General features: G+C 36.4%; 1 pseudogene; it reads right to left on the minus strand.

Annotated features, from left to right (window-relative positions):
- Positions 1–8,829: 8,829 nt before the first annotated feature.
- LOC116565040 lies at positions 8,830–102,701 on the minus strand (annotated as a pseudogene).
- Between the last annotated feature and the right edge of the window lie 41,478 nt (positions 102,702–144,179).

Genomic DNA, 144,179 nt, shown 5'->3' on the forward strand with positions numbered 1-144,179 from the left:
CACATGGGGGTTATGGGAATTATAATTCAAGGGGAGATTTGAGTGGTAACACAGAGTCAAACCATACCATTCTGCCTCTGGCCCCTCCCAAATTTTAATGTCCTCACATATCAAGACACAATTATGCCCTTCAACAGTGCCCCAAAGTCTTAACTCATTCCATCATTAATCCAAAAGTCACAGTCCAAAGTTTCACTTGAGAGAAGGCAAATCCCTTCTGTCTATGAGCCTAAAAAATTAAAAGCAAGTTAGTTACTTTGTATATGTGAGTACAGGCATTGGGTAAATACATCCATTCCAAATGGGAGAAATTGGCCAACACAAAGGGCTAGTGCTCCCATGCAAGTCTGAAACCCTGTAAGGCAGCCATTAAACCTTAAAGTTCGTAAATGATCTCCTTTGACTCCAGGTTTTACCTCTAGGTAACACTGATGCAAGAGGTGAGCTCCCATGGCCTTGGGCAGCTCCACCCCTGTGGCTTTGCTTTCACAGGCTAGCACTGAATGCCTGTGCTGCAAGCTGTCAGTGGATCCACCATTCTGGGGTCTGGAGGATAGTGCCCCTCTTTTCACAGCTCCATTAGACAGTGCCCCAGTGGGGACTCTGTGTGGGCTCCAACCTCACATTTCCCTTCCACACTGCCCTAGCAGAGGTTCTCCATGAGGGCTCTGCCCCTGCAGCAATCTTCTGCCTGGACATCCAGGCATTTCCATACATCCTCTGAAATCTAGGCAGAGGTCCCCAAACTTCAATTTCTGACATGTGTGCACCCACAGGCCCAACATCACCTGCAAACCACCAAGGCTAGGGCTTGGACCCTCTGAAACAATGACCTGAGCTGTACCTTGTCCCCTTTAGCCACAGTTGTGACTGAAGCAGCTGGGACACAAAGCATCATGTCTCAAGGTTGCACAAAGCAGGGGGTCCTGTACCCAGCGCACAAAACCATTTTGTCCTCTTAGGCTTCTGGGACTGAGGTGGAAAGGGATACCTCCAACACACCTGGAGACATTTTCTCCATTGTCTTGGTGATTAACATTTGGATCCTTATTATTTATGCAAATTTCTACAGTCAGCTTGAATTTCTTCCCAGAAAATGTGTTTTTATTTTATTTTATTTTTGAAGCAGAGTCTTATTCTGTCACCCAGGCCAAGGTGCAGTGGTGAGATCTCAGCTCACTGCAACCTCCATCTCCCAGGTACAAGTGATTCTTGTGCCTCACCTCCTGAGTGGCTGGGCTACTGACATGCACTACCATACTCAGCTAATTTTTGCATTCTTTTGTGGAGACAGGGCTTTATCATGTTGCCCAGGGTGGTCTCAAACTCCTGAGCTCAAGCAATCTACCCACCTTGACCTCCCAAAATTCAGGGATTATAGGCATGAGCCACTGCATCTGGCCTGGGTTTTTTTTTTTCTGTTGCATTTTCTGGCTGCAAATTTTCCAAACTTTTATGCTCTTCTTTCTCTCTTGAATGTTTTGCTGCTTAGAAATTTCTTCCACCATATTTAGATATCCTAAATCATCAATTTCAAGTTCAAAGTTCCACAGATCTCTAGGGAACGGACAAAATGCTGCCAGTCCCTTTGCTAAAGCATAGCAATAGTCATCTTTGTACCACTTCCTAAGAAGTTCCTCATCTCCATCTGAGACCACCTCAACCTGGTCTTCATTGTCCATATCACTATCAGCATTTTGGTCAAAACCATTCAACAAGTTTCCAGGAAGTTCCAAAACTTTCCCATATCTTTCTGTCTTCTTCTGAGCTCTCCAAGTCTCTCAGAATTTCAAAACTTTCCCACATTTTTCTGTCTTCTTCTGAGGTCTCCAAACTGTTCAAACCTCTGCCTGTTACCCAGTTCCAAAGTGGCTTCCACATTTTTGGGTATCCTTATAGCAGTGTCCCACTATCTCTTACCAATTTACTGTATTAGTCCTTTCTCACACTTCTATGAAGAAATAACTGAGACTGGGTAATTTACAAAGAAAAGAGGTTTAATTGACTCACAATTCTGCATGGCAAAAGGCACTCTTCACAGGGTGGCAGGAGAGAGAATTAGTGCAGCAGGGGAGATACTAGACACATAAAACCATCAGATCTCATAGGACTCACTCATTATCATGAGAACCGAATGGGAGAAATGACCCCTATGATTCAGTTACCTCTACCTGTTCCTACCCTTGACATGAAGGGATTATGGGGATTACAATTCAAGGTGAGACTGAATGAGGACACAGAGCCAAATCATATCACGACTTCAACAACGTGACTTCACAGGCCACGAAACCAACATAAGATTCTTCCAAAAATCAAACGTTCATTCCAATTACGTATTTGAAGACCAGAAAAATAAGCTCTGGGATGTCTGTGAATCCAATGGAATCAATATTAACTGGACTTGGGCCAGAATTCCATTTATAATAAGTTTCTTATGTGTACTCACTCTAACAGCAGGGCCATGGCAATGATTTGAGTTCTCAAGTATGAATATCAGCTTGAACTTGGCACTCAACAGTTTTCAGAATGTTAGGACTTAACTTGTCACAGTATATGATTACCTGATTAAGTAGTTATAAGTTCTTTGGGAGATTGGGAGAATCATAACAGTACACATGCCATGATGTTGTGATGATGTCTCTTCTCTTTACTTTTGTTACTACTTTTTTGTGTTGTCTCATCGCAGCATCATGGGGACTCAGTCTCTTCACCAATCAATGTATTTAGGGGTTTGAGAGAAGGCTCAGATTTGGGAACTGGCATGGGATTGGGATATTTTATAGAGATGGCTGCTCATACCACTCTTGGCTGATCATTTATTTCCTGTAGGAGCAATGTGTCCTTTGAATCATTTTTACAGCTCTTGGGCTGCACACTGACATTGATGCTCATTGCCATAATGACTTCAACCTTGCTGTCATCCAGCCACTTTCATTCAAGGGTGTTTTTACTTTCATTGCTATCAGTGAGCCCAGTTCTTCACATCTTCTACTATCCTACTGGACTCTAAGGGATAACATCCCTGAGTTTTCAAACATTCTAGATCTGCTAGCATCAGTGCATGGCTAATCATTTTGGTAAACAGAGTCCTGGGGCCCTCTAACATAATCAACTGTTGTGTTTTCTGGCCTCACTTAGTAATCCGTTCTAGCATGCCCACTTCTCTTAGCATTTCTTACCATCTACCTTTGTATTTCTGTCATTTCCACTCTACTTAGAGCGGGTCGTCTTTCACCATCAGTTTCCAGCAGACATTATAACAGCACGTCAGTGCCATCTTTCAGGATTCTTTCTAAAGCGTAAGTCTTGGATCACTTATCCTTATCAATCTCCTCGATCCAACATTTTTAAGATCCATTTCACTACCCAAAGTATACTTATGAATATTTTAAGTGTAGACACAAGGCATTCAAGGCATATAAAGAGGATATACAAGTGCTGAATGTCTGTTAAGACTTAACGTGTACTTAGTGATTCTAGGTTAAGCTGATATTCCCAATTTGCATATGTCCTTATAGAATGTGAAAAAAATGAAACATGGAACTTGGTCTTATTTTTAGAATAGATCACCCCTTAAAATGCACACAACTTTGGGCATGCATATGTATGCACACACCAGTTTACACTGATGTATTTACCCACATATTCTCCCTCATTCCAGATCAAGAAATAACAACAGAGTTTTAACTTAGGTCAAAAAATGAGAAGGAAATGAGTTCCAGCTCTTTAATGTTTAAGTGACCACAGCTATGCATGAATGAGAAGAGTGAATTCAGCTTGCCAAGTAGGTCAGCAGACAGTGCTCTGAAAGGTCAGAACAATCTGGTCATGGATCATCTTCTCCAGCACTGGTCCAGTGACTTTCATTTTAGTTCATGAACGTTACCCGTTATATCAAGCTTGAGCTATCTAAGATAAAATAGCCCCATGCTGCCAGAAATAAGGTAAGCAGAGAATGGCAGAAAAATTGCTAAATCGAGATTGGAATTCTTTGGAATCTAACTTACTTAGACAAGTTAGAGCATCATGAAATATTAATAATATGGTCATAGGAGGAGAACAATCTTTGCAGAGATGAGAAATATTGCCAACTTCAACATAGCCTTTGAATATGAAATAAACAAAATTAAATATGACAAGACATTAAAAATACAAATATTAAACTCAATACTACTAATTAATAATATCTTCTAAGCATCTCTAAGCTTATATTTTTTTGGGTGTCAGGGTCTTTGGGGGTTCACAACACTGCTGATAACCTGACCAAAATACTGTATTTTAATTAAATCTAAGTAACCATTCAAATATATCTTTGTCTTTTATAATTTAGAATTTTTATATATTATATTTAATCTTGTAGGGCATAGCCTTCTATATGATTACCCATTCCTACATTTGTAGGTAATAGATTTTGTCATCTCAGCACAATCTCCCTTCAAAAAATATTTTTGTTGCATGAATTGGTTAGAAGAATCACTTCATATACAACTTTGATAAGGACACCTGAAAATATGGAAATATTGATTTGATTAAATGTAGAAAAGTGAAGCGTGCATTTCAAATCTCCCATTAGCAGGATTATTGGGCCGGGCGCGGTGGCTCACGCCTGTAATCCCAGCACTTTGGGAGGCCGAGGCGGGTGGATCACGAGGTCAAGAGATCGAGACCATCCTGGTCAACATGGTGAAACCCCGTCTCTACTAAAAATACAAAAAATTAGCTGGGCATGGTGGCGCGTGCTTGTAATCCCAGCTACTGAGGAGGCTGAGGCAGGAGAATTGCCTGAACCCAGGAGGCGGAGGTTGCGGTGAGCCGAGATCGTGCCATTGCGCTCCAGCCTGGGTAACAAGAGCGAAACTCCGTCTCAAATAAATAAATAAATAAATAAAATAAAAAAAAAAATAAATAAAAAAAGCAGGATTATTTATTAAGTGAAACCATTTAAAATTTCTATAGGAAAAATATGGTCTAATATTTTCAGTTGTATATCATTTAATCTACCTAAATAGTCATGCAATATACTTTCATGTAAATATAGCTATGAAAGTACTTAATAAATTAGGCTGGCAAGCAAAGTGTATAAGCAAAGATCTAGAAGTAATGACTTTACCTTTGAAACTAAATAACTAAATATTTTTTTCCAACAATGATTACCTTGATTGTAAGATAATGCTGTTTAATTTCAAAATTGCTAATTCAGATCATTTTTAACCAGTAAATACACTTTAGAGTTTAGGCCAAATGTAGGGCTGGTAATTATTAGAAAGTCATCACACACTGTGGTCAGTAGGAGGGGGCTAGGAGAAGGACAGCGGGGTTGGGGAGGTTGGGGAGGGATAATGAAGGGAGAAATACCAGATATAGGTGATGGGGGGATGAAGGCAGCAAACCACCTTGCCATGTATGTACCTATGCAACAATCCTGTGTGATCTGCACATGTACCCTAGAACCTAAATTACAATTACAAAAAAAAAAAAAAAGAAAAAAGAAAGTCAAACCAACCTAATCAACAGTGTGCTTGTTACTTAAAAGCTCCGTATCAGATTTTATTGGATAGAAAAGTTTTGCTGCCCATATGAAAACAAACACCTTCACTTGGAGTTCTTCAATAGACTCTGTAGTATTGCAAATACATCAGAGGGTGAACTTGTAGTTATATGCAATCCAGGTAATAAAACAAAGCTTTAAACTCAGATAACTGCCTTATTTTTGTGAATTGTTGCTGCCATTTTTGGAACAATATTTTAAAGGAATATAAATATTTGCTGCTTATCTTTAAAAGACTCCATTGAAAAAGCTGTCATGTACATGTATATTAACCAGGTTAGTGCACACCAGTGTACAATCATCTACTTTTATTCCAATGGGTGCAATCAAATGTAACAGTGAAATAAGGAGGCACTTATAAGCAGTTCCTTATATTCCTCTAGTACCTTTGTTAGTGATTAAAACTTTTAGTGGCATTTAGAAAAAGATTGCTAAAGGAAAAATCAATATATTAATTAATTATTAAATGGATTTTCAGTGATTACATACTCCCTTCTATGTATACAACGTATCACCCTTTACCAAATACTTTCAAATAAATTCAATATAACTGATATTCAGAAGATGTATTGGACATGAATGAAATTTGGAATCAGAAGATAAAAATTTACGTGCTCTTTTTGTCATTTTTTTCTGTTTAGATTAACTTGAACAAGTGAATAGTCTGAGTCTTCATTTTCCTTATCTGTAAGTGAGGTTAGTAACAATTTGTCATAAGCATTGGTGCAAAAATTAAGTGAGAAACTGCATGTAAAAAGTGATGTATAAAAACAATTCAAATGTTACGAGTTTCAATTAGAGATAAACAAGCTTCAACTTTGAAAATTAAGTTATCTGACCAAAGCGTACAGCTATGGACCTAGTTTTCCAGATGCAGGTTGCAACAATAACATTATTTATTATTTTTATCATGCTTATTAATGCCTTATTATGACTCATAGTATTTTATATGTTTAAATCCATTATCGTTTAGTGAGAACATTTTATTATAAACATCATAATTTAACATTTCACCCAAGGCCTTAATTTCCCCTATATTAATACTCATTACAGACCTCTGTGAGTGGTTTGTACTCACGAAAAGGAACAAAAACCAGATACCCAGTTTTCCTTCTCTGGCTACAGAATGCAAGAAAACGTGAATGCTCAGATCCAATAATTAATTTTCAAGAAATCTTCCTTTTCAAGTCTTATAATCAGTTCACAGATTAATCCTTTTTCACCTGAGCCAATTTATGTCACTTCTTATTTTTAAACTTATTTTCCTAGCTTTGTACAATCATTTGTAACTGGTCCTCAATATCATTCAAATAATTGTGGTTTTGTTGTTGTTGTTGTTTTTTGAGATGGAATCTTGCTCTGTCACCAGGCTGGAGTGCAGTGGTGTGATCTCAGCTCACTGCAACCTCCACCTCCTGGGTTCAAGTGATTCTCCTGCCTCAGCCTCCTGAGTAGCTGAGACTACAGGAATATGCCACCATGCCCTGCTAATTTTTGTATTTTTAGTGGAGAAGGGGTTTCACCATGTAGGCCAGGATGGTCTTGATCTTTTGACCTTGTGACCCACCCACCTTGGCCTCCCAAAGTGCTGGGATTACAGGTATGAGCCACTGTGCCCAGACTAGATATTTGTTAATACCTACTCTGTATTGAAGTCTATGCTAAATATAGTGAAGAATACCAGGAGAGATTAAAATTTAAAATAACACCTTGGCCTCTGCAGAAGTCAGCAGTCATTCTTTGGTAGCTCAGTAAACAGCAAGAACTGCTTCCGATCATTAGGGCTAAATCAGAACACATTAAACTACATCCTCTTTTAAACTAGCTTTTCTTTAAATGATAGTCTTTTTAAAAAAACTTTTATTTTACGTTCAGGGGTACATGTGCAGGTTTGTTACATAGGTAGACATGTACTGTAGGGATTTGTGGTGAAGATTATTTCATCACCCAGGTATTAAGCCTAGTACCCATTAATTATTTTTCCAGATCCTCTCCTAATCTAGTTTTATTTGTAAATATGTGGATGCTACCCTCATACATAAACGTACTAAGAATGCTGTATGGCAGTTTTAGTTTTAGACTTAAGTTTTTCTATAGATTGCAATTCGACATGGCCTTTTCCTCAGAAATTTCTTATGCCTTTTTTATGCCACTTAAATTATACTAGATTCTCATGTTTTTCTTTCCCACAGAACCTTGAACATTTTCTTAACAGCAATTCCTGCATTATATAGTTATCAATTTGTTTAATGTCTGTCACTTTCACTAGAGTGTGAGTTTCTTGAGAGCAGGGAAGCCCTTGATATCATTCATCTTTCTTCCCCGGTCTTATGATAGTGAGTAGGAAGATTACTGTTCAACAACTATGCCTCAAAAGACCATGGGACATCCAAAGTGTTCTTGTCAATGGTCTTTCTTTCCATTAACATTCTTGTCAGAGAAAACTTCAACGAAAATCTGAGAAGCAAAGCAAAACCTCACTTTGTGCTCGTAGAAAATTTTGAAATATAACAGAAAAATTGGTTTAAAATACCAAGTTTATTTTTAATATGCTCTGAGTTCTGGGGTACATGTGCAGAATGTGCAGGTTTGTTACGTAGGTATACACGTGTCATGGTGGTTTGCTGCATCCATCTCCCCATCATTATTAGTATTTCTCCTAATGCTATCCCTTTTTACAAAAATCATAAAGGAAAAGTTAAAATGTTTGAAATTAAACAAACTCCACGTTTCCTTGCACATTACTTCTAATTGCAAACATTGCTATTACTTTTGCACCAACCTAATACTATATAGCGGTCTTCCCAGTCTTTCAAAGCTGAGCTGTAACTAAACCTAGTCATATACATGGCATGCTGCTTTCTTTTTGGTGTTACTGGCAGAGACTTCAAAGATGTTAGAGACTTGTTCCATCAAGAGGACATCTGTGATTCTTTTTGTGAGGGTAAATTCTGATGCGGAAAGGTAAGAATGACATTGCAAACCATGGTACTACAATCTGAATGGTCAAGGATTTTTCAGTAGTAGTCACTCTTGTTTTCAATGTAGAAAATATAAATATGAAAGTCTAGTGGCTTAGATGATTATTCTCTCCTATAAGGGATTCTGCATTCTTTCTTTTTTTTCTTCTGAGTTGAGCTTCTGTGGATTTCTTTGGAATGTGCTGTTCATTTAAGCATGGATGCACTCAGCAGTTTGTGGCCCGCTGGGCTGTTTTACTTCCCCAGCCAGGTTGTGCTTGCCAGCTTTTGTTGAGAAATAACAGGAGGTCATACAGGATGTCAAGAAAATGTTGGCATGGTTAGAGAAAAGGGCATTGTATTAACTGCAATGAATTTGGACCGACTGATGGTAGGATTAATGAAATCCGTGTCTGGCACTCTCTGCAGCTTGATGGAGCTTACAGTGAGCATGGCCTGGACACTAGAGAGGTTCAGCAAGCTGGCTGATACTTGGCCTGCTTGATCAAGTAAGATGTGCCCAAAGCATTTGGCAACTAAGTCAAGGCCTCCTAAGACGCTTATCTAGAAAAGGTGATACGGACAGAGGTGATGAAGAAACAAGGAAAAGAGAAAGAAGAAGGAAGGAAAGAAGGAAGGAAAGAAGGAAGGGAGGGAGGGAGGGAGGAAGGAATAAAGGAGAGGAGGAAGGAAAAAGAAAGTGGAAAGAGGAGAGGAAAGAAGGAAAAGTGGGAAAAAGAAAAGGAAAGGAAAGAAGAGAATCAGATAGAATTACATAAAATATCTATCTTTAGCAGTTCCAGATTGAACTAAAATAGTAATGGCAACTCTTGATTGACTGTTTTATCATAGGTGAGTCATGGGTCCAAAAGCTTACCATATATTAATGAATGTAATTGCACAATCACACAATGAAGCCATCACTATTATAATGCCCTTTTACAGATGAGAAAGTAAGGCCCAGAGAGACAAGTAAATTCCTCAAGAGTTCACAATTAGAAAAGAGTGAATTCAATATTTGAATTCAGAAACTCTGACTGCAGAATATGTGCCCTAACTTCTTCTCTCCATAGGCTGAATCCCCCAGACTCTTTGATAACCCACAAGCATGACTTGATGGAAAAGGAAAGTGAGTATGGGGAAAAATTCTTGGAAATACAGAATGGCAGAGTTGTGGTAGACCTCAGGAAGCAGCTAGGCAGCGTTAGAATACTGGGACCAAAAATATTTCTACACCCTATGCTTGCTTTGATGTGGAAAATTGATTTCTCAATTTTTTCCCTTTATTATAATGCTATATTTGATTCATATTTTATTCACTTTCTAATTTTTCTTTTAAGGTTGTCTACTACTCCAAGCCTCTTTCTTGTTTGTTTTGTTTTGTCTGATTGTTTTTGACAGGGCCTTGCTCTGTCACCCAAACTGGAGTGCTATGGTGCAATCACAGCTCACTATAGCCTCATCCTCTCTGGCTCAATGGACTCTCCCATGTCAGCCTCCTGAGTAGTTGCAACTACAGGCATGTGCCACCACACTCTGCTATTTTATTTTTTAATTTTTTTGTAGAGAAAGATCTGTCTATGTTATCCAGGTTGGTCTCGAACACGTGGGCACAGAAGGTCTTGAACGCCTTCTGCTTTAGCCTCCCAATATGCTAGAATTACAGGCATGAGCCATCACATTTGGCCATGTTTTTTTTTTGTAACTACTAATATGAAACCTGCCTCAGCATTATCTACTTCTAAGTCCATTTGCTTTACCAAGCTTATTGAATATGTCAAACATCTACATGGAGTTCACAGATTAAAAATATTATCTGTACATGAATGATAGGGAAATACATAATGACATGTTGGCATCTGAAGTTCAACTGGTACATTTATCATCACAGAAATCATCCATTTGATTTGATTTTTTTTCCTTATTTTACATATGTTCAAGCAGCACATATGACCGCACAGAATGCGTGTGGTATCCTATATGCTAAACCTTAACATACTAACAAAGCAGTCTGAATTTGAAATCAATTACAGTAGCAAAAGATTATGTGAGAATATATCTGTGTATGGTCAGATTCCCTCTTTAAAAAAGGGAAGATCATCATTATGCAAAGAGGTAGTGGGGATGAGGGTATTCGAGTCTACTACATCTTAGGTGATTGTCTTTTTATTCCACATGCACAGAAGCTTAAGACATAACATGTTATCACAAAACCATAAAGAAAAGGGGAGAGCAACATGGGAAAAGGCAACAAAAGAGATGGATACTTTTTTTTTTCAGTTTGAAGAGCAGTGTTGAATTTGGTTCCTTAATATTTTGTTGAGGAGTCTTGCCTCTAATTAGGAATACTGGCAACTATTTAATAGTTTATTTTCTTTTCATGTCCTTTACTGGTTCTTGTATCAAGATAACACTAGCCTTGTAAAATGAGTTCAGAGGTTTTCTCTGCACTTCAATTTTTTTGGAGGAGTTTGAGAAGAATTGGGATTCATTATTCTTATTCATTATTCTTTAAATTGGGGGGAAATTCAGAAGTGAAGCCATCAGGTACTGGGCTTTTCTTTGATTAAAGACTATTGATTACTGATTCAATCTCCTTACTTGTTATTGATCTACCTCTTTGTGATTTAATCTTGGCAGGTTGCATTTATCTAGAAATTTACCCATTTCTTTTAGGTTATTCAATTTGTTAGCATATAATAATTTATAATACAGTTGACCCTCAAGCAACGTGAGTTTGAACTGTGGGGGTCCACTTATACATGAATTAAAAAAAATAAATGTTACATCAAGTGTGCCTGCCTTTAATTCCACCTTATTCTTCTCTTCTGCTTCTGCCAACCCTGAGACAGGAAAATTAATCTGTTCTCTGCCTTGTCCTTCTCAGCCTACTCAACATGAAGAAAAGAGGAAAAATACCTTTATGATGACACACTTTCACTTAATGAATAGCAAATATATTTTACTCTCCTTATGATTTTCTTAATAATATTTTCTTTTCTCTGGCTTACTTTATAGTAAGAATACAATATATAGTACATATAACGTATCAAATACACGCTCATTAACTGTTTATACCATTGGTAAGGTATCTAATCAACAGTAGGCTATAGGCTATCAGTAGTTAAGTTTTTGGGATGCCAATAGTTTAAATAAAGATTTTTTTACTGTGTGGTAGATCAGTACCCTCTATTCCCTATGTTTCTCAAGAGGCAGCTGTAGGCCTTTATGATCCTTTATGGTTCCTTTATAGCTGTAGACCTTATGATCCTTTTATTTTCTTATTTTTTTAAGAGACGAGGTTTCACTGTGGTGCCTTTTTTTTTTTTTTTTTTTTTTAAGAGATGAGGTTTCACTATGAGTTCAGTGGCTACTCACAGGCTATTAGTAGTGGACCCATTACAATGCTAGACCTGCCACAGAATTTCCAGATTTGGCCCTTTATCAATTCAACATAGCAGCCCTGGGGTTCAGGTTCAGCTCATAATTAGGCCAACACAAGTGGCAGCAGGCTTCAGTCTTGCAACAAGGGAAGTTCTGGTGGATCCAGAAACACAGATTCCAGGCCCACCCTAGCAGACCAAATAAACAAGTCCACCCAAGTGTATCCAGGCTTCAGCCTCACCTACTTGCTGACCCAGACTCCAGGCCAGCCAGCCCAAAGACTCCAGCAGGAGTTTTGCCTTAGTATCATCTCAGATGATCTCTCCAATATCTCTGGGCTGGCTATCTCTGAACCTACTATTACTCAGCATAAAAGTTTCAACCTGTTGGATATCTGATCTGGGTGGGCTCACCTATCCTTAAGCAACTTGGTGGTTCTAGCTTTGTGAAGTCACTATATTGATGCTAAATTTAGTGTGGACACCTAATCAGCATAGCATAATACAGCCTAGTACTCCTGGGCTTAAATTATCAACTATTTTTAAATTAAGATATGCATATTATTCTTATAGACATAATACTCTTGCACACTCAATATAGTATAGTGTAAAATAATTGTTATACGCACTAAGAAACCAACAAATTTGTGTGACTCACTTTATTGTAATATTGGCTTTTATTGTGGTGGTCTGAAACTTAACCCACAATAATTTGGGGGTATACCTGTAGTGTCCTTCTCTTTCAGCTTGAATAATGCCCCTCAGCATTTCTTATAAAAAGGTCTGCTTGTGATAAACTCTCTACATTTTGTCTTGGAAATCTTTTTCTTTCTTTTATTGCTGAAGAACAGCTTTTCCAAGTACAGTATTCTTTGTTGGCATTTTTTTTCCTTTGGGAACTTGAGTATCTCTCAGTTTAATGTACCTTGTGAGATTTCTGCTGAGAATTCTGCTGTTAGTCATACTCGAAGTCCCTTATACGTTATTTGTTTCATTCTCTTTTTGTTTTCAGAATACACTTTGTCTGATTTTTGATAGTTTGATTATAATAGCTCTTGGGGTGGTTTTGTTCTAAATAAATCTCACTAGAGACCCTTGACTTTTCTGTACCTGGATATTTATATCTTTTTCCATGTTTTTAAAGTTTTTTTTTTTTATAGTAAGAAAAAGACCAGTAAGGCTTCTGCTATTATATGTTTAAATAAGTATTTTACACCTTTTATCTTTTTCTTCTCTGTCTTAAACAGTATGACTCAAACATTTGCCTTTTTTTTTCTATCACCCAGGCTGGAATGCAATGGCGTAATCATAGCACTCTGCAGCCTCAAACTACCGGGCTCAAGCAACCTTCCCACCTTAGCCTTCTGAGCAGCTGGGGACTACAGGCACACACCATCATGGCCAGCTAATTTATTTTATTTTTAGATACAGGATCTGACTCTGTTGTCCAGACTTGTCCCAAACTGCTGGTCTCAGGTGTTTCTGACTCAGCCTCTCTTATTTTTTTCTTTCTTCTCTTCTGGCTGTATATCTTCAAATATCCTATCTTCAGATTCCCAGATTCCTTCTTCTGCTTGATCAGTTTTGATGTTGATTACCTCTACTGTATTTTTTATATTATTAATTAAATTTTTCTGCTGCAGAATTTCTGGCTAACTTTCTTTCTTTCTTTTTTTTTTTTTTTTTTTTAAAAATTTCAGTCTCTCAGGTAAATTTGTATTCTGGACATTTTGGATACAAGTGCTTTGTCAGATAGGTAAATTGCAAAAATTTTTTCCCATTCTGTTGGTCGCTGGTTCACTCTAATGATGGTTTCTTTTGCTGTGCAGAGGCTCTGGGGTTTAATTAGGTCCCATTTGTCTATTTTGGCTTTTGTTGTCAATGCTTTTGGTGTTTTGGTCATGAGGTCCTTGCCTATGCCTATGTCCTGAATGGTTTTGCCTAGATTTTCTTCTAGGTTTTTAAGGTGTTAGGTCTTATGTTTAAGTCTTTAACTCATCTGGAGTTAATTTTAGTGTAAGGTGTCAGGAAAGGGTCCAGTTTCTGCTTCCTGTACATGGCTAGCCAGTTTTCCCAATGCCATTTATTAAACAGGGAATCCTTTCCCCATTGCTTGCTTTTGTCAGGTTTGTCAAAGATCAAATGGTTGTAGATGTGTAGCATTGCTTCGAGGCCTCTGTTCTGTTCCAGTGGTCTATATCTTTGTTTTGGTACCAGTACCACACTGTTTTGCTTACTGTAGCCTTGTAGTATAGTTCGAAGTCAGGTAACGTGATGGGTCCAGCTTTGTTCTTTTTGTTTAGGATTGTCTTGGCTATGTGGGCATCATAAAAACCCTAGAAGAAAATCTACGCAAAACCATTGAGGACATAGGCATAGGCAAGGACTTCATGACTAAAACGAAAGCACTGGCAACAAAGGCCAAAATAGACAAATGGGACCTAATTAAACTCCAGAGCTTCTGCACAGCAAAAGAAACAATCATTAGCATGAACCAGCAACCAACAGAATGGGAAAAAATTTTTGTAATCTACACTACATAACACTTGATAATGATAACCACTGGTTTGTGTATTCACCACACTACACTACCTTTTTATCTTTAGAATGTAGCCCTTCTAATATATATATATGTGTGTATATATATATATATACACACACACACATATGTATATATACATGTGTATATATATATACACATACATATATGTATATATACATGTGTATATATATACATATATGTGTATATATATACACACACATATATGTATATATATATATACACACACACACATATACACACATATTTATATTTCACAGGTAACTGTATATATATATATATATATATATATATATATGTGAAACAGTCTAAAAATACATATATATTTCACAGATAACCATATATATGTATATATGAAACAGTCTTAGGCAGGTTCTTCAGGTGATATACCAGAAGAAGGCACTGTTATCATAGATGACAGCTTCATGCATGTTGTTGCCTCTAAAGACTCTCCAGTGTAACAAGATGTGGAGATAGAAGACAGTGCTATACTGATCCTGATCCTGTGTGGGCATACACTAATGAATGAGTTTATTTTATTTTTTTTGTTTTTAACAAAATAAATTTTTAAAAAAGAACATTTAAAAATACAAAGAGTAAGAATATAAAAAAGAAAATATTTGTACATAGCTATACAACATGTTTATTAAACTCATTACAAAACAGTTTAAAAAACTAACAAGTTTATAATGTGAAAAAATTACAGTCAATTAAGGTTAATTTATTATTGAAGAAAGAAAATAATTTTTAATAAATTTAGTGTGGCTTAAGTGTACAGTGTTTATGAATCAACAGTTGTATACAGTAATGTCCTAGGCTTTCACATTTACTTACTACTTATTCACTGACTCACCCAGAGCAACTTCCACTCCTGCAAGCTCCATTCATGGCAAGTGCCTTATATAGTGCCCCATTTTTAATATTTTATACTGTATTTTACTATACCTTTAATATGTTTAAATATGTTTACAGACACAAATACTTGCCATTATGGTACAAATGCCTACAGTATTCAATTCAGTAACGTGCTGTACAGGTTTGGAGCCTAGGAGCAATAGGCTATGCCATATAGCTTAGGAGAACAGTAGACATACCAGCTAGCTTTGTGTAAGTACACTCTACAATATCCATATGACAACAAAGTCACCTAATGACACAGTTCTCAGAATGTATCTCCATGGTTGAGTGATGCATGATTGTATTGTTTTAATGTTTGGTTTTTGGCAGCTTTCCTGGGAAATTCTTAAGTATAGTTATTTCTGTTTTTGCACTGTCTTTGGAATTTGTCTTTGGAGCCTCCTGGACCTCTAGACTGTGTTTTGAAAAATCACATTTGAAAACTTGTATTCAGTATTTATTCAAATTTTACTTTGTTCAGTGTCCTCTCTTCTGCCCTTACAGCACTCCATTTATACATACGGTTGACTAATTTATAGTTTCTCAGAAGTCCCTGAGAATTTGACCATTTTCTTCTATATTATTTTTCCTTGGGTGCTTTATATTGGATGATTTCTATTGACTCAACAAATAGAAAGTTCACTGATACATTCTTCTATTATATCTAATCTGCTTTTAGTCACATTCAATAATTTTTTATTTTGAATACTATAAATATAGTTATCTATACTTATAGTTTTAGTTCTAGATTTTCTATTTTTTAACTGCTTTCAAGTTTCTCCTGAAATGTTCCATTTTCTCAATTATCATACCTGTCCTTTCCTGTAAACTCTTTAATATATTTATATAATTGATTAAAACTTCTTGTCTAATAATTCCAACATATGGTTAAATATCTCTCATTACTAAATATTTTCTTGTCATAGATCATACTATGCTATGTTTTCTAATTTATATTTTTATGCTAATATTACATATAAAAGGAAAGGTTAAAGTAGTACATATATGTGGTATATATAATATATATGTAATATATGTAGTATACATAATATACTGTATTATATATAATATTTTATATATGTAATGTATCTACTGTACTACATACTATTATATGCATTTACTGTGCCTTAAGTATGTTACAGATACACACTGTTATATACACTACATATTAATATGTAGTATATATGTAGCATAGTATATATGTAGTATATATGTAAAATATATACACTACACATATATATTTTATATATATGTAGCTTTGTTTCTTTTTCTCTAAGAAGTAAACCACTTTCCTCTATTAGGTAGCTAAAGGACTGATCAGTTTGTTGCTTCAAAAAGAATTTGAAATGTTTGTAGAGATGTTGTGGCTTTAATGTATCTCACAGGGCTTGGAACAGAATCACTAAGAGTCAAAGTAGTTGTCTCTTTTCTTTTCAGCTCAGCCCCCAAGTACTCGGGCCACCAAAAGGCTAAAATTTCGATGTTATCAGAATTTTCATGACTTTCGGCTTTAATTAGACTCATTTTAACTTTCTTTTACATTTCTTGGACACTTGTTCTGTAGTTCCTTTTTAGTAATAACCTAGGAATAAATACTTCAAGATTGTGAGATCTCAAAAATAAAAGATCTTAGGTCTGTATTTGAAACTGAAACAAAATGCTGCTAGACCCTCAGACTGCAAGACCTTGATGAAATTGCAGGGACTCTAAGTATGCAAGATGTGAAAGTCCTTCACGGTCATTGAAACAGTAACAGAAATAAGAACAGTTTTTTTTTATTTAAGTTCATTAAAAAGCTATGAGCCTAAAACGTTTTACATATAAAAATAACCGCAAGAAGGATGATCATAAGAGACAAAGGTTGCTTTCATACCTGAAACAGCTTGGAGTAAGCATTTTGGACAAAGAAGAAAGAACTCTCATATTGGGAAATAACTGGATAATAATTTAACATTTCTAGAGCTAGGCCGATGTCAACAGAGTGTACACATTCACCCGTATTACTAAGCCCCTATCCTCTGGGTTGAATAGAAGAATTTCTGTTTGATTTGACTCACCAGCGACATTTAGTAAGTAACAGCTAAATAATTGTTTTATATGCCTTATTAAAATGTTAAATCACAATTTTATACTCCATCTTCTAAATGCCACAGATGTGCCTTTGTCCTGCGTCAGCTGTTCAATATTTTTTCCTTCACAAACGTTCGTCTCACTTACCTTCCCCAATGCATCTTTCCCTAAAGCCCTGTACCTTTGTAAGCCGGGTGTTTACTAATGCACAGCGCCATCTCCTGGAGATAATTGGGAATCGATAGTGGACGTGCGCAAAGATTTAGGCTATTTTCCCATGGAAGCACAAGCTTAGCCCTTGCCTGGGGTACCTTTTCCCTGATTGGATGGTATTAGAAAACTCTAGCAAAAGCCACCGTGAGAAACCATTCCGTTTGTTAGAGATGCACTTGAGTTACTTTGTATTATAGAGAAGGAAACCAGGATGACATACTTGCTTTTGTGCGTACTACCAGAGGCATGTAATAAATGATAATATCTGAACTTATATGGTCAATAACTATTGAATACAGATGGCACTGTGACATCAGGAATAATATAAAATATCTTCATATTTGAGATTGTGAAGAAAAATTACCATTTGGAGTCAGAAAATCTGGATTTTAGCTGTGTGGCTAAGACAAGCGCCTTATTTCTCTGAGTCTCAGTTTCCTTATCAGTTAAAAGATTATATCTCTTGGACCTGCCTTGGCATGCTATTCTGTGAATAAAGTGAGATAAGCTATGTGAAAACATCAGTGAAAGACTAAACACATACAAGTGTCACTAGTAGTCGTGGTTAACTACTGAAATTAGATGGCACTTTTCAGGACAATTCCATCTGAGCTCTGTTGCAGGCAGGGATTACAAGTGTGATATCTTCTTGGGTTGAGAAAAATGGAATTGTAAGACTATTTACAAGTCTCTTTGTATTCCTGGGAAAAAACAATTATACCTTTCTCCATGGATAATATTCTCATTCCCTTAATGATGACAATCAGTAAGGGCTGGCAGTGACTCAGAGAAAGAGCCTAGTCTACCTGAAAGAGATCACTAAGTAGTCCAGACATCTGTGTGAGCGTTTACAGACACAGTCAGTGCTCTTCTGCGCTCACCTGAAGCTGATATAGACAGGAACCACAGGACAGTTTGGGGACAGCTCCTTATCCCATCCTCCAGACCAGTTACACACTTGGCTTTCATGCCCATCTCCTCATCTAACATTTGCTGTTAATATGCAGTTCGATGTTTATAAAAGGGGGTTTTAGATAAGTTGTGCTCAGAGGACTCCTGAGAACAGTTAGTGCAATTGTCTTTTTTTATAGATAAGAAAATTAATTACCAGAGTAGAAACAACAAAAATTTACTCATGGTATCACATTGATACTGAACAGGTACCCCAATATATTAAACTCTCAACATGTGTTTGCTTGTTTATTTTGTTTTGTTATTACACTACTGGGAACTATTGGAGTTTTCTGTTTCCTCTTTGATCTGTGCTCCAAAGAATGATTCTGATTATACGATGTCAATATCATAAAAATATAGCATTTGATGGTAACAAAGCTTCTCTCTGACCTACAAATATAGATCACAAACATGGATTTTCATGTTTGTTCCACTAGGGGTGAAACAGAGAGAGGGTTACTTGGATGTCCATGAGAGAGAAGCAGACAGGAAAGATAAACCAGTTTCAGGTAATAGAAAAAGGGTAGTTAGGCTAAAAACAGGGTCCAGAGACAGGAAAATGCTAGCCACCCGCATAGGGTTTTTACGGAGGTCAAAGAGGAGATGACCCAGGTGATGATCAAGCAGTAATCAGAGGCCTGGGCCCAGCTAGAAAGTAGAACTCTTAATAGGCAACGAAGCCAGAGATACGGTGTTAGTGTTCCAAAATAGCCACTTTCCTCAGCAAATAAAGGACTGGAGATTTGGGCTGCATATCAAATGTGAGAAGTCTTCTCTTACTTTTTCTAGGCTACACCAGACAGTTTGTGGATCCATAAATCTGGTTCTGAACCATGAACAGCTCTTATCACCTCTGACTCCAGACAGTGGCTGCTAAATCTAACATGACACTTGAATTCTTTGGGGCAGAGGTAGAATTTTACTGAGTTTTAAAAGCCACTCAAAATGCAAAAGACATGTGGATTTGTCAGGGAGCAGGTCCAGGGAAGAGATGGTCAGCAGCCTTCCTCACTCAGGGGATTACTCTTGGGTTCCTAGAATAGTACATGGAGACAACACTCACTGAGCTGGCTCCAGAGTAACGAGACACAGAGTCAGGGTGTAGTGCTTGGCAAATGATCTATGTGTCTCTGGACAGCTTTTTTTTTGATTTCCCAATGACTATAGCCATATCTGCTTCTAGACTCAAAAGCTATAGGAGACAGGCAGCAGGCCAAAGACACACTGACAACTTCTAGGTGCATTCAGGTTTGAGCATCCTTAAACCCAGAGCTGCAAATTCTACAAGAGAAGCCTCCTACCTATAGGTTTCCTTAAATCTTATTCTGCTCCAGAAAGGTATTCAAGGTGACTTTGGGATTTTAATTCATGAGAAACTTGTAAGGCATATCCAATGCTGGACACAAAAGTCATCACTGCATAGCATGAGCTGGAGCAGGACCAAACACAGGGAGTCTTGTTCCTTCCCGTCCCAGATGAAACAGAGACAATTACTTCTAAAGGTCTGTGTGAGTGATACTTAGTCTGCATGGTTAGTTATTAACACTGGTTGCAAGCTGGGGGGGCCCTCAAGCATAGTTGATGTCTATTGTTTAAATTGCAACTTTGAGTCCTGCCTTAGACAGCAAGCCAAAATGGGTTGGGGAATCTTAGTAAATAAAGGGAGACATGAAACATACCACAAAATTCCTCTGCTTCAACCATTCATTTTGGCGAGTTTCATGTTTAGTATTTAATGGGTACAGATATAATAGATCGTTTTAAGTCTTTATTTGTATGGATTTTTAAAAAGCCACTGCCTCTCTGCTGACTCTGTGGGGTAAATGTCCCTGGTCAGTGACCTGGGAGCAATCCAGACTCATTCAGAATAGAAATCTTCCTCTTCATATTTTAATATGGCTTCTCAGAAAAGTATTAAAGTTTGGGCCCTCTCTGGAATCACCTGTTGTTACTAGGAGGACATTACACTTGAAGTCAAGCAGAATCTCAAAGACAATTCTAGGAGTAGAAGGGGTATGTTTTTAGAGTAACCTTTTGGCCTTGTTACCTTTGGATTCTGTTATGTTCAACAGACATTTACAAGAACCTATTGTTGAGATGGCTTATAAAAATTAAGTAAGAAAGCTGATCCATGTGAAGTGCCTAGCAGAATACTCAGAAAATGAAGGCTAGTATATATACCAGAATGTTAACAGTAAGATAACAAATATTTCTTTGGAAATTTAAAAAATTCAGATAATAGCAAAAATAATAAAATCACCAGCAATCTTACGCCACAAAGATAATCCCTGTTAATGGTTCCAGTCATTTTTCCTAAGAAAGTTATTCTAATTATGATGGATTATATAATCACATTTTGCAAGTGCTTCATGATACCAAGATAACCATTCCTGAAAGATTTGGTATAAAGAGTAGTCAGTTAAACTTAAGAGATTAAGGCTTCAGTGTATTCTGCAGTAAATTAGCTTTATGGCCTTGAGTAATTCTTTTGTTCTCTAGTCTTCATTTTTACCTCTATAAGTGTATAAGTAAACCTGTATAATCCCTAATGACTTTATCCACAAAAACAAAAATTAGAAACAAGAATCCTATTATCCTTCTTTCTCTTTGTTTCAAAATTTTATCCTAGTATCTAGAGATATAGACAGGATTGAATTAGCTATTGTTGAAACTCTAATTTCTTAAAAAAACAAAAAGTAAAAGGAATTCTTAGATAGATTTTGGTTAATGGTAATGTATACAGAGTTATAAATACATGCACACAAGCATGTGCATGCACACACATATTCTCGCAGGTACTAATCACCAATAGGTCAAAAAAGGTACTCATCTGTAAGACTGACACTGTTTCAGGAATCAGAGAAGACATTTCCACTTACTTGTCAGTGAAAAATTGATGAGTTGTGCCTAGACAAGCACTGAGTTAAGGTCAAACTACCCTTGAAAAGGCAGGAAGAAAGAATAAGTGATTGTAGATAAGGCCGGTAGCCTTGGCACCAGGAGCTTTTGTTTTTTTGGCTCTAGTCGCTGAGAGAGGAGTGTGCCTCAGCAGGCACAAAGTGTTCCCCAGACAATGTGAGACACACGCCAAATTGGAGCCCAGCCAGGTTCCAGCCACCACACCGAATTCCTGCTTTCTGCCCATGGGCACACACAAAAGGCAGGCCCAGGTTAACACAGCCTCCCAGGTAAGGACCAAAGCTGCTATTTGTCATCACTAAACAAATGGGCCATTCTTTCTCCTGCCCTCTAGCAATGGCAGTGAAAACTTGCCCAGGAAAAAAAAAAATGGGACAAAAAACAACTCAACATTCTGGACTTAGGTAAGAGTAAAATCCCTTCCTTCAACTGCTATGTTAAGAAACATTGCCGAATTTTGCCACTTTCTCTGTCATCTTGAGTATATATTTTTCTAAATGATTATATAAACATTAATCTAGTAGCTGTTTTCTAATTATGAAAATAATTCTTGTTATTGTAGATGATGTAGAAAGTCACAGGAATCCAAGAAAGAAATTAAAAGACCTTCATAATCTGGGAACTAGCAGTAGCAACAATGGTCATTTTGGTGTGTATAGTTCTGACAATTTTTCTGTGTGTGGTGATTGTGTATGTATGTGTAGTGTGGACACACAGATGAGTAGGTGTGATGAATCACTGTTTTCCATAATTGGAAACACATCATACATAATATTTCCTATTATTTTATTCAACATTATATCACGAACATATTTGCAGTCATTGAGTTATTATAAAATTGTGAAAATAATCTCTTTTGAGTTATTATAAGTGTTAAGTAAATAAATGTAAAAGGCCAGGCGTGGTGGTTCACGCCTATGATCCCAGCACTTTGGTAAGCCAAGGCAGGAGGATCACCTAAGGTCAGGAGTTTGAGACTAGCCTGGCCAACATGGTGAAACCCTGTCTCTACTAAAAATACAGAAATTAGCTACACGCAATGGCTCATGCCTATAATCCTAGCACTTTGGGAGTCTGAGGCAGGCAGATCACTAAGGTCGAGGCATTTGAGATCAGCCTGGCCAACATGGTAAAGCCCCATCTCTACTAAAATATACAAATAAGCCGGTGTGGCTCTGCGTGCCTGTAATCCCAGCTATTCTGGAGGCTGAGGTAAGAGAATAGCTTGAACCCAGGAGGTAGACATTACAGTGAGCTGAGATTATGCCACTGCACTCCAGCCTGGGTGACAGAGTGAGACTCTGTCTGAAAAAAAATAAAAATAAACAATAAATGTAAAAGCTCCTACAATGTGGCTTCTGGCTAATAGTAATCACTGAAGTAATGTCCAATCAACTTGAAATATTTCTGTTTTAAATACCCAAAACTGTATAGCAAAACTGTCCATGAAGAGATGGGAGAATGATATTGCTGAATATCAAAGGCTAAAAAGCAGTGACCCTAGTTGGCTGATATTTCCTCCCATCTCCTCTTAAAGAATGTGCCAGATTATACTTGAGCAGAGTCCACTGGCAAATAAATTGTTAAATACCCAACACAGCTCATTCTGTTGTCTTATAGCTTGCGTCACCAGAAAATTCTATGTAATGTCAAACCATGTCTTTATATTGGCCCAGTCAGTAATTTCCATTCAAGCCATTTAATAATGTAAAACAAAAACAAAAACAAATTTTCTTTGCTCAAGACCACTGTGCAGATAATGTAAAACAGTAATGCTTAGGACTGATGTGGTGTTCTCTGTATTCTGTCTAATATTTTGCTTCTATTTATATAGCATGATAGCAGTAATTCTCACTCACTCAAATTAGGCTTATTGCTGACAAAGAGATTATCTTTTCAACAACACCCACTCTACTGGTACTAATTTGCTGTATTAGTCCATTTTTATACTGCTGATAAAGACATACCTGAGACTGGGAAGAAAAAGAGTTTAATTGGACTTACAGTTCCACATGGCTGAGGAGACCTCAGAACCATGGCAGGCAAAAGACATTTCTACATGGCAGCTGCAAGAGAAAAATGAGAAAGAAGCAAAAGCAGAAACTCCTGATAAACCCATCAATTTTGTAAGACTTATTCACTGTCATGAGAATAACACAGGCAAGACCAGCTCCTGTGATTCAATTACTGCCCCCCCCCCCACTGCCGCGTCCCTCCCATAACTCTTAGGAATTCTGGGAGATACAATTCAAGTTGAGATTTGGGTGGGGACACAGGCAAATCATATCACTTGAGAATGATTAAAATGCTGAGAAGAAGAATGTGTTTTCTGAAACCATTGAATGAACTGTCCTGTAAATATCTATTAGATCCATTTGGTCTATATTGCAGATTAAGTCTGATGTTTCTTTCTTGATTTTCTGTCTGGAAGATATGTCCAATTCTGAAAGTGATGTGTTTTAGAGCTAGAGAGAGAGATAGGCTCCAATACAAATAACAGCTGGAGACTGTATTCCTGACATAAGCACAGCAATTTTGCTCTTTTTTGGTTTCCATTGGCATGGAATATCTGTTTCCATCCCTTTATTTTCAATCCATGTGTGTCTGTGTAGGTGAAGTATGTTTCTTGTAGGCAATAAATCAATGAGTTGTGTTCTTTCATTCATTCAGCTAGTCTGTGTCTTTTTGTTGGAGACTTTAGCCCTTTTACATTCAATGTTATTATTGATAAGTAAAGACTTAATCCTGCCATTGTTTTCCAGTCACTTTCTGGTCTTCTCTTCCTTCTTTCTTTCACCCCTGTCTTTGTCTAGTGAAGATGATTTTCTCTGGTGATATGATTCTGGTTTATTGTTTTTTATTTTTTTCTATGTTTATTGTGGCTTTTGTTTTGAGGCTACTGAGTGAGACTTGCAAATACTATCTTATAACCCATTATTTTAACATAATACAAATTTGCACAATTTGGATAAACAAGCAAAAAGAAAACTAATAAAAATTTGCCTTAACTTTTTCCCCATGCTTTTAAACTTTGATTTGTTTCTATTTATATTACATTGTGCTGTGTTTTAAAAAGTTGTTATACTTATTATTTTTGATTGGTTCATCATTTAGTCTTTCTACTTAGGAGAGCAGTAGTTTATACACCACTGCTGCAGAGTTATAACATTCTGTGTTTTTCTGTACACCTACTATTCAGTAAGATTTTTACCTTCAGTTGATTATTAATGTCCTTTTCTGTATGACTGAACTACTCCCTTTAGCATTTCTTGTAGGGTGTGTCTGGTATTAATGAAATCTCTCAGCTTTTGTTTGTCTGAGAATGTTTTTATTTCCCCTTCATGTCTGAAGGACATTTTCACCTGATATACTATTAGAGGCTAAAAGTTTTCTTTCCTTTAGCTCTTTAAATATGTCATGCCATTCTCTCCTGGCCTATAAGGTTTTCACTGAACTGACTGCTGCCAGGCATATTGGAATTCCATTGTATGTTGTTTCTTTTCTCTTGCTGCTTTTAGGATTTTTCTTTATCCTTGACATTTGGGAGTATAATTATTAAATGTCTTGTGGCAGTCTTCTTTGGGTTAAGTCTGCTTGCTATTCTGTAACATTCTTGTACTTAGATAGAGATATCTTTCTTTAGGTTTGGGAAATTCTTTGTTATTGTCTCTTCGAATAAACATTTTACATCTATCTCTTTGTCTATTTCCTCTTTAAAGCCAATAAACTCTTGGATTTGCCCTTTTGAGGCTATTTTCTATATTCTGTGAGCTTCATTTTTTAATTTCTTTTTCTTTTGTCTCCTCTGATTGTGTATTTTCAAACAGTCTGTCTCCGAGTTTACTAATTCTGCTTGATCCATTCTGTTGGTAAAGGACTCTGATGTATTCTTTAATATGCCAGTTACATTTTTCATCTCCAGAATTTCTGTTTGATTCTTTTGTAATTGCTTCATTCTCTTTGTTAAATTTATCTAATAGAATTCTGAATTCCTTCTCTGTGTTATCTTGAATTTCTTTTGAGTTACCTCAACACAGCTGTTTTGAGTTACCTGTCTAAAAAGTCCCATATATCTGTTTCTGCAGGATTTGTCTTTGATACTTTATCAGTTCATTTGGTGAGGTCCTGTTTTTCTGGATGATGTTGATGCTAACAGATATTTTTCAGTGTCTGGGCTTTGAAGAGCTATTGTAGTATTCATTGCCTGGGCTTATTTGTACATATCCTTCTTGGGAAGGCTTTACAGATATTTGAATGAACCTGGGTGTTGTAATATGAGCTGATTCTGCCTTAGGGGGCACCTGAAACCCAGCATGCTGTGGTTCTTGCACACTTGTAGAGGTACAACCTTGATGGCCTTAGATAAGATCAAGGAGAAATATCTGGATTACCAGGCAGAGACTCTTCTTCCTTTCTCTTACTTTCTTTCAAACATGCAGTCTCTCTCTCTCTGTTCTGAGCCACATAAATCTGGGCATGAAGTGACACAAGTGCTCCTGTGGCCACCGCCACACCAGCATAGCACTGTGTCTCACCCAAGGTCTGCTGTAACCACTCCCTGGCTACTGTCTATGTTCACTCAAGGCTGTGGGGCTAGACAATCAGCAGGTGGCAAGCCATCCCAAGCCTGTATCTTTCCCTTCAGGACAGGCAATGATATTCCCCATTCACCAGTTGGGTCCTGAAGTGCTATCTGGGAATCAAGGACTAGAATCATAAACCTTAGAAGGTGACCTGGTATTCTATTGTATTGCAGCTGAGCTGGCACTAACCACAAGACACAGTCCTTCCCATTCTTCCCTGCCCTTTCCACTCAAGTCAGAGGAGCCTCACCACACAGCTACCTCCAACCCTGGCCATGAGGAATTTTGACAGACTACCACAGATAGGCCCAAGGTCTCGAGTCAGCTTGTGGTAAGTGCCGCTTGGCCTGGGTTTCACCCTTCAGGGTAATAGGATCCCCTCTGGCCCAGGGGAGTTCCTGAAATGCCATCCAAGAATCAAGCCCTAGAATCAGAGACCCCAAGAGTTCAATTGGTATTCTACCCCCTGTGGTGGTATTGGTTTCTATTGTGCAAGATAAAGTCTCCTTTACTTTTCCGTCTGCTTTTCTCAAGCAGAAAGACTTTTTCCCTGTAGCCACCATAAATGGTTATACGCTGAGTCCCACCTGAAGCCACCAACCCTCAGAGGCTCACCAAGGCACTTGATGTAGTACCTGGGTATCAGTGCAGGTAATTCAGGACCCAGAAACTCTTCAGTTAGCAGGTGATGAATACTGGTGTGGCTGAAAAGGCTTCCTTTCCTTCCGGCCCATAGTGTGCCTAGAAATGTCATCTGAGAGCTAGGGCCTCATAACTCTGACTAGTGCCCTGTCCTGCTGTGGCTGAGGTGGGATCATGAAGTAAGATGAAGTTCTCCCCACTCTTTCCTCTCCTCTCTTCAAGTGGAAGGGATCTCTTTTGGAGCCATGAGCTGCACAGCCTGGGATTAGGGGAGGGGTAATCCCAGCACTCCCTTGGCTTCACCAGCTGGTGTCTCAGTATGTTGTGTGACGCCTGCCACCCCCAGTCTACCGTCTCCAGGCCTAAGTCAGCCCGAAGACTCACTTAGGTCTTGCATTCCTTATGGCCTACACTGCCTTTCAAGTTTACTTAGGGAGGCAGAGCACTTTGGCGCTCAGTGCAGAGGTTTGTTTGCAGGTTCTCATGTTCAAACTGCTGAGATCACAGAGTCCCCTTTTGCTAAGATTGGTTTAAATCCTCCCTTTGTGGGAAGATTTCATCTGAGTTTTGTCTGGTTTTCCTTTCTGGTCTAACAGAACAACATGAGTTCAATTCCTGACAGTTGTTTTGTTCTCCCTCCCCTGGCATCCAGAAGGGGTCTCCACAGCAGAACACTGTGGTTGGAGGTGAGGGAGGAGTGGCGTAAGTGATTAAGGACTGTATTTTTATTTTCAGTGCTTCATTCAGCAATATGAAGTTAAAACCAGGTACTACAAGTGCTCGCCTGATTTTTGGTTCCTATGCAGGTGTTTTTTCTCTGTAGTTGTTAAGTTGGTGCCCTTGTGGGGAGGGATGATAAGTGAACCTTTCTGTTCCACCATCTTACTTCACCTCCCCTCTTGTAATGAACTTTTAAAGCCTGGTTGCAGGGTGTAGGGCAGGGGTGGTCAAGTGCAATGGGGCACAAGAGATATTTCAGGTAAGAGAATTTACCTGTATCCTGATCATGGTATTGGTTATCCGCATTTTTAAAAGTAACAAAATTCAAAATACTGTTCACATAAAATTGCTGAAAATATCACATGTACATTTACTAATGGTGGTAGACAGGATTCCTTGCTAAAGGTGATTAGGATTGCAAATGACAATGCATATAAATGCATAGTTTACAAATGAATGCAATAGAGAAATAGCATTAAAGCAAGGATTTGTATCACAGCCAAAGGCCTTATAACAAGAGGACCTGAGAGGCCAGGCATGACTCCTAAGTGTGTGTAAGGGCTGTGTGGACATTTTTTTTCTCTCAAATCAGGTACTACCAATTTGTGCACAACTCACCCTGGAACCAGGGATTATCCAATACTCTGTAGACCATGTAAGCATAATCCTACAATGGTATGGCACCAGCCCCAATGGCAGAATACTCTGGGCTTTGCACTGAGACCAGGTACAATTGCCAGTCTCACTTTACAAACTGGTATAAAAGTCCTGGGACACATGATACAAATCAACAATATTAAGTACATTTCATGCCTTGACCAAGGGTATTACGCAGATACTTTAGCAATCCAACTCAGGCTAATTTTAGGTCTGCTGGAATTAACCATCACAGCACAGTAAATAATACCATAATGAACAACAACAATAAAACTGGCAAATGGTAAACCACTATATAAACATAATAAATTATGTAAGTAGTACTTGCTCTGCATCATTTCATGGCAATGGAGAGTGACTGCATTACACTAACATGCGTAAGCTTCAGTTAACATAATACCATGCAAGTGAGGACTACCCATAGTATAATTATAAATTTGTAATACTTATTTCTATAAGCCATGCTATATAAACAATTCCATCAATTTTGATTATATATTCTGGTGATGTTAAAGTCAAAATTATCCAAGTCCAGATTTTGTTGTAGTTTGATCTCTGACTCATTTTTCAATTGAATATGTTAATTAGTAAATGATTAATTAATCTCAAAAATTCATTTTATTCTCTGTAAAATCAAGATAACAATCTTATCATGATTGAAAAAAAATGCATGTAAAGCACTGGGAATATGTGGGCAGCCAGTGAATGTTAATTACAAGAATGGCTTTATGCAAACTGTGCATTCATATAGGTCCTCAAGCTCAGAAGGGGTACATACTTGTTTTAATGCTCTACTGTCTTTATCTTGGAAAATCTTAACAATTTTATTTAGGAACTCGAAACTTATGCTTTGTAAGTGATGCTCAGATAGAATAATGGACGCAGATTGTGTACAATATGTATGCCCTGTTTTCCATTGGACAATAGTGTACCCTGAGCACAGAATTCTGGTAGACCTGAGATCCAGAGAGACTCTTGAGATCCAGATAGACACATATATACTTGTGAGTATGACAAGTGTGCGATGCCTACAACCGATTTAGTGGCACTGACAACCCCTAAAAGGTCATGCTTTCTAAATGAACCAAAATTTGCTTTGGCAAGGGAATGACTAAAGAACCTTGTCATATCCTTTCTCATTCATGTTACTTCTCTGTATTGGCCAAACACTTGCACTGAAAGTAATAACATAGAAGGACAGGGAAAAATAAAACAAAACATCATTCCTTTGCCTTTCAATCCTTCTTATAAAAGTAGAAAGTGTTAGTAGAAGGTGCAAGTAACAAGAAGTAAAATAAAAGCAGTTGTTTTGGTTTTGTTCAGCTTCACTGCGCTGGCAAGAATGAAACACTTGTGTGCGCCCAAACTATAAAATGCAAGTGGCGTAATTTTGATGATTCCACATGCAACGCAAGCAATCTGATATTTAAATTAAAATTGGCATTACACAATATACGGTAATTGCATCTTAATAAAAACATTAATCTTTTTACTTAGAATTACATAATCTCGAACTAAAAAAAAAAACATGACAAGTCAAGAGAAAAACTACGCAAGAAAGAAAAATGGTACTACTTTTAGTAACACTTTTCCCCTGCTTTTTGAATAAGGAATAACATATTTTCATTTTGCACTAAGCATTATAAGTATGCAGCAGGCTCTGGGTAAGTACTATTATTATAGCCAGTATGCTTGATATAATAGCAAGTTGATGCTATAGATGAATAAGTCCTGGGGTTTCTATAAATGCAGAGCCCCAAAACACATCATTCATTCACTCTGTATATCTCTTTTTTTTTTCTTGAAGGAAACTGGAAAATGAGATATAAAAAGAATGCATATTGACACAGCTAATGTCTGAAAGAGAAAACTGCGTGAGTAAATTTCAATAGTGTATTTGGTAACCAAACCTGAAAGGTGGGTCCTAGTTTACAGGTTTGTTCTGGGAAATAGAAACCTTGGTGATTTGGTGTTTCCTTGGTGATAGATCTTTCTTTTCAGATGTATTGTCTTTGTAAAGGCAGAGGTGACAACTTTGGCTGATGATTGTTTACTTATTCTGTTGGCTCAACTTAACCACAGTACTAATAATTTGGAGTTTAGATGTAAAATAATGGTCAGGTAACATTGAAGGGAGTGTGAAAAAAATCATATGGAAAAATGATTAAAAATATCATTGAATAAAACTTTGTATGCATTTAAGGACTCAAATATTATATATGATTCCAATTCAATAACTATAGTATTTGTGTAATATGTTGTTTAGAGAAAAGACTAGAAAATTACATTCTAATACGTAATGTATTTATCACTTGATATGACTTCAGGTGATTTTGACTTTTTCTGAAGTCCTGGTAGATTTCATTTTTACATAAACATTAATTTTAGAATCTACAAAAGGTTAAGGAGAAGAAAAAAGGGAAATCAAATGTGTTTCATATAAACTCATGTGCATTATTAGGACAATCCACTCTTAAATTTATATACATATATTATCCTGCTCTCTACTGACCTATCCATCCGTCGGAAAAGGTAGAGATAGTTAGTGTTTATCCAGACTATATGGACATTCAGAGAAAACCACATTGGAATGATCACTCTTAACCTTATGGAAAGAACAGAGGATGTTGTTCATAAATTAACATAAATATTCATTTGAGCAAAATTCACTTTATCTTGAAAATGCTTCTTAGTTGAACTCATATTTCAATTTTTCTAGGCAGTCCCTCTTAATATTTTGACTCAAAGGAAGTCCCTCTACTTTCTTGCCTTTTCTTGACTTATTTGTAACTCTAAATGATGGAAATGGCTCCATCACATTTTATTAATTTCTATATGTTTCTTGCACCTAGAAAAAATGTCTTTATATTGTTTGCTGTAGTAGTTTTCTGTTGCTGTGGTAACAAATTCTCATAAACTTGGTGGGAAAAGCAATATAACTTTTCCCTGTTCTTTGGCTGAAATCTTGATACAGCATGGTTTTTCTGTTTTTTTTTTTTTTTTTTTTTTTTTTTTTTTTTAAGTCTCACAAGACCAAAATCGAGGTATCAATAGTGTCAAGTTTATGGAGGCTATAAAGGAGACTCTAATTCCAAGCTCATGTAAGTTCTTAGCAGAGTTTATTTCCTTGTGCCTGTATAGCTAAGGTCCTTCTATATATGTTGACTGTCAGCAGAGAGCCTATCACAGCTCCATAAGGCCACCTGCACTCTCATGGTGTTTCTCCCACCAGCTTCAAACCAGAAAGGCCGAGTCAAGCCCTTCACATGAATTGATTCTCTCTGACTTGCCCTCCTTACAGACCTCCTTTGCCCCCCACCAAATAATGTCTCTGCCTTCAATGGTTTGTGTGATTAAATTGAGCCCCTCAGACTATCCAGAATAATTTCCCTATTTTAAACTTTCTACTTCTAATAAATAACATCTCTGTTTTCAGTGGTTTGTGTGATTAAATTGAGCCCATCCAGACTATCCAGAATAATGTCCCTATTTAAACTCTCTACTTCTAATTATATCTGTAAAGTCTCTTCTGCCAGTTGAGGTAATCTATTCTTAAATTCCAATGATTAGTGTATGGACATCTTTGGGGGAACATTCTGCCTACCCCATATATATTCAATAAATAATCGAATTAAATTATCACAATCCATTAAATTTGGATATCTTAATAACTTCAAAGGAAATGTTATGCCTAACTAACTTGTGTGAAGCTTCTAAATATTACAACCTCACAGGCCTAAAACAAAAAACATAGCTATATTTTTCTAACTCGCTTATATCAGAAATTGCTAGACCTTTGATATTCCAGATAGTCTCAGTTATTTCTGAAGACTCTAGGGTGTGTTTCATATATGCGGCTTCTTCCATCTTCTTCTACTTTGATTTTTATTATCTCCAATCCACTGTGCTATTGTTAATACTGCCTGGGTCCATAAAATTGTACAGGGATGTCACTACCAGTATTTCTGATGGACAATATTTGCAGAAATTCCAAACTGCTATCATCTACTTTTACCAATTGCACCAACCTTTGCTACTACACAGAGTTGGGTATCAGCTATTATCATCTATACAACTTTGGTTGCTGTGCACCATATCAAGAATTTCCCAGGAAATTGTTCTTAGTACACTGGCAATTGTTGAGGGTATACTATGTCCCAGGTGCTTTATGTCCAATAATTCTATTAAGTAATTATTACTCACAGTTGTCAAGTGAGGAAATAATAGATCTGAGAAGGCACGTAAGTTGCTCATGGCACTTAGTGTGTGGTGGAATTAGTATTTAAACTCATGCGTATTTGACTATAGACAAATGTTATGTCTTCTTTATGTAAAGTAAAAAGCATTCACATTTCCATTTACAGACAAATTAATAAAAGGACTAACACATATTTGGAGAACAGAAACATAACGTTATAGGGGACATGGAAACTGAGTTGTTTTCTTAGACATTAAATTAAATTAGATTTCAATTTGTAGCCATGATGAAGTAATAGGAACTGGATTTAACTGCACACCCTAAAAAGTAATTAGAAAACAGAAATATATGAAATACAGAAAAATACATGAAATAAATGTTTAAATATTGAACTGCAAGTGGCACAGAACTGTGGTCTCTGAAAGAAATGAAGTAAATAAAAGTGAGCACTATGTTATACAATTTTTCTTATATTTCAGATTATAGAGCAGAGAAAGTTCATTAGTCGGGGTTTTCCAGAGAAATAGAACCAACAGCATCTGTATTTCCAGAAAAAATGCACTATTTTGATAAATTGACTCATGCATTATTAAGACTGGTAAGTGCAAAATCTACAAGGTGGGCCAGCAGATTAGAGATGACTCAGGGCCAAGCCGGTGCTCCAGTTCAAGTCCAAAGGCCATTAGGCAAGAGACTTAGGGAATAGCTAATGTTGCTGTTTAAGACCAAAATCCATTTGCTTCAGAATTCTCTCATGCTGGGGAGGTCAGTCTTTTGTTTAATTCATGCCTTTAACTAATTAGGTGAGGCCCACCCATATTATGAAGGACAATCTGCTTTATTCAGAGTCCACAGGTTTAAAAGTTAATTTTAACAAAAAATCACCCTCACAGGAACATCTAAAAATATAACCACATATCTGGGCCTTATGACCCAGCCAAGTTGACATACAAAATTAACTGTCATAGAGAGGAATTCTCCCTCACTCCTCAAAAAAACACAGAAGTATCACTAATTTGAAAAGACACCGATTAGGAAGCCTAAATTAACTGGAAGATGCAGAGCAGAGTTGTGAAAGGTCTACACAAAAATCTAGAAATCTGGTCAGGTTTCCTTGAGTCTTCCTAAGATGCGCACGTGTAGGGTGAATTTCCACAAAGTTGGGAAAAGGAAGAAAAAGAAGCTGTGAGAACATTGTTCCAAGAGGTTTTCAAATTTCTATCATCTAGATACTCTCTATATCTAGCATACAAACCTACAAAAACAGTACAAAGGGCAAAAAGGAGAAAACAGACAAGTATTACTCATGAGCTTAGACATAAAAGCCCTTAGCATTAGCAAATTACATCCAGCAGTGTACAAAAATAATTAATCATCATTACATATGTGATCTTTTCCAGGTATGAAAGACTGGTTCAACATTTGAAAATCAATCAATTTAGTTTACCATATCAACAGGCTGAAGGAGAAAAATCATGTGATCGTATCCACTAACACAGAAAAGCATTTAACAAAAATCCAGCACTAATTCATGATTAAAATCAAGAAAAGAACAAACTCTCAGCACATTAGAGATAGAGTGGAATTACCTCAATCTAATAAAGAGCATCTATCAAAATTTTCAGGTAACATCATATCTAAGACTAAAAGACAAAATATTTTCCTTCCAAGATTGAAACAAGGTAAAGATGTCTGCTCTTACTATTCTAATCAATCAGAAGTTCTAGCCAGTGCAAAAAGGAGAAAAAAAGTCATACAGATTGGAAAGGAAGAAATAAAATTGTTCCTGTTTGCATACAATATGATCATCTGCACTGACAATCCTAAGAAATCTATTTTTAAAAAACCTGTGCCTATTTAGAGAATTCAACAAGGTTTCAGGATTTATGAACAATGCACAAAAATCAACTACCTTTTTGTTGAAAGTTGAAACACAATACCAGTTAAACTTGCTTCAGATAAAATGTATCCAAAAAATTATGAAATGCTGATGGAAGAAATCAAAGAAATACCTAGATAAATGAGAAGACATACCAGACTCATGGATTATAAGCTTCAACATAGTAGAGATGTCAGTTCTCTCTAAATTATTATATAGGTTTTAATGCAATTCTATCAAAAATTGTGTGTTAAGGACATACTTGATGCTTAGGCAGTTTATATATGGTCACCCCTCACAATCCATGGGGAACTGGTTTCAGCTCCCCACCCCTGTCCACGGTGATACAAAAATATGCTGATGCTCAAGTCTGTTATATAAAATGATGTATATTATTTGCGTATAACCTACAAACATCTTACCTCCTGTACATTTCAAATTGTCTTTACTTATAATAACTAATACAAGGTAAATGTTATGTAGGTAGCTGTTATACTATATTGTTTCACGAATGATGACAAGAAAACAATGTGAGTACTTATTTAATGCAGATATACTTATCCATTTTTTTCTAAATATTTTGGATCCATGATTGGTTAATTTGAAGAATGCAAAACTCACAGATATAGAGGGCCACTATACTGTACCTAGATACAGGCTGACATTTTATGTATATTTATAGCACAAACTTTCTTGAGTTATCCCTAATAATGTTATTAATTTTTTACACAATTCACACTGGTATATCCTAAAAATTATTTAACTTTGCGTTAAGTCCAAAATTTTAATAAATCATTATTATTAGCTAAGTAGTCCATGAATCTTGACTGATTTCTAATTTATTGCATTCTAAAAATGTTATTTAACAGTATTTTCAACTTTTTTTCAGTTTTTATTTAACAATAGTATAATTAACAAAAACGTTAGTAATGAACAAGTGTTTGATCCTAGAATTCTGGCAGGGTCTTTGGCTTTATTTTTAGCTTCTGATAATAGTGCTTGAGGTAATCTCTATGTGATTTTCCCCACAGATGGCAAAACCATTTATGTTTAAGTGTTGGAATCCCATATTCCTTATCTGATCCTGAAAACTTACAGTGATTAAGGAATCTCGATCTTGGAAAAAAGTAACTCCAAAAAGCTGCCAATACCATAAATAAAATATGAATCTGAGTTTATGCAGGACCACATATCTTTACTCAAATAAGGATTTTATTTACTTTGAAAATATTGTTAGCTTGGCTTGCATAAGGCAATGGTTCACATTTAGTTAATTCAATTTATTCTTATAAATATTCTCAAAAGTGAGGTAATCCTTTGAGTGAGGTAATCAATTAAGTTAGCATAGAAAAAAATTATGTGTTTTTTTTCTTCTTTATAAGTCTGTGAGTTATTGAGGGCATGCCTTACGTGAGACCTCTGTTTTAAGACCAATGTTTCATTTTGTGTCTCAGTAAATCAGAGGATACTCACATTCAAACTGGTTCCAGCAAAAAAAAAAAAAAAAGTTATTTTACTCTTTCATGTAACTGAAAAGTTGAGAACCCAATTTGGCTCCCAAGAAAATTCAATCAAAGATAGCATCAGAAATCTGTCTCTGCCCCTTGGTTCCGATTTCCTGTGTGCTGGCTTTATCAACAAGGAGATTCTCACCAGACAGCAGCCCCTGACGTTCTAGATCTCTACAAGCTTAATGGAAAGAATGCTCCATCTACTAAATAAATCCGGTAAAATTCTGAAGATTGCTAAGTCTTGCATCAGCCATTTGTCGATCCCTAAATCATTTACTGTGGGCAGTGTATGTGCTGTCCTGATAGTGCATGTATTAATTCAGCCTAAATTCACAGATGGAATGTGGCATTGAATTTTCTCCTCGAGGGAAATTGAGACTCTGTTATTTAAAAAACAGAAAATAAGGCCAAGCGCCTAGGCTCATGCCTGTAATCCCAGCACTTTGGAAGGCAGGCTGGGGCAGATTGGTTGAGCTCTAAAGTTGGTGAACAACCTGAACAATATGACAAGACTCTGCCTCTACAGAAAATACAAAATTAGCCGGGCATGGTGGTGCACCCCTGTAGCTCCAGCTACTTGGGAGGCTGAAGCAGAAGGATGGCTTGAGGCTGGGAGGCAGAGGTTGCCATGAGCCAAGATTGCACCACTGAACTCCAGCTTGGATAACAGAGCCAGACTCTGTTTCAAAAAGAAGTAATAATAAAAATAGGAAGTTAGAGCTGAGCTGGCATAAATAAGAGTCTTGTAAATAAAACACATCCAACATAGATACCTTACACTAAATAATTAAGGCAATTAAATTATAAAAGTGAAAAAGATGAATTTCATGGCATTTATATTAAAAGAGAATTATTGGAAGTTATTGTCTGCTACTTTTAAGCCATGGAGACTGGAATAAACGACGTGAGATATATGAACTTAATTTAAAAAATTTTTCTTTGTAGAATAAAAAGAATGTTTATAATCCGCTAATGAGACAACTGTGTACAAGGAAAAATCCAAAAGCATTTTTTACAAATTAGAATTAATTAACAGTTCAGCAGATATTTTTGGAACTTAACCAAGACAATAAAATTTAACACAATTTTATGCTTTAAGAAACATTTAAAGGCTGAATTTTTAAAAAGCACATAAAAAATTATGTGCTTTTTTTTCTTCTTTATAAATCTGTGAGTTATTGAGGACATGCCCTATATGTGAGATCTAAAATAGTATCAAAAACGTAAAACATTTAGGAGTACTGTCCCCATAAAATAAATATAAATCCTCTATATTAAAATAATTTTAAAAATTTAAGTCAGCATTATTGGATTATAATTCACATAACAATAAAATTATATTTTTCTACATTTCATTCATTTTTAAACAAATACACAGTTTTGCAGCCACTGTTTAGTGAGCATTTGCATTACCCCAGACAGTTCCCAGATTCTCTTTTCTAGTCAATCCACCTTCCTCACATCCAGCCTCTCTAGCTAACACTATTCCTTTTTACGACCTTATAGTTGTGGCTTTTCTCAACATCATATCAAGGCAATTCTACAATGTGTAGCCTTCTGAGCCCGGCTTCTTTCAGTTAGCATAATGTATTTGTGATTCATCCATGATGTTGTACGCATCACTACTTATTTCCATTTATTGCTGAACAGTATTCCATTGGGTGGTGTTCCACAGTTGAGTTATCTATTTAACTATTGATCGACATTTGAGTTGTTTCTAGTTTTCAGCAATTATGAATAAAGCTGCAATAAGCTTTTCCACACAGATTTTTTGTGAATATATCTTTTATTTCTCCACCTAGAATTGGAATAGGTAGGTCAATTAATAAAGGTTTTACTTTGTAAAAAGTGAACAAACTGATTTCTAAAATGTCTGCACTATTTTGCATTATCACTTAATATGTAAGTGCTCCAGATAGTTAATATTCTCACCAGTATTTGGTCTTATCAGTTTCTTTTTTTTAGCTGTTCTAGTAAATATGTAATAATATCTCATAATATCTCATTGTGGTTTTAATTTGCATTCTACTGATGACTAATAATAATGAGCATGTTTTTACGTTCTTAGTGGCTATTTATATGTCTTTGGTAAACTTTCTGCTCAAATATTTTTCATAGTTTTTATTGGGTTATTTTTTCTTAATAAGTTATAATAGTTTTTTGTATATTTCAGATAGAAGTCTTTTATCAGAAAAGTATTTTGTAAATAATGGCTTCTAGTCTGAAGGGTTATCTTTTTATTTCTTAACAGTGTTCTTTGAAAACAATCTTTTAATTTTGAAGAAGACATTTATTGATTTAAAAAAACTGGTTTATCATTTTTGAGTTCTAAATAAAAATTTTTCTTGACCCAAGCTCACAAACATTTTTCTTGTGTTTTGTTTCACAAGTATTATAACTGTAAGTTTGATATTTCAGTTTATGATCTATTGCAAGTTAATTTTTGTATGATGCAAGGTGGGATTGAGAATGTTTTGGCTAAAAATGGTCAATTGTGTTCAGCACTATTTGCTTGAATGACTAGTCTTTTACCATTTAACTGCCTTGACAGCCTTGCTGAAAATTAATTAACCATATATGTGTGGGGCTATCTCTGGACTCTCTGTTAGTTATGCTATAGGTCTATCCTTTGACCAGTGCCACATTGTGCTATATTAAGCAGATTGTTAGTAGTGGTTAACATATGTGTACAACACAATTACATATAATTATATACATATATAAGTTACATATAATTGTATTAATATAACTTTTTAAATTTGTACATAATTTTATAAACTATAAATAATGCACCACCTATAATATAGTTATATACTATATAAGTTATTTAATCATATAGAATTATGTTATACATATTTTTATATTAAGTATATATATGCCAAGAAGAGAATATAAGTTTATTTCAAGCATGCATTGACAATTGTATTTTGACCAGGTCACAAATAATTTCTTTTTTTTTTTTTTTTTTTTTTTTTTGAGACTGAGTTTCACTCTTGTTACCCAGGCTGGAGTGCAATGGCACGATCTAGGCTCACTGCAACCTCCGCCTCCTGGGTTCAGGCAATTCTCCTGCCTCAACCTCCTCAGTAGCTGGGATTACAGGCACGCGCCACCATGCCCAGCTAATGTTTTGTATTTTTAGTAGAGACGGGGTTTCACCATGTTGATCAGGATGGTCTCGATCTCTTGACCTCGTGATCCACCCGCCTCGGCCTCCCAAAGTGCTGGGATTACAGGCTTGAGCCACCGCGCCCGGCCACAAATAATTTCTTTTAAAAACTTTCAAACTGGTCGATAGCAAACAACATATTTTGTAATCAAAACCAATAAAAACTGAAACTAAGTGAGCTCAGAATTTAGATCAAGAAGCTAGAGAAAGATCCACAAAATAAACCTAAAATACCTGAAAGAGAGGGCATAGTAGAGATGAATGTACAAATTAATTTAATAAGATTGTATATCTCTTATGTTAAATATTTTAGAGAATCAAAAAAGTGTGCAGCTAATTTTATCCAAGTGACAAAAATTGATAAAAAAGATAAGGACACAAAAGAAAATTATAGAACATCCTTTCTTATGAATATAAATGTGAATATATTAAATAAATCAAGCAAATCTAAGGTAGCAATGTGTGTGTGTCAGTGTATGTGTGTAAGATGTATCTCCATCAGTGGAATTTATCATGAGAGAGCAATAATATTTAAATTGCTTACCTACTTAATACAGTAAGTGTAAGAAATATTCAGATTAGCTCATTAAATACAGAAAAGTTACTCAATACAGTTCCAAATTTAATAATAACAAAAAAATATTTTAGCAAAACTGGAATAGAGAGAATTCCCATATTTAATCATAGAATATCTATTAAACATCAGTTGTAAACATCTTTATGATAAAATTTTAGGTACATTGTAATTAATGTAAGAATTGAGATTATATGTTTACTATTGCCATGGCTATCCAATATTTAACAGACAATTCAAACTCATTAGAAAAGGCAAGAAAAAGAGAAGAATAAGAGATAGGGAATAAGAGAAATAGACAAGAATAAGAAATTAACAGAAGAAAGATTAATACTATTTACATAGGATACTAAAGAGTATATGTTCATAATACATCGAAAATAATCAGAAAATATTATTCCAAGATATTCAGCCAATGTAGAAAAAATAAATAGAATTGTTAAATACCATGAATACCTGAGTAGAAAATGTAATAGAATAACATGAAATATTTGCAATAGCACAAAAATTGTAAGGTACATAAGAATACATAAAACAAATGTGAAGGGTGTATAACTTGAACTGAATTAATGGGGAGAAATGTAATATTAGCATATAGAAGGTACTAGTATTAAAATAGGAATTCTTCAAACTTTATTAATTTAACATAATTCTGATTAAAATTACATAAGTTGATAAAAGAGAGATAGATTGAGATAGAAATAGAAGTGAAAAGATAAAGACAGAAACAGAATAAACTAGAAAGAGTGAAGAAAAAAATAGGCATTATTATATGACAAATTATATAAAAGGAAAAAGCCCTTCCTGATACAATGCTTGATTGCAATGTATTAACAATCCTATTGCCGTAATATTGGTATAGAAATAAAGAAACAATTCAATGTAACAGATTAAAGTTTTGAGAAACAGCCTGAAGTACATAAAAAGATTGGTGATAGCTGTAATATTACAGATCAATAGGGATTAAAGAGGAAATTCAGTGTGTAGTGAAATGACTGGCTATTTACACAGAAAAAGATTAAATTCAGTTTCTCTAATTCAGTTTCTCTTCAAACCATAAACATAAATCTCATATGAATTAATTATCTCAATATAAGAGCAATTGCTTTAAAAATATTAGAATAAAATATGGGAGGACATCCTTGAGTTTTCAGACCTAGAAAGTATTCCTTTGACGTAATATAAATATAAATAATATAAATATAAAATATAAATTTATTTATATTTTAAATAAATATAAAAAACATTTATTTAAAAAGTAGATTAGTAGATGCAATACCTTGATGTTTAAAATTTTGATCAACAATATCATAATACGCAATAAGCCAGTGATAGAAGATGTTACAAAATATGTAACAGAAAAAATTGTTTTTGAGAATATACTAATTTCTAATAATTATTATTTTGAATGTGGTGATGGTTTCACGGATGTAGTTAAATAAAAAATCATCAAATTATATAATTTAAATTACACATTTTATTATGTGTCAACTAAGTTTCCATTATGCAGCAAAAATTAATAGAACACCTCAACAGGAAGATAGATAAAATATATGAAAAGGCAATTACTAACAAAAATAAACGAATGACCAATAAGTCTTTAAAAAGATATTCATTCTGACTAGCAATCAGGAAAATACAAATCAGAGTAAGGTTGTTTCCATTTCAAAACTGTAAGATTAGCTAAATTAAAAGAAAAGAAAAGAATATCAAACCTTGGGATATGCAGTGACAAAACAAAAATCTCATACATTCCTATTTAGATTGTGAAATAGTTCAATCATATTAAAGAATAATTTTGCGATATTTACTAACATTGAAAATATGAATGCATATGAATAGCCAAAGACCCAGCAATGAATGCATATGAACACCCAAAGATACACATATATGTAGAAAAAGTACAATGCTGGATGGAAAGATCAAATTTGTTACCTTTATGATGGTAGTTACTTCTGGGAGAGAGGTAAACAGTATTGAGAAGGAGAAGTTGAATTTTGAAGGTATTTTAAATGACTCTGTAATGTTTTTTTAATTTAAAAAGACGTGTTTGTGTTTATCTCTGTTTGTCAAGCACTGATATTTGTAATATTCTGTGGATTCTTCTGTGGTTTTAAAATACGTTGTTATAACACAGTAATTTTCTGTATTTATTAAGCTCAAGATAAGCTATGTTTACAAATGTAAAGCTATTTGTAAAACTGCAACGCATTTAATACTTGTATACTAAAGTATTAAATACTTGTATACATACAACCCATATTTGAACAAAGTTTTAAGCAATGTCATATGTCCATCTCCCATCAGGTTTTGAATGATAAATAAATGCACTTATAACATGATTTAATTTTTTTTTACTATTTATCATGTAGTTATAATTAATAAGTGAGTAACAAATCAGTGAGCAATTTACAAGTGCCAATAAATTATGACAATAACAAACTAAAGGACCAGATGGAGGTGGGAGTGGCAATGTGCAGATATGTATGCCTTTCCAGTGTTCCATATGAGGCTTAGCACATTGTCAGTACTCAATAAACATTAAACAATAATAATAATAATGGGTACCATCTGGAGGCCAATTTTTAAGTGATAGAAACATACAGGATTTACAGCTCACACTCCCTTACTAATTACTCCTAACTACTACAGCATTTTTCTTAGCTCAGTTAATATTATAAATATTATTTCAGTCACTCAGGCAAAAGGCCCCCACTTTCCTTAAAACTACTTTCTCCATTATCATTTCCAAACCCTTTCATAAACACCTGAGTTCAGTATGCTACCCTTCTAAATCATGGTTGACATTGCTGACAATTGTTTTATTTATTTATTTATTTTAAATAAATGGTTAGGAAGAATCAATATCATGAAAATGGCCATACTTCCCAGAGGAATTTATAGATTCAACACTATCCTCATCAAGCTACCAATCACCTTCTTCACAGAACAGGAAAAAAACACTTTAAACTTCATATAGAACCAAAAGAAAACCCACATAACCAAGACAACCCTAAGCAAAAAGGACAAACATGGAGGCATCACACTACCTGACTTCAAGCTATACTACAAGGCTACAGTAATCAAAACAGCATGGTACTGCTACCAAAACAGAGATATAAATCATTGGAACAGAATAGAGGCCTCAGAAGTAATGCTACATATCTACAACAATCTGATCTTTGACAAACCTGACAAAAACAAGCAATGGGGAAAGGATTCCCTGTTTAATAAATGTTGTTGGGAAAACTGGCTAGCCATGTGCAGAAAACTGAAACTGGAGACCTTCCTGACACCTTACACTAAAATTAACTCCAGATGAATTAAAGATTTAAACATAAGATCTAATACCATAAAAACCCTAGAAACCCTAGAAGAAAACCTAGGTAATACCATTCAGGACACAGGCATAGGCAAGGAATTCATGACTAAAACACCAACCATCATTTTGTTTGGCAACAAAAGCCAAAATAGAAAAATGGGATCTAATTAAACTTAAGAGTTTCTGCACAGCAAAAGAGACAATCATTATAGTGAACCAGCAACCAAGAGAATGGGAAAATATTTTTGCAGTCTACCCATCTGACAAAGGGCTAATATCCAGAATTTACCAAGAACTAAAGCATATTTAAAAAGAAAAAAGAAACCCATTCAAAAATGAGCAAAGGATATGAACAGACACTTTTCAAAAGAAGACATTTATGAGGCCAAGAAACATATGAAAAAATGCTCAACATCACTGGTCATTAGAGAAACAAAACCACATTGAGATACCATCTCAGGCCAGTTAGAATGGTGATCACTAAAACATCTGGAGACAACAGATGCTGGAGAGGATGTGAAGAAATAGGAACATTTTTACACTGTTGGTGGGAGTGTAAATTAGTTCAACCATTGTGAAAGACAGTGTGGTGATTCCTAAAGGATCTAGAAATAGAAATTCCGTTTGACCCAGCAATCCCATTACTGAGTTTATACCCAAAGAATTATAAATCGTTCTATTATAAAGACATATGTACATGTATGTTCACTGCAGCACTGTTTACAATAGCAAAGACCTTGAACCAACACAAATGCCCATCAATGATAGTCTGGATAAAGAAAATGTGGCACATATACACCATGGAATACTATGCAGCCATAAAAAAGGCTGAGTTCATGTCCTTTGCAGGGATATGGCTGAATCTGGGAACCATCATTCTCAGCAAACTGGCACAAGAACAAAAAACCAAATACCACATGTTCTCACTCATAGGTGGGTGTTGAACATTGAGAACACATGGGCACATGGAAGGGAACATCATACACTGGGGTCTGTTGGGGCTTGGGGAGAGGGGAGGGACAGCATAGGGGGAGTTTGGGGAGGGATAACATTGTGAGAAATGCCAGATATAAGTGATGGGGGGATGGAGGCAGTGAACCACCATGGCATGTGTGTACCTATGCAGCAACCCTGCAAGATCTGCACGTGTACCCCAGAGCTTAAAGTACAATTTAAAAAAAATGCAGCACTTTGGGAGGCCGAGGCGGGTGGATCACGAGGTCAAGAGATCGAGACCATCCTGGTCAACATGGTGAAACCCCGTCTCTACTAAAAATACAAAAAATTAGCTGGGCATGGTGGTGCGTGCCTGTAATCCCAGCTACTCAGGAGGCTGAGGCAGGAGAATTGCCTGAACCCAGGAGGTGGAGGTTGCAGTGAGCCGAGATTGCCCCATTGCACTCCAGCCTGGGTAACATGAGTGAAACTCCGTCTCAAAAAAAAAATAAAATAAAATAAAATAAATGCAGAGACTGGGCATGCTTGCTCACACATATAATCCCAGCACTTTGGAAGGCCGAAGTGGTCAGATTACCTGAGGTCTTAAATTTGAGACCAGCCTGGCCAACATGTTGAAACACTGTTTCCACTAAAAAGACAAAAAATTAGTCAGCTGTGGTGGTGCGTGCCTGTAATCCTAGCTACTTGGGAGGCTGAGGCAGGACAATCGCTTGTACCCGAGGGGCAGAGGTTGCAGTGAGCCAAGATTGCACCACTACACTTCAGCCTGGGCAATAGAGTAAAACTTTGTTTCAAAAAAATAAGTTGAAAAACTGATTTTGCTTTTATTGCCTATGGAGGTAAACACATTATTTTTTTAACTTTGTATATAAAACTTTCTGAAGCCTTGCTTCAACACAAGTTTCTACCATATCATGTAATATCACTTGAAAACTTTACTATTTATTTATTATTTAATATTATCTCAACAAAGAAAAACTAAAATTTTTATGTTTTTTTCTATCCTTTTCCTTCTAGGAATGGAGATTAAGTAGGATTATCCAGTTCTAGGCTATTTTCCTCACTAGAAATAATTGATAGTAATTTTGCATTTCATGTCTCCAAGCTGAAGGTAGAGATGATCTAAATGGGTTCTCAGCATGCATAAGAAGTCTTTTAGAGGATTAGGTCTTGGAATAAATTAGGTCGAATTATCCACATGGAAGGCCTGGGGACTGTACAAGAGGAGCATATCCCCAGAAACTGATTAGGTGTTCTTTCCTTAAAAACTGGAAAGAAAATATTTATGTGTTCCCTTAGAAGCTATGCTCAAAGGACTACAGCACTGGCGGACATTTGAGGATCACTGTTTGTTCTACAAATGCAAACCAGGAAGGTCATTCTCACAGTCCAGCAAGAACACAATGTCTAATGAATCAAATAATGCACTAATACTAAATAAAGTAAACCCAGACTTAAGACCTCTCCACATGTTCACATGATTTAAGATCATGTAATTTCCAGAAGGGAAAACAGTCCATTAAAAATTGATGATCAAATGACACCAGGAAGAAGGCAGAAAATGAAGTCCTAGTCTTCATTCTCTACAGAAACATTGATGTAATAATGATATGCAGATCAAAATACAGTTGTAAGAAGCCTAAAATCAAATTAAGAGGTTGTAGTACTCTAAGAAGTCCAAAACTGAGAACAATCACATTGAAATGGTAAGAAGAATTTCACTTTACCCATGTTAACCTTTTCCCCAAGCTGGCACAGCTCAGTGCTGAGGGAGATTATCTCAGTCTGCAATTTCTCCCTCAGGGGAAAGAGAGATCAGAGTGCCAATTAAATATATCTAACCCTTTGGTGCACTTACTGAGAGGCTGGTTTCTCTGTTGCCTCACGTGGAACACCAATGAAACTGGCGTAGTTCAGACAACTGGAACAGCTAAGAACAGGAAAGGGGGCAAGCAGCTTACTGCAGCTGGAACACCTCTGCAAGATTGAGAAAAATGGCAGAAACTGAGGCTTCACCAAGGTCAAAGGGAGAAGAGTAGAGCTTATCTCCAATGTCCTAGCCTCTCAGTGTGTTGCCTGAGGGGCCAGCTTTTGACTCAACTCACAAAGACCACTGACAGAATTGGCACCATTTGGTGGGGTTTGCTAAGAAAACCAGAATAGGGGTGCATAACTTGCTGTTTGAGACCCTCGGAATCTCTAGTTTATTGGTGAAGGTTTTCACTATTGAAAACACTTGGTAAAGACTGGGAAAGGTGGCTGTTTATTCAAATGCACAGAAACCAAGGCAAAGCTATGGGGAATAGAAAGAGTCAGAGAAACATAACATAAACAAAGAACAAAGTAAATCTTCACTAGCTGACCCTAAAGAAGTGAAGCCCCATAAATTGCCTGTCAAAGAATTAAAAATTATAACCTTAAAGTAGGAGAACATGGAGAGATAACTAAATGAAACCAGAAAAATAATACATGAACAAAAGAAGAATATTGACAAAAAGAAAAGATAAATAAGAACCAAACAGAAATTAAGGAGCAGAGGAATAAATATCAGAACTGAAAAATTCAATAGAGGGATTCAGCAGCAGAATTGATCAAGCAAAAGAAAGAATCAGTGAACTTCAACCCATGTCACTTGACATTATCTAGTCAGCAGAAGAAAAAGAGAAAAAAAAAATAGAGAATGAAGAAATCTTAAGGAACTTAGAGGATACCATCCTTAGAGCTAACCAATATACATATTTTGGAAGTATGAGAAGGATAAGAGAATGAGAAAGGAGCAGAAAGTATTTTTAAAGAAGTAATGGGTAAAATCTTCTCAAATCTAGGGAGGGAAATGGGCATGAAAATCCCAGAGCTCAGAAGGACTCAACTAGAATGAACCCAAAGAACTCTACTCCAAGGCATAGTATATTCAAATGCCAAATGTCAACATCAGAGAGAAAAATAACAAGAAAAAAAATGACTCATCACCGACAAGGGAACATCTATAACACTATTAGCAGATTTTTCTGCAGAAATCTTGCAGGTCATAAGAAAGTAAAAATGATATATTTAAAGTACTAGGGGTGGGCAGGATCTACCAACCAATAATATTGTGCTTGGCAAAACTTTCCTTCCAAAATGAAAGAAAGATAAAAATATTGCCAGACAACCAAAGCTGAGGGAGTCGATAACCACTAGAATTCACAAGAAATGTTAAAGGAAGTTCTTCGAGTTGAAATGAAAGGTTGCTAAGCAGTAAAATACAAATATAAACCTCACTAGTTAAGACAAAACAGAATACTATAATAGTGATAAAACACAAAAAGTATGAAGAATAATTGTAACTACAGAAATGTATGTAATGGATACACAGTATAAAAATGTCTAGTAGTGATATCAATAACATAAAGTAGGTGTGTATTGGGGGAAACTAAAAGTGTGCAGTTTTTCTATGCAATTAAACTTAAGTTTGTATCAGTTTGAAATACACTGTTTTACTGTTTTAACTATATTTGATGTAAGCCTCATGATAATTATAAAAAAAAATAAAACCTACAGAAAAATCACAAAAGAAAAGGAGAAAAATCGAAGTATAAGACTATGAAAGCCCCAAATATCACAAATGAAGACAAATGAAGCAAAAAAAGAACAAAAGAATATAAGCCAGGCATAAAGAAAATAACACAAAGGTAATAGTAAGTTTTTACCTCTAACAATGTAAGTTGTTAATTAAATTCCCAATCAAAAGATGTAATGTGATTGAAAGAATTTAAAAATACAACTGTAAACTGTATACAAGATATAACTTTAGATTTAAGGACACAAATAGACTCAGAGTAAAGAGAAGATTGTTATATTATGACAAAAGATTCAGTTCAACAGGAAAATATAACAATTATAAATACAGGTGACCCTATATCAGAGTAATTAAATTTATAAATTCAAAGATTGACAGATCTGAAGGTAGAAATAGACAGCATTACAATAATCCAAAAAAACTTCAGTGCCCCATGTTCTATTATGGACCAAATATCCAGATAGAGAACAAATACGAAAACAGTGAACTTGAAAGAATACCGTAGACCAAATGGACATAATATACACATACAAAATGCTCTACCTAGCAAGAGCAGAATAACTTTCTTCTCAAGTGCACAGGAAATATTCTCCAGCATAAATTACATCTAGTTTACAAAATGAGTCTCAACAATTTAAGTATTTTTAAATTATGCTAAATGTATTTTCTGAACACAATGGAATGAAACTAGTAATCAATAACAGAAATAAAATTTAAAATTTTACGAGCATGTAGAAATTTTTAAAATATGCTATTGAACAACCAATGGGATAAGAAAAGGAATTCAAAGAAAATATTGAAATATATTTAGATAAACAAAAACGGAACAAAACAAACTTATGAGATGCAGCAAAGGCAATACTGAGATTGAAATTTGTGGTGATAGATGCCTACATTTAAGGAAGAGGAAAGATCTCAATAAACAATTTACTCTTATACTTCATGAAACTGGAAATAAAAGGATGAACTAAGTCCAATAGCATAAGAAAGTAAATAGTAAAGATTAAAGGCTGGGAGTGGTGGCTCACACCTGTAATCCCAGCACTTTGGGAGGCTGAAGCAGGCAGATCACTTGAGGAAGGGAGTTTGAGACAGCCTGACCAACATGGAGGAAAACCCATCTCTACTGAAAATATAAAATTAGTCAGGTGTCATTGCAGGCTCCTGTAATCCCAGCTATTCAGGAGGCTGAGGCAGGAGAACTGCTTGAACCTGGGAGGCATAGGTTGCAGTGAGCCAAGATGGAGCCATTGCACTCCTGCCTAGGCAACAAGAGCAAGACCCTGTCTCAAAACAAACAAACAAACAAACAAACAAACAAACAAAAAGTCACAATTGAAATAAACACAATAGACAATAGAAAAACAGTAAAAAAAAAAAAAACAAGGTTTTTTTTTTTTTTGAGACGGAGTTTCGCCCTTGTTACCCAGGCTGGAGTGCAATGGCGCGATCTCGGCTCACCGCAACCTCCGTCTCCCGGGTTCAGGCAATTCTTCTGCCCCAGCCTCCTGAGTAGCTGGGATTACAGGCACGCGCCACCATGCCCAGCTAATTTTTTGTATTTTTAGTAGAGACGGGGTTTCACCAAGTTTTTTTAAAAAATATATAAACCAATTGATAATCCTTTTGCTAGACTAAAAATGAAAAAGACAAGACTCAAATAAAATAAATAAAGAAGAAACTTTACAACTGGTGCCACAGAAATAAAAAAAAGATTATAAGTGGCAACAATACATAATGAATTGGATAATCTAGAAGCAATGGTAAAAGTCCTAGAAACAAATAATATCCCAACACTGAATCATGAAGAAACAGAAAATCTTAAGAGAAAAGTAATAAAAAATGTAATTTAATCAATATTCAAAAATATCTTTTTTGTTGTTTTTGTTTTCGATTTATTATTTTTTTCTTTTTCTTTCTTTTTTTTTTTTTTTGAGTTGGAGTTTTGTTCTTATTGCCCAGGCTGGAGTGCAATGACACAATCTCCACTCACTGCAACCTCCACCTCCTGGGTTCAAGCAATTCTCCTGCCCCAGCCTCCAGAGTAGCACACCCAGCTACTTTTTGTATTTTTGGTAGAGATGGGCTTTCTCCATGTTAGTAAGCCTGGTCTTGAACTAACGACCTCTGGTGATCTGCCTGCCTTGGCCTCCCAAAGTGATGGGATTACAGGCATGAGCCACCGAGCCCAGCTTTTTTTTTCTTTTTGAGACAGAGTCTCACTCTGTTGCCCAGGCTGGAGTACAATGGCAGTCTTGGCTTACTACAACCTCCACCTCCCAGGTTCAAACAATTCTCCTGCCTCAGCCTCCTGAATAGCTGGGACTACAGGTGTGTGCCACCCCACCTGGCTAATTTTTGTATTTTTAGTAGATACAGGGTTTCATCATGTTGGCCAGGTTGCTCTTGGACTCCTGACCTCATGATCCGCCTGCCTTGGCCTCCCAAAGTGTTGATTACAGACATAATCCACCATGAAAAGCCCATGCCCAGAAGGCTTCACTGGGGAATTCTACCAAACACTTAATGAACAATTAACAATCCTTCTCAAACCCTTCCAAAATAATCCAGGAAGAGAGAATACTTTCAAACTCATTTTATGTGGCCAGTCTTACCCTGATACCAAAACCGAACAGACACTATAAGAAAATAAAACTAGAGGCCAATATACATGATAAACATAGATGCAAAAATTCTAAAAAACAAAACAAAACAAAAAAAAACCCTAGCAAACAAAATTCAACAGTACCTTAAAAGAATAATGCACTATGACCAAATTAGCTTTATCACTAAGATCAAGGACGGTTCAACATATTCAAATCAACTAATGGGATACACCAGATTAACAAAATTAAAGATAAAAATGATATAATCATCTCAGTATGTGCAAAAAATTTGACAAAATTTGCCATTGTTGAGAAAAATGTTCAACAGACTAGGTATAGAACAAATTTACTTCAACATAATAAAGGCCATAAATGAAAAGCTTATGGCTAACACAATGATACAGAGATGCCAACCCTTGCTAGTTCTATTCAACATAGTACTGGATGTCCTAGCCAAAGCAATTAAGAAAAAAAAATTATCAAAATTGGAAGGGAATTACTAAAAGACTGTCTGTTTATAGTTTCCAAGATTCTATTCCCAGCAAACCTTTAAGAATCCATGAAAACCACTGGTAGAAAAAGTAGTAAGAAAGAATGAATAAGATCTAGTATTTGATATCACAACCAGGTGACTATTGTCAATAATAGTTTAATTATACATTTTAAAATAACTAAAAGAGTATAATTGGATTCTTTGTAACACAAAGGACAAATGCTTGAGGCAATGAATAACCCATTTACTACCCTTTTACTACCTTTACTTTACTACTCTTTACTCTCTTTGCTACCCGCCTCTCCCACCCCATTTACCACCTTTCAGATTTTAAATATAAGATCTGAAAGGCTTAGGCACTGGCTTAGGCAAAGACTATGACCAAGAACCCAAAAGCAAATGCAACAAAAACAAAAATAAATAGGTGAGTCTTAATTAAATGAAAGAGCTTCATCAGAGCAAAAGGAAGAGTCAGGAGATTAAACAGATGACCCACAAAGTGGAAGAAAATTTTCACAATCTATGCATCCGACAAAGGACTAATATCCAGATTCTACCAGGAACTCAAACAAATTAGAAAAGACTAATGATCTCATCAAAAAGTGGGCTAAGGACATGAATAGACAATTCTCAAAAGAAGATATACAAATAGCCAACGAACATGAATAAATGCTCAACATCACTAAGGATCGGGGAAATACAAATCAAAACCATATGTTGATATCACTTTACTTCTGCAAGAACGGACGTAATCAAAAAATTGAAAAATAATAGATGCTGGTGTGGATGCAGTGAAAAGGGAACACTTCTACACTGCTGGTGAAAATGTAAACTAGTACAACCACTATGAAAACAGTGTGGAGATTCCTTAAGGAACTAAAAGTAGAACTACCATTCCATCCAACAATCCCACTATTGGGTATGTACCCAAAGGAAAAGAAGTTATTATACAAAAAGGATACTTGCACATGCAGGTTTATAACAGCACAATTCACAATTGGAAAGATACAGAACCAGCCCAAATGCCCATCAATTAACAAGTAGATAAAGAAATTGTGGTATATGTGTGCGATGGAATGCTACTCAACCATGAAAAGGAAAGAATTTATGACATTCACAGCAACTGGGATGGAACAGGAGACTATTGTTCCAGGTGCAGTAACTCAGGAATGGAAAGCCAAATGTACTATGTACTCAGTCATAAGTGGGAGTTAAGCTGTGAGGATGCAAAGGCATAAGAATGATATAATGGACTTTGGGGACTTGGGTGAAAGGGTGGGAGGGGGTGGGGGATTAAGCCTACAAACTGGGTTCAGCGAATACCACTTGGGTGACAGTTGCACCAAAATCTCACAATTATCACTAAAGAACTTACTCATGTAACCAAATATCACCTGTTCCCCCAAAAACTATGGAAATAAAAAATTAAACAAAAGCAAACAATAAAAGAATATTTTCAGCTTTGCAGGCCATACCATCTCAGTCACGGTTACTCAACCTGCCATTGTAAAGCAAAAGTAACCATAGACAATAATCATAGACAGTAAGTAAATAAATGAATGGAGATGTATTCCAATAAAACTTTATTTACAAAAGCAGGTCGTGGGCTGGAATTGGCCCAGTATCTGTTAGATCCAGCTTATTAGTTGTGTTGATAAAATATTCTGTATCCAATAATTTTTTGTCTGTTTGAAAAAACAAATTTATAGATCCACAAAAGATGCTGAATAGCCAAAGCAATCTTGAGAAAAATAACAAAGATAAAGTCATCACACTTCATATTTCTAGTGAGTGAGTTACTGCTGAGATCTGGTCATTTAAAAGTGTGTGGCACTTCCCTGCCATGGTCTTGTTCTCTTGCTCCAGCTTCCCCATATGAAGTGTATGCTCCCATTTTGCCTCCTGCCATGAGTTTAGCTCCCTAAGTTCTCCCGGAAGCAGATGCTGCTATGCTACTGTACAACCTGCAGAACCATGAGCCAGTTAAACCTCTTTTCCTGTAAATTATCCAGTCTCAGGTATTTCTTTATGGTAATTCAAGAATGGCCTAATACAGCTGTAGAGGTTAATTTCCACCTTAAACTCTCACTCAAATTGTAACATTTCAAGAGATGCTGCACTAGCATCAGAACTAAGAAAATGTTCTCTTGTCCAATTCTCACAAATGGAGGGGTATACTATTTACAGTAAAAACATCCCAGGCTAACTCCTTATTCCATCAGTCATCATCTAGCTGTGTGCACTTAAACAATTTATAAAATATCTCTGACTTTTAATCTTAGTGAATAAAGAAAGTTAATATAAAGATGGTTGGGTGGATGGATACAGGTCAGCTTTTATCTAGTAAGCCAAGATCTCAGATTTTATTCTACAGAAAAAAAAAACCCCTGAAATTAATGGCTGTGTCTATGTAATGTGTTGTTTGTGATGACAATGGAATTCCTTGTTTTTCTACCATGAGCTCTCTGCGTCCCTGTCTGTGTTCCACGTCCTCATTGACGGTTGCTCATTTCTTTGATACTGAGTGATTCTCTTTCCGTTTAAAAATGTCACATTTTGGAGTTTGGATTTACAAGGAAAGCACTTCTGTTGAACAGAATGTGTGTATATAAATAGGTCAGAAATATACTCTACCTGATGCAGTTTCACACCATAGTGGAGGATGTCCCCCTAGTCCTAGTGTAGTTTCATGCAATCATTTCGTGCACATGATACAAAAATCATGTGTGAATCTACACTGGATATGGAAAGCAAAAATTATCAAGTAGAAAATAAAAGAAGCGATCATTGACATTTTAAGAAAATTTACCCAAAAAATCCCTTTAAGAGAAGTATTTCAGCATCTATGAGAGTTGTACCATTGTTTTAAAAACATTTTTAAGCAATCTTTCCTTCCTTGTACTCCATACTGTTATAGAAAGAATAGAAGCATCTTGTAATAACATACACATTATGTAGTAAAACAAAATATCAAAATAATTTGAAAGAAGGAACTAAGGATGGGAAAAGAAAGCTATGAAAAACCCATTAACAGTAGTTACTATAATTCAACATTACATTTAGCTCACAAACTTTTAAAAAAAATTTTATTTTTTGAGATGGAGTCTCATTCTGTCACCCAGGTTGGAGCATAGTGGCACAATCTCAATTTATTACAACCTCTGCCTTCTGGGCTCAAGCTATCCCTCTGCCTCAGCCTCCCCAGTAGCTGAGACTACAGACGTGTGCCACCGTGCCTGGCTAATTTTGGCATTTTTAGTAGAGACAGGGTTTCATCACGTTGGCCAGGCTGGTTTTAAACTCCTGACCTCAAATGATCTGCTTGCCTTGGCCTCCCAAAGTGCTGGAATTACATGCCCGGCACAATCAGTTTTATGAGGAAAATACAGAATTGCTATGTGTTAACACCCCAGTGAATGTCCTATCCTTTTCTATTGCTTAGTGAAAATTAACGACTTCTCTGGATTTGAATTGAAGAAAAATCTTTAACAGGTCTCTGAGGAATAAGTTAAACAGAAGTTTTGCCATAGGTGAAAGGAAGAAAGGGGCTCATACTTGGGGAGCAAGAGGAATCTATTTGGCAGACTTGAAAAGAGAATTGAATTCCCAGAGGATAGAGTTTTAAGTGTCAAAGGATTTTTGGATGACAGGAACTTCCACTCTACTCTCACACAGAGAACTGACTGGATAACCTGGAGACATACAGACCAATGCATGAGGAGGCTAGTTTTAACATCTTGCACATACCAGTAATTATGCCTTTGGGCTTACTCTCTGAGAAATAAAAGGCAAAGAATTAGCATTCAACAATGGCATCTTACAGCAGAAGCAGCAGAGCTAACCATGGTTACTACAATAGCAAAAGGATCATGCATTTCCCCATATCCCAGCTCCAAATATTGAGGAGAACCTTGAGTAGTAATGGATATTCTGTTTGTTTCGATAACAGGGTCTTAGAACCAGGTATAAATTAATCTGAAAAAATTAATGTGATGTTTCTCACACCCAGGTTATATAGAATAATTTCATGCATACTACATATAACATGAGTTATATCATCATAAAAGTTTCTTATTGAAATTACCACGTGTGTGGTCTACCAAAATATTAAATCCCTGCCATCTGTGAATCTGTTTAAGTATTTTTGAAAACAAGCTGCTCTGAAAGATTTAGAAAGTGAAGGCTTTAAGTAGAAATCTTATTTCCAAAGATGAATTATTTTCAGTTTTGAATATTCAGCAAAAACTACAGAATATCTTGTAGCAGAAAGATTGAGGAGAATATGGACTCTAATTTGAATATCAACAGCTTTTTCATGTGGGTGTATGAATATCTTTGCTTCATGGCAAACTATTTGCATAACCATCCACCCACCCAACTACTGGGATTAAATCCCATCTTAGCTTTGTTAAGTTTCTGCTAAACAAATTCTTAAACCACTTTTCCTTCAAATCTTTCTGCAGATGTCAAGACAGTTTGGTGCTAGACATCTAAATAGGAAATATTAAAATTTCAGAAATATGTCACTAGCATTTTTATATAATCCTTCATAATATTAACTACCTCAATTCAGCAACAAAATGGTAGTAAAAAGATTAATAATCAATTTTTGGACAAATTCTGTCTACTGGATTTTTTTTTTTTTTTTTTTTGAGATGGAGTTTCGCTCTTGTTACCCAGGCTGGAGTGCAATGGCGCGATCTTGGCTCACCGCAACCTCCGCCTCCTGGGTTCAAGCAATTCTCCTGCCTCGGCCTCCTGAGTCGCTGGGATTACAGGCACGTGCCACCATGCCCAGCTAATGTTTTGTATTTTTCGTAGAGACGGGGTTTCACCATGGTGACCAGGATGGTCTCGATCTCTTGACCTCGTGATTCACCCGCCTCGGCCTCCCAAAGTTCAGGGATTACAGGCTTGAGCCACCGCGCCCGGCCATCTACTGGATTTTTTAATAGTAAAGAGATGTGAAGATTTAAGTAAACATATTTTGAGTATGCTACATGCAAAACACCACTGTATTAGACTATTGCACTGCTATAAAGAAATACCTGAGACTGGATAATTTATAGAGGAAAGAAGTGTAATTGGCTTATGATTATGCAGGCTGTACGGGAAGCATGGTGCCAGCATCTGCTCAGCTTCTGGGAAAGCCTCAGAGAAATTTTACTCACAGTAGAAGGCAAAGCAGAAGCAGGCACATCCCATGGTGAAAGTGGGTGCAAGAGTAGAGGGGTAGGAGCATACACTTTAAAATAACCAGATCTCATGTGCACTTGCTCAGTAACGTGACAGCACCAGGCCATGAGGGTTCTGTTGCTACTTATCCCATGACACAAACAATCCCACCAGGCCCCACCTTCAACACCAGGGATTACACTTCAACACGAGATTTGGCGATCACCAAATGTTATTTATAATGTTTCACTGTGTAATTCGGAGCAAACGTCAAAATCAGTATTTGTACTTTTGAGACCTATACAAAATACCTCTGATTTAATAATTCAAAGCTATTGGCCTCATTTGATTCTGGTTTATGCCTCTGCCATGTGTACTAGCTTTGCATGGATTCTGCAGCATTTTGCCTCATGCCTGTGCCATGGACCTCTTGCTTTCTGCCCTCAGGATGACCCTGCTGATTGAAAGGCTTGAGAAACAGTAGAACTTAGCTAAGAACCCATAAGGCACAATTAAGAAGTACTAGATCTTGGGTGAAATTTTGGTAAATGGGAGGGTGGGGAAGGTAAGTACTTCTTACCCATCTCTCCCCTGCTTAACACAGACTGTCTTGGGATGGGTTTGTGTAGCTCCATGGTGCATCAACAATCAATTGCGTTTAGCAGCAGCCAAATCAATAGTATGCCCAGTAATTGGTTTTTTCTTTGCTTCGTTCACCTTCTCCCTCACTTCAGCTTCCTGGAATTGCACTTTACAATAACACCATCTCATATAAGACCTTTACCTCAGGCTCTGCTTTTTGTGGAATCTGCTTTTAAGGCTCAGTGAAAATAAAGCACAGAACTTTTCCCCATTACTTCCAGAAAGAAAACTTGGCTGCTATACTTTGAGGACTGAAACACAACATGGCCTTTGCATAGTAATGAAAGCAATGTTGCTTCCTCTTGATGCTTCATATGTATAAAACTTTAAAGAGAGCTATAAGAGAAAGCTACAGTGCACCAGTTAGGAAATCATTTTCTTATGGGTGACACCTGGAGTAACAGCAGACTGGAGTCATCAGAAAGTAAATATGTGATTACTGAGATCTCGTGTATTAAAGGTACTACTGGAGAATTTGTATGTTCCCTATATTTCAGCAACAAAAAATTAGTTGTTTCCTCAATACTAATACTATTCTTCCTTCTCCATGTAAACCTATGAATATCCCATTTATAATTCAAGTTCCTACTATAATTCTATTGTAGAAACTGGCCGGATTCAATGGCCGGCATAGCCGTTTGCAAACAAATAAGGAATTCCCAATCCAAAAATACATCCTTAGTCTTACAGCTCTCCAAATGTATGGTCACCAAAATTGCATGCCAAACAGGATCCAAAACCTTTCTGTAAAGCATCATAACTCATTTAACTCTTGCAACTCCTTCTCATGTTTTAGTCTGTATTTATTTTCCAGATTTGATATCCAAGTAGCAAGCAAGGACAAAAGAATATTTCTAGAGAGCACAGGGAGCCCGGGCACAGTGGCTCACTCCTGTAATCCCAGCACTTTGGGAGGCCGAAGCAGGCAGATCGCAAGGTCAGCAGATTGAGATCATCCTGGCTAACACAGTGAAACCCCGTCTCTACTAAAAATACAAAAATTAGCCAGGTGTGGTTGCACATGCCTATTGTCCCAGCTACTCAGGAGGCTGAGGCAGGAGAACTGCTTGAATCCGGAAGGTGGAGGTTGCAGTGAGCTGAGATGAAGCCACTGCACTCCAGCCTGGGTGGAAAAAAAAAAAAAAGTCAGAGAACATAGGGAAAAGGCTCCTTGACATTCATCTTGGTAATAATCTTTTGAATATCACATTAAAAGCTCAGAGGATAAAAGCAAAAATAAATAAATGAGACTACATAAAAATAAAAAGCACACAATCAATCGACAAAATAAAAAGCTCAATCAACAAAATAAAATCGACAGCAAACAATCGACAAAATAAAAAGGCAAGCCACAGAATGAAAAGAAAAATTTGCAAACCAGTGTCTAATTAGAGGCTAATATCCAAAATTTATAAATAACTTATCATTTAATAATAGAAAAACAACCTAATTTAAAAATGGGCAAAGGACCTGAACAGACATTTCTGCAAAGAGAATCTAAAAAATGGCTAACAGGTATATGAAAATGTGCTCAATGTCACTAATCACCAGAGAAATCAAGACCAAAAAACACTAAATTACTTTCTACAGTTAAGGTGGCTATTTTCAAAAAGACAAGAGACGACAAATATTGGCAAGAGTGTGAAGAGAAGGGAACTCTTGCAAACTGTTGATGGGAATGTAGATTGGTGCAAGAACTATGGAAATCAATATGGATGTTCTTCAACAAATAGAACTACCGTAAGACCCAGCAATCCTTCTTCTGGGTATGCACCCAAAGGAGATAAAATCATAATTTCATAAAAGTAGCTACACCTTCATGTTCATTGTAGCATTGCTAACAATAGCCAAGATTTAGATACAACCTAAGTGTTTATAGACGTAAAAATTGATAAAGAAAATGTTTTTTATATATACACATATATATGTGTGTGTACACATATCTGTAAACATATATACACATATATATGTGTCTGTGGGAACCACCACACTTTTGTGAGTTTTACATCCAGGAGCTATGCGAGGTTTCCATAGTAAAAATAAGAGAAAAATTCCCTCTTGCTTCTAGCAGCGGGAGGAAACATGTAACCATATTGAAAAATGCCAGAGCATTCTGTTCTTCTTAACAAGGCCTACCCCACAAAACATTATTTTATCAAATTCTAATGTCTTGTGGTTGTATCAGAGCCTAACTGATCTGGAAGAGGAAATACCAAATCTGAAAGAGGAGAAATGCCCATCATTGACGGGCATTTAGATTGATTCCATGTCTTTGCTATTGTAAATAGTACTACAATTAATATATGCGTTCATGTGTCTTTATAATAGGACGATTTCTTTGGGGATATACCTAGTAATGGCGTTGGTGGGTCACATGGTATTTTTGTCTTCAGGTCTTTGAAGAATTGCCACACTGTCTGAACTAATTTTGCCATAATGGCTAAACTAATTTACACTCCCACCAACAGTGTATAAGGATTCCTTTTTCTCCACAACCTTGCCAGCATCTGTTATTTTTTGACTTTTTAATAATATCCATTCTGACTAGTGTGAGTTGTTATCTCATTACTATTTTGATTTGGATTTCTCTAAATGATCAGTGATGTTGAGCCACGTGTATGTCTTCTTTTGATAAGTGTCAGTTCATGTCCTTTGCCTGCTTTTTTATGGGGTTGTTTTTTCTTGTCAATACAAGTTTTTAAGACCAAAAGCAAAGAGAAAAATATTCTTTAAAATAACAAAATGTCTGAGAACCATGGGAAAGATACAAAAGGTATAATATATTCATGAAGAGTATGCCAGAAAGAAAAAGACAGAGAGAGAAAGGAATGGAAGGAATATTTGAAACAAAATGAGTGAGTTCTACAAATTAATGTCAGACACCAACTTACAGATCCAGAAATCTCAGATAACATCAATTAGGATAATTTTTTTAAACACCCTACATATAGCATATCATATTCAAAAATGCAGAAAATCAAAGATAATTTTTAAAATCTTAAAACAAGAGGATAAAAACACTTTACCTATGGAGGAGCCAAAGATAGGAATTATAGCCAAGATCTCCTCAAAAATCATGCATATGGGGAGCACTACACACTGGGGTCAGTAGGGGGGAAATAGGGGCGGGACGGTGGGGGGTGGGGAGCTGGGGAGAGATAGCAAGGGGAGAGATGCCAGATGTAGGTGATGGGGAGGAAGGCAGCAAATCACACTGCCACGTGTGTACCTATGCAACAATCTTGCATGTTCTTCACATGTACCCGAAAACCTAAAATGCAATAAAATAAATAAATGGAAAAAAAAATCATGCATATACAGAGAGGAGGCTGAGTGGGAGAATTGCTTGAGGCCTGGTGTTTGAAGCAAGCCTGGTCAATATGACAAAATTCTGTCTCTACAAACAAAAATACAAGAATTAGCTGAGCTTTGTCTGAGCTGCTTGGGAGGCTGAGTGGTGGGAGAATTGCTTGAGCCTGTTAAGTTTCCAAGAAATACTGGGTTTTCTTCTTGTTGTGAGAGACAGGAGGGAAACTCTGCCTTAGAAGATGGAGACTGCATGGTCCGTGGGGACTGACCCGCAGAGTATTGAACTGCAGGACATAGCAGGAAAAGAACTTGGCACAATTTGTTATTCCAGATCATGGAATTTTGAAAAAGAGCTACTATGTACTCCACGTCCGCTTGACGGGAAGATCATCTAAGTGGAAAGGGGAAAATCTGTCCTCTGGTCTACCGTGTGCACAAGGGAGCATAACAATCGCTTTTATTCAGAGTGCAGATGGAATATTTAACCCATTCTAGTCACATATTTGCATCTTGGTATCCTGTCTTAATTGCTAAACTTTGGTTCAGATCATTTACTTTTATAATGGATACCTTAGTCGTATCATCAGGTACAGGAATAACAGGTGTCTGCTCTAAAACTGAAACCACTGGGAGTGGGGAAGGAGGAGGAGGAGGAATAGCATGTATTTCAAAAATACCTATAGCACCTTTCCCATTAGCATCAACCTCTATACCATAAAGGCAACTGAGGGTAGGCCTAGGGTCAGCGTAAGTAGATGTACTAATAGAAATAAGTTAGGGTTGGATTGGTGGGATTGACAATCGGAGGAAGCAGTTCCTTTAGTAAAATGAAGAAGGGGTTTTAGATCAGTGCAAACCTCCCTCGTAGAGGTCCAACCTTGGTATTGAGTGGTCCAAAGAACACAGTCCCAATTACTATATGGTTGCCAGGCTGTAGAAGTAAAGGGACGATGTCTTGGTTGTAGGTAATCACAGCGGTGGGAACTAGGGGTAACTGTGGAGGTTAGAGGGCCAGGGAAGAGATATTTATCTGGAGAAGCTAGTTATCTTTGGTTCCTTAAATTCCCACATTGTACAACAAGACAAGCATCAAATATTATAACTTCAGGTGAGTCTGATCAGTCACATTAATAATAAAAGTGAGAACTGGTAGAAGGGAGGAAGAGGAAAGGACAGCGTAGATAAATTTTAACTTTAATTTGGTAGGATTCGATCCTGGAACAATAGTCTGTGATTATGAAGTGGTTGTGCTTTCTTGACTCAAGTGTGATGCATCCATCCTTTCTCTGCTGTATGGACAGCAGTCTCGGTGGTCAGCAGCACAAGGTAGGGTCCTTCCCAGGCTGGCTTGAGTTTTTCCTCCTTCTATAGTTTGATGACATCGTACTCCCCAGGCCAGTGTTGGTGTACTGGAAATTCTAAAGGCGGCATCTCTGCTAAAAGACCGTTAGCTTTAAGAGAGAAGAAGGTAGAAGAGAGACCAAGTATATAATTTCTAAGAAATTGGTCTTTTGTTTCAAATGTAAAAACATCAGCTGAGGAATGTAAGTAAGTCAACCCATATAACATTTCGTATGGGGATAAGCCTACATCCTTCTGGGGAGCTGTTTTAATCCTTAATAAAGCAATAGGAAGACATTGGTCCATGGCAACCGAGTTCCTAACATTAGTTTAGTTAAATGATTTTAAGGATTTGATTCATTCTATCTACTCTTCCAAAGGAAGAGGGATGCCAGGAATATAATATTCCCATTTGATATCTAATACTTGAGCTAATTTCTTGATAATGTGTGCAGCAAAATGGGTTCCATTATTTGAATCAATGTTTTCTATCAGTCCAAATCTAGGTATAATATGTCCAATTAATGCCTTCACTACATTACTATCAGTGGCTTTTGAGAAAGGAACAGCCTTTACCCAGTGGGTGAAATGATCTACTATTACTAGTAAATATTTTAGCCCAACAGGGGGCATTTCAGTGTAATCAACTTGAACACTCTGGAAGGGTCTCAGACCCAGAGTTCTTCCTCCAAGAGGTAGTTTTCTTAGTGCTTGTTTATTGGTTTTCCTGCAAGTTTAGCCACCATCTATGAGCTGTTTGAGGTATAAATTCCAGTACACCCATAAGCTCTCAGGACTGCATCACACAGAGCTTTGGGGCACCAGTGGGTCCCTTGATGTAGATGAGACAAAACTTCCCTCCTGATGGGCTTAGATAGCATCTCCCTTTGGTCCAGGAGTATCCATCTCCCTTCTGAATTCTTTTGAGCTCCAATTCTTGTTAGTTTTTCTTTCTCGGCTTGGGTGAAGATAGGAACTATAGTAGAAGAAGGAAGCAAAGAGTTACGTGAAAAATAGATGTGTGAGAAATAGCAGCCTTCTTGGCCACTTGATCTGCAAGATTGTTTCCTCGACTTTCAAATGAGAAGTCATGCTGATGTCCAGGAACAAGAACAATAGCTATTTCTTCTGGCAACTGGAGATTATTTAGAACACGGACAACTAATGTCTCATGAACAAGATCTTGGTCTCTATTGTTAATGAGGCCTCACTCAGCCTAGATTTTCCAAAATGCAGGAGATACCCCAAAGCCATACTTAGAGTCAGTGTGGATGGCTCCTATTTGGTTTTCTAAGTATTTTAAAGCCTGACAGAGTGCAAATAGTTCACGAGCCTGAGCAGAGCAACTTGAGTAACCTTCCTGATTCTACTTCCTCAAGAGTTTCTCCATCAATTACTGCATACCCATTATGTTGTTTCCCATCAAATATTCAGGAGGTAGCATCTATAAACAAATGTCTTCCTGTTTTAAAGGGGATTTCTACTAAGTCTAGCTGGACATTTGTGTGATAGTCAATTAAGTTTAGACACAAGTGTTCCCTCTTTAACAATGGGTTTTCTGTTAAGAATCCTGCTGGGTTGACCGAATTGTCTGTGTTTATGGTTAAATTATCCTTTTCTAATAGGATAGCTTCATATTTTAAAATTCTAGAGTTAGTGAGCCATGTTCCTCCTTTTTGGTTCAAGATGGCTCTTACCTGATGAGGTGTACGTATGGTCAAGTGTTCCGCAAAAGTCAGCTTTCTGCTTTCCTCCACCAATGTTGCTGTGGCCGCAACAGATTGGATGCACTGAGGCCATCCACAGGCAACAGGATCTAGTACTTTAGACAGGAAGGCCACTGGCTGCTGGCGGCCTCCATGTTCTTGGATAAGCATTCCTAAAGCTACTCCATTATCAACATTGACAAAGAGGTGAAAATGGTTTCTCTAGAGAGAGCCGAGCTAGAACAGGAGCAGACATTAGGATCTCTTTCAATTCATTAACTTGGTCAACTTCTTCAGAAGACCATACAAGTGGATCTGGTCCTCTTTTAGTTAGCTTTTCATATAACAATTTACTTCTTAATGCATATGAATCAATCCATAAGCGACAGTATTCAATTAACCCTAAAAATTTTCTGAGTTCTTGTTTGGTTTGAGGCAAGGGCAAAGATACAATTCCTTCAACTTATTCAGGCCCTATTCTTCTCTTGCCTGTGCTAATTAAATGGCGTAAGTATTTGACTCCAAGTTCCACATATTGGAGCTTTCCTTTTGAGACTCATAACCCCCCAGAATGTAGACGATTAAGAATATATACTTAGAAAACTCAACTACCTTCTCTATATCTACTCTAGTTATAAGAATGTCATCCATATACTGGAGTAAACGTAGTTGTGAAATGGCAGCTTTTCCTACAATCTTCTCTAAAATTTGACTGAAGAGATTAGGTGAATATGTAAACCCTTGGGGTAAAACTGTCCATCTATATTGCTGCTTCTGCCTTGTATGAGGATCTTCCCACCTGAAAGCAACCATATCCCAGCTGTCTTTAGCCAAAGGACATGACCAGAAAGCATCTTTTAAATCTATTACTGTATACCACTGATATCTGTAAGGAATTTTGCTAAGAATAGTGTATAGGTTGGGCATAAGAGGATGAATGGTTTGAACTATCTCATTAATAGCTCTAAGATCTTATACCAGTCAATATGACCCATCTGACTTCTTGACAGGCAATATTGGAGGGCTATATGGAGACATACAGTGTTTGAGAAGCCCATCCTTGATAAGATCTGCAATTATAGGTTTTAACCCTATTCATCCTTCTAGAGAGATAGGGTATTGCTTCCTCCTTACTGTCTCACCTGAAGTCTTTAATTTAATTTGTACTGGGGCAAATTCATAACTTTCCCCAATTTCCTTCCTTGGACCTAACATAAGGATGAATGTACTTTTCATCTGCTGTAGTCAGAAAATTTAGAGAGGTTAGAAAACCCTTTGGGCCAACTTGTAAACCTATGTCTAATTTTAGCATTAAGTCTCTCCCTAGTAAATTAGTCCCTGCTTCAGGAATTAATAAAAATTAAATACAAGTTGACCAATCTTTATAATTTACCTCTAGAATTTTAAATTTTTTTACTTTAAATCCCTCTCCTTCTACCCTGGAAACCAGGAATTCCTCTGGAGAACAAGTCACAACTGCTTGGAGAAAACAAACAGATGAACGAGCTGCCCCCGAGTCAATTAAAATGGTAATTAATTCAAGATTAGGTCCTACATCTAAATCTATCAAGGGCTCCTGGTGGGACTTGAAATAGAAAAGATAAGAGTCTCTGATGTCCCCAGTCTTCTTCTTCAAAAGTAGGCATGAGTGGAAGAGCTTCCTCTGCATTCTCTAATTCAGGACATTCCCTCTTGAAATGACCTGGTTTTCTACATTTGTAACATCTGTCCTGCTCACCTTCTTTCCCTGGCCCTGAGTTTCTTTGTCTCCATCCTTCTTCTTTTCTTTCACATCCACAAGTTTTACAACACTTATTTTGACCATCTCTTTTGAAATATTGACCCTGCCTCCTTTCCTTTTGCATTCCTGAATTCCAAGGCCCTCCTCTTTCACCACCTACAAAGCACATTGCCAGCATGGGTCTAAAGTTAGCTCCTGGCATCATTTGTCCTGGTGAGCTCTGCCAAAAGATTTTGGCGTTCTGCCTTTGTCTTTCTTCATCTCTCCTTACATGTACTTTCTGGGCTTCTCGTAAAAGCTCTTTGATGGACCGATTTTTCCAATTTTCTAGCTTTTGTAACTTCTTTGCAATATCTGGCCAGTTATTAGTAACAAAGTGCAACTTTAGCATTCCTTGTCCTAGAGGACTGTCTGGGTCCAAATCAGCATAATTTCTCATCTGTTCCCTCAATCTGTCTAAAAACTTCATAGGCCCTTCATCTTTTTCTTGTTGGACGTCAAAATCGTTAGTAAGATTTTGAGGTTGGGATGCTGATTTTTTAATCCCTCTAATTATTAATTCTCTCAAATCTCTCATGTTATCTTGGTAGGCTGTGATAGTGTTATCCCACTGTGGGTCTTGAGCAGGAAATTTAGTATCTGCTGCCAGAATTTTATGGCCAGGAGGATGATCATACTCCCAGGCTGCCACAGCAGCTCTGCAAATCGTGGTCCACTCTTCCTTTGAAAAGAGAATACCTAGGATTGACATTAGCTGGGTCTAAGTATATAACTGGGTACCTAAAAACTGATGATTAATCTGTACTGCCACTCCATCAGGATCATCTAACACCGGCTTAAATTTTTTCTTCAGACTTGGGAACTTGGAAGTACTTAAAGGGGCATTTACAAAGCCAATTGTGGCCCCTCCTTGTGGCACTTCCTTTAAAGGAAAAAGCCATGAAGCTGACTCCTTAGAGGTAGAGGCAAAAAGGAGATTCTGAATATCCTTTTTACACTGTTCTATCTTCTGCCAGAGTCCCTTCTTTGACATAAGACACTTAGGTGGGCAATAGCAATGATCAGACTCCTGAGGGGACAGCTCCCAATAATCCAGGTTATATTGGGGAGGGATAACAGGGATAGGGAGCTCTGGTTCTGGATCCAGGGCGGCAGCAGACGCCTGAGAAGGAGACAGAGCAGCCATCTGAGAAGGAAGTGCATTAGAATTGAGAAATGGGGAAAGATGGTCTAAAGGGTCCTATTTCCTTTCAAGTTGCCCATGAGTAAAAATTTCACCTTTTTCAGATGATTTAACCTCTGATTTTTGTCACTTTCTTTTTCCTTCTTTAAATCCTTTAAAGGGTAAAGGAGAACAAGCCCTTGTCGTCAACATAGGGCATAATCTACCTCTTCCTGTGAGACAGGCCTCTTGTTGTGAACACACATTATTAAGAGTTGACAGACCCAATACTTATCTAACCCAAATTTTGGCCAGAAAACTGCAGGTTTAAGGATCGGTTCTTGGGTCCAAACGAAACAGTAATACTTTATCATTTGCTGCTTTTTCCTATGTTTAGTCCTTTAATTGTCTTTCTAATACTTTATTTAGCATGAGCCCTACAGGGCTGTCAGTGGGGATTCAAACGCCCTGACCCTCTTTTATTCCCGTTTTACTTCCCATCCCCACTTTACTAGGAGCATTCCTCATGTTGGGTATCAGATAGGCCCAGTCTCTCACACCAGAAACCTCTCATCTACCCTTTTTCCTGGAGGTGTGATCTCTCAGATCTCTCAGACCAGAGATGTCCCACCTATGCCTGCTCTTGAGGCTTGCTGAAGCTCAATCTCTCAAACCAGGGATGTCTCGTCTATCCTTTTTCCTGGGAGGTTAACCTTCCTTCCCCTCCCTGGAGGTCTCTTACACTCCCCTCTATTCACGTAGCCTTCTCTGGCCACTTCGCGGGAGGAGAATTAGGCCCCTCTTAGCATTGGCGTGCCAGTATAAGCCCCACAGCCTGATCCACCCTAAACCATATGAAGTAGCTACAGAACCGTAGAGAGGACCTACTCGCTCTGTCCAGCAGCAGGATTTGTCACCATTCACACAAATAACACTGCATGCAGTGATGCTTGCAACCATTCACACACACACACTCCACCTCCAGAATATCCCAACCACCAAGAAAATACTTCATCACTCTTGTGACTTTTCTGACCTTGGTCTGTACACAGAAATTTCCTGGCCATCATGATATAGCAAGCTGTTCCTTCCCTGCATTGCTGAGAGTTTGGGTTTATTCCTCAAATTAGCTACGTCATGACTCTCAAGCCCCGAGGCCACTGGAATGAGGCAATGGGGCACCTCCTCACGAGAGAGAACCAAAGACCACCCCAGAGGGGAATGGGTCCCCGTATGGCCACCAGAATTGTTATATGTAAATTTTTGGTGCCACAAAAGAAGTAGCATTCGAATATAATTTTTCTCTCAGCAAGGCAACTTTACTTTTCGCAGAAAGGGTACACTTATCAGCAGTTTGCCACAAGAGTACAAAGAACAAAGGAAAGGCAGACATATTTATCCCTATGGACCGGTGCCTTCTGCTGTGCCCTGCCTCCACTGGCTGTAGCTGGGCCTCACAATCTAAACTAAAAAAGCTGATCAATTTTTTGGCTAATAACTCAAAGCTTTTCCTAAAAGGATAAAGGCAAGATAAAACAAAGGAAAAGATGAAGCCATTTATGAAAGACTTAAAGAAGCAATAACATTTCCAAATAAGAAAGGGGAATTAACTATGGGCTGAGGCCTGCCTGGGCTTGTCCAGATATGTCAGGGCAAATACCTAGGCTACAGTACAAGAACTAGGAACACAGAATATATCTATTTTTTGTTATAACTAACAGCTAGTTAGGATTATTAGCAAAAGACTTTAGAGTAATTCAACCTTTTAAGAAGCCATTATTCATCCTTAATAAGCTAAGAAGAAAGCTTTGAAGACGAACTTCTATTTACTTTTATTTTCTACAGTGACTCTAGGGAAGAGTTACATGATTATTCTTTTAACTTTTTTTTATTTTTACAACTTTTTTAAGTTTAAAATTATTACCAAGTAAAAATATTTTAAAGTACACATTTTTCAAACTTCATTTCAAACAAATGAAGAAAATAAAGGCATTTCCTCAGGAGGACCCTAAACAAGGAAGAGAGTTTGACATACTTTCTTTGATTAATTTAAAGGGTTTTAAAAGTTTTAGATGTTCACCTCCCTCGATTCCCAGCCATATTTTAGGAATAAATCTTACATGCTCAGTTGTATGAGTTGCTCTATCTACTAAAACCATTTCCTTAGACATGCCAGAGCAGGAGGTTGTGAAATTGGTATGAGCTGGTTCAAAAGTAATCTGAATCCTTGCTTGCATTTCTTACAAGCAAGATCAAATAAGCCCAAGGAACAAGTTGTTCCTTAAGACTTTGATTTTTTTTATGACTTGCAAAAAATAGCTGAATTTAAAGAAGCAACATAATACCCATGAAGTCAAATTTTCTAAAATCATTGAAATGGAAGATGTTATTGAAATTTCGAAAATGAATCCAATCTTCTAGATTTAGTCAAAAATTATTAAGAAAGAATTTTTCTTTTAAAGCTTATGATATATAACAGGAAAAGCAATTTTAAAAAATCTGAGATTGTTTTATTGTGTTATCTAATCAATTTTACACCCAGTTCTGTAATTTAAGACCAAATTACAAATGGTAAAATGTTTCAGTTAACATATAATGTCATCCTTTTGAAAGATTTAGGATATACGGTTCTTTATTTCTGTAGTCTGACTGCTGCTTTTCTGCTTTTTCATTGCAAAATCAGCATCTTACTTATAATGTGAAACTAAACAGGATTTTTAAACCATTTTTTTCCTTTTTTCTGGGACAGGTCTTATCAGGCTTAGCATACAGAAATGAAAATATATCTCCCATTGCAGAGAAGACAATTCCTAGAGAAAGCCTCAACAGCTCTCTTTTCTTTCTCTCAGAAGCAGTTTAGGACCTACATACTTAATCATTTCAGGCCCTTATAATAGATAAACTATATTAGCAAGTTAAAATTTGTAAGTTTTGCTAAAAATATCAGGTGATTCCTACCCTAAGGTAGGCAGACTACATTTATCCTTCAGTTCATTTTTTCACTGCCTAAGCTTTATTTTAAGCGTCTAACTTTACATAGAAATAAATGGTGTGATCTAGAGAGAGGAATAAACTTGTCCAAAGCAGAGACACGCTTCGTGTCTCAGTCAGACCTTATGTGCACCATATTTAGAAAGAAACCTGTTTTGTTTACTCCAGATTTACCCTACTGGTGATGTCAGCTTGAACAAGACAGAGAAGGCTCTAATTCTTTGAGCTGATAATGTACTTGGCTGATTGTGTATCTGTTTGAAAGTGAAACAGGATTGTTCCCATGTGAAATCTATCTGGTTCTGCAGAGTTCAAATTACTAATAACTTTTTGGTTGCTTGATGCTTGACATATTTGTACTGTATGTATAAGACTCAAATCTTATACATACACTGTTTTCACTTTTTAAAATGGGTTTTTATTTTAGTCTTTCAAAAATGAAATCTACCATTTTCTATATTTATTATTATTATCAATATTACTCAGAAGCCAAAAATACGAACTGCTCCCATTTGCATAGCTCCTCACTTTGGGTTAAACCAAGCACACACACACAAAAATGTTATCAGAATCTGAACACTAAATCCCAAATCCCAATTTATAAGAAATACTTCCAAGCTCATGAACAAAGACACTGGGACTTACAAACTTTGTATGTACAGTTGTTTCCCCTCTTCCATGGATTCACTTTCCATGGTTTCAGTTACCCTATGTCAGTCATGGCCCCAAAATATTACAGTATTTTGGTAGGGAGAGAAAGACACATTCATACAAATTTTATTATAGTATGATAAGTGTTCTATTTTATTATTAGTTATTGCTGCTAATCTCTTACCATGCCTAATTTATAAATTAAATTTTATCATAGGTATATATGTATATCTAAGAAAAAAACCATTTTTTATATAGGGCTTAGTACTCTCTGGGATTTCAATCATCTACTTAGGATCTGTGAACATATTTCCCACAGATAAGAGGGGCTACATATTTTTCTGATGTTAGTAACCATTCGTCTTAGTCTGTTTTGTACTGCTATAAAATAATACTTGAGACTGAGTAATTTATAAAGAAAAAAGATGTATTTAGCTCACAGTTCTGCAGGCGGAGAAGTTCAAGAGCATGGCTCTGGCTTTTGGCAAAGGCTTTTGTACTATGTCACAACATACTGAAGGGGTCAAAAAGTAAGCAGACACATGTAAAGACAGGAAAGGATCTTGCCTCATCATCAAAACACCCCCTACAGGCCCCACCTCCCAACAGCTCCCCATTGGGAATCAAATTTCAACATGTTTTTTGGTGGGGATAAATAAATGGCATTCCAACCACAGAGTTGTTACTTTTTTTGCTCGCCTGTACAATTATACATCACTTAACAACAGGGATACATACTGAGAAATGCATCCTTTGATGAGTTTATCAATGTGCATACATAGTAGAGCATACTTACACAAACCTGAGTGGTATAAACTATGGCAAATCTAGACTATATAGAATAGCCTATTGCTCTTAGGCTATAAAACTGTACAGTGTAAGGCTAAGCACGGTGGCTCATGCCTGTAATGCCAGAACTTTGTGAGGCGGAGACAGGTGGATCATCTGAGGTCAGGTGTTTGAGACCAGCCTGACCAACATGGTGAAACCTGATCTCTGCTAAAAATTAGTGGAGCGTGATGGTGCACACTTGTGAGCCCGGCTACTCGGGAGGCCAAGGTGGGAGAATCACTTGAACCCGGGAAGTGGAGGTTGCAGTGAGCCAAGATCGCACCATTGCACTCCAGATGGGGCAACAGAGCGAGACTCTGTCTCCAAAAAGAAAACAAAAAAACACACAAAAAACTGTACAGTGTGTTACTGCAATGAATACTGTAGGTTATTATAACACAATGATAAGTATATACTACTGTAGACTTTATAAACACTTGGGCTACACAAAATTTATTTTTAAAAAATATTTCTTCTCTCTACTATAATAAATTAACCTTAAACTACTGTAACTTCTTTACTATATGAATTTTAAATTTTTTGTTATTTTTTAACTCTGACACTTTCATAATAAATAATACTTAGCTTAAAACACAAACATTGTATAGCTGTACAAAAATATTTTCTTTCTTTGTGTTCTCATGTACAAGTTTTTTGCTTTCAAATTTTTAGTTTTTTAACTTTACAAATACTTTTGTTAACTAAGACAAGAACACACAGCTTAGTCTTGGCCTACATGGGGTCAGTATCATTAGTATAACTTTCTTCCATCTTCACCTTGGAATGTCTTTATGGGCAATAACAGGTATGGGGCTGTCATCTCCTATGACAAGAATGTCTTCTTCTGAAGTACTTCTTCAAGGAAAGATATGTCTGTGGCTCTTTTATAGTTAACTTTGTGTGTATATATATTCATGTATATATATATTTTTTGTATATATATATGCACACACATACATATATATAAACACATACATATATACGTATATATGTAGACGGAGTACACTCTAAAGTAGCAATTAAAAAGTGTAGTAACATAGTCACTTGTCATTACCAAGCATTATGTACTGTACATAACAGTCTGTGACAGACTTTCATCTGACCAGAAGCACAGTAAGTTCCTTTATGCTAATATGTGAGTAATGCGTTCCACTAAAGTCCTTATAACAGCTACTACATCACTAGATGATAGGAATTTTTCAGCTCCATTATAATCAATGGAACCACCTTTATGTATGTGGTCCGTTGTTGACCAAAATGTCATTATCCAGTGTATGATTCTATTTTAATTTTTTTTTTTTTTTTTTTTTTTGAGACGGAGTTTCGCTCTTGTTACCCAGGCTGGAGTGCAATGGCGCGATCTCGGCTCACCGCAACCTCCGCCTCCTGGGTTCAGGCAATTCTCCTGCCTCAGCCTCCTGAGTAGCTGGGATTACAGGCACGCACCACCATGCCCAGCTGATTTTTTGTATTTTTAGTAGAGACGGGGTTTCACCATGTTGACCAGGACGGTCTCGATCTCTTGACCTTGTGATCCACCCGCCTCGGCCTCCCAAAGTGCTGGGATTACAGGCTTGAGCCACTGCGCCCGGCCATGATTCTATTTTAAATAGAAATTAGATCATCCTGTGGGCACCATCCTGCAACATGCATTTACATGTAATAATAAACTTTGAATACCTTCCTATGGTAGTAGAGAGAGATCCATTTATTTTACATGCTGCATATTACTTCACTAGATAGATATAACACTTTATTTTCTTAAACTTGAGGAAGGTACTTTCCTTTTAAAAATTTACAAAACATTTTTGTTGTTGGTTAGAAAGCAAAAGATTTACAGAAGTCCATAAAATCAGGAGTAATCGCCCCCTACCATAACCCTATTCTCTGTTGGTAATTGCTATTAATAGCTTGATGTATCATTCCAAAATTTCTATACAAGCACTGTAATTTAAATATATTAATATACTACTGTTGAGAATTCAGATCTCAGTTTAATCATTTTTTGTGTATAAGTTCTTTTTTTATGTATAGTGAGATTATCTCCTTGCCTCTGGTATTCTGTAATTTCCCCATGCTCTAAGATAATCAATATTGCTGCAACTTTTTTTGTTTGAAAATAGTTTTGCTAAAACTTAGAAATAATATTTCATAAGAAGTCTGAAAATTTAACAGTCATTTTTTTACTATTACCTCTCTCCCACATTTCTATGTAATAGCCTTCTGAGATATCGCCAAATAAAGGTGTGTGAGACCATCTCACTCTCGTGTTCATGTCTCTTAACTTCTTCACATTTTCCTGTTGTTTCTCTTCACTGTCTTTTGGATAGTCTATTGAAATCTATTTTCTAGATCTTTCTTCAGCTGTGTTTAATCTCTCACTTACTCATACACTAGGTTTTAAATTATATTCATTTTATATTAAATTCCATTTCTAATGTTTTAAATTTTTATCTACTTTTTATTTTAGAAGTGTGGTTTTTGGCTCAGCATAGTGTCTTACACTTGTAATGTCAGCACTTTGGGAGGCTAAGGTTGGAGGATCCCTTGAGCCCAGGAGTTCAAGATCAGCCTGGGCAACATAGTGAGACCCTGTTGCTACAAAAAGTGAAAAAGTTAGTTGGGCATGGTGAGGTTACCTGTGGTCCCAGCTACTCCAGAGGTAGATGTGGGAGGACTGCTTGGGTTGGGATCTAGAGGACGCAGTGAGCTGTGATCACGTCATCCATTGCACTCTAGCTTGGGAGACAGAGCAAGGCCCTATCTCTTCCAAAAAATAATAATTCTTAAAAAGAAGTGTTGTTTTTAGCTTTATTTGTTATTACTTTTAGTATTTCACTTGTTCAAGCCTACCTTTTTCTAGAAACATATTAACGTATATTCTAAACATTCTGTCATACATTTTATATTTCAGTATCTAATGTAACTGCAGGCCTGTCTTTTGTGTGTTCCTCTACTGAGTATCACTAATTGTGCCTATTTTGTGTGTGTGTGTGTGTGTGTGTGTGTGTGTGTGTGTGTGTTTACTTTAGGTTACGGATTCATATTTTAAGAAATCTCTGTGGGAGGTTTCAAGGCCTACGTTGAAATCATATTTGTTTTAGAGAGAATTAGTGTTTGCTTCTGCCAGATGACTGGGGGCACTGTCAACCCAGCCTGGGGCCATTTTAAATATAATTCAGTGCTTATACTGTATGAGATCCTGCAGATGTGTTAATCTAAGTTACGTATTCACGTGACAGCCAACTTGTGCTTGTTGTTTGCGTGTTTGTTTTTTGTCCTCAACATTCTGTTAAAGTCAAATAATGCAAGTTTTCTAGCTACGAATTTCTGCAAATTGAGTTTTTTTCTCACTGACACTTTTGTTAAAGGTATATTCATTTCGAATGCCAGCTTTATGTTGATGTCCCTATTCAGGTTTCCATCTAAACATCATGTCTCCATATTTCTATGCGGTCTTCAAAATCACTGTATTTTAAAAATCATTGTATGGCCAGGTGTTGTGGCTCAGGCCCATAATCCCAACTTTGGGAGGCTAAAGTGGGAGAATTGCTTAAGTCCAGGAGTCTAAAACCAGCCTGAGCAATAGAGCAAGACCCTACTTCTTAAAAAATTTTAAAAAGCGGGCCGGGCGTGGTGGCTCACGCCTGTAATCCCAGCACTTTGGGAGGCCGAGGCGGGTGGATCACGAGGTCAAGAGATCGAGACCATCCTGGTCAACATGGTGAAACCCCGTCTCTACTAAAAATACAAAAAATTAGCTGGGCATGGTGGTGCGTGCCTGTAATCCCAGCTACTCAGGAGGCTGAGGCAGGAGAATTGCCTCAACTCAGGAGGCGGAGGTTGCGGTGAGCCGAGATTGCGCCATTGCACTCCAACCTGGGTAACAAGAGCGAAACTCTGTCTCAAAAAAAAAAAAAAAAAAAAAAAAAAAAAAAAGCCAGGTGTGGTGGCATGCGCCTATAGTCCTGCAACTTGAGAGGGTTAGGTAGGAGGATTGCTTAAGCCCAGGAATTTGAGGCTGCAATGAGCTATGATCATGCTGAGGCACTCTAGCCTGGGCAACAGACTGAGACTCTGAGTCAAACAAACAAAATACTATTGTATATTGGGAGAATTATTGAATGTGTATCTAGTTGGCTGCAAAAAAAAAAAAATGTTTCAAGCCTAGATTAGTTGAAAGTTAATGTATTCATGTATTCAATAAAGATTTATTAAATTTCAATATCATACTGCATACTGTTCTAGGAACTGGAGTTACCGAAGTGAATGAAAACGAAGGCTCTAATTTCATGAATCTTGACAATTCTAATAGAAAAGAAATAGACAATAAAGTGTTCCTTTTCCAAATCATTTACATTTAAATCTCAGCCTATCTTGAACTTTGCATGGACCCTAATGGGAGAAAATGGGACAAGAAAATAGTGAGGAAGTTGGATATAGTAGCTTTCCTAGAAAAAAAAAAAAAAAGGAGATGAGCCAAAAGTTAGTGATGGAAGCAATTATTTTAACAAAAAGCTTTTACTCATTTGAATAATTTCAGCCTAATTTGTCCCACCTCTTCATTGTACCATTGAGAAGAAAAGACTGGTGAAATTACATAATTTGTTATATTTTTAAATTAAACAGTCAACAATCACATTGATGGCATGGTTATATTGTTCATAACATTTTCTCCATGCTTTTGAATGGAATGCAATTAATTTTCTCAAAGCTATCTCAACTTTCTGTCTATTGCTTCATTATTCAAATATTTTAACATTCATTCCTTCTTAAAAGGATATAATACAATTATATATATTACTCTCTCTACTTAAATTTAGCTCTGTTATCATTATTTATAAAAATGTTTACAACAATGGGTTTCAATCACAATTGTTAATTAAAATTTACGGTGTAAAGTATACAAAATATACAAGGTATATAGATAAAAATCTATTGAGTTTCAAATAATCTTGAATCAGCAAAATAGACTGTCATGGAGCTGGTTTTATCTTCATATACATTTAAAAACTTATAAAAATGTTATCTTCCCTCCTTTATTCATTCAACATTCAACTAATCAACAACAGTATCAGAGATACAAAGATGTAAATTAGACAATGTTTCATGTTCCTAACAGCACACATAATAATGCAGATTACCATAACGCAGGATAAATGCCATGACAGCAATATATATATAATCATTGCGTGAGATGAGGCTGAAGTGACTCATTCAGTCCTGAAGGATATGGATAAGAAAGTCTCACAATGCTTCATGATGCATGTGACTATTGCACTGAAACACACCCAAAAAAACAAGTAATGAAGGTTTTTTGGTGTGTTTGGAAAGCAATGCCATGGTGATGAGGCAGGAGAGACACTGTTTCAGAGGGATTTGAATGTCGTGGGAAGACATTTTAAGTTCGTTCTGTGTAGAAAGGGTAGCTAAACTTAACAATATGTCAGGCAGAGAAGATCACATGTGCAAAGTCTGGAAGTTATGAAACAGCAGACATTGTTGACACCAAGAAGCAGTTTCATAGGAATAGACAGTGAAGTATTTAGGGAGTGGATTTTTATGTAGGTGAGGCTTGAAAAGTAAGTAGATGTCAATTTAAAATGATTATATATAACTTGCTAAAGAGTATGGAATTTGTCCTGCAGAAAATTGCAAGCCAAAGAATATTTTTACAAAGTGGAGTTGACATGATAATCACTTTTAGCTGATGCATGTGTTACACCAAGATAAGCCTCCTCTGCCCATCTGACTTCAGCATGATTGTGATGGATAATTCCTTGCACTTCATGTGCCCCCTATCAAGAGTTGACTTCAAAGGCTCTCTCCTTTGCTTTTTGCAAAGCCAGAAAACCTGCTCTGACATGCCTAGATACAACCTCTAAGTATAGGGGCAGTAATAGTGCTGAAGGAAACCCTTAACCACCAGAGCAGAGGAGTTGGTGAATTACTGTCCCCAGGATTTTCATCCACTTTGGGGACAATTCTGAGGTGCATTCAATCTGGTTGACTTATTAACTTCTTCTTTATTGGCTTTTTCTCCTTCCCTGTATTATTATTCGTGCTTAATCTCATTTGCTTTATGAGATTGCAGGGTGCCTGTTTTAGGGTCTCAGAGGAACTCAAACTGAGAGAATTGACAGTGAAAATGGCCCTAGAAATTAGACTCTTGGGATGGAATTTGGAATTGGATCACTCACCAATCAGATGGCCACAGAGCTACATTGTGGGAGATAAGGGAGTGGTGTTACACCTGACATGTTAATACTCTTTGGTAGATTGGGGTAATGAAGACATGCTGAGTTATCCAACAACTCCAGCACTTGAAATATACAAGAGCAATAGTAATTTTCAGTATTACTGAGTTGGCTGACTTTTGTACATTTCTCTATAAGCCTTTAAAGAACAGAAAGGCATGATCAGGTCAGCCAACAATCAACTCAGGAAATACTGTGAAAACTGGAAGGCCTTCACATAGCATTTAAAGGCATCTTCATTTCTTGAAGCCAGAGGGTAGACTGATCTTAAAATCAAGTTCAGGATTTAATTATTAGCATGACAGAATTGTAAAAAACAAAACAGAAAAACTAAATCCAAAAGTGTAATGAATTTCATATGCTCAAATCAAAGCTGTGATGGGGAAGAAATTAGACCTTGAAACTTGGGGATGAAATATTTAGATACATGTATTTAAGAAACACAAGCTCCTAGACTGCAGGTGTGAGCCACAGTGCCCAGCCTGTACCTGAGCTTCCTTATCTCCTATGACTCCTACCCTGACTTTGGTTAGTCCCTTGATGAATTCTCACCTCATTCTCTTTGCTGGAAAAGAGTATCTTTCTCTTGCCTGAAGACATTACGTATACCTTACGTAAGGTGATAATCTTGCAAGATGGTGCTTTTCTCCCAAAAATCTGTCCCTGTCTTCTTTGATGCCTGTATACCAAGAACTAGGCTCAGGTTAAACACAGACTAAAAAGGACATATACTCTTTGCTCAGATAGTAGATAGCTTTTTTTCCAAAAGTGTTTCAAGTTCTAACTAAGTATCCTGTACAAGAAGAAACCAGGAGAACATATGAGAGAATGGACTCTGAGACTGTTGGGCCAGGCTAGAAGATTTGAATGTCAGGCAGCATAGAGAAATGGCTACTGATACAGAACTTCCCCATGACTCAGGATTTAAGATTATGGCAATGTTATGGCAAGGACACCGAGATATGATCCTAAAATATTGCTGGAATCATTCTTTAGATCTTGGGCAGAGATTAAATGAGGTAGAAATGCAAGAATTGTTTTATCAGAATTTGGCGAAAGAAGTCAGAAGACATGGGAAGTAGGCAAGTTATAATGGATTTAGCTTATAAAACTAGAGAACTAATCACTCACCCTGTGTACCCTGATGAGGTACACCATTGTCTTCACTAAGATGATAGGAATGCATGTGTGAAGAAAGCATGGACTTTATTGAGAACCTCATTGCTGACCATCCTCTTTCAGTTAAAGCTGACTGTAGAAAATAGTGCATGGAGCTGGGAACCTTAGTTTCAATGGGGCTGATCAAATTCCAAAATAGGAAAGGCCAGATATTAGCACTAATCATCTAATGCAAACTGAATTTAACTGCAAAGGTGGTGTAACAACTAGGGTGTTTACAACATTAGCAGTCTGTGGTGAGGACTAATTCAGCCTGGTAAGGTAGTTGAGCTATAACCGTATTAGCAGGAATTCAAATATAGGCAATCAGAAAGCTGAGGTCAGCAACTGCAAAGGAAAATAGTGATTCTTCACAGCTTCTTTATATGGGACAATCTTGAGAACCAGAACCAAGTCTTGGAGAAAGGACCCTGCAATGTCAGTTCATGTATATAAAATTACTTCCCCACGGAAACCTGGGTCCATTTATAAGGTAGCAGTTCACTGGAAAAGAGAAAATCTCCATATCTTTCTAGGGAAGTTTGATATAGAATCTGAACTAACATTGGATCTAAGATATGGACTCAGAAATGCCTTGTGTATCCCTCAAAGCCAGCATCAGGATGAGGACTTTTGAAGGCCAGGTGATTGATTAAATTATGGTCCAAATATATCTCACTACATGTGCAGCAGGTCTGTGGGCACATACTCTCGTCATTTCCCTGATCCCAAGTGCATAATTGAGATGAATATGTTAAGAAGCTGGTAGAACCCTCATTGTGACTGTGGAGTAAACAATATTATGTTTAAATGGCCGAGTGAAAGCTCCTAAAATGCTCCCCTCAAACTACCAAGATAATAAGTCAGGAGCCATATCACATCCCAAGAGGCGTTCTAGAGGTCAGTGTTATCATCAAAGATGTAAAGTATGCTGGAGCGATGATCTCCCATTCAGTTAAGCTGTGTAGTGTCTTCAAATTTAGATAGATCATGGCAGGTAACAGAGAAATATGGTTACTATCATGAAATTGTGGGACTAAATGCAGCTATGGATCCTTACTGGAATAGATAAAAATGGTGACTGATATTTGCTTTTTAGTTATGGATCTGGAGAATGTATTCCCAGTCCCCATCAATAAAGGGAAAAAAAGCTTGTTTTATGTGAGACAGAGAGTAAGACAAATTTATTACCTTCACCTTCAACTATATTAGTTCTCTTGCTTTCTATTATAATAATTGGTAGAAACCCTGATCATCTTTAAATTCTGCATAATATTGTGCTAGTCCACTGTATTAATCCACCATTCTTGCACATGGTAAGGAGAAAATTGCAAGCACTTTTTAAATTTTTCTGAAAATTCAAACATTATAAAAATGTACACCTCCAGATTACTAATTTCATTTCTTCTTATATATATATATATATATATATGTATATATAACTCTTTAATATAAGCATATATTTTAGTACAACTTGAGAGGTTAGATTTTCTTATAAATTTTTAAATGTTTATTCTAGACCTATTATTAAATAGGCTGCAAACTCTCTATGATTTGCAAATGTCTTCTCAAATATGTTAAATTCATGTGTGGTCTATTCAATTATGCACATCTATTTTATCCAGTACGGCATGTTTTAATTTATAAAAATATATTTAAATATATGTCAATTATTTTTCTTTTAATATTCGTTGATATTCATTAATTCCAGAAGTTTGTTGTCCCATTATAGAGTTCCTAGAACTCCCTTCTAGAAGTTTAATTGTTATAAATATATCAGTTTCTCATACTAATTTATACAGTTAATACAATTTCACTACTACAATTCAAGAAATGAAATTTAAGTAGTGAAATTTTACATGTAGTTGTAGTAGTGAAATTGTATTAACTGTATAAATTAATTGGGGAAACTGAAATATTTATAATAATTAAGCTTCTTATCCATAATAAAATTTCAGCATTTATTTCATCTATTCAATAATTTGTTACTATTTTATATGAAACATGCATATTTATCATTGGGTTATCACTAAATATTCTGTATTATCACTTTTATGAATGCAATCCACATTAATTCATAATTTCTTTTACTAAGAAATATCAATTGATAAGGCAAGCCAGAGAATAAACCTCGGAAAAAATGTGTTGCACTTTGTACGTAAGTCTGAGCTTCATAAACCTAGAAGTACTTTGTGTAGAAGCAGCAAAACAATAATAGTGAGGTTTCTTGTCTTCACATAGAGAAACAATTGAAAAGTAGTGGCACTTAGCCTTGATAGACAAGAAGTTATAAGCTTTATTCCATTGAAAAGCTTTTCATGTGAACAAAATTAAGAAATGTGTGGTTATAGGAAATATAATTACACTGTGAACATAAATTTCAAGGTAACAGATAATGACAAAATATTTTAATAAAATCACTTAAAGATAGCATAGGCTAGCCCTAGGAAGGAATGAGTTATTCCCTGACCTAGAATTTGTGCAAGGAGAGGCTGGAATCTCTAGAAAAGGTATTCTTGAAACAATGAGTGGTTGCAAAGTGACATTTGAATACCTTCCAATGATAAGTCTTTGATGATGTGGAACTTATGGTATAGTTCATTTATTCTTCACTTTGGTGTTCTCCTAATCCCACACACAAAATTTATGGTTTAAATAAGATATGATAGATCTTCATTCCTGTGACAGCATGAATTCAGCCTTTGTTCAGTAGGCGTTTTGTTGGCAGATGTAAAATGCACCTGTAATATAGGAGATCCTTTGAGGACTCAGCCTTTATTTAAATTCCTTCAGGGTTCATTTTAAAGCTAATGGTTTTAGTAGATGTTTTACGGATTTGTATCACATTGTTAAATGCTTTAATGCAAGTTGAAAAAATCAACTTTACTTTCTTTTGCATGTGAGCGGAATAAATCTCCCAAGACAAAACCTGAGAAGGATGACTAACCTAACTCAGCTTTCGTGCCTTTATTTGTTGAGGAAGTCCAAAGTGCCACGAGATTAATTAAATCAAATAAATACATTGGGGTTGATACTTCGGTTGATTTGTTCATTTCTCTTTGTTTTGTCCATCTTCTAAGCACTGCCAAGCCTATTGCCATGAAGACACATGTGACTGTTTGCTGATAAATTATCACTTTTTAGAAACTAGCATAACACTAGTTCCTCATTTAAAGAAATGAATGTTAAGTCTAATGTAAATACCTAACAGCCCACTCCTGTTTGTGTTTCGGTTGGGTGGTTTAAATGGTTTATGAATTTTGTTTTTCTCACATACAAAATCAGCTGATTCTCATTTTCGATTTCCAGCTTGGAACTAATAACTTATTCCTTTGAAGACATATAGAACATTTTGAATGTGTTGGCACAGATTTCAAGAAAACATTTATTTCTGCCGTTACCATTTATCTGTACATTTCCGAGCATTTCTCTGGATGGTGCCTTGAATAGAGCCAAACACATATCAGTTTCTGCTCAGTAAGTTTGAGCATCTGTTGAACCCCTACTGTACTCTGGGACATAAGATGGCTTTTAGGGATGCAGAATGAATTCAGTTTCTTGCATTAAGTTGCTTACAATGTTATGGGGGAGAAAATAAAGTTCATAATTCATTATCGCTCATAACATAACTCTAAGTGGCACAAGCCAGAGATTAAGTGCCATAAGATTTACTGAATGAGAGTTAGGACTTTTGATTAGGAAGCATTTTATGAGCTCATAAGTTGAACAGGTTTGAAGCAGGAAAAAAAAGAGAGTGAGAAAGAGAAAATTGAGGCCCAATAATAGATAAGTAGTGTGCTTTAAGTGAAGCAAATGAACTAATGAGTTTTAAAAGGCCTAGGCTTTAGTCTAATGTAAGGTGAATATTGCCCTTTATAACAATTATTTTTATAACTAAATTAGGTCATCCATAAAGGCTTGGTGTTTCAGGAACACTGGAAGCATACATCACTGTAAAATCTCCAGAGAAGCGTGACCTAATACTGCATATAATTGAGACATTCCTGTTTCCTTCAGGGAGTGAATTAGTCCATTTTCAACTCTTCTATTCACCTCTAATTTAGGTGTCCTCTTTCTAAATGGTGATTTGACCCAGAACATCTTTGAAATGTCTGAGACATTTAATAATTCCTTAAGGGGCTTTTATACCTGTGAGCTGTGATGAATTCAGAAGGTAGAATAAGTTAATGACTTTGGAAAAAAATGTATTTGATGTGGTAGGATTCAATTCCAGGAAATCACAGCATAAAATCTAAAGGTCGGGAGGATGGAAAGCAGCAACATGATTGCCAAACACGATTTCCTTTTGTGCTAAATACAGGAAAATGTCTGGGTACGTGTCAGAAGCGATGCTTTTACAAATCAACATCAGAAAGGCAGAGGATGTTGTTCAAAGAGGACTGAGTAGAAACTGGGAGACCTGAAAGTCAGTTATAGCTTTGACAGAAATTTCCTGTATGAGTTTAACTGAATCATTTATCCTGGGGTCTAAGATTTCTCCTGTATCACTCCAATAAAAAGATTGGGGAAAATCAGCTTTAAGATAAGTTCTGATTTTGATAGTATTATCTTACCTTATCATACACTTGATCCTTTAAAATGTTTAGGAGTGAAAATTAAGATGGAGGTCTGATTTGAGTTGCAGGCTTGAAAAGTTTGGAAACCATTCTAGTAGTGAACTGAGCAAAGCCAGATCATAAGTAGAAATGCATTAGAAATAGCTGAGAAGATTAGAAATAGGGCACTTGGCCATGAAACAGTGCCTAAAAATCCAGTGTTACAAGAAATGGAATAAATTAATAAGTAATATAGTTTAAGGTTTTGCATTAAATTTGAGGCTCTCTGAAAATCTTGAAGCAACAGCTGCATTTGCAGAATCATAGGCCTAACAAAGACCACTAGGAAATTAGCTGAACAAACACTATAAGTTTTTCAAAATAATGGAGTGAGTGATTGTTCTGATTCTAATGGTAAAAATTAGGTAGACTATATTTAAATGACATCCTAGAAAATTGATTTAGAAACTGGAAATATAGGGGTTGGATAAGGCTTTTTAAAATACCTAGCTGACACATTAATTTTTTAAATAAAGAAACTGAGGCCCTAGAGACATTTGTCTAAGGCAATAGCTAGACAGACAGACAGACAGATAGACAGATAGATAGATGATAGATGATTAGTCTGTTTTCATGCTGCTGATAAAGACATTCCCCAAGTCTGGGCAATTTGCAAAAGAAAGAGGTTTATTGGACCTACAGTTCCACATGACTGGAGAGGCCTCACAATCGTGGTGGAAAGCAAGGAGGAGCAAGTTGCATCTCAAGTGGAGGCCTTGTGCAGGGAGTCTCCCGTTTTTAAAGCCATTAGATCTAGTCAGTTATTCACTATCACTAGAAGAGCAGGGAAACCACCCCCATGGTTCAATTACCTCCCACCGGGTTCCTCCCATGACATGGGAATTGTGAGAATTACAACTCAAGATGAGATTTGTGTGGGGACAGGGCCAAACCATATCAGACAGCTAGCTAGCCAGATGATAGATAAGTAATCATTTTCAAAATATATTGCAGAGACTTAACTAGGTCATCATCTTTTGTACTAGAGAAAACGATTACCCAGTCCTGTTGATAGATGCAGGAGGCAGATAAGGGGGAGGATTTCTGGAGAATCTCCGACCACCTGTGCACTGGGAGAAAGGGATGGAGCCATGGGAAGTTAGCACCCTGTGCAGTGGGGAGAAACCTGGCCTCTTCAGTTCCAGTGTGCCGGCCTGGCATTCAGTCTTCGAGATGGGGTCCTGTTAGCAGGATCCCCTCTTACTTTGCTGAGAGTTTTTTCTTTTTTCCTTTTCACTCCATAAATCCATTCTCCTCACCGTTCAATGTGTAAGCATTCCTAATCCTTCCTGGTCATGTGACAAGAACCCGGTTTTTACTGAACTAAGGAGTAACATTCTACAACAATGTCATATGGCAAAGCTGTCATAGGGATTATGGCACAGCTCTCTAGGGCAGACTACCTTCCCCAAGAATTCCTTAGACAAGTATCAGCATACACCTTCTCTTTTTTAAATATATATATATATATATATATATATATATATATATATATATATATTTTTTTTTTTTTTTTTTTTTTTTTTTTGAAATGGAGTCTTGCCCTGTTACCCAGGCTGGAGTGCAGCCTCTGCTTCCCGGGCTCAAACGATTCTCCTGCGTCAGCCTCCCGAGTAGCTGAGACTACAGGTGCCCATCACTAAGCCCAGCTTATTTTTCTATTTTTAGTCGAGACAAGGTTTCACCATTTAGGATAGGTTGGTCTCGAACTCCTGACCTTGTGATCCACCTACCTCAGCCTCCAGAAGTGCTGGGATTATAGGAGTGAGTCACTGCGCCCGGACTCACCTTTTCTGTAAGCGCATAGAGCAACTGGACTATGATTGTCTTTTGCTCTCCAAGGGGCCCTCTCTGAGTTTTCTATCAAGCGCCAATAAATAATTTATAAATTTCAGCTTCAAAAAAAACAAAGATAAAATATTCAAAATATACTTTTTGTGACAAATAACAAGTGATGAAGTGTCATATTTTAAAAAAAGAAAGATGGCAAGGATGTAGATCAAAATCAGGATAGTGCTTAGCTTTAAGTGATGGAACTATATTATTTACATCATTTATTTCCTTAAAAACAAACTGCATGTTATAAATTTACTCCAAATCTGTATTCTGTATGTATGCATGTGTGCGTGTTGGAAAATGAACAACTAGTAGTAGTTCTTAAAGGAGCTACTCTTTTCAGTAAGTGCCCCATTGTGGGATCCCATGTGATCCTAGAGGACCTTCAGCCTCACCTCCTTCAGAAGACTGTTCAATAGCCTGAGTAGCAGAATTATCAGAAGAAATCCTGTCCACAACTGTGTAGATTTGACAAACTGAAAGAGAAGGCTAGGGAACAATTTAGCTGCAGAAAAACAAAATCAGAAAGATGATTTCTTTGATTTCAATATAAGTGATTAGAGGTATTTGTCTTCCTGATTCGAAATTAAATAAATGCAAACATATTATAAACTCTGAAGTGTTAGGTAATTTCCAGGAGTTTTGTAGTACGTTAGCTCTTCTAAAGTTATCTGTTTTTTCAAAAAAATATTCCTACAGTTGTAATTACCTTACCTCATAGGACTGATAGGTTCAGAAATATTAAGTCAGTGGCAAGACTGGAGTGGTAAAAATTTGACAATTGGACCTCAAGTTATATTTTGAAATTTGAACTTCACTATACAGAGCATAGAAATACTAATTTTGGAGAGAGCATTCAGGAATGTGTCACAAATGTAGTATTGGGGATTGGTTTGCAGCCTGAGTAGGACTTCATCAGGGATACAAATAAGAAGGGACCTCCTAAAAGGAAAGAGCAGCACGAAGATATTGAAGAAGACTGCATTTAAAGGGCAGCGGGAGAGGGGTTGCATATGTGCCTGGGGATGTGAGTTGAGACAAGAAGAAGAAATTCGTATGCTGAGGGGTTTGGATTTTATCTTATAAGCAATGGGGTCTCAAAAGGTATTTCTAAGCATGAGAAAAGATCAAATTTGCTCTTTAGGAAGTTAGCCTTGGAGAAAGTGTGGAAGATTTGATGAGAGAAAATAAGTATCTGAAAGCATATTGTTTTTGCAATAGTCCAGGTGAGAAATGTTGATTTTTCTTAAGTAAATAAATAAAAGTAAAACTACTGAAGAACGGAATTCTTGAAACATAATCAGTCAGATTCTGTCCATTGGTACAAATCTCTTTGGAATTTGATACAGAGACATAGAAGAACAAAGGATGACCTTTAATTTTCCAGTTTGGTAAATAAATGAATCTTATATCATGATGCAAAGTGAAGATGACTTTTTATCAGCAATCACATTGACAAGATAATTGCTCATTTTCCTTTAACAGTTTTAATTTACTTATCCTTATATGTTGGTACCAACAGACCTATGGGACTGTAGCTATCTCCTTTCAGGAAACTTTCAGTCTATTTAAGGAAATAGATATGGATATAGCCGCAAAAGACAGAATACATTGATAATTTAAAAATTAGTATAAAGTACTATGCACTTCCTTCTACAAATATGAAGGACATTGATCGTGACTGCTCATACACTTGACCTGTTTGTCTGCAACTAAATTGTGAATTCCTTGAGGTCAGGAGCTGATGGTTGTTTAGCTTTAAACCTGTGAACTTAGTACAGTGTCTGACCCTTAGTTGACTTTCAGAAAACTTTTATTGATTAGAATCATTTGTAAAGAAATTAACAGAGAAGGTTGTTGTCCATAAAACTTCAGTAAAGTGTGCTTCATAATCCCAATTAGTTTTCTTTTTTTTGGAGACGGAGTTTCACTCTTGTTACCCAGGCTGGAGTGCAATGGCACGATCTCGGCTCACCGCAACCTCTGCCTCCTGGGTTCAAGCAATTCTCCTTCCTCAGCCTCCCGAGTAGCTGGGATTACAGGCTCATGCCACCATGCTCGGCTAATTTTTTTGTATGTTTAGTAGAGACGGGGTTTCACCACGTTGACCAGGATGGTCTCAATCTCTTGACCTCGTGATCCACCCACCTCGGCCTCCCAAAGTGCTGGGATTATAGGCGTGAGCCACTGCGCCCAGCCAGTTTTCTTACAACCTAGTAGAGAAGCAAGATAAGTAAAAAGTAATTTGGTTAAATACCTGGCCAAAATAATATGAATACTATGAAGTTAACCTGTAAAAATAATCCAGAAAGAAATGTGTTTTTGTTTGGATACATCTTCTGTGAAATAAACAAATTGGTTTAACTGGGCATGTCTCTAGGGCCTTACATCAGTTGTTTTAAGTCAGAGATTTTGGGGACAGGGACTTGCCTCCCTTTTTGTATTATTTTGTTTTGTTTCATGCGTGATCTTGATATATGCTACGTTGTTAAAAGCCAGAGCCCAATGTAATAACTTCTTAGGGGGTCGGAATCACTTTCTCACTTAAAAACAAAAACAACATAAAGATTCACTTTCTTTATCTTCCTGGCCAGTTACTATCTAGGATTTATCTTCTTAGGTTCTGGTGATTCTGCCTCTTACCAACTTTAGACAAATAATCACATCCCTAGTAATTTTTCATATAAAACAACTTCCCTATCTTATTATGACATCTGTTATTTTTTACATTAGCTCACACATAAAAAATGCTCCAAAAACCTTTATGAAACAGAGGAATTCATTTGTAAAACTTAGATACCCTCAGATAATTTTGCTTAGCAGTCAAAAACTGGATTGTTTTTGCAACTTTAAGCTTTCTGTAATTTTCTCTGCCCCATTTTTGAGCTAAATCATAGCACGTAATCACATACTAGAGACTCCAGTTGCGTGTGTCTTGTCAACATTGCTTAATCCTGTTAAAGCCTCTCTGCAGGCTCTAACCACAAATCCAGAGTAGCTGAATAGCAGTCACTCCCTTGCAGCCATCTTTCAGAAGAAAGTTGGTAAAAATTAATTTCTTCATTTATATTTTTAATATCTTTAGTTATTTTGCCATTACCTCTCAAGAATCTTGAAACTGAAGTCATACATTTCAGTGGTGAATGTTGCTCATGAAGACAGGTGTCCAAATCCTTGAATTATAGTGACCTGACTGCACAAATGTCTAAGCAAGCAACTGCCATGCTCTCTTTGGTTAAATATGGCTCAGAAGCATTGAAATGTGAATGAGTTGTGAAAATGCTAGTCCCAGAGTTCTATGGCTCAACCTCAATTGTTCAAAATGATCAAACTTCTGAGCAGGTATTGAAAACTCCAGTGAAACTCTTTAGACTTTTGATTTAAGTTTCTGTTTAAACCTATGTTTTCACTGCAGTTGATTCTCCATTTTCCTTTTTCTTTTCATCAACTTTCATTTTAAGTGCTGGTTTACAGGTGCAGGATGTGCAGATTTGTCACACAGGTAAACATGTGCCATGGTGGTTTGCTGCACAGATCAACCCATCACCTTGGTATTCTCTTTTTGAAGATAAAGTAATTTCAGTCTAACAAGAGAAAGAGCTCTCTCCCTGAGTATTCCTGCTTTTCTTGTCCTAGCCCAACAAGTGTACATTTGCCCTGAGTCACTCTTGATTTACTTTGCATGCAAAGACTAATTACTCTACCCCACTTCACAACATCCCCAAGAAAGGATACAGGTAACAAACATTTCTTTCTATGCAATAATCATAATCTTAGAAAACAAAAAGATTGCTTTAGCTTTAATAAATTTTGAGGGATGATCATTCTTGAAATATTGTGATATTTACATTATCAAACATAGTATTATCTTTGTAGTGATAGTGGTAGCAGTTGTAGCAATACTATTGATTTTTATCAAGTAAACAGGGTACATTCAGATGGTTAATTCCTCCTTATTAAGGCAAATAGAGCGTTAAAAGTCCAAGTTTAAAAGTAAGTTCATAAAATTGTAAAGCTACCACAGTTTTAAAATTGCTGGTAGTTTATTTAGAATACAGTACAATTACCTATTTAAGGATAAACACCTGAAGGAGTTACTATATCTTCCTCAAAGTGTCATTTTCATTATCATCCCTTAAATTTGGAAATATTTAGTAGTAGATAAGTATTCATAAATAAATGCTCATTTAATATTCATGAAAATTATGTTAAGTAGACATTATCATCCTTATTTGAGAGATGGAGAACTGATACTCAAAGAGAACATGTGACTTACCCAATATAATGAACTATTAAGGAGTGGAGGTAGGACTAGGGTATTCTATTTCTGACTTGAGAACATTTATTAAGAAGAACTTATCCAAAGTAAATAAAATTGCACAAGGGAAAAACAAGTAAATAGCGTCAAGCAAAATCACCCATTCTGACCTGGTCAACTGTCTGATGCCTAAGCTGCCAAAACCATTTATTACACAGTCACTATATAGATCATGAGACTCTACAGCTCTTTATATCACAAAGGCTATTTCAATCTTAGATTGTTTTCTTTACAAACTTGCAGTTTTCATTCCAGGGTGAGGATCTCTTAGATATCAATGCAATGTCCCAGGATGACAGAGAAATAGCACATTGGGAACAGAGGTAGAAGAAAGAATGCAAATTTTGTATCTTGAGGAATCTCAGTATGTTATTGTTGGAAGACATTGTTATACAGATATTTACCCAACATCACACCAAAAGTTGTCAATAGTGCCAGGGCTCCTAATCAGATCTCCAGACTTGGTATAGTGCTCTTTCCAGTATCCTAGCATAAAACTGATATGGTTTTATCTTAGGATATAACCATATTATATTGATCTATAGTACCCTACATTATAAGAGTTAGATTAAAAACATTTTCCCAGTTTAAACTGCGATGAGAAAGAGAAACCTCCCAGGAGAATCAGGATTGAAATTGCAATTGTTATTTTCTGCCTTTTATTTTTTATAAAAAGTCATTCCAAAAACAGTTTCTTTAAAGCTATATGATTGCCAATGTAAACACATCATTTATTGAAAGTGTCAATGGTCAAAAATGTCATCTTTAAGAAAAAAGATTACCGTGATTAGTCAAAGAATAAACTTACGTTAACTGGCAATTAGTAATTGTATCCATCACCATATTTACGTTATTACATCTGGTTGCAACTATTTGGATAAAGTGAGGTCTCTGGTTTATGCATTCATTATAGTTCATTATTATCAGTAAGTAAATAATAAGCTTGAATTCCACTGATTTGTTTGGAAAGTGTTGATTTTATGAGTGCCTTTCTAATGGAGCCCTAATCTGAATCCATCAGCAATTACTGAACACTGACTTTTGGCAAAGAACAGGAACTGAAAAGAGGTAAAATTCATAAGCCTCACCCTTAAATAACTTATAATAAAATTGAATAAAATGACATAGTAATACATAGTCCAGGAAATAATAATATATGACACTATATAATATAATAATATAGACTGTTTAGGTGAATGGTATGAACTATAGGAGCTCAGAAAAGGAAGAGGCTGCTATGAACTAAATAAAGCCTGTGAGAAAACATCATTTTAATAAAAATCTACTAGAGTAATATTTTATATATGAGAATAAATTATAAGATTTCAGTAGAACTTGAACTTGGGCATCTGATTCCTAGTTTAGTGTTATTTCTATAGTAACATTTACAGTTTTACTAAATACAAACTTATAAAAGCTTTTAGGATTTTATTCTTTCAAAAATATCTTTTCCTCTCCACTTTTTTCTCAATATTGTTTTGTCTCCAGAAAGAAATTATTTTTCCTTCAGTAAACTACATTTGGTTTGCAGAGAATATTTGGGGACTATAAACAATTGAATTAAAGTTTGAAATTCCCATTACTTCCTTCATGTCACACCATCATTTTCTCCCCTAGGCTAGCACTCTGAAGCTGGTGTTACTCCTAATGGTAGATTTGTCCTTGTCACTGCCAATCATTAGTTTGGCCATTTGATTTTCACAGTGAGAGGGTACAACCTTCAGCAATAGCTCACTTCTTATTAATTATAACAGTTCTTATAGAAAATAACCTCTACAAATTTCTCCAGTAGAGGCCCCCTTGGCTCATTCAATATCAAAGTTATAGGAGTTCTATGGGGGTATAGAAGAACCAGGAGTTACAGAAGTCAAAGTTACTGGAGTCATGGAGAGGTCTCTAATCCTGGAGTTATCATTTGGAGAAGTCATTCTGATTTTAGTTGGATGAATATACCCCTTTTTTATAGATAACACAGTTTTCTTACCAAACAGTAAAATTTCCAAGGACAAGGATTATCTTCGCACACCTCTCTGCCACTTGTATGTACAATGAAAAGCATAGGACTTTGTATTAAGCACACTAAATGAGAGGCAATGGAGTAAACAGTAATTAAGAGCACAGACTTTAAATTAAGGCCCATTGCTACCACTAACCAGAAATAAATCATTAGTAATTAATTGCATGGAAAGGCAAAGACAGTACAATGCAGTGGTAACAGGATAGCCTGAGGAACCAGACTATCAGCATTTCAGTCTCAACGCCACCACTTACTAGCTAAGACTGTGAGCAATTGTTTAAACTTTCTTGTGCCTTTCAACTGCCTCACCTTAAAGTTGGGATTAAAAATAATATCTACTCAATGGGGATTTTATTGCAGATAAATGAGTTAATATAATAAAACTCTTAAAACATGGCCTGGCAAATAATAAATATCAGATATATATTATTATTGTTACTAGATTATTAGACCACCCTACCTTTTTATTTTTAAAATGGAAAGACAGATAATATACCTATCTCATAAGATTAATATTATTACAATTAAAGAAAATAAATGTAAGTAAAGCACTTAGTACAGTGCAAGCACATAGTGGGTCAATACATTTTATTTATAACTATAATTATATGAGCTATTTATTTTATTAATACATGATCTTTTAAAATATGGCTGTTTGCCTGATGAATTTAAGTGTCTGGTTGAATAAGATGCATACCATTGAGTTCACTGGTCTCTAAAGGCCATTGGCCTCATTGGTCTCTCTCTTATTTTTTTTTTTTTTTTTTTTTTTTTTGAGATGGACTCTCACTCTGTTCCAGGCTGGAATGCAGTGGCATGATCTCAGCTCACTGCAACCTCTATCTTCCTGGTTCAAGCTATTCTCCTGCCTCAGCCCCCAAAGTAGCTGGGATAGCAGCCACTTGCCACCATGCTGGGCTAAGTTTTGTATTTTTAGTAGAAGCAGAGTTTAACCATGTTGGCCAGGCTGATCTCGAACTCCTGACCTTGTGATCCACCTGCCTGACTTTCCCAAAATGCTGGGATTACAGGTGTGAGCCACCGCGCCTGGCCCATTGGCCTCTTTCTGTAACTAAATCTGAGTTGTGGCTATCAGAGCTCCTTCTGATAATTCTTCTGAGTGGCAACTGAGTCCGAAGTGTTATTCAGGAGATTAATTGTTCTTTAACGGTACACTTGGGCAAGAAATTGAAAGTTTACATTAGTCTCAAAAGATTCTCCTTACATATGTTGCCTTTCTGTTTTAAAGAATGATTCTTCTGGGTGACAGATTCATCAGAGAAAGTTCAATGAAGCCATTATTTTGTAGTGGAAATAGGTAAGAAAATAATCCAGAATGAAGGAAGAAAAGTGTAACAACTTGTGTCATAGGAAAACCTGTTTGGATAAATCTACAGGAAAAACTCCTCTTTTCTTTCAAAGGTCTTTTGGTCCTGTTCATATATATATACACATATATATATATACACACACACACATATATACTTTAATTTATATAATTAAATATAAATATATATCATATAATATGTTATTTAATATATTTATATATCATATATAAATTTACATTATAATATATATTTATATATATAAAATATATATTTCTGGAAGTAGGCTTCTGATGCTTCTATTTTACCATCAGCCTTTAGCAGTAGACTTGTTCTGTACAGAAATATCATGGGATAGGAGGCAAAGACATAGCACAGTCTCTTGGGCTGCTTTCCGGGGTGAAGGCCCAAGGCTTTCCAGATGCGAGAAATGTTTCTATCCTGACATAAACAGAAAATATTCAAATTTAGTCCAAGAAAAAGGGTAAACTAGATATTGCAAATGTGGCTATCTCATCTTAAGAGATGACGCTTGTGCGTACAATGGGTAGCAGAACAAGAGAGATGCAATCTAACTTGTTCTAAAAGGATTTTTGCCACTTCACTGGGTTGGACACACTTGAAACTAAACAGCTGTCATGGCTTTTTAACAGCAGAGGTCAGGCAAAGAAATATAAACAATGTGTTTAGAATGTTCTAACAGATTTTATTTCTTATTAAAAGCTTGTCTAATTCATTCAGAGATTTTTAAGCCATTGACAAATAATAACAGATTATACTTTAAGTCTATGTAAATGGATGAATTGCTGTAATGGATTTACTATTCCAAAAAGTTGATGAGACATTCTATCATTCTACCAAGAATATAGATTCAACTTGAGCAATTTTCATAAAATTACCTCCTTATGTCTCCTCCATCTATACTGATAACAATTGCCTCTTGAATTACGTAATAACTATTTTCTCCAACTTGAGTGAAATGTTCTAATATTTGCAGTGAACCAGGTGGACTTATGTTAACTAGAAGCTTATATGTGTATAAATATCAAATGTGATTTTTCCAGGTAATAAGTTAATATCAATACATTGACTAGCGGAAACTTAGTAGGTGGAAAATTTGTCTATATAGTGTTAATAACAGATTGAGATTAGCCAACATGTTGAGCTTCATTTAACGTACTATGTTGAGTCTAACAAAAACAAATATTAATTTTAATATAGTTGGGGCTATATATTTAGCTAGTTTCTAAAGCATATTCATATTTAATTCCCATTCTACTTAATAACAGAAATAAGAAGAGATGCTTCTCAAATGAAAGAATCAACTAATGATATCTTTGCAACAATCATCAGGACACTTTTTAAGGAAGTTGAACACATTCTAACATCAAACGTTCAGGTGGAAAAATTGAATAGATTCAACCCTAGAATTTTAATACATGTCACAAAGTAGAATGGAATCTTATCTTCTTGTTTCTGAAGCAACTCTGGGAAATTGCAATACTAAAATAGTAATCTCAAACTGTCACCACCAACCACAGAGTCCTCCGTGAATTCCAACACATTAAAAGGGGAACTGTTCGGCCTTTATTTTGGCATTTTTCAGTAATATTGCTAATATTGAATAGTCTGGTTGATTATGTCGATACAACATTGCATATTAAATGTAGAGATTTGGGTATCTTCCCCCTCTCTCTGAACCTATAATTTTTTATGTCCTTCATAAAAATTTGACATAAATAAAACAGGAATGTGTACTGTATTTCATAACAAAGTGGCTTAGATGACCAAACTTTATTAACAGGAATGCCTCTCAAATAACATTCTTCCAACCACAAAGATGTATGCAAACATAGTCAGTTGTATCTTATGACAGGCAGAAAAATAAACTCGAGAACAAAGAATAGTTTTCCTTCTTTAATCATTTAGTTAACAAGTGGAAAATAAACCTATAGCATATTTTGATTCTTCATTGTGATGAGAATTAAATTCTTTACATTTTGATTCTTCATTGTTCCCTAGTCCCCTTCATTTCTCCATTTATGAGCTCTCAAGGGGTTGGTAATACCAATCTGACTGGAGAAGACTACCCAACCAAATGTCAAAATGTATTTATCTGTATAAGACTGAGTGTAAATCACCAAGTTGATACCTTATAGAGAAAAACACAGCTCTGCTATCTTTCCAGCAGTCTAAGAAATATGTATCCCCAAAGATGAAATATGCGAAGGCATATATCAAATGAGTGCCAAGTCTTCTTGGATAAAATGAAATGAAGTTAATATGAAACCTGAACTATTAATATCATTAATTAAAGACCAGAAGGATTAGTTATTGCATTTCACCAAGCCTATTCCTTAGGGGAATCTTTCCATTCAGAATACTTTGAGTGAAGGAAGTATTGCATAGACGTGTTGGAATTCCAACAATATACTGTAGGGGGCTTGGTATATGAATAGTGTTTGGTAAGCATGTTGGATTAAATAATATTATTTATCTCAATGTTCTGTCTTTAATACATTGACCATAACAGGTCACGTAGTTGCTTAGTTTTCAGTGACAATAACAAAAATTACTACCATTCCATACTATGTGTATTTATTGTACATTCCAGGTCCAGCATATAATCATTCTTGGGCACTGCTAAGATGAAGTCAGTCCCAGAGGTAGAATAGAATCTCCTTGATCATAAAAGTTTTCTGCATACTTTATTCCTAATACATAACTGTTCAGTCTTACCATTTCCAGTCATCGAAATATGTCAAAGTTCCTATTTGGTCTCCAGCATGAGAAAGCCTCCACCATTTAAGGGGGAGAAATGTGGTAGATATTAAAGAATAGTCTCACCATTCCACCTTATATGCAGGTGGGGTGAAAAAAATGTGAGTAGATAAATGAACGCCAAGTGTCTAGCAAACACTCCACAATGAGTGCACATCGTGCTTGACTCACTCTGGGAGGAGAACAAATATGCAGAGCTCATGCTTGGCTTCTCAAGCATGGCAGGGTGTTCTTTCACAGGTTTGCTGTCTTTCTGGTTGTATGGTGCAGAATAGCAGAAGCTCCAGGTGACAACATGACCTCACTGTCATAGAGCCCCTTAGCAAAGCTTTCTTAGCTGAGAGTAGCCAAGAAGAGAGTGTTAGGAAAGACACTGTGAGAGTGTGTTGTTATCTTTGTCACATAGGATGTCCCAGCTGTGAAAGAAAGTTTGATTGAGAAAAGACAGCAATATTTTACTGAAACATATTCATTAGAGGAATAAATTCTGGAGAACTATCATATAGCACGGTGACTATAATTAATTATAATGTACCGTATATGTGAAAAGCTAGGAAAGAGTTTAAATGTTCTCATCACATCAAAAAACAATGATTATTGATTTCAAGCTAATTAAGATAATCATTCCACACTGTGGGCATATATCAAAACATCACACTTTACCTCATAAATACATACACTTCTTGTCAATGAAATAAATACACATTAATAATAAGTAATTTTAAAGTGCTCCTCCTCCCAAAACAACATATTTTCATTGGCTTGGCATAATAATTATAAACTTATTAAGTACCTGTGATATATTGGACATGGTATTAATAACTGTAGTATAGACAATTTCTCAATTATAGCGGCAATTCTTTAGAATACAAATGAAGAAAACAAGGCTTACAGGGGAGTAACTTGTCCTGGTTTACATACCTAAGCAAATTAGCAAGAAGTAGATACATTTTCCATTTTAATTGGACTATTGAAATAGCGCCTCTAAGATGGTGATCCTGCCCCAGTTTCCTACTTTAGTCCTGTCTTCCAATACACACAGACACACACACCTTCCTTTTCTGTCATTATCACTGGAGTAATCACATTATAGCAGAGATATGGCTATGACCTCATTATTTAAAAAAAAAAAAAAAAAACAATGACCTACACTGCAATTCTTTTACTAAATAATCATCGATAGCTCCCTACTGCTCATGGGACAAAGTGCTCTTTTTGGTGTTCAAGGTGCTCATAATGTAACCCTCACACATGAAACCTTTCCTTTCCATGTATTTCTTGAATCTACCAAACTTATTTTCCCCTCCGCAGTTTCTCGAATCAGGACTTTGCTCACGTGGTTTTCTAGATTTGAAACACCCTTTACCCAATTCCAAAACTGACAGTGAAACCCATTTAAGACTCAGTGGAAATGTTACTTTACTTAAGACGTAAAATGGTTTAAGAAAGATTCAAATATTACCTTCCTTAACCTTTAAAAGATAAAGATAAATCCTCAAAGTGAACACCATAAAAAATGGTGTTGGCCCCTGTAGATAAAAAGAAACAAGCAAACAATAACAACAACAGCAAACTAAGTTACATAACAGGACACAAATAGTAAAATCTAAAAACTGAAAAACTGAACCCTGATTTGAGGCTTCTACTGTAACTTGTTGATCATTTCTGACAAGTATAGTAACAGTGTTGAAATACATGTATGTGTTCTTTGAAAATTTCCATCTCTACAGATTTTTATTGGCTAGTTCACTTCTTCACTCCCTCTCAGGAGTTTATCTATAGTGAAGACATCCTAGCAAATCACTAAAACTGTTTCTAGATCTGTAAAATGGTAGAATAATTCTTTTAGGTATGCCTAACGTAGTTTTTTGGTGTGGATCAAATTCATTAATTCACCCAGTATACTTCGACAGCATATTTAAACATGTCAGGATTATGCTGTGAAGAAAAAAATATGGTTGAGACACTTTGTACATTATTCAGTCTTTCACAATGTAATCAGCAGTCAATGTGAAAGCCCCTTGAAAACTCTAAAATGTTTCACATGTGTAAGGAATTGTTAAAGTTGTGTAATGAATACTTAAAGATACATCATTAACCTTTGAGATCAATATCATAACAACCTCCGTATGCAATCCAACAATTGTTCTTTAGAGAGGATTGTGTAAAAAAAAAAAAATCTGTGGAACAAGACTCATTGCTTATTAGTGTTATTTGGCATGTCTTTCTTAAGTTCTTATAATTTTGTTTAGTCCTTTCTTCAGTTCTTATAAGTTTGTTTAGTTTCAACACTGAGATTTCTCCAAAATTGTAATTAGTAACATATTATTAGTAGTAAACAGCTTTCAGATTTTGTAAAATATTTAAATCACTGTTTAACTATAGTTATAGTTAAAATGTGATGGATCTAGATGATTTTCCTGGAGGTAGCTTTCCATGGTGATGTTGGGAAGGAAAAGGGTCCTTAACATATTAGAATGAACAAAAATTGGCATCTGACTTCCCATAGTGCTGTCAATCACTGTAAAGTACAACCTATATCTGTTCACTAGTGTTTGCATTCAGATTTAAATATTGGCATTACTAATGAGCCAATAGGCTAATCAATAGAGCTTGTTTTGTGGCTACTAATTTAATATTGGTTCATGGCCGTGCTGAAGTCTGCCCTTACACACATTTACTAGCAAGTGTATATTTAGATAGCACTTTGCTTTGCATAGTTTTAGGGATGTTTCATTTTCAGATTCTTTCAGGGTAACCATTATATGACTCATCCAATGGACATTTAATCACTATGTTTTCATTTTCTGTTCTTTGCTTTCTGTGGTACTTTCAGATCACGAATCCCCTCATAGCAGCTGGTATTCTCAGGAAACAGTTTAATTTCAATGTTGGAATGAAATCAAAACAAAAATATTCTTATGACGACAAATCTGAGCCTACTCAAGGAAGTTTTCATTAACAAAAATAAAAAATTATACATTTTAAGGTTTACTTTAAATTTTTGAAAAATTTTCCTGTGTTTGGCAGAAGAGGCATATCTTGTTTCATTTCACTTCACTTTATTGTGCTTGGCAGATGCTGTGTTTTTTTACAAATTGAAAGTTTGTAACAACTCTGTGTGGAACAAGTCTATCTGTGCATCAGCGCCATTTTTCCAACAGCAGGTGCTCAATTTGTGTCTCTTTGTCACAAACTGGTGATTCCAGCAATATATCAAACTTCTTCATAATCATCATATCTACTATGATGATCTGTGATCAGTGATCTTTGGTGTTACTGTTTCGGGGCACCATGAACTACACCCATGGAAGATAGTTAAATAATCAATAAATGTTGTGTGTGTTCTGACTGCTCTACCAACTGGACATTCTCTGAACTCTTTCCCTCCACTCTAGCCTCCCTGTTTTCTGAGACATCCCAATATTAAAATTGAGCTACGGTGGCTGCAGTGGCTCATGCCTATAATCCCATCACTTTGGGAGGCTGAGGAGGGCAGATCACTTGAGGTCAGGGGTTTGACAGCATCCTGGCCAACATGGTGAAACCCTGTCTCTACTAGAAATACAAAAATTAGCTGGGTGTGGTGGTGGGCACTTGTAGTCCCAGCTACTCATGAGGCTGAGGCAGAAGAATCACTTGAACCCAGGAGGTGGAGGTTGCAGTGAGCCAAGATCATGCCACTGCACTCCAGCCTGGGTGACAGAGCGAGACTCTGCCTCAAAAATAAATGAATAAATAAAAATAAAAATAGAGCCAACTAATATCCCTAAAATGGCCTCTAAGTGTCCACATGAATGGAAGAGTCACATGCTTCTCACTTTCAATCAAAAAATAGAAAGGAGGAAGTGAAAGGAAGACATGTTGAAAGTTGAAATTGGCCCAGAGCTAGGTCTCTTGTTCCAAACAGTTAGCCAAATTATGATTGCAGAGGAAAAATTATTGAAGGATATTAAAAGTGTTATTCCAATGAATACACAAATAAAAAACTACATCCGCCTTATTGCTGGTATGGAAAAAGGGAGGCCTGGATAGAGGATCAAACAAGTCACAACATTCCCTTAAACCAAAGTCTAATGCAGAGCAAGACCATAACTCTTTCAATACTATGAACAGAGGTGAGGAGCCTAAAGAAGAAAACTCAGAAGCTAGCAAAAGTTTGGTTCATGAGATATAAGCAAAGAAGCCATTTTCATAACATAAAATTGCAAGGTGAAGCAGAAAGTGCTGATATAGAAGTTGCAGCGAGTTATCCAGAAGCCCTAGCTAAGATAACTGATAACGGTGGCTATATACCAAACAACAGATTTTCTTTTTTGTTTTGAGGTTTCAACTTAATATTCATTACAGATTCATTGCAGATAACTGCTAAGTCCTCAAAACACATAGCTACGTAGCACACAATTTCATCTGCAAGGACTACAGAAATAGATCAATTGTATAGAAACAATCTTATGGAATATGTAGGAGAGAACAGTAATTTGAGTGAGAAAAATATGGCACTATAGGGTTTGAGATGGATATTTTGCACAAGCAGAAAGTTCAGAGGCTTAAAAATATGGTCAGCTACAAATCTTGTACTGTATTTCACCCAATCACGCTGGCCCTTAGTCACCATGCCTTCCACCATCTTTTTACCTCTTCCTCTTCTATTTTTGCCACTTGACACTCGTAGTTTCCCAACTCCCTTGCCTCTAGTTTGCTCCTCTTCCCATTTACCTCAGCTTGACTTTTTGGGGGGAGCAGCTTAGCAAAGCTATTTCAAAAGCAGGAAAAGTCCAATTGATCTAATAAGTTTACAAATGGAAATTTCTACTAATAGGGATGCTTTCAAAATCTTAAATTACATAAGTGTTATTTATATTAGCACAAAAGTTTTTTTAAACCTAAATACTTGACAATAGGACACTGTTGGATAATTTAACAGACATCCTCATGAGAAATTACTAAACTATTAAAATTTGTTTTTCAAGAAATATTTAATAAGGTAAATAACATATGCTTTTCTAACACGGAATTTTATGTCACTGCAGCTAAAGCGAAAATCCTGTTCTTTGGGTAAAAGACACACATGGACCTGCTTTATGTGTTTATACTTCAGTGCAATTAAAAAAATATTGTAATTGAAATTTCAAAACTTCAAAATTTTAATAGGTAACAGTGTTCTCTATTTTCTTCATACAGGAAAAGAAAAATTTTTTGAAAACCATTCAAAGCTTGGACAAAAATTCCACAGCTATAGTCCTCAGGATCACTTTGCAGAGTCTTCAAGACTCAGATACAGGGAATTTTCTGCATAACCTTTCAGGAAAGACATTCTATTAACAGCTTGCATGATCTCGTCAACCAAGAGAATGTTAGTGGCAATCACACTGCAGGAATGAAGAAGCTGTTTCTTTACACAATAGTTATCCCATATGCCTATTTCTGCCGCTACCATTGGCTCATCTATGTTGAGGTCCACATCTGCAAACTGACTGATTCTGAATGTTCTGCTTGAATTTCAACTAACGTTCTTGAAGGTCAAAAGCAGAATTCTGAACAAGAACCTTGGGAATAATGAGCAATGCATCAGTAAATGGTTGAACTCCAAGCTGTGCCCTGCCCTTTACACTGGTCTTATATTTAATCAGGGCTTCTGCCATTTCCACATCTATGGCACCAGCACCTGGAGCTACATAGCCACCATTAATAGCTCTTCTGACCACCCTGAAGCAACCTCTTATGGCATCTTTGATTTGAGAGAGTATGTGTTTATTTGGTCCTTTGATCAATAATGTGACAGAGTGAGGATTCTTATGTCATTTCTCAATAAAGGTGAACTCTCAATGTATACTCATACACACGACCTGCATGTCCTAAGCAGTCAGGATTTAGGTCATCAAAAGAAATCAGAGCTACCCGCCATAAGCAAGAGTCAGACTCTCTTTAGTTCTACTTTTAGCTCTGTGTAGAGCTAGTACGCCTTATTTTGCAAGGATAGCTAAGGAAAATAGATCAATTCTCTTTTGATAATAATAACAAATCCTTTATCTGAATCACCACAGACTTTTCTTTTCAGTTCTAATATTTTTTAACTCTACGTTCAATGAACTTTCCTTCTGATTTTGTAATTTTTTTCTGTCTCTTCTTCACTCTTGTAAATAAAAAGGCCAGAATTCACTTCCTTTCTTCATATCCTAATGACACATGACACTTGAGGATATATGCATCTTCCACCATTTTCTTCAAATCAGGATGACATGTTCCATGGTCCAAAACAAACCCTCTGATTAAGCTTGTATCAGTTTTGGGTTTATGTTTCAGCTCCATGATCTCAAATATGAAGAGATCAAGAGGTTCAATTTGCCTTTTAATGGTCAAAATGGAGTCCATTACAACCTATGTTAAGACATCTGCAAGTTCAGCATGAACTTTAGTATGAAGAGATGTTCTGGCCACATGTCTAAGTGTTTCTATGTTTATTCCTCTGCTTACTTTGACTTGTTCCAAAAACTGAAGAGCCCTTACCTTTGCAGCCTCAAATCCTTCAGTGATTGTTCTGGGATGAAGGCCTTCAGAAATGTAGAGGTACACCTACTTTAATAGCTCTCTAATTATTAGGATATTGCAAGTCATACCATCACTGGTTATGTAATCTTGAGCTGTTGCTACTTTTGATATTAAGAATGCATTTAGGCAGGGCATGGTGGCTTACACCTGTAATTCCAGCATTTTGGGAAGCCAAGGCAGGTGGATCACATGAGGTCAGGAGTTCGAGATCAGACTGGCCAACATAGTGAAACCTCGTCTCTACTAAAAATACAAAAAAGTTAGGTGGGCATGATGGCGGGTGTTTGTAATCCCAGCTACTCAGGAGGCTGAGGCAGAAGAATTGCTTGAAACTGGAAGGTGGAGGTTGCAGTGAGCTGAGATTGCACCATTGTGCTCCAGCTTAGGCAGCAAGAGTGACATGCCATCTGGGAAAAAAACAAAAAAAGAATCCATTTAATAGCATTGGCATTTCATGAATTAGCATTTTGTGAAGTGGCACATTGCTGTCTTTAGTAAGCTTGATGTCTCCAGCACCAGAAACAGGCATCCTCATGTTGCCCTTGGGTCCCAGGTTGGGCCTCAGTGCATCCTGTAGCACCTGCACCACACTGATGTTTAGCACCAACACCACCTGCACTCAGGCCACCTCAGCTTTGGGCTTCAGGATCTTCCTGGCAGCCGCTCAAGCAGAGGAAGAGCAAAAGACCTGTGCCGAGATCCCAGAGCCAGCGTGGGCTGTAGAAGACCCGGATAGTGCTTCCCACTATCTGGGTCTTCTGTAGATTTTCAGTGTACTTAAAGCAATCTCATATTGGGAGAAGACGCCATCCAGGACTTTCATAAAGAGTGGAACTCAATTCCTAGTTTCAAAGCTTCCAAGGAGAAGCTGACTGTCTTGTTAGGGGCTGATGAAAAGGATGATTTTAAGTTGAAGCCAAAGCTCATTTGCCATTTTGAAAATCCTAGGGTCCGTAAGAATTATGCTAAATCTACTCTGAAGATGTTACTCTATTGCTACAAGCTCACTGCAGAACTTGAATGAATGACGAGTTTCTTTTCATGGATGAGCCAAAAAAAGTGTTTTGTTTTTTTAAGATGGAAACTACTCCTGGTGAAGATGCTGTAAATATTTTGAAATGACAGCAAAACATTTTGAATATTACATAAACTTAGTTGTTAAGGCAGTGGCTGGATTTGGAGGACTAACTTCAATTTTGAGATAAGCTTTACAGCATTATTTGCTATAGAGAAATCTTTTGTGACTAGAATGATCTGGAGTCAATCAATGGAACAAACTTCATTATTGTTTTAAGAAATCCTCACAGCCTCCCCAGCCTTCAGCAACCACCACTCTGATTAATCAGCAGCCATCAACATCTGCATAAGACCCTACACCAGCAAAAAGATTAGGACATGCTGAAGGCTCAGTGATGGTTAGCATTTTTTAGCAAGAGTATTTTTATTTAAGGTGTATGTACATTGTTTTGTTGACATATGCAATTGCATACTTAATAGACTGTAGTATATTACAAACATAATTTTATATGCACAAGAAAACCCAAATTTGTGTGTGGCTCACTTTATTGCAAAATTCACCTTATTGCAGTGGTCGGGAGCTGAATTGCTAATATCTCTAAAGTACGCCTGTATTGGAAAATCATTTGAAAGCCATGTTTAGCATAGAGCACCACCAGGACATAAGCCAGAAAGGTCTATAGGAATTGTCTCCGTCCAATCTTTGTACCTCAGAGATAGAGGAAATGAAGTACGAGGAAGCAATTTAATTTGGCTATGGCGACTCCCCAACTTAGCAGCAAAGTCCAAGTCCCCAGTGCTGTTTCAGTACACTTCACTATCTTACACCAAGTGGCTTCTTAAAACCTTACTTTGCGAATTAAAAGCACATTCTCATCTGATAACATTCTTCTGACATCGTGGTTGAAAAAGTACAAATGCACACAATAAAAAGAATGACTTTTCAGATTCTCTAGATTTTCTTCTGATAGCTTAGCTATTACATGTAGATAGCCTGAAACATTAAAAGAAACAAAGAATGTAATTCACTGAGGGAGTAGATTTTGCCAGACTCTTAAAAAAGGAATTTAAGATAAGTTCTGAAGAATGATTATGAAGTATCAATCAATTGGCAGTAGTAGGAAGAGCATCCCAGGTAGAAAGAATAGCATAAGCAAAATCCTTAAAGCAGAAATCTCCCAGCACTGCAGAACAAAACTATTATGGTTGGAGCATAGTGAGGGAAGCAAAAGCTGATGTTAAAAAAAGTGGATAAAAGTCAGCCTATTCAGGCCTTATGGACTATGCTGAGGAATTATATTTTATTGTTATAGAAAAACGTTATAACATCTTAAGCCAGGAAAGGGCATGATATAAATTTTTGAAAAGATTCTTCTCAGTTCCATGTACACCATTTATAAGAAGAGGAGAAGAATGGAGGTGAAATCATCAGGTAGGAGGTTTATTGTGATAAGCCAAGAGAATACTAGTGATTATTTGAAGACTAGAAAGGTAGCAGTGAAGTTGGAGAGGAGTGAACAGACTTGAAGTTATTTTTGGAAGTAGAACTAACAGATTTCACACAAGCTTCTCTGGTTAAAGAGACTAAAGCCTAAAATGCTTATTCAAAATTATATAATCAAGTAATATTGTTTACTTGATTATTATAATTTAATATACCTCTATTATTGATTCCTTCTTCATTCAAAAGACCAGAAACTGTCAGATTCTCACAAACTGTCAGAGAAGGTATTATCTAGGCCTTATGTTGTTCCCAGGGCACACATCTTTAGTCAGTGTGTATAAAATCCACCTTCTCCACATTCAGATTCTGATTTGTCCACTCAGCAGTTGTGAGAACATGGACAAGTCATAAAACCCTTTAAATTCATTTCCATGAGGAAAATAACAACACTTCCAACTCGCCTCCCCACATCTTAATTTGGTATCTGCTATGAGGCTTAGTAAGATAATAGGGATATCCAATTTCAAAAAATATTAAAAGCCCTTTTACCACACTTCTCCCTTACACAGGCACACACACACACTTAAAACCACCAAATAGATGTTTTAAGACACAAACATGCAAGGACAATATTGGAAGAAACTTTTCTTTCAATCTTACCAGCCTAGGGAGAGTGACTAACATCATATCAATAACTCAAGCAAGTCTCCTTACGGGTAACAAGTGCTACCCAAGCCAAATGCTCAGAGAATCCAATCCATTTTAGGGTTTCGTTCATAAAAGGAAATGGGCCAGGTGTGTTGGCTCATGCCTGTAATCCCAGCACTTTGGGAGGCCTAAGCAGGCAAATCACAAGGTCAAGAGTTCGAGACCATTCTGGCCAACATGGTGAAACCCCATCTCTACTAAAAATACAAAAAGTAGCTTGGTGTGGTGGTGGCATGCCTGTAGTCCCGGCTACTCAGAAGGCTGAAGCAAAAGAATTGCTTGAAGCTGAAAGGCAGAGGTTGCAGTGAGCTGAGGTTGCTCCACTACACTCCAGCCTGGCAACAGAGCAAGATTTCATCTAAAAAAAAAAAAAAAAGGAAATAACAACTGCCAAGGATGGACAGATATCTGAAGATCACCCTAATGTAAGAGACGCGCACAGGAATAAAAGCAACTTAGAAGGAACAGAGCTTGTGTGAACAGAGAGAAGTGCTATAACAAATTCAAAGAACAAAAATGTGTAGAAGTGAGGAACTCAATAGAAAAGTTTAAAAAAAACCGGGTTCAGAAAATGATGAAAAGAGAACAGCAAGTAGAGAAAATAGAATATGGGAAAAATATCAAAAAGTACAAAATGAAGTTAGGAGGTCCACATACAAGTGAGAGGACCTCTAGACAGAGAACCAAAAAGAGAGAAAAAAATTACTTATAAAATATGTTGGAAAAATTTTCCAGAAATATATACTACTAACTAAGTGGAATAAAATGCATCCAAGTTGAGGAAATATAAGAACAAAAGATACAAAGAGAAAAATCTTATAGTCTTCCAGAGAAGAGAAAAATAAAATTACGCATCATATATATGATTGGGATTCAAAGTGTCTTTGGAGTTCTCAAAAAAAAAAAAAAAAACAAAAAAAAACAATACTGGCAGCAAAAAAACTATTTGAGCAATGCCTTCAAAATTCTAAGCTAAATAATGAAAATCCTAAAATTTTAATCCGCACTAATTAGAAATTAAATCTGATAATATAATGAAAACATTTTCGTTCAGTTCACAAAATAAAGTTTATGAACCATTGCTGAAAAAGCTTAAAATTTTGTCTTTCACTTCAATACAGGATCTAGGGAATCTAACACAGGAGAAAAGTAGGGAGTATCCTCAGGGTCATGCTGAAGGGTAATTCCAGATGACAACTGAACAGACATAAAGAGCAATCAGTTAGATTACTCAGTGTGACCCAAGAAACAGACATGCTAATGGCTGTTATTACTAAGAATCCCTCTGCTCTGGGAGGCCTGGCTCAGATTACTATCAACGTGGACCTTTTAGGCACTGTTGTCAGCTGAGGACATTCACTCCACCATACTGAAATTTTCTGAGAGCCGGAAGTTTGTCATGGTGAGCTTCGAAGAAAAACCAAATCATCCCATTCTCAAACCATATTCATGCCAGATGTCTGGCATTTGGCTCATTTTGCAGATCTGTCAGATGCCAGAGTGTGGAGCTTTCTATATCTCCCTGGACTCATTCACTACCTTTCCGACTTAGTTCCCAAAAAGAAATTCTTACAACTTCGAAAGGAAGCTGAAAACTAGACTATGATCTAAAGACTCTACTCTATTTTCTGCTAGGATCCTTGTTCTGATGACAATGTGGCTTTTCTTACACAGTCTTTGGTGCTTCCACTTAGTTTCTCTATGTAGACATTTTCATATTTATTTATATGTATATAATTAAAAGCAATTTTAAAATCATGAAGGAGATGCAAGATGTGTGATGCTTAGCATAGTGCCTGATAAATAATGAAGTTTCAATATATCGCAAGCACAATTGTTCAAATTTTATGTAGTTTTTAAATTTCTTGGATATTTATGAAAGCTCGTTTGCCCACTCACACCACAGTGCCTAAAGGCTGAATGATTAGTGATCTTTACTTGGCGTTTCCAATTCCCTTCTAGACCTTTACTTTTTCAGTTCTTAGAATATTGCATGAGCTCTAATTCTTACATTAAATCCCTTATTCACATAATATCCATGATGGCTCCGTTTCCCTGACCAATAAAATTGTGATAATGTGCTCTAAGTTCTCTTCCATATATGACATTCTATGATTCTCTTAATTTCATTCCATATGATATTGTATGGTTTACATATATCCCAGTTAATAGCAAGGAGCAGATTCAGGCCCATTCATTCATTTTCAGCAGACAACAAGGAAGTTCTGCCCACTGTAAGTTTTCATATAGTTCCCAGAACACCAAGAGAGAACTGAGTTCTCAGATTTCAAATATATAACCAATAAAAGAGTTTATAATGACTGCGTCTGAATTAAATAGACACATAGGCTTACCTGTATAATAGTATATATTTAAAGCACATGTGCTTAAAATAAATTAAATAAGAAATAACAACTCCTTCTATTCATGCTGCTTAAGTATACAAAGATAAAATGGAAACTAAAGATTTGTTCCAGTGACTAAGGCCAAGCTGTCTCCACCCATCAACTTCTTCCCATTAATCCTCAATTGTTGCAAAAATATTTAGCTTGTACCTGAAGGAGAACAATATCTCAGAAACTATTCCAAGACAGTAAATAAAGAAAGCTGGTTTGTTCACATTTTTTCTTTTTTTTTTTTTCCATTCTTGAGGTAAACCTCCCACAGAGAAATTTATGCCACGCAAGGGATTCAGCAAAATGAATGAAAATATATTTGTCACCCATGTAGTCTTTTCTGTGGCAGAGTTCCAATTCACAAGCCTGGACAAAGAGAGAGAGTGTGTGTGTGTGTGTGTGTGTGTGTGTGTGTGTGTGTGTGTGTGTGTTGCATGGTTTCTTAACTTTATAATTGCAGCTGTTCAAACATTTATCTTTTCATGCTACAAAATAAGGAATTCACAGAGCACAGAGAAGCACATATACTTCCATCAGTTTAGCATTTGTTCTGGGATTTAAACAAAATAAATTAAGAATGCATGTGGTTTTTATAAACGAGTCTGTATCCTTCAAATAAATTCCAAAATTATTCTTTCTTTGCAACCTTCTTCTGCTGAAAGCATTACCAATCCACCTTTGCGTGCCACTTTAGTTAAGAAAGTTATTTTACAGTTTAAAAAATGCTTTTATATACATAAAATAGGGCAGCAGAATATAGGAGGAAAAGACACTGCCTTTGTAGTCCGAAGATCCTTACCATCTGTGCAATAAAGTGGGTGGCACAGCGGAGGTGGGAGCCTCCACTATTTTGAACCTCAAGTTTCTTGGAAAATTTCTGTCAAGCTTAGTTGAAATCCTGCATGTGAAGGTGATTTGTGAGAGGTGTGGAGCGAGACAAACAAAGGGTATTAAATCAAAAGGCATGCAGTCAATTTGCATTTTACAGATGGGGATTAGCCATTAAATGGTCCACTAAAAATTAAACAGATGTATATCAAAATGAGAAGTACAAAGTCTGGACTCCAACTGCAATATTCTCTCCATTCCATCTCACTGTCCTTTGTAATTTTCCTCTTCTATTCTTGAAATCATTTTTCCCCCTGGTATGAACTACATTATCTAATGCAGAAATGGTTTTCAAAAAAGTTGTGATTGGCATTTAAACTTTCTGAGTTTCAATCTGAGCGCACTCTCTCTCTCTCACTAGTTTTGTGACTTTTGAGTATGTTAACTTCTCTGTGCCTCAATTTTACCATCAGTAAAATTAGGATAAAATGGACATGATATCATAGTGTTGTTTTGAAGATTATATAAGCCAGCAAATGTAAACTACTTAGAATAATGCCTGGTGGGTAGGATGCATTCAACAAAAGTTAACTTTTTTTATGTATACAGTCCTACAATGTCACCACGTTAATGTGATCTATTGTGCTGGATTTGCCATAATAGTCAAAGCAACATCACTCATACCTGGTACCCTTAAAAGCACTGGGGTTGAGGCAGAAATAATACGAGTAGGATTATGTTGTTTTTATTATCAGAACCTGAGTGGAATGTCTTAAAAGAAGTTCCAGCTTCAAAATGTGCAACACCGTTTAATGCTATTGCTGCAAAGTCCAGAATATGTGGAACAACCATATTTGAATAAAGGCATGCTGTTTTAGTCCATTTTGTGTGGCCAAACCAAATACCCAAGAATGAGTAATTTTCAAAGGAAAGGAATGTATTTCATACAGTTCTGGAGGCTGGGAAGTCCAAGGGCAAGGAAGTGCATCTGGTGAAGGGCTTTTTGCTGGTGAAACTCTGCAGGGTTCCAAAAGAATGCAGGGCATCACATGATAAGGAGCCAAATATGCTAAATGAGCTTTTATAACAGACACACTCTTGTGATAACCCACTAATTCATTCACTCATTAATTCATGAATGGATAGATCTATTCATGAAGGCAGACCCCATGTGACTCAATAACCTTTTAAAGGCCCTACCTCTTAATACTGGTACATTGGGGAATAAGTTTCAACATGAGTTTTGGAGGTGACCAACTGAAACCATAGTAATGTCTATTACTTATTTCTTTTTGATCAATACTGTAGAATTTTTGAAAGGGCTAGGAATGACTAGAAAATATACAAGATGAACTATTATCTATGTTAGACAGGGTTATTTGGAAGCTAATTAGTAGGACTCCTTTCATATAACTTTAGTAACTAGGGTACACCAGAAACACAAATCCTAAAATGTCAGGATGTAAAGGCAATTTGGGGTCACCCCCTCCCCATCCTATTCAATAAATAACTTTCCTTTCCAGCATTTCCTATTAGCAATTTGCTAGCCATTATTTAATGTTTTCAGAGACAGAAAAATTAACTACCAAGGAAGCCACCTTACCATCAGATAATTTAGATTTTAGGAAGTTTTTGTTTACTTTGAACACAATTTTGTTTCATTGTAACTTCCATACAGGAACTAACTCCTAGTTCAAAAAGAGTGATAATATTCTATAAACAAAAAGGACTATGAAAAAGTACTATAAAACTGAAGTTGTGGCTGGGCATAGTGGCTCATGCTGGGAATCCCAGCAATTTGGGAGGCTGAGGCAGGGAGATCACTTAAGAATCTCCCAGGTAAATAAATGGGGAAAAAAAAAAAAAAAAAGAATCTCCCAGGATGTTGAGATCAGCCTAGGTAACATAGCGAGACCCCATCTCTACAAAAATAAAATAAATAAAAATAATAAATAAATAAAATCAGCCAGGTATGGTGGCACATGCCTGTAGGCCCACCTACTTGAGAGACTGGAGTGGGATGATTGCTTGAGCCCAAGAGGTTGAGGTTGCACTTAGCTGTGATCACATTACTGTACTCCAGCAGAGTATAGGTGACAGAGTGAGACTCTGTCTCAAAAAAAAGAGAAAAGTTCTTATTAGTAAGCATTCTTTCTAAAATAAGCTATATTTAGGTATCATGAGATGGCTCTGACCATAATCCTCCTGAAATTAGACATCTCAAGTGTCTTGTCATTTTCTGTTGGTTTTCATAGTAAATATTATTCATTCCCACAATCATTTTTTGGCCAAGTACCATAGGACCAACTTACACTTCATGTCAGAGCCCACAGTACACTCTGAATAGATGTTTATTCCCTAGTGACGATTCATTTATGGATGAAATATTTGCTTCTATTTACCCCACTCTGACCCACCTTTTCATTACTATTCACAATATTTCTGGGCAATTTTAGCTGACTATTCCTTTCAAAAACAAAGTTTCTATGGCATAAAAGAGTCTTGCAGCACAGAGAAAATTGTAAGGTGACAACTTACAGTCTGTAGACTAAGAAAGATTTAATAACAAAGTAAGTCTCATTCAGTTCTGGAACCATGAACATGCTCTTATGCTTCTTAGCTCAGTACCTTCCCCCTTGTCTTTAGGTATGTATTCTCTCTCTTTTTCTCTAGCTGAAAGCAGGGTTGATTTACTTTCCATCATCCTTACTTTTTAATTAATGTATTTACGGAAACATAATTTCTTCCAAAAACTGTGTTGGCCTAATCTTACATATTTTTATATATGCTGCCATTATATGTTCAGCAAACAATCAAGAGGTCTCAGAGATATGTCCAGCATAGCTGGCACAGCAAGTGATTGCCTATAATTGTGGTTTTCAATTCCTCTTTAACCAAACTTTTACTTTTTCATTGTCTTCTTTTTATATTTTCCAAGTGCATTGTCTTCATCTATTCTTTTGCTGTTAATTTCTTACTATCATCACATTACAGTCAATAAATCTGATCTCTATTATTTTTTGCTTTTTAAAATTTACTAAAATTTTATGTTTCTGTGAGTGGCAAAAACATGCACTCTTTATGGCTGGCTCTGCCTTCTAGTTTAGAAATTTAGTATTCAACTGTGTTCATTCTGCTATTTTAGCTCATCTGGTTTTTGTTTCTGCATTTGTATTTTTATTTTTGAAGTCCGAATTTTCTTTTCAAAGCAGTCTGATCATTTTTATGAATGTGGTACCCTCAAAAAAAATTTGAAGAACAATAATTATATCTAGTATTCTTCTGGTTCCTAACTTAAGATTAGAGTTTAATTATTTGCTTTTTTTTAATGTACAACTCTCTTAGTTACTGTATTCACATTTGAAATCCTGATTGGCAAATATTGCCAAGCAAAAAAATTTTCACCCCAACTTACATTTTTATTGCTGTAAAGATAAATCTTTACATGTAAATTATAAATATTTGTTGCCGTAAAGGAAAGACTGGTCAGAGGGAATGTCTATTGGGGACCTTATACCTATGGGTGTTGCCATGTCTGCATTTAAAATCTGGAACCACTGCAGCTGTCTTGCAACTATGGAGGCGAAGCCAAGACACCAAAGATGCTGGCATGAAAAGGTTAAAAGGCTCTAGTTTTTAATGTTATTGCTGTCACTGAATAAACAACCCTTGAGATGTCCTATCTACGGCTTTTTAAATTGGTTATTGTCATTTTAACATTTTTATATGGACTATAAATTAACTTTTCTATAATTAGAGCCAAATCATCCAAATTTATATATCACCTCCATTTTCCAAAAATTAATCAAATCTGTCTTTTAAAATAATGCATCACAACATACAACTCTCCTGTTTAAATTTCTTCAGTTGCTTCCCATCATTTATAATAAAATCTAAAGTCCTTGTCTGGCTTTTAAAAACTTACATAATAGAGGCCCTTCTTTCTATGACCTATTCTTTACCATCACCCCACTTGCATTGTTTTAGATCCCCAAATATTATAAGCCCTTGCACTGCTCTTCTGTCTCTCAGGAAAGTCATCCTCCTGATATTTAAACAGCTAGTTCCTTTTTATTTACCTGTCAATTAAAAGATCAGTTTCTCAAAGAGCTCTTCCATAACTACCAAGATTACAGCAGCAACCAAGTAATTTTTCTATCACACAAACTTATCTATTATTAACATTGTGTTTATCATAATCTCACATATTTCTTTTTAAAAAGCAAGTATTTATATTATATGCCTAGGATGGCATAATACATCCTCAGTAAATAGTTGTTAAAAAAAAAAAGAATGTGCTATTTATTGTTCAGAAACTTTTTACTGCTCTGATAAATGGTGGTATTTTTGTCCAATTACTCACACTGCTGAGGATGTATTTTTGTATCCATTACATCATTTCAGTAGAATTTGGGAAAAAGAGGTAGAAAAATGCATATATTTAGCAATAATTTGATAGGAACAGAGACAACTTTCTAAAATGTAATCACTTTTCCTGCTGAGCTTTTTAGTGATGTGAATAATACTGTTCATCTAACAAAATAATAAGAATATTTTTCACTTACGTTTTTCTAGTCTCAATTCCTAAATGGAAGCAGAGAGCCAGAAAGGAAGATTACACATGAAGCACACATACAGAAGTTTCCCATTTAGTCCTTCTTGCTTTAGAGTTATTCCTTTGCTTTAAAAAGACATATAAAATAAGCAGTTTCAAAAGCCCAGGTACTGACTAGAAGAAAACATGGTAATGAGAATGCAACCTGGTTCTCAAGTTTTCTTACTTGAGAAATGAGTGTAGGTCAGTAGTTCCCAGATTTTGCATATGATAGATAGTTAAAATGTTTAAATTTAAGAACTCATTTTTATTTTTCCCAATTAAGACATTTATAAACACCCTCACGATTGTTTTAAAATAAAGAACATTACGACATCAAAGATTGAAGAGAATATATCTCAAAACAAAGAATAGTTCTTTGAATGAAATACTTTTAGCTTTATGAAAAATTTACTTCGTTGTTCTTATTTTTCTTATTTTGCCATGGCCAGTGGAAAACTTATTACTAGTTCTAGATGTAGTAAGAAATTCCTGTGACTTGAAATCTGAAGATGTGAACTTAAGGCTCAATTTCACACATCATGACCTTGAAAAAAATCCCTTAACTTTCTAAAGACCCAGTTTATCTCTTTCTACTTTTATTAGTACAGAAGAGTGAAGACTAAGTAAAAGAATAATACTTGAAAACACTTTGTGAGCTATAATATCTCTATCTATGCAAGCAATAAATATTTTCCTTAAGTCATTCAGATTTTGCCAATTTGGTGATATTCATCCCGCTGTCAACAACTAGATTCCTATTCAATCTCAACTAAATATAGATCATCTTTGCACATTTCCATCATGGTGTTTCCCATCTGTATCCTTAGTGTTGAGGGACTGTATTAAGGAAAAAAAAAATTCACTTCCCAAGTCCACAAGGGGCGTGGTTTCAAAGGCAGGAGCTTCTCAGTGCCAGACCTCCATCCCCGCCCCCATCCGGGGACCTAGAGTTCTTTGTCTTACTTTCCCGCGCGCAGGCTAGCTGGAAAATCCTGGTGAGCTTCTTTGTCCAAAAAGCCCCCAGAAAGCTCTGGGAAGAGGGGAGCTCTTTTGCAGACCAAGCAGCCAATCCGGTATCAGGGTCAAAGATATCACTCCAGAGGAAGTTTGAAAGAACTCCTCTCATTGGACGAGAACATGAATGGGCGGGAATAACTTCAGGGTTAAAATCCCAATGCTCCTTACCTACACGGATTCCTCCCTTGGATCTCCCTCTCATGGCAGCATAGGAGCTCTCACTCTTTTATTCTCTCTCTCTGCTAAACTCTTTGGGTCCACAATATTTATTTGAAAGTAAGCTCACTGCACCTCCGGGACCCTTTTCCCTATTCCTGGGGTAAGAGAGGCCAAGGACCTGGGCACATGTGGGGAACTGGGAGCATCTTTGGGAGCCCCCGCTTACAGTATCTCCTCCCCAATATGTGAGTTTCTCCCATTAAATTCTCTCCAGCCTGTCCTGCTTATATATACTTGGTGAAGAAGGTTTATAATTTACATAGTACCTCTGTCATGTTGTTAGGGGACTTGACAGTAGAAATAAGGAAGCTATTGGAATATCTGAGAGAAAGGATGACATTTAAAGCCCAACTACGTTGTGAGCATTGTTGATTCTGAATTTAATTATAGGCCAGATTATGAATTTGATGTAAAGTATGAGAGAGAAGAGTCATGGACGATTCTAGCTGTAAACCAAAAAGTATCTGTGACCAGTCTAAGTCAATTTAAAGGTTTATTTTGCCAAGGTTAAAGAACATGACATAGCCTCAGGAGGTTCTGAGAACATGTACCCCAGGGTTGGGTTGTATACTCTTGGTTTTATACATTTTAGGTGGACAGAAGTTATAGGCAAAGACATAAATCAATACATGTAAGGTAAACATTGATTTGGCCCAGAAAGGCATGACTTCTCAAAGTGGGGGCTTCCAGGTCATAAGTGGATTTAAAGATCTCCTGGTTTGCAATTGGTTGAAAGAGTTAAGCATTGCCTAAAGAATTTGAAGTTAGCATAAAAAAATTCTTAAAATAAGGGAAACCACAGTTCCTATCACATAGATGAAACTCTTGTAGCAGGCTTCAAAGAGAATAAATAACTATTATCAGACCTTAAATGGTGTCAGACTTTACTCTCCAAAAAAGACATAGTAAGAAAAAAAGATTTTCTACAGAATGCAAATTTTCCCCCCAAGATATAGCTCTGCAGGGCCATTTGAAAATATGTCAAATAAATATATTTTGGTGTCGAACTCTATGATTTCCTTCAGGTCCTGCTATTTGTCCTGTGACACTATACCAGAGTCAGGATGTGATTTGGTATCTTACTGCTATAAGGAGCCTATTTTGTCAGTCTTAAGAGCTCTGTTTTAATATTAATGCTGGTCAGTTGTACCCAAATTCCAAAGGGAGAAAGGTTTAATGAGGCATGTTTGATCCCTGCCTTCACTTCCATTCATGGCCTGAACTAGTTTTTCAGGTTTCTTTGGGATCCCTTTAGTGAAGAGGGGAGTCCATTTAGTCTGTTGGGGGCTGCAGAATTTTATTTTTCGTTTACATAGCACTTTTTTACATAGAAAACTACAAGCTGCTGTAAACTGAGACGGGAACACTACATTTTAGAAGAAAGACCAGCCGTTTGGTTTTGAACATTTTAAGTTTGAGACATCTATCAGACACTCAAGTAGAGTTGTAGGCATTTGGAGGCTGGAATTTGGAGTATGTGGGAATGGGAGAGATTCAGGGTGGAGATATAAATTTGGGAATCATGGGCCTATAGGTGGTTTTAAAAGTCATGAGGCTGGAAGATATCAACATGAAACTGAGGCAGACACAGAAGAAAATAGGTGCAGTGTCTGATCTCTGGGCACACTCCTGCTCCAACACCACAGAGAAGAAAGAAGTAAAGGAAACTGACAAGGAGTAGTCATTGATGTCAGAGGCCATTCAGGAGGGTATAGGGCTAAGAGGCAAGTGAAAACTTCCCCAGAAACATGAAGTTAGAACATCTCGATGGCCTTTGTAATTCAGTCAAGGTGAGTCTCAGTAGCTATTCAGCCATACCAAGTACAAAACCAGTCGCTTAACACCGGGTTGCCAGGAACTGAGGTTAACGGTAAAGCTGTTTACCTGAACAAACCACACATATGCACACTAAAACACATTAGAATTTTAAAATATCACCCTTTCCCCATAGACTTGAAATTTGGACATTCCAAGGCATAAGAAGAGAAGTTAGAATGGAAATGTAACTGTAACGTGGTGCTAGGCTTTCACAGACTCACAGTTTCCAGGTGAGCAGACGAAGCATCACTGGCCCCCTGAGCAGAGGCAGTGAATAAGCTAAATGACTGCTGGAGATCTAATTCCTGCTTTGTCACTGGTGCAGTTGGGTGGCATATCAGTCTAGTGAATCAGGCCTCAAGTAGCTTATCAATGTGTCACACAATAAATCAATGTATAAGATATTTGCAGGTATTTTCAAATGTTAAAGTAATATTTTGCTTTCCTAAAGGACTTTTTCACATTTTGAAGAGAGATGCTCATGCCATCTTTTCATAGAGATCACCCATCTTCATTAATAGATTCAAATCTTCAGAAACTCAATTTAGACCAAGCTGTTAGGGAACGTACTGATCAAATAATATGAGGCCCATGCAACCATAAAGCTGTAAATAAATTACAACATCAATGTTAAAAGTGAGAAGTGAAAATAAAGTCTAGGACAAACACCCGCCATATTTCAACAGCTCTTTCTTAGACCTCAGTCTAAGTGCCAGCAGAGAGACACGTAGTTTAAGTTTTTCGTGTTTGCCCTACTGCTGTCTGTAGCTATTGCCACATCTGACCTTTATGCCTTAACTTTTCTCATTAAGGACTTGCTATAAACCTCCCTCACTGCTGGCTGGCAATGCCCTCCAGTGGCCATGTTGAAAAAGAGCCTGAAAAGAAGTTCCCAATTCTAGAATGCACTATGAGAATATGATGTGCTAACTCATACTGATGAACTGTTGTAGGGTATTTCAACATTCATCAGTTTTCTTAACATTTTTTTCTTTTTTCTTTATTTTTTTGACAAACTATCTTTCTTGATAGTCTTTCCAAATGCTCTTTCTTTTTTGACATTACTTCTAAACACATAAATCTGCATCCTATACCGATGCCAACTTGATATGGATGTATATGTTTAGAAGGAATTTATGGCATAATGGGCAAGCAAGTGCAGACAGTATGAGTGCTATTTTAAGCTTGTGTGGATCCTTGAACAAAGCAGATTATTTGAAGAAGCTCTTCATCCTGGAAAATAAATGCAAAAAAGCATTCACAACATTCTTTTCCTAAAATATGTTGCCTAGTGACCAAATTGAATCAATTGTCAATTGATTCAGTACGAATTTCAATGGATGGTCTGTTTGACAACCCTTTGTGAAGAAAAATAAGGATGAGCTTGTAAGGCTCTGTCTACACAGGGGAAAGAAGTGTGTGGCAAGATGAAATTCAAGAGAAGGAGTGGAACTGAAGACAGAAAAAACTGTCAGAAAAATAATACAGGAATAACAAATTTTAATTTGTTAAAAAATTTTATGTAAAATATTGAAGAAAACCGAAAACATATAGCAATAAGAAAAGATATATTTATGTTTCCAGGCTTTATTATAATTAACGTGTTAGCCAGCTGATGAGGAAGAAAGCATTAGTATCATCTCCTCATACATTTGAGAAAATTGCAAGTTAAGATATCTGACCATAGTAACAGATGGTCTGGGTCCAAAATTCATTCTCTTAAGAAAGAACATTATGAAAAAGAAAATTAAAATGTAGGAAGGAAAATATTGAAGTCTGAAAATAAGTAGTAAAAACATTAATTTAAACTTTAATGTACCCATATATATTAGGCAGCTCAAGGTACCATAACAAAATGCCACAGACTGGCTAGCTTAATATGAAATGTATTTTCTCACTGTTCTAAAGGATAGGCATCCCAATCGAGATGCCAGCTGATTCTGTTCCTGGTAAGGGAACTCTTCCTAGCTTGTGGCTAGCTGACTTCTTGCTGTGGTGTTCTCAGAGGAACTTTTCCCTTTGTCAGAACTAATAAAGAGAGAGCAAGCTCTGGTGTTTCTCCCTCTTTTCATAAGGATGCCAGCTCTATCAGATTAGGGCTCCACCTTTATGACCTCACTCAACCTTAATTACCTCTCTAAAGGACCTATCTCCAAATATAGTCACATTGGCAGCCAAGGCTTCAATTTGTGGATTTTGAGGAACACAGTTCAGGTTATAGTACCTTATTTTACCCTATCTAAATGAAATAAAAAGCTAAAAGTGATACCAAAAATATTCTCTAATGCAATTTGTATAATACAATTAAATTTCATTTAACAGTGGTGACATTATCAAAAACAAATTCAGCACTCAGTGGAAGAACAAATTAGATGTCTAAAAAGACTATAGCAAAAGATGAGCAATTCTTAGCTCGAAGCTTCAGAAACAAGACTTCTGGAAGCAGTCTTCTAACATGACACCAGAAAGACCCTAAGGGCTAAACTACAACAATCTAAATAAAGTATCTTGATCTCATCTTTCCCAAATATGAATTCTTCATTTCCACTCAACATCATCCCTTTCTAGTGAAAGTTGTCATCATTTGTGTTTATCCAAAACAGACACTAAGACAGATATTCAAGTTTTCCCAAGAAATGCTGGTAGGGGAGTAGAGAGGGAGTGGAGAAGTAAAACAGGAAATTGAGGAATGCTAGCACAGGGGGCATTATGAAGTCATTTAAAACTATTGGTAACTGGAGCTAACTCTTGCTGGGGAGCCCTAGAGCTCTAGTGGTACGGAGTGAGAGGAAACTGGAATATTGATTTGTCAGCTTCCTTTCTGTCATTTGTTGAGGGTTGTTTCTGGGGCAATAGCTATAGCACTTCTAGTTTTCCCCGAATGTAGACCCAATATGCTCCTATGGACAGAAAAAAACAAATCCATAGGCAAACAGTTGCATGTGTTCACAATAAGATTTGAAACAAGAACATATTTTCTAAATTGTTGTTTATCATCACGGAGATATCCAAGCCATTTCCAAGTCGTGTTGTTTCTCTATCAATATCTCTAGAATACAGCAAATTTCAATATCCATAATCCCAGTAGATTAGGCAAATCACCATCATTTGCCATTCTATCGAATATGTTTCTAGCTGGTCTTCATCCTTTCAGCATGCTTTCCTCCAGTTTATTCTACACATGGAAACTTGACTATAGTCATAAAATATAAATGTGATCATGCTATTTCCCTGCTTAAAACACTGTAATGTTACCCCGATGTCATCTGGATAAATTCAAACTTGGTATTATACTTTGGATTTCTTAGCATCGTTCAAGAGGTTTATTTCAAATATCAACCTCCCCTACACACATACACATACTCACACCACTTGACATTCCTCACAATGAGTGTCTATCATGGCTGTAAACCTGTTCCTGCCCAAGGAAGTAGATCTCTGTAACCCTTCTTATGCTTCCTATTACCCAGGGTAAGTACCTCAAAAGAGAACCAAAAAGCAGGCATATTATTCCCCTAGATGACCTTTACCTAGAATAATATAAGCTATCTCAACACACCAATATCTTTATATACAGTATTATTGCTTCTCGTGATGTTGGTAGCCAATTCCTCACTTTCTTTACTAAACGTAAGCCCAAAAATGCTTTCCAATCCATTCTTTTTTCAAATCTGAGAGAAGTTTCTGCAGAAACTTCTCAGGCAAGATTCTTTTGGTAAGGGGTTACATTTTGAGGGGCAGTCTCTAATTTGGAAATATATTTAAAACTAAGTTACAGAAAAACAAACAAAACTATTTGGAGTTGAGAAGGTTATGGGTTAGTCACACCTCAAAAACAAAATACCAATCTCTGGTTCTCATTTCTGGCTAGACACTGGACCTGCAATGCCTCCTATGACACTATATATAATGGGCATGTTATGGATGGCTGAAGCACAGCCCAGTACTGTTGTAACAAAAAACAGCCTCTTTTGTAAGGAACAAATTGCTGAGATTGCAGCCTTTGGTTTGAGTAAAACACAAAAGGAGAAAATTGACCCATATGTGCCAATAAAAAAGAACATCATTTAAATACCAAGACCCATATTAACAATTAACCAGTTAAAAATAAGTCAGAAATTTTGGAGTAGGGGAGCACACATTCCCCTTTATGAACTCTGAAAAAAATCATATTGCACATAAATCAGCTCCTGGTTAGTTCTGAAAATTCATTTCCCTCCCTCCCTCCCTCCTTTCCTCCCTCCCTCCCTCCCTCCCTCCCTTCCTTCCTTCCTTCCTTCCTTCCTTCTTTTTAAATGTTTCAGACATACTGATTCCGACAGGGGCAGAAACTTCTCGTATGCCAAAAATTGTTGACATTCACTGTAAGAATGTCTTGAAAATTATTTTTTAACCATAATTTCTAATCTGTTTTGCTGTTCTACTGAATGCCTGAGACATTTTCATTCTTATGCTGTAAGTATTTAGTTGCAAAAGAATTGCAATTTAATTTTCAACTTCAGACAAGTTTTATTTAAGACATGCAAAGAGATCCATAGCAATGTTTTTGGTTATTGTTGTTGTTTTAAAGAAACTATGCAGGAATTATTATTATGTTGCAGTCATTCACCACAAGGTGGAGCAAGATAAAATTTTTTTCAAGCTCTTTTCCTCACACAGCCTGTATTATAAAGAAATAGGGTCAAAGATATATGTTTTTCCTTTCCATAATTCTTTTTTTTTCTTTCTAGTGGTTTCCTGGTAATTCCAGTACATTCAGCTCAGTAAAGATTGTAGCTGTTAGATTTCAGGTGCTGCAACTTTCTGTTTTCTTCATATTTTCCTGCAATTCTGGAATGTTTCAATTTGAGTCTGTGTAGGTCAGAAATTAATCTGAGGTTTTCTTCCTTGTTGTGATTGCAGAAAAACATGCACTTTTAGGAGAAGTACACTTTGTCCAAGATTTTAGTGTAAATACTTTCTGCCAGAGAGCTAGAGAAGACCAGCCCATGTACTAGTCATGCAAATTAGTTGTTGAGTCTGGGTCACTAGTGAAAAACTGGCAGGATTTTCTAGCTCAGCGTAGTGTCCAAGACCAGGGAGCCGGAGTTAAAGGCTAAACCAAGTCCAGGGAAAACTCAGGGGCTAAAAGTACTTGATACCTCATAAATTTCTGTATCAGAGATCTGAAGCAGGTCAAATGCAGGGTTTCAGTTGCAGAAAGTAGAGAATGATTGGAGCATGTAGAGCATCATAATAAGAGGAGCTTGGGAGATTGGGAACTCTGCCACAAGACTGATTATACCATCGACTGGAAGCCTGAGCAGCTAAAGACACAGGGTCGCACAGATATTATCAGTCTCAGATTCACGAATGCCAAAATTTGAAATGTTTTAGAGGCCATATAATAGAGTGGTTTCAAACCAGGTTATGAGATTATGGTTTCACAGAATTTACTCAGAGAAGTAAGGGTAACAGAGAGATGGCTGAGTAAGGCAGGCTTTGGCACTTCCTCCAATTCAACTAAGGTAGTTTGCTTTTCTTACTATGTTTCCATGAAAGAGTTCCCTTGAGAAAAATGTATTATTATATGTGCTTAATTATATTTATTTTATTATATATATATAATTATATGTATATTTTTGTATAATTTCAAAGAAGAAAGATAATACTGGGATGTACAAATACAGGAAGGTACCATGCTTTGACATTCGGTATGCTAGCTGGTGAAACTTCTCTCCTCAGAAGGAAACTGACTCTCCCAAAAGTATATGATGAAACAATGGCAGTGAAATCAATTTTGATGACTCTTGAAAACAAAGCTTATGGCGGGGGGGGGGGGTCGGGCAGGGGCAGAGGGGGAAGAACTTAGAATAAAAGAGATAATGGCCCCAAAGCCAAATGTTGACCCATTTGTTACCTAAGGATAGCTTGCTAATCTCCAACTAGTGCTTCAGAGTTGAAAAGAATTTTACATCTGCTACAGTATTTGAAACCCATAACTCTTCACTGGCTACCTTACTCTGTCTTCAGTTATCATGTTTATTGTGCCTTTCCTAACACCCTCACTAGTTTTATGTCTCATTTAAATTATTTATTTTTCTGCTTACTCCTAACACAGTTCCTAGTTCATGTCTGATCCCATGGACTTGTATGCAATAAAATTATACATACACATTTTTTTGTGTATCTACTATATTCCTGTACATGCACAAAAAATGTGTGCATATAATTTGTTTGGGGAAGCATTATAATGTACAGCAAAGCTTGTCCTTTGGCCTTGGCAGCAAGAGTCACTTCTTTTAATCTCCTAAAGCTGGATTAGCTAATATACTTGTTCTAAATGTTCACTTTCATATAGGAATAGGAGATCTATTCCTGTAACAGACTAGATTCATAAGTTCCATGAGGGCAATAGCTTTGCCTGGAACACTTCACTGACATTTACTCACAGAAGGAAACCATCCTAGCATCAGAATGGACTGAGCAAGCTGTAGGTGTTGAAAATAAAGACTCCACTTGGGAAACCCACACAGCACACACCAACAAAAATCCCCGCAGCTTATTTTAAGCTAAATGGACAGATGTGTGTGGGGAATTCCTTAAATAACAGGGACAGGTTGTAAGTTTAGACTATGATATCACAACAAAGTGCTGTGGGGGTGTGAATAGGAAAAGAAACCAAACCAGAAGCACAGGATGTTTTAAGTTGGAATTATGAGAGTAGGAGGAACTAGATACCCAACATTTACAGACTATCACACTCTTTGACTTGGCATTTGGATAGATAGAAAGATAGATAAGTGTACAGCGCACGTGTACACACACACACACACACACACACACACACACACACACACACAACGTATATTATCTTGTGCTCCTTCTTTTTCAACCATCAGGCAAACAAACAAAAGAACCCCAAAAGCCCCAAACCCCGAAACCAAAACCTAGCTGGATTGATCTGGCTTTTCAATGCGAAAAAGAAGGTAAGCAATCACAAAGCATATGCAACTGGAAATTAAACAATATAAAATGTACTCCTCTCCCTTCCCTTTTTCTTTCAGAGGAAAGGGTAGCATATAATGCTCTGTCTGGAAATATATACATTCATCTAGGAACTAAAGGGAGGAAATAAGATCCTCGCCTCTCACCGTTCCTCCTCCTGGCCCCAGTTACATAATTTGTAAAGCTTGTCACTGCAATCTTAGGCTTTGCCAAGTTAGAGTTTCTGGTTCCCAGAAAAGTAAACACTTCTTCCAGAGGCCACAATAAGGTTTATCATAAACTATATCTACCACCTGCTTTCTTCTGGCTCCTCAAAACAATGGATCAACCAGCAAAGAAAGAAATGTATGTAATAAGGGCCCAATCAATTTGGATTATCCTGAGGAGTGATGTTTTCTGCTATTTAATGTAGGGAGGGATGGGAAAGTATTTGGAACTACCATATGAATTTCAGATTCAATGATAATAGTTAATGAACAATAGTGGCAACCGCAGCTCAGGAAGATAACTAAGAACTTAGAACTTGCCAGGCAAGTGACACAGACCAGCCAACATGCTGGATGATAATAAGGGAGATCTGGAATAAGAAGTAAACAAGGAAGGTGATGGATATCAATTACAGCCTCATTGCTGAATGAAGCAGCAGAGACTTGAGTATACAACAATAACTATCTTACTTTAAGTCTTCATATCTAAGTGACTTCAAGTGGCCAATGTCTAGTTGGAGGCCTGGAGACAGAGTGGACAAAAGTAAAGACATCCTGTTCTCACAAAAATAAGACTCTATGTTGGCACATGCAGTCAGATAAAATAGAATATATGAGAAATCAGAGTGGTATACTGGGTGATGTTGATAAAAAGAGTCAAACTCTGTAAAAGATTTAAAGAGGCTTATTCTGGGCCAAATATCAGTAATCAAGGCCTGAGGCACAATTTCAAGATGTCTTGAGAACATGATGTACCCAAGGTGGTTGGATTACAGCTTGATTCTATACATTTTAAGGGGACAGAAATTACAATCAGATATTAACCAAAACAAGTAAGGTGTAGATTGGGTGAGTCCAGAAAGGTGAGAAAACTTGAAGTGGGGACTTCAGGTCATAGGTGTATTCAAAGATTTTCTAATTCTAACATAAGGGGTTATGGAGACCAAGCTTCTTACTACATAGATGAAGACTGCTACCAACTTTTTAGGGCCATTAAAAATATGTCAAAGAAATATATTTTAGAGTAAGATATTTCAGTTTCTTTCAGGGTCTGATATCTATCATATGATACTATATTAGAACCAGGTTGGAATTTGGTATCTTATTGCTACAAAGAGTCTGCTTTGTCAATCTTAAGATCTCTGCTTTAAAGTTAATGCTGGTTAGTTGTGTTTGAGTTGCAAAGAAAAGAGGGTATAATGCACGTGGCCTATCTGGCCCCACTTCCTATCATGACCTGGAGTAGTTTTTCAGGTTTACTTTGGAATGCCCCTGGCTGAGAGGAGGGATCTATCCAGTCTGTTGGAGAGCTTAGAATTTTATTTTTGGTTTACAGTTGGCTCTATCTTGTACCCTTTATGAACCATCTTAGATTATTTTGGTCTCTTTTGCTTTTTGTTACAGTTGTAGCCATGTGGTTCCTAACTTCGCACATGTATAATTTGACAGTGCCTTGTCTCACATCCACACTGTACTCTTCCTCCCATTTTGGAGCTTCCTTATTGACACTGAAGATGGAAGCTGTGGATTTCCACTTGGGTCCATATGTCTGCAACTGAGAAGTGTGGGGAACTTAAAAACTTACAGGGGAAGCATTTGCTCAATAGGAGCAGAGAGTTGGAGTATAAACGATTTCCTTTTTCTCCTGGAGAGACTGTGTTGATATACAGTTTGTACAGTTTCTCAGAGAATAGTCCATAGGAATGACCAATCTAGTGATGCCTTGTGGTAGACTACTCGACAATAAATCTTTATATTAACTCTCCCACCTTGCTTTTTATTTTCCCTTTGTCCATCATTATTACTTCCTGGAATCCCTCTCCCTAAAAAAGCAATAGAGAATACGCCTTTGACATTCATCTCAGGTTCTCGAGAAAACCAGGTTAAGACACATGGACGGTGCTTTTAGTGAGTTTCCTTAGACAATAGTTAGAAGACGAGACCATATCACCTGAAAACAGAGGGCTTTGAAACCTTTAACAAGGCCATTCCTCTTTAAAACTGTTTTTCACTTTTGGTGTGCTGAAGTCCATGATCACATTAACCAAAGAAAAGTTCCTCCTTCAATTTATTTTAGAAAAATCTGCACTGAAATTACATCTGATTCAGCTCCACTAAGAAGTTCCTAACATGGCTCTACCACTTGTCCTAGTTTTAAAGCTACTTTTAAAACTTCCTATATTGAAGAGAAAATAAGACAAAGGAACAGAGGCAAATTCAGGAGAGGAAGAAAAATGAGAGGGAGGCCACTCTTTACTGAAGAGCCCGAAGTTTTTAGTATTATGTGAAACAGGGTCATTCCCTCCTTTCTGAGTCACCTGGTCAGGTAAGTACCTAAGCCACTTCCTATATTGAAGAGAAAATAAGACAAAGGAGCAGAGGCAAATTCAGGAGAGGAAGAAAAATGAGAGGAAGGCCACTCTTTACTGAATAGCCCAAAGGTTTGAGTGTTATGTGAAACAGGGTCATTCCCTCCTTTCTGAGTCACCTGGCCAGGTAAGTACCTAAGCTACTTCAGTTGCTCTGAGACTAGATTATCACCATCATCACAGCAACAACAACAGAAAAACCCCTTTAGGCTAACGGAAGAAACAAAGGAGATTCTGTCATAGGAAAGGCCCCATGAAACCTAAACTCTGTGTAGATAAGGTTAGCATTGTGATTATTCTCATCCTAGAACTTCTTGACTTCTCTCTGTGGGCTCTCCACAGGGAGGCAATATGAGATTGTAGGAGACATGAGATTTAAGATTATAGCGATTGTAAGAAAGGTACAGAATTTCAGAAGACATGTATTTTATCCTGTTTCACTACTTCCTTCTTAGTCCGTATACAGGTCCTTTAAGTGCTCTGAGACTCAGATTCTTCATGCAGAGAGTTAAAATAATAGAGGCCCCTGTACTACATTTCCCACAGAGATGTTGTAAAGATCTGCTAGATAATGTTTGTAAAAGCAGTTTATTAACTGTGAAGAGCAAGATAAATATTAGCTGCTATTAATACTATCCTCTTTCATCCTATTAAGGCATTTTCCTGGTTGACGAAGTGTTTATTCCACATCATATTCAGTCATGTAATTTACAAATGTATAGTTACCTGCTTGAGCTATCAATAACTAGATTGAAGTAAAAGGTTCATCTTCTGTAGATTTTCAAAATAAAAAGTCTTTCAATAATGCATTTTCACCACATGATCTTAAGATCACCAAAGCCTTGTGAGGTATCTCTAGCTCATTGAGAATAGACCTTTTTAGTTAATTATTGGCTATTTCTTCAAATACTAACTTATTTATTTACCATACACATAAAAGTACACACGTATTCTAATCCAGGGATGGAGTATAGCTGTTTTTGAGCTGAGAAAACTACAGAAATAGCTTTTGAGCAAATATTTTTAACCTCTCTATATATCAGCTTTGATTGGCTTAACAATATGATTGAAAGACATATTGGTAGAGGCTGGAAAGAGAGACTTTAGAGTGGGGATTTAGTCAAAAAAGAGTAGAAGCACTAGTCCCTCTCAAAACATTTTCTTTTCTCTCTCTCTCTCTCTCTCTCTTTCTGATGGAGTTTCACTCTTCTAGCCCAGGCTGGAGTGCAATGGTACGATTTGGACTCATTGCAACCTCTGCCTCCCAGGTTCAAGTGATTCTCCTGCCTCAGGCTCCTGAGTAACAGGGATCACAGGCACGTGCTTCTATGCCTAGCTAATGTTTGTATTTTTAGTAGAGACAAGGTTTCACCATATTGGCCAGGCTGGTCTTAAACTCCCAACCTCAGGTGATCTGCCTGCCTTGGCCTTCCAAAGTGATGGGATTACAGACATGAGCTACCATGCCCAGCCCACAGTACCCTATCTTCAACAGTAATTTTAAACAATATTTTAATGCATTTAAAATATATACTTAAATAGCTTTTTAAAGACTTGACATGTGTTTATCCTTAACCATGAAGGGAAGGGAAAACTGGCTTTCCTCCACTCTCCTATGTTCTTTGACCGGGCTACAAATTAAATTGACACAAGACAGATTAACAGGAGAAAAACCATATTTAATTACATGGATATGCACAAGAGTCCCACAAAAATATAAGACTCCAAGAAAGGCCGGATGATTGAAGCTTATATAGCATCTTGAGCTACAGAGATAAATAAAGGATTGGGGCTTATGGGGTGGGTAGAGACAAGTTATGGGGGAAGGTAAGGGGAGGGTATGTATTGTGAACAACAGTTGCCTTGTTATGCAGATTGAAGGTCTGTCAGATATTATCAGTTGTTTCTGAGCAGCCTTCTCCCTGATACTGATACTTTTACTGATATAGATGTCCTTTACTGAAGTACATTTCCTTTACAAAAGGGCAGCTTTTCATAGTTTCTCCTATGCCTGCAATTCCTCAAAATAAGATGCTGAAAATGTGCCAAAGAAGTTTATTTTGGGGTAGCATATTCTGGCCTCCTATAATTATATTTTGAGGTGGTGTGTCCTGAGCCTCAACTCTGTTTTAGAAAATAAAATAGCATGAGGCACGGAAGAACTGGAGAGAGAGATGAAAACAGGTTTCACTTACACTGACAATACTTTCACACAACTAAACCTAATAGATATTTTTAGTCTTCAATTTATTTGTCTTATAATTACCAATCCTTTTTGAAAAAATGTCTATTTCTTTGGTTTTTTGAATACCACATTTTCCTGGATTTTTTTCATACTCCTATGTTCCATTTTTCTTAATCTTCTTGAATTTTTTCTTCCTTTATTTAACCTGTAAAAGGTGGATTAACTTATGAGTTAGTTTGAAGCATTATTTTTCTTTCAATGCATAGTTTTTAAGTGATCTCCTTTTTATCCTGGGTTCTGTTAGCACTGAATTAAGATGATTACCAGTATGCACATGAATCCAGAACTTTCCTCTGAACTCTAGAATCTTAAAATTAACTGCCAACTTGATATGTCCAGTTGGATGTTTAAAACTTAACCCAAGCTCAACACATCCAACAATGAACTAATGGTTTTTCCAAACCACAACTTAAAAATTGTTTTTCACACCTGTAATCCTAGCACTGAGGCCAATCGAGGCTGGTGGATCAAGAGGTCAGGAGTTCAAGACCAGCCTGGCCAACATGGTGAAACCCTGTCCCTACTAATAATACAAAAATTAGCTGGGCATGGTGGCACATGCCTGTAATCCCAGCTACTTGGGCGGCTGAGGCAGGAGAATTGCTTGAACTGGGATCCAGGAAGTGGAGGTTGCAGTGAGCCAAGACTGCTCCATTGCACTCCAACCAGGGCTGAAAAAAAAAAAAGTGTTTTATTGGTATTTGTCAATGTTCCTTATTCTGGTTGGAATGTAACGTCACTCATTCAGTTGTGAAACATAAACAGGATTTATCATTTCATTCATTAATTTGATCTCCTGTCAGATAATAATTTATATATTTAACATTATGAAGTAAAACATACAAAGATCACATCCACATGAGAGAAACCAATTTCTTTTTATCATATTTATCTATCTAACCATTATCTTTCAAGTCCTAACTTGAAAGATACTATCTAACGTTTTCTTAAATCTGTGCAGTCTCTCAAAATGTGAACATCAGCTAATCTAAGCTATTTCAACTCTCATTGATACCATTAGTAAAATAGCCTCCTGTCTGTTCTTTCTTCTCCACTCTTGTTCCTTTTCATAACCACTCTCTTTTCTGTGGCTAGAACAATTTTTGTAAAATAGTAATTTCATCATGCCCTTTTTGTGTTTAAAAATTCTTTCATAGCTCTCCATTACTCTTAAGCTGAGGACCAAATTACACAGGTTATAAGGCTCTACGAGGTCTGACCCACTGTGAATATACGCCCAGACATTTTTTTTTCCTTTTTTCACTCTTTCTGCTCTAGCCACACCAATCTTTTCTCATTTCCTTAAGAATACAATTTCTCCCACTACAGCTTTTGTAGTTGCTATTCCTCCTGACAAAAAGGCAGCTAAATTCCATTCCCACCTTTCTGAAACAGTTAACTCGTTATCATTAATAATTGAAATTCATAGTTATGTGGTCAGGGAGGTGGTCTCTGAGTCCCTATACTAGTTATATTTAATTTCATAAGACTATGTACTTCCTCTGAAGGAAGTACTTGAAATAATCATAATTCATGTTATAACATATCAGAATGAGAAGGAAGGGGAATATGATTTTAATAATAAAATAGACTATATCAGTCTAAGCTTAGTCTTGCAGATAACGACTATAAACTTTCAAAAAAAAAAAAAAAGAAAACATAATTGAAGACACTGAAGAGATAAAAATAGATAAACTGGAGGTGAGTATACCCTGGAAGGAAGGGAAATGTTTTGGGGGGAATTTTGTATTAACGCAGCTTTCCGCCTGAGAGAGGGCTCCAGTTTGCATAGCACAGTTTGGTTAAAAGATATGCACAAAGCTGTGATTTGTAAACAAATAATATGCATAAACAAAATGAGAATATCAACAAAGAGATAGAAACTGTGAAGAACCAAAGAGAACTTTTGAAACTGAGAATGCAATAACTGAATTAAAAAGTTTATTAGAGATCTGACCAGACAGAAGCAAGAATCATCAAACTCAAAAAATAAGGACTTTTGAAATTACTGAGGCAGAGGAGAAAAATAAAGAATGAAAAAAATTAAGAGAGACTGGGTATTTATGGAACATCATTAAGTAGAAGAATATACATTTGGAAGTACTAGAAGGAGATGAAAGAGAGAAAGAGACAGAGAACCTTGAAGAGACAGTGGCTAATAATTTCCAAATCTGAGGAAATAAATGAACACAAAAATTCAAAAAGCTCAATAAACTCCAGTTAAGTCTAAAGAGACCTAAACCAAGATACATCATAATCAAACTGTCAAAAGTCATAGATAATCTTGAAAGCAGCAAGAGAAAAATGATATATAATATACATAGGAATGCCTATTATATTATCAGCAAATATCTCAGCAGGAATTTTGCTGGCTAGTAGATGGTTGGATAACTTATTCAAAGAACTGAAAGGAAAAAAAAACAAACAAACCCTGTCAACTAAGAATATTGTATTTGGCAAAACTAGTCTTCAAAATGAAGAAGAAATTAAGACCTTTCCAAGATAAGCAAAAGCTAAGGAGTTTATTATTCCTAGATTTCTATTAGAAAAAAAATGCTGAAAGGAGTTCTACTTTAAAGAGAAAGGATGATAAACAGCAACACAAAATCATACAAAATATTTGATTCTCTGTTAAAGATAAATATATAGACTAATATAAAATCTTATAGTATTGTAACGGAAGTAAGTAAATCACTTATAAATGTAGTAGACTTTTTTTTAAAAGATAAAATGTCATTGTCAGTATAAAATAGGTTATTATACCATTAAGATAGTTTATGTAATTGCAATGGTAACCACAAATAAAATGTCAATACAATATATACAAAAAGTAATAAGAATAGAATCAAAACATGTTACTACCAAAAATCAATAAAATCAAATGAAGGCAGCAAGAAAGGAAAGCACACATTATCTACAAAAAATATACTTTAAATAAAAAGATACCAATAGAAAAAAGTAAAAGGATGACAAAAATATACCATTTAACTTGTAAGCATTAAAAATAATAAAATCATTGTGTTAATATTAGACAAAATCAACTTCAAGACAGGAAGTATTATAATAGATGAAATGGGATATTTTCTTATTATAAAAATGTCAGTTTATCAAGATGTTATAACTGTAAAAATCTATTAGAGCTTCAAGATATGTGAAGACCGACAGAACTAAAGATACATAGACAAATCCATAATCGTTGTTGGAGATTTCAACTACCCTCTCTCAGCAATTGATATATAATCTAGATCTCCACCCTCCCCGCCAAAAATTAGTAAATACATAAAAGTTCTAAACAACACTATAAATCATATTAACCGAATTAACATTTTTGGTACATTTCAACCCAAAATTGTAGGATAAACATTATTTTTAAGTGTACATTATACATTTACCAAGACAGGCCATATGCTAGATCACAAAGCAATCTTCAATATATTATTTAAATATTCAGAATATTTTCTTTGACGATACATATTAGAAAGTATTAAGAAGTTATCTTTGGTTAGATATGGTGGCTCATTCCTGAAATTCCAGCACCTTGGTAGGCTGAGGTGGGAGGAATAAAGAATAAAATCTGTATTTTTTCAATAAGTGAAAAAAAGCATTTGATAATGTTTGATACCGATTCATAATATAAACTCTCAGAAAACTATGAACTGAACATAACATCATCGTATAGGAGTGTATGTGTGTGTATATATAAATGTGTATGAATATTTGCACACACACTTGTGGTATTCCTAACCTGCCAAATATATTATACTTCTTAGCAAAATATCAAATGACCATCCTATTCTCTCCAAAATTAGAAACAAAGCAACAATGTTCACCTTCACTAATTCTATTCTATTCATCTATTTATCACTAATTCTAATTCTATTCATCAGTGTACTGAAGTTTCTTATTAGTGCGATAAATCAAGAAAAATAAACCAAAGTTAGAAAGACTGAAAAGGAAAATTAAAACTGTATTCACAGACAACGTTGTTGCTATTAAAAAATGCAGGCCATGGATCTTACAAAGCAGTTACTAAATCTAATAAGTGAGTTTAGCAAGGTTGAAAGATACAAAATCAATTTACTAAAATCTATTATAGTAAATTATACAATTTCTGTATGATAGTCACATACAATTAAAATTGCAATTTTAAATAAAGCCATTCCACTTACAAAAGCACAAAATAAAAAAAAATGATTAGGGAAAAAATTAACAAAAGTATGCAAGACTCAGCAAATTTTAAAAGACCTGAATTTTAATATAAGATATACCAAAATCATGGTTGGGAAAATTATATCTTATTAAGATGTAGTTCTCACTAAATTCATTTATATGTTCAACACAATCTCAGTCATCATAAGAACAGGCCTTTAAATTGTCATTGACAAGGCTATTCTAAAATGTATATGAAAATGCAAAACTTAGAGCAGAAAAAATAAATCTGAGAAAGAACAAATTGGAAAACTTACATAATTTAATATCAAGATTCAGTATATATAAAGCTACAGTAGTCAAGACAGTACGGCCTTAGCATAAAGATAAATTGATCAATAGAATAGAACGGTGAGCACAGAAATAGACCCACACTTAACACAGTCAATTGATTTTCAGTTAAAGCACCAAAACAATTCAATGAAGAAAGAACAATCTTTATAACAAGTGATGTTGAAACTACTAGACAGAAATTGAGAGAAAAACAAGCCTTGGCCTTGCCTTTACACCACACACAAACATTGCTTAAAGATGGACAATAGAACTAAACCTGAAAACAAGATAAAAATAAAAGCTTCTTAAAGAAAATAGATTTTTTCTGACCCCAGCATAGACAAACTTTCTTAGACAAGACCTAGAAGTTGTTAACCATAAAAAAGTTATATATTGGATTTTATTTAAATTCAGCCTTCTGTTCATCAAAATATCACAATAAAAAAAAGAATAAGCAATCTACATACTAGCAAAAATATTATGACACAAATACTTCAGAGAACTTGCAGGTTCACTTGCAGACCACCACAATACAGAGAATATTGCAATACTGTAAATTGAGTTGTGAATTTGTTGGTTTCCCACATCACATAAAAGTTATGTTTACATGACACTATAGGTTTTTAAGTGTGCAATAACGTGTCTAAAATATTAATACATATTGTAATTAAACTTACTTTATTGCTAAAAATTGCTAATGATCATCTGAGCCTTAAGTGAATCACAATCTTTTTGCTGGTGGAAGGGGCCTTGCCTTGATTTCAACAGCCACCAACTCATCAGAGTGGTGGTTGTTGAAAGTTTATGTGGCTGTGGCAATGTTTTTAAAAATAAAACAACAGGGTCCAGGCTCAGTGGCTCATGCCTGTAATCCCAACACTTTGGGAGGCTGAGGCAGGTGGATCACAAGGTCAGGAGTTCGAGACCAGCCTGGCCAACAAGGTGAAACTCTGTCTCTACTAAAAATACAAAAAATTAGCCAGGCATGGTGTGTGCCTGTAGTCACAGCTACTCAGGAAAATGAGGCAGAAGAATTGCTTGAACTTGGGAGATGGAGGTTGCAGTGAGCCATGATGGCGCCACTGCACTCCAGCCTGGGCAACAGAGTGAGACTCTGTCTTAAATAACTAAATAAAGGTTTCCTCATTGTTTGACTCTTCCTATCATTAAATAGTTCTCTGAAGCATGCAATGCTGTTTGATAGCATTTTACTCATAGTGGAACTGCTTTCAACATTAAATTCAATCTTCTCAAACTCTGGTGCTGCTTTATCAACTAAGTTTATGTAATAGTCTAAATCTCTTGTTAATAGTCCACAACATCGTCACCACAAGTAGATTATCTCTTAAGAAACCACTTTCTTTGCTCACCCATTAAAAGCATCTCCTGGTCTGTTCATGTATTTGTCATGAGATTGCAACAATTCAGTCACATCTTCAGACTCCACTTCTGATTCTAGTTCTGTTGCTATTTCCATCACATCTGCAGTGACTTCCTCCCCTAAAGTCTGGGACCTCTCTAAGTAATCCTAGAGGGTTGGAATCAGCTACATCCAAACCCCTGTTAATGTTGATATTTGGGCCTCCTCCCATGAGTCATGAGTGTTCTTTATGACATCCAAAATGGTGACTCCATCTAGATCTTGGCTAACTGCTTGGCACAAAAGGCCTAGCTTTTGGCCTCTTTCAGCTTTCACCATGCCTTCCTCATGAAGCTTAATTTTCTAGCTTTTGATTTAAAGTGAGAGATATGCAACTCTTCCTTCCCCTTGACCACTTACGTGCCATTGTAGGATTATTAAATGAACCATCTTCAATATTGTTGTGTCTCAGGGAATAGTGAGGCCTGAGGTGAGGGGGAGAGATGAGAGGCATGGCTGGTCAGTGGAGTAGTTAGACCATGTACAACAGTTATCAATTAAGTATTCTGTTTTTAAAGGACACATTTGTCACACTCTAAAACAATTATAGAAGCAACATCAATGATCATTGATCACAGAGCACCACAACAAATACAATAATAATGAAAAGCCTTAAAATATTGCTAGAATTATCAAAGTGTGACACACTCAAAGTGAGCACACACTCTTAGAAAAACAGCACGTACAATCTTCATGCAGGGTTGCCACAATCTTTTAATTTGTTAAAAATAAATGTGCTATAGGGAGGGGAACATCACACACCGGGGCCTGTTCAAGGGGTGGGGGAGCTAGAAGAGGGATAGCAGGGGTGGGGGATTGGGGAGGGATAGCACTAGGAGAAATAACCTAATGTAGATGACGGGGAGATGGATGCAGCAAACCACCATGGCACGTGTATTCCTATGTAACAAATCTGCACATTCTGCACATGTACCCCGGTATAATAAAAAAATAAATAAACATGATATTTTCAAAGTTCTATAAAGGGAAACTCAATAAAATGAGATATTCTTGTGTTTGTGTATATATACATATGCACACACATACATATATACATGCACATATATATAAAGACTTGCATCCAGACTATATCAAGAACTGCTGTAACTTAATAATAAAAAAGATTATGAAAATATATTAAAATGAGGAAGGCAAAAGGCTTAAACAAAAATATGCAAATGGCCAAAGGCCAATGGCCAATTAGTATATGAAAAAGTCCTCAACATCATTACTCATTAAGGAAACACAAATTAAGTTCATAATGTGATACAAATTTCCATGTATTAAATGACTAAAATTTAAAAGTCCAACAACACCAAGTATCAGTGAGAATAGGGATAAGAACCCATAGGTAATAAACACTTCACACACTGCTTTTGGAGATATAAACCACTACTATTAGTTTTGGGGAAGGGTTAGTGGTTTATAAACATGTATCTACCCTGTAATCAAGTAATTATATTCTCAGTAGTTATGTATGCAATAAAAATGAAGGCATAATTTCTCTAAGTGACTTGTACAGAATAGTCATATAAGATTTCTTCTTCTTTTTTTTTTTTTTTTTAGTGGTTCTAAGGTGCAGAGAGTGTAGTAGGCAAGAAGGAAGGGAAAAGACAGAAGGGAGAAGCTCCCCCATACAGAGACGGGGAGTGGGGTGGTTCAAGGACAAAAGAGGAAGTCCCCAGCCACCACAGACACCAGCTAGGTATACAGAGGCTGGAGGAGATGGTGTCTGATTTCCATATGGCTCAGGGGATTGGTTTGAGTAGGCATGTCATTCATGTAGCCCACGAAAAGGCTGGCCCTCCCACCCTGGCCTTTTAATATGCAAATGCAGGGCACGATGATGTTCTACACACATGGGGGTGGCCATGATGCAAAGAACATGTAGAGCAAGGGCAAGAAGGGTCACGGGAATTGCCATGTTGGGTGGACTCAGTTTCTAAAGGCTGGCGTTTGCATATTAAACATTGCCACCCTGGCTCTAAGAGCCTGGGCTTAACAAGAAACTTTTCCGGAGATGCTTTAAAAAATGAAAACTTTCCAAGGACTTCTTTTCCTCTCTATCTACCTAAAAGAATTTCTTAATAACTCCTACCACAGTCCCACCCATGGAGATATCACACCAATTGCTGTTAGGGGGGTTTGGGAAATGACTCTTTCTGGCTACTTCCTGCTGAAAAGGGGTGTCAAATGGGGAACATCAGCTAGGGCTCCTCCTGGGGTCGATCTAAGGGTCCTCAGAAGAACGGCGTGTCCATGTGGGTGGCTTAGTTTGCAGCCCCATTTGGAGTTTGATTGCTTCTAGGTCAGAAGAAACAATTTGAGTTATAGTATTGAATATACAGGCTCCAAATATTAATACAAGACATATCAGCCAGAGAGGGCCTAATCAAGTGGTTAACCAATTCCCATGAAGACTGGAATTCATCAAAGATGGATTTTAGCCACCCAGGGTTGAAGCAGGCATTTTCCCCGAGCCTGTTAATAATTTTGATTTGATTTTAAGTACCTGTAGATTTTCCTTTACTTTACTAGAGGTGTTGATCCAAAAGCAGCATGTTTCATTTAAAAGTGCATCACTAAACCCAATAAAAAGTCCTAGCAGACTTAGTGATAGTAAAACTTTTGTGTTTCTTTTTTGTCAGTAACTAGTATCCTGGTTATAAGAATAATCATTATGCATAATACGACAGCAATGGAAACTCTGTGTTCAATATTTTAGCTAGAAGGTGCTATGGTGTATAACCCTATTGCAAATAGCAGAGTGAATTTAGCAATTTCCACAGGTGTGGTGTCTTAGATAATTTCCATTTAAAATTTTGCTTGCTAAGATACAGAATTTTCCTTTGGGTGGCGGTGTCTATGAAATTTCTTGGTTTTATTTTCCCAAGCAAAGAAATCTTTGGGTTATGGGTACCTATTCACCTGGCAGAATTTGCAAGATAATTGTCCAGAACTAGCACTAGCATATTTATTCATTCACATTTTTACCTTACCCATCTCTTTTTCTCTTTTCCAAACTGCAGAATGTTACCACTTGATTCATAGGAATAAACAGGGTTAGTCTAAAATGTAGGCAAAAAGCTTTAATGACAAATGTATGATAAGCTTTGGAGAAAAATTTTTCTCTCCAGCTCTCAATTTTTGGTAAAAACAAATTGTGAATAAACTTTAATCTTATATTTAGCCTGATTATTTGCATAAAGTCAAGTAAGAATGGTTATTTCTGCACAGGCCTTTTAGATTGACTTAATGAAACTCTGTTCCACAAGGAATTTCAGATAAAACTTTTAAAACCTAGCCCAGCCAGGGGTTTATTTCCTCAGACACCTATGAGTTGGGTGATCCTCTCCTCTTGAGGTCCCAAGATAAACTCAGAACTTCCAGACCTGTTAGAAAGTGACTTTTTTTTTTTTTTTTTTTTTTGCACACTGGTTAAGTGAAAACAAAAAAAAAAAAGAAAAGAAATTTTTTTTTAGTGACATTTTTTACTGACCATAGGTTAGGAACACTGTGTGGGGACTGTGTAAACTAGGTATGAGGCCAGTTTTCCCCAAGGAGCTTTTATTGGCTCTGCATGTCAAGCTTGATTCTTTAAAGGGAAACACACTATTTCAATTATGGTCGATAATTGGTAATACCTCTTTTCCTATTGAGAATGTTGTTTCCCCTATTTCTTTGCCTTGCCTATTTTCTTTTCTTTTCTGGCCTACTATAGGAGACACATTGCTCATCTCCAAAATTTTCTTCTGCTTGCAGAGCTGCCTGTTTTAGCTGCAGCGAGGGTCTGACTTAGCAGCAATGTAACATCCCTCGGCGTGAGGTCAAATGCCTCAGTTAAATTTTAGAAAGTTTCTATGTACCTTTCAGGATCGTTAGAAAATCAGCCTCAGTTTCCCTTTACTTGCCTAAGGTCCCGCAATGAAAAGAGAACTTGAAGAGGCCCCAAATAAGGGGAACCCTCAGCTGACTTCCCTGAAAGCTACTTTTTGAATTTTGGGGAACTATTTTCCCTGGGCCTGCCCGACATGACTGCAAAAGAAAATAAGCTTCATAGTTTCAAGATCGAAGGAGTCCCAGTGCTTCAAAATACACTCCAGGGGAGTGCGTGTTGAAGACGATCTGTTACCATCTAGAAAGAGAAGTGAGAACAAGGGTCCTTTTAGTCACGTTCCTTTCCGTATCTGATCCAGGATGGAGATGGAGACAGTAGAGGGCGTACCCCGGCACCCTTTAAATGTGCAGCCCGTGGCTGCAGGCGTGACCCTCCAAGCCATGGCACCAGAGGAACTGACTTTTGGGCCTTAGTCACGCTGTCCTTTTAATTCTCTTTGACCTCCTAGACTGGTGTGGCCTGTGTGCCAACACAAAACTGGTTCCGGTTAACTTCCGGACTCAAAATTCCCTTACTAATTAAGTACTGTCTTAATAGAAGACAAAATCGGTGCCTTAAAGGAACGTAGGAACACCAGGGTTCTTGGTCCTCATGCCGGTTTAGATGAAACAACACGGACACGTGTCCAGTGGTTTTAAGGAGCAGAGAGTTTAATAGGCAAGAAGGAAGAGAGAAGACAGAAGGAAGAAGCTCCCCCATACAGAGACAGAGGGAAGGGGGGCCCCAAAGTCGGAAGAGGACGTCTCCTCCAAGATTTGTTCTTCAAAGCCCCAAACTGAAAATAACCCAAAAGTTCATGAAGAGTACAAGTATTTTTTTTAAATGTGGTTTATTTTATACTAGAATACTATTAACTAATTAAAACAGAACGAACTACTGATACATGCTACAATATGAATGAATCTCACAGATATTATGTTCCATAAAAAACGGACACACACAAAAATATTGTTTGATTCTACATGTAATGTTTTAGAGAAGGCGAAACTAGTCTTATAATTTATACATATATGTATATATACACACACAGTTGGCTCAGACACTGGGACATGTATATAATTAAGAAGAGGCTTGAGGGAGCTTTCTGGGAAGATGAAAATATTCTATATCTTGATTAGGTTGCTGGTTAGATGGGTATATGTACATATAATGATAAAGTGTCATTAATATATACACACAGCATGTGTGAATTTTAATTTATGTAAATTTACCAAAATAAATTTATTTTTTAAATGCATCCAAAGAGTAAAAAACATATAGAGGGTACTAGCAGAACAAATGATTGCTGACTTCTGACCAGAAATATTTAAAGTGTTAAAGTTAAACAAAAGAAAGCATAACTGTCAACCTTGAATTCTGTACCCCATAAAATATCACTCAAAATTAAGATAAAATATTTTCGGAAAAAAAAATTCTGACATAATTGATTTTCAGTTTACCCACACTATAAAAACTTTTCAGATGCTTAAACAAAATTATTTAGACTGAAAAAACATGAAATAAAACCCTGTGTAAGCAGGAAGGACTGAATAACATCAGTATAGATAAATATCCAGGTAATATAAAACAAATTGTATATGTATATATATAAAGTTAAAACTCTTACCCCCTATTCCTATTGGTTCTGATTCTCTGGAGAACATGACTCATACAGTAATCATGTAGTCATTGATGACAAAATTTCAGACAGCAAAGTAAAGAGATTGCAGGATTTTTTCCATCTGCATTCTAGCTTACGCTGTTAAACCATTAGTAATATTTCACTGGGTCCTGTTTTACCTCTAAATTTCTATTTATATGTAAATGAATAAATTATTTTTGTTAAAGTTTATTTTTAGCAAATTCCTAGTATTTGTAGCTAAAGATATTCTATTTGAAACAGTGAAAAATATACAATTCCTAAATTAAGTAAATAAAATAAGCATAGTCTTGTAAATGAACTGAAAAATCAATTCTGAGAAATCTGAGTATCTCTGAATTGTATAGTGAGATAATTCATTCAGCCAAAAGAAGCATTCTGCTTTTTCCAGGACCTTCAGAGTTATATAGATCTATTTGGAAGAATATGATTTTTCTGATAATTAAAAATACCTTTTTCGATTCTTCCTGGATTATTGTTTTAATGGTGACTAAAATAGCCTCAGATGCATCTTGAGTGAAACAGATGGAATCAAATTCCCATTTATTCTTCAAATCACCACTCTGATGTCACTTCCTCTGAGTAAACCTCTCTCATCACATCTAGTCTGGATCTTTTCCATGCACGCTGGCCTCTCTTCATGTATTTGTTAGTATGTATTGTAACTCTTTCTTTTTCCCCTTTTGTTTCTCCCTCCACCAATGAATAAGCTACTTGAAAGATAGGTTCGTGTTTTATACATCTTTATATTCACTATATCTGGCTTAGTGCCTGATTGAGTAAATGTTTGTTGAATTACATTGAATCAAGTCAAATCAAATGAAATAAAATCAAATAAAGTTTATATATTAGTGCTGATATTGATTTTTTTTCAAATCTACTATTGGAGTTTCTTAGACCTACATGTTTATGTGCATAGTAAATTATTTTTAATGAAAAGCAATAGAGTTTTCTCAGGCTACTTCAAATAAAGTAGTTTATTTTAACAACATGCATGTCAGTGGACAATTAACAAGTCTTAGAGGAACCCAGAAATAATTGCTGGAAGCCCTAGGTATGGAGTTACCTATTGCCATCTAGCAGGAGCAGGAGTTCAAAACCTTTACCTCAGTAATTCACTATTCATATGAGTTTACCACTTTCAATTAAAAATGGAGACATTAAAAAAACAAACAAAACACAGGGCCAGCTGTGGTGTGGCTCACCTTTGTAGTTCCAGCTACTCCAGAGGCTGAGGAGGGAGGATTGCTTGAGCCCAGGAAGTCAAAGTTGCAGTGAGCTTTGATCACACCACTGCACTATAGTTTGGGTGACAGAGTCAGACTCTGTCTAAAAAGAAAGAAGAAATACAGACAGAAAGACAAGAAGGAAGAAGGGAGGAAGGAGGGAAGGAAGGAAGGAAGGAGGGAGGGAGGGCCGGAAGGGAAAGAGAGAGGAAGAAAGGAAGGAAGGAAAGAAAAATCAAAGGACAAACATGATGTTTAAAAATACCCGTGCACTCACCACCCACGCTTTACAACTGATAATCTTGTCATATTTGCTTCAAGACGTTTTTTTCTTAAAAGAAACAAAACACTGCAGATAAAATTGAAACCGTATCCCCAATTCCCAGTTTAATTGTTCTTCCTCCTTTCAAGAAGCAATCACTGATATAAATTGGGAGTGTTTTGTTTTCTATATTTTTTACTTACAAACACACATATACAACATATATCCATAATTCACTTATATGTCCTGTATTTAAAAATTCTTCAGAGGTATTATATTTTATAAATTACTAATACACTTGAACTTATTTTTACAAGTAAAATTTGGGTTTTCTCTTCATTTCATGCATTTTTTCCAGCCTTTCCTACCCTTTCTTGGATTGATAGAATTGTCTTTTTTGTCTGTACTGTCTATATTTTCCCGCTTTATCTATTGCTCTTTAAGTTAAATATGTTATTTTAGTGCTTTCTACTGTATTTTAATACATCTATTTGATTGATATTTGTCTGATAAACTAAATAATGTTTCTATTATTCTCCCAAACAACAAAAAAAACCTGAGTCTACTTTAACAACCATCTTAATTTCTCCCCTCTGTTCTTCCATATTATTATCTAGAATTTTAATTCCACAAATGCTAAATCATTATTTTTTTAAAATTTACATTGAATACTTGTTTTTCAATACTTTTTATTTCTTTACTCATGTTTTCTTCTTACATACTATTCCTTCCTTCTGGCCTTTCTTTCTTGCTTAAGTATATTTCCTTTTTGTAAATTTCATGGATCGTGCTTTCACTCAGCGTTTGCTTTTTTAGAAATTTATTTTATCCACTGATGAGAATTATGGTTTAGCTGGGTATATAATTTGGGGACAGGTTTTTTTTTTTTCCTCAACACTTTAATAATATCATTTCAGAAGCAGGTTTGCTTTAGTTTTTGCTGGTAAGAAGTTCACCAATGCTTAATACTACTTAACTTTTTATTATAATCCATTCTTTTTCTTTTTTTATAGGTTTGTTTTTTCTTTTGATTACTTTGAGCATTAGAAACACATAAAAATACGTATCTCTCTCTTTCCTGTGGTTCTGTGCATATGAATTTTCCCATTTGGTAAATCTGCTGTTTGTCTACTTTTGATATTTGTAAGAACATCTTCAGTGGTCAGTTTCCTAGGGAGTCTTATGCAAATACTGAATATCGTTAAGTTTCTCCAAAGGAGCAGTTTCATAGTTGCCTCTGCCTATGTTCCATGGTGTTTGCTAGTTCTAATTTTTATATTAGTTTTTTTCTTAGGGTTTTTCCAAATATTCCAGATAGTGTAAATTTGAGCTCCACATAGCCAAAGAATTAGTATTTCAATCACTCTCTTTTTTTGTAATTTTTAATTTTATTTATTTTAACTTTTATTTTAACTTCAGTGTTACATGCACAGGTTTGTTATATAGGTAACTCATGTTATATAGGTAACTCACGTACATATTATCTCATCACTCAGGTATTAAGCCTACTATTCATTAGTTATTTTTCCTGTAAGATCTCAGTCTCTGGTGACTTTGTTCATGCCTATGACCTCAGGCGTTGTTGGTAAGTGGGCGGGGATTTCAGAGATTTTAGGACCCTGTGTATGTACAAAGCAGCACTTATTTTGGCTTCTCATTTGTATTACTGGCCCAGCTACAGTCCTCTGTATATGTGGGAACTGAAGTCTTGGCCAGTTTTTGCATGCAGCATTAAATGTTCAAGCTGCTAATGCCTATATCCCTACTCTCCAGAGGCAGTGTGGCTTCTTGCTCATTGCTGTTGCTCTGGGCTTATTTTTCATGTCTGGCATCTGAATATTTCTCTTTCTTGCTTTTATTTAATAGTTTTAATTTATGTTAAATAGGTTAGCCAGCAATGCTGTGTGTCTAGCATAAGAACAAGGACTTCTGCTCTATTAAGTCTGGCATTTAACTCAGAAGTCTGGCATTCCTATTTGCTCAGTTTCTGACTCTTTTTAAGTGTCTTCTTATTTATGCTTCTCTCGCCAAAAGCTATTTTTTGGTCTATATTTTCCTATTCCAATTCCAAAGAAAGATGATCTAATTGGCCTTTTCAACAGCCATTGCCCCCGTGAGCAGATATTTCATGTGGGACTACTTTGTATGTTAGCAGCCAGTTAATGAATTTGCTGCACTTGGACCAGCCCGAATTAGTGAACTCATTCAAAGAATAAACTTAGTCAGCTTTTCTTAGTAGAGGTGGTAGGTTGGGATTTGAAAAGATGTTAGGGGTGGTAGGCATTGTCATTAACATATCTACTATATCTTGTAATATAAGGTTTGAACTAATGAAATGAGCAGTAGTTTAGATATCACTTAAGAAATAGGAGTGTGTGTCACATAATATATGTGTAAAATTGCTAAAAGAGTGCATACAACAATGAATGAATTACCTGTGTTTTCATATGAGTTTTTCATTAATTTGATTTGAGCAAAATTCTCTGTCTCTCAATTTCTCAAATATAAAATAGTGAGAATAGTATTGGCTCTGCCTGCTTCACAAATTGTTATGAGAACAGAATCACAAGGAGGTAGACTATGTGGAAATATTTTGAAACTGTAAAGTATTACATAAATGTAATTTATTGCTATTGCTATTGCTATAACATAACATTTTAACTCGGGCTGGGCGCGGTGGCTCAAGCCTGTAATCCCAGCACTTTGGGAGGCCGAGGCGGGTGGATCACGAGGTCAAGAGATCGAGACCATCCTGGTCAACACGGTGAAACCCCGTCTCTACTAAATATACAAAAAATTAGCTGGGCATGGTGGCGCGTGCTTGTAATCCCAGCTACTCAGGAGGCTGAGGCAGGAGAATTGCCTGAATCCAGGAGGCGGAGGCTGCGGTGAGCCGAGATCGTGCCATTGCACTCCAGCCTGGGTAACAAGAGCGAAACTCCGTCCCATAAAAAACAAAAACAAAAAACAAAAAACATTTTAACTCATAAGAGTTAAACACATATTTTAACTCATAAGATTATTTTGATAGTCTTATAATCTGTAATGACAAAATAATGAAGCTTATTAATCATCAAACCATTCTTGATCACGTTTCATTACCATAGTACATCAATGATATAAAAAATGTAAACAACCACTTAAGAATCGTGTTTATTTGAAATGTTATAAGGCAGCCTCATTTGTGCGGAAAATTTATTATTTTATTTTATTTTATTTTATTTTTTGGGATGGAGTTTCCCTCTGTCGCCCAGACTGGAGCGAAGTGGTGGGATCTGGGCTCACTGCAATCTTCGCCCTCCAGGTTCAAGAGATTCTCCTGCCTCAGCTTCCCAAGTACCTGTGATTATATGCACCACCATGATGGCCAATTTTTGTATTTTAAGTAGGGATGAGTTTTTGCCATGTTGCTCAAGCTAATCTTGAACTCCTGACCTCAGGTGATCCACCTGCCTTGGGCTCCCAAAGTGCTAAGATTATAAGGCGTGAGCCACTGCGTCCAGCCTGTGCGGAAAGGTTAGATGTTGAAGCCGGATTCTGGTTTACAAATCCTGATTCTACCACTTGTTATCTGTTTTATCTTGAACAATTTAGTTTTTCTGAATTTTGGTTTTCTCATCTATGAAACGGGGATAATTATCCTGCCTCTTGTTGTCCCCAGAATGATTAAATGGTATGTTATATATGAGTGAGAGCAGGTAGATCCTACTATTTTTCATCACCCTTCCTTTCTCTAGCCAGCCCCCTGCAGCCTCCCACACACAATACTTTATAGCAATTTCAAGGTCAAATAGATTGAAAAGGACTACGTAGTAGGAAGAAATATTTATTTTTAAAGGAAATCAATGTCCATAAACACAACTATTTATTTATAAAGTACATAGCTGTGGCTTTTTTCATAGTTTTTATCAATTAAGCCATGCAAAATGTGCTCCAAGAGATGGGTCACTGCAGTTATTTAAACTTGATGGCCAATCACTACAATCTTCTCTCATGCAATTAATGTAATTCACTGAAAAGATGAATGTAATTTTTTGAATCAAATATCTAACCTAGATTTTTCCAGATTAAGGTGGGCATAATAAAACAATATAGTTTGTTATGGACATGCTGCTGAGTATGATTTTGTTATAACTCCAGAGGAAAAGGTTGTGTTATCTTCATTACTTCTTTAATTCTTGAAAAGACGGTGTGTTTTACAGCCATAGCTAGTAGGACATGTTTTCAAAATTTAAAAATAATTCAGGAGCGGTGGTTCACACCTGAAATCTTAGCACTTTGAGAGGCTGAGGTGGGTGGATTACTTGAGGTCAAGAATTTGAGACCAGCATAACCAATATGGCGAAACCCTGCCTCTACTAAAAATACAAAAATTAGCTGGGCATGGTGTCACATGCCTGTAATTCCAGGTACCAGGGAGGCTGAGACAGAAGAATCGCTTAGACCCAGGAGGTGGAGGTTTCAGTGAGCCCAGATCATGCAGCTGCAGTCCAGCCTGGGCAACAGAGCAAGCCTGTCTCTCAAAGAAAAAGAAAAAAAAAAGGAAGTAATTATGCACCGTACTTGGAAAAGTTTTCTCTGTGCCTTTTGTGTGCAACCTGTCACGATTCTGTTC

The sequence above is a fragment of the Sapajus apella genome, unplaced genomic scaffold, assembly GCF_009761245.1.
Source record: "Sapajus apella isolate SASKATOON/1434 unplaced genomic scaffold, GSC_monkey_1.0 scaffold38, whole genome shotgun sequence".
NCBI classification, from domain to species: domain Eukaryota; kingdom Metazoa; phylum Chordata; class Mammalia; order Primates; family Cebidae; genus Sapajus; species Sapajus apella.